The sequence below is a fragment of the Triturus cristatus genome, chromosome 9 (assembly GCF_964204655.1).
Source record: "Triturus cristatus chromosome 9, aTriCri1.1, whole genome shotgun sequence".
In the NCBI taxonomy this organism is placed as follows: domain Eukaryota; kingdom Metazoa; phylum Chordata; class Amphibia; order Caudata; family Salamandridae; genus Triturus; species Triturus cristatus.
In genome coordinates, this window is record NC_140592.1 from 730,512,335 (window position 1) to 730,651,225 (window position 138,891).

Below are 138,891 nucleotides of genomic sequence, written 5' to 3' on the forward strand. Positions count from 1 at the left end.
TACTAAGATCTAACAGCCAATCAGAATCGCGCTCGCGCTAGTCACCGTACGCGTACGGTAAGCTTACCGTAAGCGCACGGTAAGCGCACCGTAAGCTGCCACAGATATATATATTGATTTAAATGCTATTTTCTCTGGAATTACTGAACAGATTTACACCAGACCTACAAAAGGCACTTCCTTGACCTGTAGACTACCTCTCTGCCAAATTTCAAGTAACTCTGTTCAGCCGTTCAGGCTGTAGCTGTGTCTAAAGGTCCTATGGAAAAATGCATGGGGAAAACGCGTTTTGGGACCCCCCTTTTTTCTCAGCCCCCGTTTGACGAATCCCCCCGAGACTTTCAGGGTAGAAGCGGACCGTAGCGCCCCATTAGTTTTGAAAATTTCGCGACGATTCGTCGACCGGCGCCAAAGTTATTCAAAATAGAATGTTGCGGTTTTCCTATGGAAACAGGGTCCTAACTATAACTATCTACTGGCGACCGCCAGTAGATATATATATATATATCAAACAAACAAAGCTCTTGAGCTTCGGAAGGTCACTCACGTCAGCCCCGCAATCCAGCATTTGTTAAGGCCTCTGACAACCTGCAATCCTCTCCTCCAAACATTAATTTGAATCCCGACGCGTTTCGAGGCCACTCCGCCTCTTCATCAAAGGGACACCACAAAGCACACAGGAAACTCTCCTCCATTTCACATCGTCCTTTATTGATGGGAAAGGCCGCCCTCAGTGGGCGTGGCTCATCATTTACACCACCAAGCATGATGGTACATGTAGTCCATGAGGTTCGTTTAATTATTCCTTAAGTAGGTTGCGTGCTTTGGGGTAGCATTAAAGTCCTTTTTCATCACCTTTAGTAGGAAAGGAGAAGCGGGACATGCAGGCTGTACTTTTATGTTGGGACGTCGTGCCAAGAAACGAAGATCAGTTCTCCATTAAGGCTCTCTGCTTCACAGTGTGGTACCTGTGAACAGAGCGGTGCTCCTCCCGACGGCCAAGAGTAGCCGTGTAAAGTATTACCAAACAAACAAAGCTCTTGAGCTTCGGAAGGTCACTCACGTCAGCCCCGCAATCCAGCATTTGTTAAGGCCTCTGACAACCTGCAATCCTCTCCTCCAAACATTAATTTGAATCCCGACGCGTTTCGAGGCCACTCCGCCTCTTCATCAAAGGGACACCACAAAGCACACAGGAAACTCTCCTCCATTTCACATCGTCCTTTATTGATGGGAAAGGCCGCCCTCAGTGGGCGTGGCTCATCATTTACACCACCAAGCATGATGGTACATGTAGTCCATGAGGTTCGTTTAATTATTCCTTAAGTAGGTTGCGTGCTTTGGGGTAGCATTAAAGTCCTTTTTCATCACCTTTAGTAGGAAAGGAGAAGCGGGACATGCAGGCTGTACTTTTATGTTGGGACGTCGTGCCAAGAAACGAAGATCAGTTCTCCATTAAGGCTCTCTGCTTCACAGTGTGGTACCTGTGAACAGAGCGGTGCTCCTCCCCACGGCCAAGAGTAGCCGTGTAAAGTATTACCAAACAAACAAAGCTCTTGAGCTTCGGAAGGCCGCCCGCTTCTCCTTTCCTACTAAAGGTGATGAAAAAGGACTTTAATGCTACCCCAAAGCACGCAACCTACTTAAGGAATAATTAAACGAACCTCATGGACTACATGTACCATCATGCTTGGTGGTGTAAATGATGAGCCACGCCCACTGAGGGCGGCCTTTCCCATCAATAAAGGACGATGTGAAATGGAGGAGAGTTTCCTGTGTGCTTTGTGGTGTCCCTTTGATGAAGAGGCGGAGTGGCCTCGAAACGCGTCGGGATTCAAATTAATGTTTGGAGGAGAGGATTGCAGGTTGTCAGAGGCCTTAACAAATGCTGGATTGCGGGGCTGACGTGAGTGACCTTCCGAAGCTCAAGAGCTTTGTTTGTTTGGTAATACTTTACACGGCTACTCTTGGCCGTGGGGAGGAGCACCGCTCTGTTCACAGGTACCACACTGTGAAGCAGAGAGCCTTAATGGAGAACTGATCTTCGTTTCTTGGCACGACGTCCCAACATAAAAGTACAGCCTGCATGTCCCGCTTCTCCTTTCCTACTAAAGGTGATGAAAAAGGACTTTAATGCTACCCCAAAGCACGCAACCTACTTAAGGAATAATTAAACGAACCTCATGGACTACATGTACCATCATGCTTGGTGGTGTAAATGATGAGCCACGCCCACTGAGGGCGGCCTTTCCCATCAATAAAGGACGATGTGAAATGGAGGAGAGTTTCCTGTGTGCTTTGTGGTGTCCCTTTGATGAAGAGGCGGAGTGGCCTCGAAACGCGTCGGGATTCAAATTAATGTTTGGAGGAGAGGATTGCAGGTTGTCAGAGGCCTTAACAAATGCTGGATTGCGGGGCTGACGTGAGTGACCTTCCGAAGCTCAAGAGCTTTGTTTGTTTGGTAATACTTTACACGGCTACTCTTGGCCGTGGGGAGGAGCACCGCTCTGTCCACAGGTACCACACTGTGAAGCAGAGAGCCTTAATGGAGAACTGATCTTCGTTTCTTGGCACGACGTCCCAACATAAAAGTACAGCCTGCATGTCCCGCTTCTCCTTTCCTACTAAAGGTGATGAAAAAGGACTTTAATGCTACCCCAAAGCACGCAACCTACTTAAGGAATAATTAAACGAACCTCATGGACTACATGTACCATCATGCTTGGTGGTGTAAATGATGAGCCACGCCCACTGAGGGTGGCCTTTCCCATCAATAAAGGACGATGTGAAATGGAGGAGAGTTTCCTGTGTGCTTTGTGGTGTCCCTTTGATGAAGAGGCGGAGTGGCCTCGAAACGCGTCGGGATTCAAATTAATGTTTGGAGGAGAGGATTGCAGGTTGTCAGAGGCCTTAACAAATGCTGGATTGCGGGGCTGACGTGAGTGACCTTCCGAAGCTCAAGAGCTTTGTTTGTTTGGTAATACTTTACACGGCTACTCTTGGCCGTGGGGAGGAGCACCGCTCTGTTCACAGGTACCACACTGTGAAGCAGAGAGCCTTAATGGAGAACTGATCTTCGTTTCTTGGCACGACGTCCCAACATAAAAGTACAGCCTGCATGTCCCGCTTCTCCTTTCCTACTAAAGGTGATGAAAAAGGACTTTAATGCTACCCCAAAGCACGCAACCTACTTAAGGAATAATTAAACGAACCTCATGGACTACATGTACCATCATGCTTGGTGGTGTAAATGATGAGCCACGCCCACTGAGGGCGGCCTTTCCCATCAATAAAGGACGATGTGAAATGGAGGAGAGTTTCCTGTGTGCTTTGTGGTGTCCCTTTGATGAAGAGGCGGAGTGGCCTCGAAACGCGTCGGGATTCAAATTAATGTTTGGAGGAGAGGATTGCAGGTTGTCAGAGGCCTTAACAAATGCTGGATTGCGGGGCTGACGTGAGTGACCTTCCGAAGCTCAAGAGCTTTGTTTGTTTGGTAATACTTTACACGGCTACTCTTGGCCGTGGGGAGGAGCACCGCTCTGTTCACAGGTACCACACTGTGAAGCAGAGAGCCTTAATGGAGAACTGATCTTCGTTTCTTGGCACGACGTCCCAACATAAAAGTACAGCCTGCATGTCCCGCTTCTCCTTTCCTACTAAAGGTGATGAAAAAGGACTTTAATGCTACCCCAAAGCACGCAACCTACTTAAGGAATAATTAAACGAACCTCATGGACTACATGTACCATCATGCTTGGTGGTGTAAATGATGAGCCACGCCCACTGAGGGCGGCCTTTCCCATCAATAAAGGACGATGTGAAATGGAGGAGAGTTTCCTGTGTGCTTTGTGGTGTCCCTTTGATGAAGAGGCGGAGTGGCCTCGAAACGCGTCGGGATTCAAATTAATGTTTGGAGGAGAGGATTGCAGGTTGTCAGAGGCCTTAACAAATGCTGGATTGCGGGGCTGACGTGAGTGACCTTCCGAAGCTCAAGAGCTTTGTTTGTTTGGTAATATATATATATATATATCGCCAAGCACTCTTCCACTCCGCGCTTTTCCCTTTAGCCACGGCAAAAAGAGCACGGACCACAGTTCTTCAAATACCGATTAGTTTATTGTCATGTCGGTTGACATCAACAAACACGGCAGCCATTACGCGTTTCATTCCTACATGGGGACTTGATCACATACATACATATACAATATATATATACACACACATATACAAGTTATAGTTGGGCTCAGATTTCACTCAAACAAAACCAGTGAAAATCAGCACTTATAGTTGCCTGAGCTATAACTATAACTTGCGCCCCAGCAATGCACTGCTCATGACCTCACATATCACATCACTCATGACATGGTCAGTGACATCTCAATGACATCACTGATGACATCATCCAGACTCACTCACACACCCACTCACATCCCCATACAACCTCTCGTATGCCCAATCACACCCACAATCATTCACAGACCCATACCAGTACTCACACACTCACTTACTCCTCCATAGGCATTCACACACCCACTCACTTACACAGCCACTCTCACAACCATTCACTCACCCATTCAGTCACTCATACAACCAGTCACTCACTCACCTGTACAGCCAGTCACATAGCCACAAACTCACCCATAGATATTCACACACCTACTTATTTACCTACAGTCACAGACACACCCACTGGCTCACCCATACAGCCTCTTGACACAGCCCCTTTTACCCATACAAGCCCTCACACACTCACATACCCATACAATCACTCACACATCCGCTCACTCACCCATACAGCCATTCAGAAAGAGACTCACTCTCTGACAATCACTCACACACAAACTAATTTAATCAAACACCTACTCAAACAGCCACTCAATCACCATATAGCCACTTACACACCCAGTCACTCACTCATACAGCCATGCAGACACTCACTCACTAACCCATACAGTCACTTACCCACCCATAGAGCCATTTACACTGCCACTCACCCATACAGTCACTAACACACCCACTCACTCACCAATACAGCCACTCACACAGGAACTCACTCACCCACACAGCTACTCGCACACCCACTCATTCACCCTTAGAGCCACTCACACACCCATACACACAAGGATACATGGTCACAGTCATTCACATTATATATTAGAAGCAGTATCACTCAGTAGTGCACCTAGTATACTAATTTAACTTTTGTAGTAGGTTAGTATATATGTTTAAGAATCAAACTCTTAGAAAACACTTACACTCACTGGATGATGTCATCAGTGATGTCACTGACCATGTCATGAGTGATGTAATATGTGAAGTCATAAGCAATGCATTGCGAGGTGTAAGTTCTAATTAGCTCAGGAAAATGTAACTGATGAATTTCACTGGATTTGTACGAGTGACATCTGAGCCAATTTATAACATTCCTGTAACCTTTGTTTTTTCTCGCCAGTTATAACTCCACAACAAAGGATGCAGCCAGGCAGGCAATATTGCTGGTGCTTGTTTATTTAGACCTGCAGAGCCGACACAATTAGACTAAGACTAGCAAGTCTTTCACAAAATGTTTGCACGTGCACAGCTCCCAAAAGAAGAGTCTATCTCAGGGCCAGATGGGTGGGCTTATATCTCCATGCATGTGAATACACTGGGGACCTTCCTTTGATGGCTTTTATTATAGTTTATGAAAAACCATTGAAATGGTAGAAAGAAATTGAAAACTGAAAAGCTTGGCAGCCAATGCCAGACCTATTGGCTTTGCCAAGATTTTATTTTAATTTCTTTCCAAGCACCTACTAAACTGGAACAAGAAGGGCTACCAACAACCCTAGCACCTCGCTTTTAAACAGTGTTTCTCAGTGAAACTAAATGCCTTACAAATCAACAAAATCAACTAATGAAAGAATTTCCAAACAAGTCGGTGGCAGCACCTGTTTGCGGAAATGGAATGAAACCGCATGAGCTTCGGGAGGGCAGCATGTGCTGCCATAGTCCTAAGGTGTAAGTTAACTTACCTTTAGTAATATTCTCTCAGGTGGATACTATACTTGTTCCATAGCTTAGCGGCGAGCACAAAAAAGATAGGCCTCCCAGCCTGGATTTATTACATTTTGGAACATGGAGAAGGCACGGATTAGCTGAACGAAGAGCTCTTATGTGATGGTATATAAGAAACCTATTCCTAAAGAGGTGGTACAGACCTTTTTTCTGGGTTACCCAGAATAAGATTAACAAAGCTTTAAACAATCTGCTGTTTAATTGGTAGCCAGTGGAGTTGCTTGAGGCCAGCCCAAATTAATTGTGTCTTAGCGGAACTGAGAATAGCTCTAGCCACCGCATTTTGGACCAGTTGTAGCTTTCCAATTTGGTATGTGCGTGCACCCAGATAGAAGGAATTCAGAAATGTCTAGAGCTAGCACAATCGGCTTTAGAGTCTAAAGTGGTAGTATATTCAGAATCCTTTTTAAAAATTTCAAAATGCCAAAACAGAGTCACAGCACTAATTTGAGCTTTGAAGGAGAGTTCTTGATTCAACTTTACTCCTAGATTTCTTACCACTTTAGCCGGAGCAAGTGTGTCACCAGAATTGGTTAACCACCAGGGTATAAGGTCAAAAGAGTCGTACTCCCCTCCCTCCCCCTTCCGAAAAAAGGAAATTTGGCTCTTTAGAAGAGCCAGCCTGGAAACCGTCAGTCAATGCCCCATCAATTTGCTTGAAGGAGAGCATACGTTGTGTGGCATACAACACTAAATTGAAACCGCTATGTTCCACTATTTTAGCCAGAAGGGCTCAGTATATATTAAAGTAAGTTGGGCTCAGGGCTGAATCTTGAGGAAACCCGTACTCTAGCTCGTTATAGCTATAAGTAAAGGGGGAATAAATATGGCCTTAACTCGATTAGTCTGGTAGGAATTAAGCCTTTTCTAGGTTTTCCCAACTATTCTGGGAGACTTCAGATGGCACAGCAGGATAGCATCGGAGACTGTATCGAAAGTCGCTGAGCAAGACGGGAAAATCATGAAGGCTTTCTTTCAATGATCCAGGTTGATTTTAATTAAGTGTGAGACCTCAGTAGAGCTGTCTCTGTACTGTGTCCAGGTCAGAAACCCAACAGAGGGATGCAAGATGTATTTTTTTCTAATAAATTCAGAAATCTGCTTATCAGTTTTTTTCAGAATTTTACCAAGAGCTGGAAACAAAGAAATCGGTCTGAAGGTGCTCACCATGGCTGGATCGGCATTAGGTTTTTTCAAAAGAGGTCAAACATGACCTCTTTTCCAGCCTGAAGGGAAAATAACATTGTCCAGTAACTGATTAAACAGATAGTTGATTACCATGTTTACAGTTGAGGCCACTCATTTTAATACATGGGGAGGGCAAAGTTCCATAGTAGACCCAGAAGTAGCGGTCTGAATTGGAATTTCGGAATCCGTAAAATAAATGGCTTTAAATTTGGGCAAATAAGAGCCATTCATCTACCTCCAAATACTGGAATTGAGATGTCTTCCCTCATCTGATTATCATAAGAGCTGTAAATATCAGGCATCTTCTTATAAAGATAAAAGCGAGGTTACCACATAAGGTCTGGGAGATAGAACATTTCAGTTGGCTGGCTGCAGGTGAAAGAAAAGATTGTACAATTTTAAAGATGTCCTTAGTTTTATTCTTAGATTTATCAATCAAGGTAGCCAAGGCCTCAGTTTAAGCATATCTAATCTTTTTCTGGTAGACTTAACATAGCTTAATATACCCTCTCCTCCTCCTCATCTTAAAACTTCCTCCACTTCCTTTCCACTTTTCGTACAATGTATTGTTTCCTCCTGTAATATGGGAGCAAACCAGAAAGCGGATGAATGTTGTCTTTTAGTTGAACCCTTTCTCAGAGGACCCAGCTTATCTATGGCCTGTAGCAAGGATGACTCAAATAAGGTGACATTAGTTTCCTAGGAGCTAAAGCAACTGGCTCTAGAGTCTGCACTAGATTAGCCTTTCTGATTTTTTGCCAACGACTCGTTGAAATTGTAAACATAGAATCTCTTGGTAAGAAACCTCATAACGTCAATGAAAAAGGGCAATTAATTGAATAAGGTCTGTCAACGTTGAAATCCGAACAGTTAGGAAAAAAGAAATCTCACATATAACCCCCCCTTTAAGAGTAGGGGCAGACACCCTCTGCCCAAGAGTAAGCTCCTCTATTGCCTTTAACAGAGTGAGTGCAGCCTTACATGATGGATCTGTAACATGTATATTAAAGTCACCTACAATTATGAAATTAGAGGACTGAAGCAAATAAGGAGCAACTGCATTCGCCAACGATTATCCAAACTTTCCTCTGTAACCAGGAAGGCGGTATATTAAAGATCTTCAAAACAAATTATAGGACAGCATAAAAGAGAATAGAAATCTCTCCCATCTTACAACCCCTCAACTTTCCACGTGGAGAAAATCAAAGTTGATTGATGAATGACAGCGATATCTCCACCTTTTCAAATATCTCGGCCAAAGTGGGGAATGGAATAACCTTCTGGTATTGCTGGTGCAATATCCAGCCACGGACGCCTATGCCACTTTCCCTCTTCCAGAAGGTCCTAAATATCAATCTTATGCTTAGGAAGGGATCTGACATTTATCAAGCCTGGTTTAAATTGACAAGGACCTCTGCTTAATTTAGGCAAAATGTGGGCTCTCTTCTTAAAAACCCTTTAGTTATTAAAATCACAATGCCAGCTATGCGGAGGATCAGTTCTGTGATGGTAATCCTGTTATTTAATAGAAAAATTATTAGCCAGAGAGAAGAAACACATACAGTTAATATCCCCCCTTAGACTGAGTAAACTTGCCCTACCATAAGCCAGATGAACAAAAGTTACTTACCTGTAAACTGTGGTTCTCCAGTATTGGTGTCTTTCATAGATTCACATGCTTGAATATTCCCCGTCGTCGAAGTGGGAGTCCCACGGTACATAACAAAGCAATGTAGTAATAACATAAGCCTATTAGGCCTACAGGAAAGAAAAAACCATAGAGTTTTCATGGATAGACAACTTGTCACTTCTATAACATATCACTGTCGTTTTGTTCTAGGTCAAATCCAGCCAATCAGGTGTCCGCACCCTCTAGAACCCTCTCCCCAGAGACTCAGGCTCTCAGATTTTCGTAGCACTAGAGTGACAAAGTCAAATACAAGGAAGAGCCTCTGAGGGGAGGTGGGTGGGTCGCATGTGAATCTATGAAAGACACCAATACTGGAGAACCACAGTTTACTGGTAAGTAACTTTTGTTCTTCTCCAGTATTGGGGTGTCTTTCATAGATTCACATGCTTGAATAAGAGTAGTGAGCAGTGGTAACAGAATAATACAAGGTACATAAGAAGCCAGATAGTAGTATAGACAGTGCAAAGATTATATGCATAAAAAATAGACGTCTAACTATATATAACAGATATATAAATATATATATATATATATATATATATATATATATTACCTACTGGCGATAGCCAGTAGGTAGTTATAGTTAGGACCACGTTTCCATAGGAAAACCTCAACATTCTATTTTGAATAACTTTGGCGCCGGTCGACGAATCCTCGCGAATTTCTCAAAATAGGTGGGGCGCTACGCTCCGCTCCTACCCTGAAAGTCTCGGGGGGATTCGTCAAGCGGGGGCTGAGATAAAAGGGGGGTCCCAAAACGCGTTTTTCCCATGCATTTTTCCATAGGACCTTTAGAACGAGCTACAGCCCGAATGGCTGAACAGAATTACTCAAAATTTGGCAGAGAGGTAGTCCCTAGGTCAAGGAAGTGCCTTTTGTAGGTTTGGTGTAAATCTGTTCAGTAGATTCTGAGAAAATAGCCTTTAAATCAATATATATATCTGAGCCAGCTTACGGTACGCTTACCGTACGCTTACGGTAAGCGTACGGTGGCGTGCGCGAGCGCGATTCTGATTGGCTCTTAGATCTTAGTAAACATTCGAATCGGCCGAAACCAGGAAGCGGCGGCCGCCATTTTGTCTCTCGCACTGAGAGAGATTTTTAAAATCGGAAGCCCAAAAACATGTAAAGGGGCTGTTTTGACAACTCCCTCCCACATAGTCATGTGGAGGGAGTCCCCAAACATCCCCCAAGTGCAAAAACGGTTTTATTTTTTTTTCGGCAATTTCGCGGGGTACGCTTACCGTACGCTTACGGTAAGCGTACGGTAAAAAAATAAAAATAAAAAAAACACTATCCACACTTACCCCACCCCCTGTGCTTTTGGTGGCCGAAGGCCACCAAATGTGCTGGGCTTATTACAATGGAAAAAAACACTATCCACACTTACCCCACCCCCTGTGCTTTTGGTGGCCGTAGGCCACCAAATGTACAGGGCTTATTATAAGGGAAAAAAACTTAGCATTTAAAAAACCGTACTAATTCACTGAAAAAACCATAGGTTTCACACACGTTATAGTTAGGAATTAGCATTTAAAAAACCTTGCAAATTCACTGAAAAAACCATAGGTTTCACACATGTTATAGTTAGTGGAAATTTTACTGATAAAAAACCAATGAAATTGCCCCGTTATAGTTAGCGCAGGCAACTATAACTCACGCGACCGCAATCCTCTGCTGATGACATATGTGTCTTTATGAAAAAAAAATATTTGTAATATATGTATAGCTAAAAATGTATGGAAGAAGACATGGGCAAATAAGTGTCTAAATACAGTATTAGCATCAGCAGAGGATTGCGGTCGCGTGAGTTATAGTTGCCTGCGCTAACTATAACGGGGCAATTTCATTGGTTTTTTATCAGTAAAATTTCCACTAACTATAACATGTGTGAAACCTATGGTTTTTTCAGTGAATATATATATATATATTCACTGAAAAAACCATAGGTTTCAGGGGTGTTATAGTTAGCTGGACTTTTCACTTGTACAAAACCATTGAAATTCCCCCGGTATAGTTAGTTCAGCTAACTATAACTCGCGCGCCCGCAATGCACTGCTGATGACGTCACATATTACATCACTCATGACATGGTCAGTGACATCACTCATGACATCACTGATGACATCTCAAATGACATCACTGATGACATCACTGATGACATCATCCAGTGAATGTGTGTTATTCTGAAAATTAAATATGTTTTATATATGTATATCTCAAGGTCGATGCAAAAATAAATGGGTATATAAGTGTCTAAATGGATGATTTGTTTTTGAAAAATTGATTGTGTAACTGACTGATTAAGTGTATCATAGTGAATACATGGCTTAGTGAGTAATGCTTAAATATGTAAATATCTGTATCAGTCTCTCACTTTGTGTATAAGTGGCTGCATGGGTTGGTGAGTAGCTACATGGGTGTCTATATAGGTTATTAGTTGGTTTTTTGAGTATCAGTCTGAGTGTCTGCATGGTTCGGTGGGGGGTATTACGTAATGCATAGGTGCATGAATGAGTGACTCACTGTTTGTATGTGTTGAACACAGCATGTGTGCAGGACTGTATGGGTGGATGAGTGTGTGTATGGGTGTGTTAGTGAGTGAATGACTGTCTCAATAGTGTCTTTATGAGTAACTACATATGTTTTAAACTAGTATATGTGACTATTGGTGTATATATGTGAGTATATGTGAGAGTGAGAGATTGAAAGAGTTCCTGTATGAATAAGTATGTGTTTCTATAAGTGATTGTTTAAAAGACTATGTGTAAGTTTCCGTAGAAGTAAGTGTGGTGGTGTGTGAATAACTGTATATGCAAGTAAATGTATGTTTGATTCTTTATTAGCATGAGTGACTATGTGTGTGAGTAACTCTATGGATGAGTGGCATTGTGTAACAGGATGTATAGGTGTATGAGTACATATGATGAGTGAGTACATGTATGAGTGACTGTATAGGACTGTTGGTGAATGAGTGGATGTGTATGTGGATCTTAGAATTACTGAATAGGTTGTTGTAACTGGTATTGGTATGTCCATTGTTTTGAAAATTTTAGTCTCTATTTTTGAATGTGTGTATCAAAGGTTATATTAGGGTGAGAGGAGGTCTGCCACTCTATCACAAGGATTATGTCATCAGTGATGTCATTTGAGATGTCATCAGTGATGTCATGAGTGATGTCACTGACCATGTCATGAGTGATGTAATATGTGACGTCATCAGCAGTGCATTGCGGGCGCGCGAGTTATAGTTAGCTGAACTAACTATAACGGGGGAATTTCAATGGTTTTGTACAAGTGAAAAGTCCAGCTAACTATAACACCCCTGAAACCTATGGTTTTTTCAGTGAATTTCTGAGGTTTTTTAAATGCTAATTCCTAACTATAACGTGCCTGAAACCTATGGTTTTTTCTGTGAATATATATATACACACATCTTATACGTAAATATATAAAGAAATAAAAGTACTTTGTATGCAGGAGGGAAGCAACAGAGGCTCACCTTATTTAAAAAGATTACGCAGGACTGCCTGTCCTACAGCTGTATCCGTGTTGTCTGCAGCATCCAGACAGTAGTGTCTCGTAAAGGTGTGTCTGCTGGACCATGTCGCCGCTCTACAGATGGATTGAAGAGGGACTCCAGCAAAAAGCGCAGTGGAAGAAGAAACCTTCCTCGTGGAGTGCGCTTTCACAGCAGCAGCGAGAGGTTTTCCTGCTTGTTGAAGGCAAAAGGCAATAGCAGAGGATATCCAACGTGCTATAGATTGTTTGGTGACAGGATGACCTTGCCGCATTCGCCCGTAGGCGACAAAGAGTTGGTCAGTTTTACGAATGGCAGCAGTTCTTTGAAGATAAAATTTGAGACATCTCTTGACATCCAAAGAATGAAGTGACTTTTCTGCAAAAGTTTGAGGATTAGGAAAAAATGTTTTTAAAACAAGCAATGGGCTCAGGTCTCAGGCAATTTCAACGACCTCAAAAAGGCTCTTTTATGGTGGACTCACGAAGAACATGTCTCCTCGGGGCGTCCTTTTCTGGCGGACTCTCCACAATTCACCCTTACCACCGACGCGCCTCTCGAAGGTTGGGGCGCTCACCTGCAGGGTCTTACTGTGAAAGGCAGGTGGTCTGTTCATCAAAAGACAAGACACATCAACCTGTTAGAAGGCTGATTGAGGTGGAAATCAGACGGCACCTTAGGGATATAGGCCGGATTGGTGCGAAGCAGAACAGAGTCTTTAGTAAATTGAAGAAAAGGTGGGTTAATGGTAAATGCTTGCAAGTCACTGACCCGGAGTGAGGATGTAAGCGCCAGGAGAAGAGAAGTCTTCCAGGTGACATGTTTGAGGCTGACCTTATGTATTGGCTCGAATGGCGATTTCATGAGCTGCGCCAATACCATGTTTAGATGCCAAGGAGGAGGAGGCCGACGTATCGGAGGAAACATACCAAAAAGTCCTTTGAAGAATTGTTTCATTACTCTTGACGAGTAAAGGGAGTTCGAGCCATCTTGGCGGAATCGTGAGATTGCCGCTAAAAAGACTTTAAGGGTAGCATATGACAGGCCTGATTTTGCTAGGTGTAAAAAGAAAGGTAGTAGTTGTTCAGGCTTAGAATGGATAGGATGAATTTTGGCATCACTGCACCATGAACAAAAGCGTTTCCATTTGAGTTTGTAAGTTTTTACAGTAGAGGAAGCTCTAGCCTTTGCCAATACTTCTCTGCACTCCAAAGGGATGTCCATATTCACAAATTCAAAGTGCTCAGGTTCCAAGCTGCTAAGTGTAGAGACGCAGGATCGGGATGGCAAATTTGACCGTGTTCCATGGTCAAGAGATTCGGAAGAGGACGAAGCATGATTGGTTCGCACTGAGACAGTAGCAGCAGCTCCGTGAACCATATTTGTCGAGGCCATCGGGGGGCTATTAGGATGAGCCAACAGGGTTCTCTCCTCATTTTCCGTAGGACCTTGGGGACTAGAGGTATCGTTGGAAAGGCGTAAGCATACATTTTGGACCAGTTCATCAAAAAGGCATTCCCGCATGACTTTGGTTGGGGAAGCCAACTTGCGTAGAACTGGCATTTCCGGTTCAGATAGGTTGCGAAGAGATCCAGATTCGGGGGACCCCATAGCTGGAATATGCGATCCAGAATGGGTTGGTGCAATTCCCATTCGTGATTGGTTGTGGAGGATCTGCTTAGGGAATCCGCAAGGACGTTGGACGCTCACGGAACATGGACTGCAGTGAGGGCGATGTGGTGTTGAATCGCCCACTTCCAAATCTTTTGGGCCTGAAGGGACAACAGAAAGGACCTCGTGCCTCCTTGCTTGTTGATATAGTGCATGCACGTTGTGTTGTCCGTCCTGATCAATACCGTGCTTCCGTAAATGATGCTTCGGAAAGCTTTCAGAGCCAGAAAGATGGCCAGTAATTCTAACAGGTTGATGTGTCTTGTCTTTTGATGAACAGACCACCTGCCTTTCACAGTAAGACCCTGCAGGTGAGCGCCCCAACCTTCGAGAGGCGCGTCGGTGGTAAGGGTGAATTGTGGAGAGTCCGCCAGAAAAGGACGCCCCGAGGAGACATGTTCTTCGTGAGTCCACCATAAAAGAGCCTTTTTGAGGTCGTTGAAATTGCCTGAGACCTGAGCCCATTGCTTGTCCAGTTCTTCTTGGACAGGTCTCATCTTCAGGCGGCAGTGAGGGACTAGAGGAATGCAGGACGACAACATCCCTAGGAAACACTTCAACTGTCAGACAGAAACAAACTCTTTTAGATGGATAGAGGCCGCTAGATTGCAAAGACGTTGTCGTCGTTCGTGCGACACAAAAGCTTTCCCTAGAGTTGTATCCAGAATGGCTCCCAAGAACAGTCTGCTTTGAGCTGGGTGCAACTGAGATTTGTCTAAGTTGAGCGTGAGGCCCAGAGATTGGAACAGGGAGCTGCAGACCAGAGTTTGCGTTGACGCCAGTTCGAAGGACTTTGCCTTTAGAAGGCAGTCGTCTAGGTAGGGAAAGATTTGAATTCCCTGAAGGCGAAGGTAAGCTGCCACCGGTGCAAGGACTTTTGTGAACACTCGGGGAGCAGAACGAAGGCCGAATGGCAGGACTTTGAATTGAAAATCCCGTCCGGCAACCCTGAATCGGAGGAACTTTCTGTGTCTTGGCAATATGGGAAGATGAAAGTAAGCATCTTGGAGATCTAGCGTTGTCATGAATTCTCCGTGAGAGAGAAAAGGAAGGACCTCTTGTAGGGACAACATACGAAAAGTTTGTCTCTTTATACATTTGTTCAGGGCTCTCAAATCCAAAATGGGACACCATTCTCCCGACTTCTTCTGAATAAGGAAGAACCTTGAGTAGAACCCCCCTGCCTTTCTGTAGTTTTGGCACCACTTCGATCGCGCCCTTTCTCAATAATATGTTTAGCTGAATCAAAAGCTCTTTCAAATGTGCAGGAGGGGGACCTCTTGGTGGAGTATTTGGAGGAATCTTTATAAATTCCAAAGCGTGTCCCCTGCGCACAAGATCGAGAACCCATTGATCTGTGGAGATTTGCGACCATTTGAAGAAGAAGCTGGAGATTCGACCTCCAAGTTTTGGAGGAGTCCGTGAGTGAGGGTAAGGAGAGTCATTGTTTCTTTGAGGAATCCTTTCCTCTGTAGGAAGATTTGCCTCTGTATTGTCTGTAATTAGAGGAATTTTGCTGCCGATAAGATTGTTGGTTTTGCGAGGAATAGCGGCCTTGTCCTTGCCTGTACTGGTTGGAATTGCCTCGAAAGGAAGAAGAGGAACCACGACCTCTTGCGCCCCGAAATGGCTGTTTTTTTAATTGTAAAGACCCTAGAGCACGAGCTGTGTCAGTGTCCTTCTTGATTGCTTGAAGGTCATCATCTATATGCTGGCCGAAAAGGGATTCGCCGTCGTAAGGCATGTCCAGGATCTTCGTTTGCACCTCTTGACGAAAGGACGTGGCCCGTAACCAGCCCTGACGCCGGAGGACTGCAGCGCCAGCCAAAAGACGGAAGCCAGAAGAGGACACATCAATGGCGCAATCTATAATTTCCAAAGAAATTCTTTCTCCCTCTTGGAGAATCTTCAAAGCCTCTTGTCTGGATGATTCGGGAATAAGATTGATCAGAGATTAAATGTCCGACCACATTTGGCGATCGTAGCGGCCTAAGATCGCCAAAGAATTGGCTGCTCGTACCGTTGCCGCCACCATAGTGGAATTTTTTTTCCCTATACCATCCAGCCTTCGACCTTCGCGATCTGGAGGTGCCGACAAAGGAGATGAAGGATTTCTGGATCGGCGTTGGGCTGCCTGAGTGATGATGGAATCAGGCTTTGTTTGCGAAGTCAAACAGGCAGGAGAATTTGGAGGAGCCTTGTACTTTTTGTCGATTCGAGGAAGGATGGCTGGAATCGAATTAGGGGTTTGCATTAATTTAAGGCCCTCTTGCCATATGAAATCAATGATTGGAATGCAGCGGACCTGCTTTTGAGGTTGGTCCTTAAATTCATATAAGAAACAATCCTCCTCTCTAGTTGTCATAGGGAGGTGAAATCTCTTAGCTGCTCTCTCCGTGAGCAAATGGAATCCACCAATGTCAACTGGGGGAGAATCCAAAGGAGCGGGATCAGCGGGAGAAGGAGTTTGGATCTGATAGTTGTCCCAGTCGGAAAGGAGGGAAGCATCATCCAGCTCACCTTCCTCTTTGTCAGCGTCATCATCCTGTTCCTCGATAACATCTTCAAGCGTGATAAGAGGAACCCCAAGACATTGTTCACTAGTCACCGGCGTCGGTGTGACTCCTGGTTCTCTATGAAACACAGATTGTTGAGGTGTCTGTGGTGGGAGAGTGGTATGCCCAGACCGTGGAAAATGGCGATTATAATCATCGAGCATATATTGCAAATTGGAAATCAGACTTAAAGGCAATTGTGCCATAGAAGGTTGCAGAAGTGGATGCGTGTCATAAGACGAGAAATCATCTTGTTGCAAATCCTCCTCATCATCATCTGTGTCCTGACATTTAATTATGAGCTCGGAAGGACTGCGAGCAGCCCGAAATCTGTCATCCTCATATTCATCATTGTCAGATGAGAACAGTAACTCAGGAGGTTGCACAGGTGGTTTGAGTGGCATTAGGGTCTCCAGAGACGATTGCCGACGTTGAAGTAGAGAGGTTGAAGTGTCTAAGGGTAGCAAATCCAGAATTGGAGCTGTAGCCGTCGTTGCCGGTGCTGAAATTCGCCGTTGAACTGGTGTCGACGACGAAGCCACCGTCGACGACGAAGCCACCGTCGACGACGAAGCCACCGTCGACGACGAAGCCACCGTCGACAACGAAGCCACCGTCGACGACGAAGCCACCGTCGACGACGAAGCCACCGTCGACGACGAAGCACCCTTCGACGACGAAGCACCCTTCGACGACGAAGCACCCTTCGACGACGAAGCACTCGTCGACGATGTCTGCTTCTTCTTAAACTTGATACTCGTCGACGACGAAGTTAAAGGCAACGTCGACGAGATGGGTCTCACCCTCACAGATACCAGCGTCGACGGTGAAGACGCCGACGACATGATCATTGCTGGCTTCAGAGACATAGATGCCGATGTCGTCGATGTAGGTGCGACGACGGCAGCTCTCGTCGACGGAGGAAGGCTTGATGAACTCGTCGACGAGAGAGGCAGTTTTTGAGGTAAAAACTGCGTAGACGGAGTCTTAGACGCCTGAGAATCAGATCTCGGGGGCGTCAAGGAAACAGAGAGACTCCTGTGGGGGGAAATCACCCCTCTTGAAGTTGAAGGTTCTCCATGATGTTTCTTCACCATCTTAGGTCGAGGAGAAACTTTTTGAGAGTCAGAAGACCTCTTCAAAGAGGGAGCAGTTTGGATGGAAGACACACTTTCCACATCAGATTTTCTGAAGTCTTCAGCTTCTGTAGCCACAGAAGGAGACGCCCTTCTCTGTCCTTCAAAGTTTTCTGTGAGAAGGTTCTACAAATTTTACAGTCCTTTACCAAATATTCAGGATACAAACAAATACATTTTTTGTGAGGATCTTCAGAATGAAGTCTCAGTTTACAACAGCTCCCACAAGGTCTGAAGAGGGATTTCTTGGTTGAAGACATCCTAGACTCAATCTTCTGTGAAATATGAGATGAAAAAACTGAGCAAGCTCAGGGAGACTCCCTTCACACGACGTGCGGTAGAAAATCTGAGAGCCTGAGTCTCTGGGGAGAGGGTTCTAGAGGGTGTGGACACCTGATTGGCTGGATTTGACCTAGAACAAAACGACAGTGATATGTTATAGAAGTGACAAGTTGTCTATCCATGAAAACTCTATGGTTTTTTCTTTCCTGTAGGCCTAATAGGCTTATGTTATTACTACATTGCTTTGTTATGTACCGTGGGACTCCCACTTCGACGACGGGGAATATTCAAGCATGTTAATCTATGAAAGACACCCCAATACTGGAGAACTACCTAGTTTTCTCTCGGTAGACAGGCAGCATAATCGGCCAGTGCCAGTTGCAATCCAGGCATAAACAGGGCGTAGAAAGACTCACCTTTGGCGCACAGAGTGCACGCATTCGCGCCGCAGCGCTCATTATATGGGCGAGGTGTGCTTGTTGGACAGATGGGGTTTCCAATACTAGAGCACTAACAATGCACAATGACGCCTCTAGGTGGGCCGAATCGAAGTGTAGAGAATGGCAGCCAGCTATTTAACAATATTCTCCCTTTTAAAATCTCATCAACATTTCAAATTCATGGCAGCAAGCAACAGACTAGAAGTAAACCCCCAATGAATTTCCTAATCTACAATATTTAACAGAAAGATTAAAAACAAGCCAAGATACCGTAAAACACGCGCAGCAATTTCTCATAGATTTCCAGTGTCACAAGTTGGCACCACACAATGCCACTAGTGGCTCCATCTGCACCAGAAGTTACAATAATGACCTGTAGAGGGTATCGCCAGGAACACTGGCAGCAGATTCTTCACTTTTTGCTGTACCAACCAAGGAGCTCAGAGAAGTACCAAACAAGCTTAACACAAGAATGCAAAAACAGATGGCTTGGAACCTTAGTACAACCAGCACCAGGGCTTTAACTGAGCCGGGTCTCACCGGTGCAGAGCACCGGCAGTTTTTTAAAGGGGGGCCTCGAAACGGGTCTCTATCGGGCTCTGTTGTGTGCCCTGGCACAGGCGGTCCAGTGACAGCAGGGACATCGATGTGCGCGTGCTCACTTCTTACTAGTGGAGAAGTTACGGCATGACGTCATGCCAGGTGAGCGTTGTAGGGGAAGGGGAATCCTTTAAAGTGAGTCATTTTCTCTTTTGATATTCCTTCTCTTTTTGAAATTTAGGAGCAGCAACATTGTCATGGTGTCACCAGGGCTTTAAGTGGAAGCTTTTTCAATATTATATACAAGCCATAGGTGCTGCTTATTTATTTTATGCACCTAACAACCATTGACAAAGGCAATAGTCCTGGCTTCTTGTAGGTATGATGCTATTTGTTTTATCAAATATCTAGATGCAATGACAAACAGGAGAATACAAGGCGGGCGGCACACTATGCTAGCACAGATTTTTAGCGGACGTGTTTTTAAGCAACGCCCTTAATTACATTGGCCACGCCCCTATGAGAGACCCCCAGTTTTTTCATCCCACTTAAAGCCCTGACCAGCACTCTCAGAAAGACGGCGTTTAAGAATCTGCAGAAAGGTATAGTACCCACCAGAAAGAGCTTTAAGCGAAGGCAATTACTTTATTCATCTGATGGATACTTCTTTCCACCTATTCCTCACTTTATGAAGCAGGCCCAAAGCAGTACCCAGAATGGAGGCAGCACTGAATAGTGTAGAATAAACAAGAAAAGCATGCAGTACTGCTGCAGTGAAGCAGCCACCACTGCTTTCCTGAGCAGACAGGCACAATGCTTGGCAAAAGTATGCAATAAAGACAGTAAAGCCGCCCAGCAAATGTGAGCTACCGGAATGTTCTTGGCCCAAGCAGTGGATGCTGCCATCACTCTTGTAGAATGTGTGCAAATGTAAGCAGACAGATCCTTCTTTGCCCAGGCTTAACAGATCTTTGCAGTTACTCAACAAGATATGGACCACTTGGTCGCTGTTTTGCCCTTATTCACCCAAGCAAAATCAATAAAAAGGTGGTCATGCACTCGATCCAATCCATGTTATACGAGACAGCTCGTCTAGAGTGCTATGAAGCTGCTCTTCCTCCTTGGAAGTGTCAGACAAAGGAAAAGAAAGCTGGAAATGTGTCAGATTTGCCATATTGAATGCAAACACCAACTTTGCAAAAGGAGGATCAAGCACACAGGATCTGTAACGGTAAAACACCACAAGCAGTGCCCAAAATGACAGATCCTGAAACTCACCAACCTAAAGACTGACGTAATTGCAACCAGAAATGTATTCTTCAGGCAAATGATGAATTGAACAGCTGTGCTTCAACTCAAATGGAGATGCCAGAAGTAAAGTCAGAACCAAATTTAAATCGCACTGCGGAACAACAAAAGGCATAGGTGGAAACATCTACAGTAAAATCTAGAAACCTGGCCACCAGCTCTGAACTGAACAAAGGCAGCGGCAAGGCAGGCCGAATTGCAGCTATGCACCCTTTGACTGCAGAGAATAGCAGTCTCTGCTGGGTGAGGGAGAGGGCCGACAACAGACTGTACGGTAGGTTTCACTTTAAAGAGCCTAAAACCTCAATGTAGCACCAAGAGACAAACTTGTGCCAGCCCCCAGCATACACAAACTTGGTGGCAGGTTACCTGGAAACTAGATTGACATCCACCTCATCCAGTGGATGACTAAAAAGCTTTAACTGGCACCACTCAAACTCTTTGCCTTTATGCATGGATAGAGTGTAGGGGAGTTGGATGGCCTCCTAGTCCTCTCCTGTACAGAGCACAACACAGTTTCAACTAATCAGCATACCAAATCATACTTGGCCAGTCTGAGGCAAAGAAACTCGTGCCGCCTCCTCGCGCCATTTCTGCAACATCCATGAAAAGAGTGGGAGTTCCAGCATACGGACATGGAGCCTTTACTCTGTAGGGGACAAAAGGCCACGAAACGTCATAATCCTCAGACAACTGTGCGAGTTCAGCAAGGAGGAACCTATCCCCACAGTGGCCTGTCTCTCCGTTTTCAGGAAGCATAAATGATGACCGACCAATGGATTGGAAGGACACATCCACCAACTGACTTCAGAAAAGACAGGGAGTAAGATCTGAGCCCAAGCAGAGACTTCTTTGGTGCTAGAACCTTTGCAGTTTGTGGCACTATTTAAAAGACCTCTTCCTCCACTGGCAATAAGTACCTGGTGTATACATGAGGTCAGGATCAGGACCGGATGGACACTGAGTCCAAAACACCCGGGTCATTAGCGGAATGTCCAAGACCTGTAGAGAAAGAAGAAAAGATCTCATGTATTTCATATCCAGGATCGCATCAATGAAGAGCAGAGGTTGAGTCAGAGTGATGTGAGACTTATGCAAACTGATAGAAAACCCCAGATCATGACAAGGCTAAGGTGCAGACCAAGTGGTCTGAAACCAACTCAGGGACCTTGCTTTCACCAACCAGTCGTCCAAGTACAGAAATTAGTTGGCCTCGAATGTCTGAGGGAGGCAGACACTACTACAATCATGTTGGTTAAAACCTACTGAACAGTTGTAAGGTTGAAAGGCAGCAGAGCAAATTGATAAAGTTGGGACCCTACTGTGAAGATAATGCCTGTGTGCTGGCAGGACCTGGATATGAAAATAGCCGTCCTGGAGGTCCGTGGACACCATCCAATCCTGTGTTCCTGTGTGTTTAGGCGCAATAGGATAGGTCTCGGACAAGTTCAAGATGCTGATGACTCCGAGACAGCTTCTTGAACTTGTCCTGGCAAAGAGGTTCAGGAACTTGAACCCAAGAATGAGTCTGAGGTTCCTGTTCTTCTTGGGGATCAGGAAATAGAATCAGTAGTGACTGACTTCCATGGGACCTGGTAGTGGTAAAACCCTCCCTGATCAATAGCGGATGGTAAAAGGAGGACAAATGAGAGCAGATTTGGAGTAACAGAGCGAGCAGTTGAAGCAGGTAATGGAGTTGCTGCTGGTTACCTTTTGATTCTCCCCTCTTCCTCCCTCACATCCAATGAGTGGAAGCATTGCTAGGCGGTCTTTATATTTTGGGACAGTCATCTACATACAGAAGACTGGAGATCGGAAAAGCTACAAAAGAAATGGCATTTTTGGAGAAGTTGGTTTGCAAAGGAGGCCAACCAAGGTAGGCACAGTCGTGCAACTATTCTTAAACTCTCCAAAGAGGCCTGCTTTCTCTTGAAAGAGTTTCTGACCATCAAAGGACACTTCTCATCAATGCAGCGTGAATGTTTTGGGGAAATTCAGGTGCTCGCATCCAAGCCCACCTGCAACAGTCACTGGTATCACTACAGAACATGACATGGTGTCAGCCGAATGCGGACAGCATTACAGAATCAGTTTGAAAGTGTCATGATCATGCCTCACTAGTTCAGAGAACACGCTTTTCGCATTTTTGAGGCAGATAATTGTAAACCGTTACAAATACTTCGTACCACATGGAATCAAGGCTTTTTGACTCGCGGTCCGGAGGAGCAGTAGGGAATGATTGTGAGATCAAAAACACAAAAAAAACGGCTTTCTGGAGAAGAGTGAGCCAACAAAACTTTCAAGTGGGAGGACGCAAGCTTATGGCTGGGTGGTATCCGCCTAACTGCCAGACTTCAGATGGGTTTCTCCCAGGCAGCAAACCTTGGCTACAGCAAGCAGTGTAGGACTGGAACAGAAAATGGGCCAAGAAACAAAAATAAAAGCGTCCTCCATTACTGAATTAGAAAGCTAAAAAAAAAGTGGCCCAAGTTTGTAAATTGGGGCGGTTTTTAGCTTGTAAAAACATTCTGTATAAGTGTTACAAGGTACTGAAGAAGCTTGCTGCAGGCAATATATTTTAATATTCGGAAATTAACAGTAAAAACCGGCCCAACAGACCATAAAGCAGGGCCATAAATAGCCAAAAAAAGGCCGCCACACTGACTTGTCAGGCCGGCCTGTCCAGCACTGTCTGATTGCCCTATCGGCCAATCCTACCCGGCTACCAATGCCTCACAAAAGGAGCAAAAGAGGTTCAGAAGACACACAAGAGAGATTTAGGTTTTATGTCAAGCAATTGCAATTGGACTAAGGAGTTGGAGTGCGCAATTGCACTTGAACTGCCCTTGAGGACACAGACTTCCTTTAATAAGAGGGCCCCAAAGTAGAGGAGCATCCACCTCTGGAAACTTATCAATGCCAATGGCATTCTGAAGATTCAGATAAAGTCTACCTTCATTAGATAAGGAGGGAGAAGTTTAGCAGCCTCTGAATCACCCTCCCCTGTGAAATGCAATTCCAAGTTTGCCATGCATAGCACATCTGAATTTGTGCAAATCTCTGCGAAGAGAGGTCTGCCATGGTCTGGTACTCTAAGGACCTCTAACTGTTTTTGTAGCTAAGGTGGCACCAAATGCTGTTCTGAGCGTGGAACTGGAGACAATCAAAAGTGCAGTTGGTGAGAGATAAATTTTCTTTCTTGGACGGAGGTGGCTATGCAGATGCAAAGCTAAGGCCTGTGAAGTAGCAGAATCGAGTGATTGTGGGGCTAGCACTGCTCGAGTTTGGCGTTCCAGAGGGTCTGGACTATCCTTGGGAGCCGAAAGGGGCCTGTGTGGAGGGCGGCGTTAATAACAATGTCCAGAATAGTCTCCCTAATATCCTCTCCCGAGAGAGGTCATAGGGTGGGGCCAGGAACTTCAGACAAAGCTTTTTCAAATTCAGAATCTGCTAAGAGGAAGATAAAGAGGCTGGGAATAAAGAACGCTGTCACCAACTCTGAGCAGTCACAGTTCCTAGACAAGGACTTCTCGTTTCTATGGCACTTCCATGGAGGGTCGCACTTTCTAAAGAGGTGCACCTTTGGGAGAGGAAAGATACAATTATGGGGGATTTTTACATGTCTGGGCCTCCTGTTTCCTGGTGGCCTTCGGATGAATGGATGTGTTGGACTCACATGTTGAGGGATTGTAGTCCGGCCCCATGCACCATATAAGATATTGTGAGGATTGGACAGGGACATATGCTTCAACATCAACCGGATTTAAACCCCGACAACTTAGGAGATGGCATTTAGCCTAGTCTGCTTAAAAAGTGTCATGGAAATTGGAAACAGTTGCTAAAAGGCAAAGGTGAGTACTTGGCCCAAGTTAGAAAGGCACAGAAAAACAGGAAGCGACTGAACTCAGCACTGGAGAGATACAGCTAGGAGAAACATTTCCACATCCACTATGCCCATCTACCTTCCAAAGGCTGACATAAATACCCTTTTGTTCTCTAGTGTTGCCCTGAATATTTTTTCAGCATGCCCGTCTCTATTTTTCAAACGCAGGTTTCAAGTGATGTCCAGCTTGGACTGCTGCTACACTCAGGAACATACCTGTCCGACATCTTGCTACTCACTGTACATGAAGTTATGGGTGAATACACCACCTACCACACTCAGCACAATATACCGCCTTCATAAAGCTTCCAGGAAGACCCAAGAAAGACTCCACTTTCTCCAACAGATTCCTAACTCCAAATTCCCTACTACAGAACAATATGGAATTCTGCAACTTGGAGTGCACCATCGTGATGATGCCCACTACCAGGCTTTCAGAGTAACTTGTGTCAAAAGCAAAGACCTGAAACAAAATCTCTGAACCAAGGTACTGGGCATCGAGCCTACTCAGAGCAAGACTAGGCCAGCTCGAAGATATCTGGCCCTGGTTTTCTTTAATCAAACCTTACGAATCCAAGTTTATAGAAGTGCTCAAGGCAAGTGGTACAACCAACATCCCTAATTCCCATTTGGCTCAAACCTGCAATATTTAACTCTCATCCATCTCGGGCACGACTGCAAGAACCCTCTTTATTAATTCTGTCAATAGTCACCTATACCACCGATCTCGGAATCTCCTACATCAAAACCGCTTCCCATTAAGAACATCCACCCTGTCACCCACCAAATAATATTTAATGGCTGGTTCTAAGGAAAACTGGTTAATAGTAGCTTTCATTAAAATCTTTGATATGGAATAAAGAATCTACTTTCAGACCGTTAATGAGCATTCAACCACATGAGAGCCACCTTAATCTCTTGCTGAGACAAACCATTTCTGTCCATTGATGTTTTCTAAGTTGCAGTACTAAGGAACCTGTCTGCTCCCATTGAAGCAGTCCACCACCACTCCCTCAGACTAGCAAAAATGAAAAATGTAAATCCAAACAGACTTCCTAAACTGGAAATCTTCTTACCACACGCACAGATCTAGCATCATCTTGCTCGGCCTTTTAAATCCCTTTCTTTCAGTGCGGTCTCTGGAATACCTGCAGGCTCGATCATCTCAAAACCGCTCTTCAATGCCTACCTCAGACCACTACGGGATGGCATCAAATAGTTCAAGCCATCCTACTAAAAACACTGACGAAAAACAGATCACTTTAAAAGCTGAAAACCCGGACGCATTGAGACACTTCATCATTAGATCACTGCTCCCAAAATTTGAAGAGACCCTAACCTGCACAGAAGAGCAGAATTACCCACCAACAACCCAGGCCCCAGAATGTAGCTCACTGCCAGCGATACCCTCTAAATAAGAAATCTGGGAATATTAATGACTACATATCCACCCACAAGTGAACCTATCACCACCTGCTTTCTATACCAAGTAAATTATTTGATCCATCTTCCTTCATCTAAGTTTCCCACAGAAGCTAAAAGCTACCATCGTCCTTATTGGGTCTCATCTAAACTACACAAACTGCATCTACCCAGGGGCTCGCTACATATTCACCAGCACGTTCACCTTTAACCAATCATCCAAGTTATCCACAGGCTAAACCTAGGCAGACACTCCATCTATGCACTGTCATTTGCGGACAGAGAAAATCTATTAAAAAAATGCAAAACTGCATTCCGGTAAAGTGCAAAGATGCACAGAGAATGGAACCCTTAGCTAAAGACTGGCAGCTCGGTCAACAGCTGGGTCTGGTGGCGCAGTGGACTATGCATCCACTGTAAAGGCCTGTGTTCACACTCATGGTCACAGGTTCTAATCCCGGAGGGTCCACTCAGCCTTTCATTCATCTGAGGTCGATAAAATCGCACAGATCTAGCATCATCTTGCTCGGCCTTTTAAATCCCTTTCTTTCAGTGCGGTCTCTGGAATACCTGCAGGCTCGATCATCTCAAAACCGCTCTTCAATGCCTACCTCAGACCACTACGGGATGGCATCAAATAGTTCAAGCCATCCTACTAAAAACACTGACGAAAAACAGATCACTTTAAAAGCTGAAAACCCGGACGCATTGAGACACTTCATCATTAGATCACTGCTCCCAAAATTTGAAGAGACCCTAACCTGCACAGAAGAGCAGAATTACCCACCAACAACCCAGGCCCCAGAATGTAGCTCACTGCCAGCGATACCCTCTAAATAAGAAATCTGGGAATATTAATGACTACATATCCACCCACAAGTGAACCTATCACCACCTGCTTTCTATACCAAGTAAATTATTTGATCCATCTTCCTTCATCTAAGTTTCCCACAGAAGCTAAAAGCTACCATCGTCCTTATTGGGTCTCATCTAAACTACACAAACTGCATCTACCCAGGGGCTCGCTACATATTCACCAGCACGTTCACCTTTAACCAATCATCCAAGTTATCCACAGGCTAAACCTAGGCAGACACTCCATCTATGCACTGTCATTTGCGGACAGAGAAAATCTATTAAAAAAATGCAAAACTGCATTCCGGTAAAGTGCAAAGATGCACAGAGAATGGAACCCTTAGCTAAAGACTGGCAGCTCGGTCAACAGCTGGGTCTGGTGGCGCAGTGGACTATGCATCCACTGTAAAGGCCTGTGTTCACACTCATGGTCACAGGTTCTAATCCCGGAGGGTCCACTCAGCCTTTCATTCATCTGAGGTCGATAAAATGAGTACCATTGAGTTGGGTAACAATATACATCTATTATTCAGCGCCTTGAGACCCTTGGATGATACGTGCGCTTTACAAATACACATGTTTATGTTAACTTTCCAACTTTCCCTTTTTCACAAACGCACTCACTAGTGGTGACTTTTTCTTCGTGTAGGAAGCAAAATTAATGAACTTCCTCCTGGCGAAGACAGGAAACAGCCAAGGCCACCTCCAATACAGACACAACAGATGGTGAATGATATCTCCGACTAAGAGACTGAACATACAGCATCAAAGTACCATACTCCCCCTAAATCAGAACTAAATATCCCTCAGCGATGGCAAGGCCAACAACCTTTTACTGCCTTACCCTCCGCTCAATGAATATCACAGCTACATAATAAGAGCGACAGCTGCATGGCAGCAAAACACTTCCCAGTTAAACCACACTTGCATTCAAACACCCTTACAACGAAACACTTCATCACCATGTAAGCTTAGGCATCCCATCTCTCACTCCTTTTCCTTCCACTACATACTCTGGCACAATGACATATAATGCAATGAGAGCACAACTCTAGTCATTACACACACCACCAGCACTTCCCAGATAGGCAAAACCACACCCTTCCAACAAAGCACAACCTATTAAGTAATGCGTCACACACAGCTAAAGCCCTTCAGACCCTTGTGAAAAGTAGGATGTTTAAAAAATGTAATACAACAGACTGATTTTTATGGAGTGCTAGCTCTCAGTTTTCCACTTTCATCACTCTGGAAATTGAGTGCGAGCACTGCTAGAAATAAACTCAGGTGCGCTATCTCACTGAACATCTCAGCAGCCACATCCAACAGAAGCACCTCATTACCACTGAAAACTAGAGATTAGCAGTCCTACAAAGCACCCTACAGTCAGAACCATAGAAGACATATTGCAATGGCCACAATTCAAGGGGGGGGGGGGGGGGGGGGGGAGAATAAACATTCAGCAATAAATGTCCACTAAGGGGCTCTTTTTTTCCTTCTTTATTTACCCAGCAGTGCGTGTCCTATCCAGGCTGGGACCTTAAAACACAAAATTCTCAAAACCTCAAAGGCAAATAAAGTGAACTCTTAATAATCAAAGGAAAAGTTTGTAAGAAATGTGAACGTCAGACAGATCTGAGGTGTCTCTAAAAACAAACTGATGCTCAAGAGACCCTGCATCCTTTCCAGTCCCTCCTGCTCCAATATCCAAGGCTGCCTCAGTTCACACATAGAATGTGTCATGGCAACAGTAATGCTTCATCTCAGCACTGGCAGTCTCACGTTGAGATGTTTCCAGATTGGGAGTACAGCACTGGCCATTCCAGTAAATGGTGGTGATGATGCATGTTCTCCCAAAGTCCCTGTGAGGGAAATGGACGGTGCAACGCTATTTTTTGGCAACAATCAGTACTGCTGAAGGCACCAAACCTGTGGTAAGACAAAACACAAATTTAAGAAACAGGAATAGCGGCAACCTAACCACACACATTTAAGAGACCGGAATGATAGCCTAACTACACAATCCCTCGGTAGCTACAGGAGTCAATGGGCTTCTCTTTGCCTTGTCCCACATGAAAATGCTTCCTACATGAATACTTATTCTCCCTGTTTGCTAGAATACAAGGCAGAGAAGGTAACATCAGGTGGTTTCAACATCAGGCTTCTTGATTCATAGAAAGGGGAATATGCCTCGATATATAGGGCTGAGATATGGCCCCAAACAATATTACAGCATCTTAAAAATAGGAACTAGATTTCAGAGAATACTGATGCTCTGCCAAATGTTATTCTACAGTGTGTACGTCAGAGTGGCTTTGGGATACTCAAGAGTGCTCCGTCTTTTGGCTGTAGTGGTAACTAAACTCTCGCAAGTTAGTCTGAAAGTTTGACAAGGCGTACATATGCTGGGAGACCAACCTTTGGTAACATGTTTGGAATAAAAGGAGTCAAGATAGGCCAATAAAATAGTATAGTAAAAGTAATAACTTAATGGCCAAAATAAAAATGTTGCCCTAAATAAAAATGTTGCCCTAAAGGTGTATTACTCTTAAACCCACAAACCAAACAACTAGGACCCTGGCAAAGTTTCTGGCGCTCCCTCAGTGTTCTCATCAGTGATGTTTTGGTGATCCCGTCTCCAGTAAGAGACAGTCCCAATGATTTTATGTCACTGTAGTCTCTTGACAAGGGTGAGCAGACAGGTTGGCAAGCACCACTCAGAGGCGATTCAAGATTTTTATTTGATTTAGTCTTCTGCTGAGGTCAACAAATTATAAAAGATACATTCTGGTAAAACAGTGTAAATATAACTACATCAATACAGTTTTGAAAAACTCTTTAAAAATGTATACAAGTTATAACAGACATATTCCATCAGGCGGTAAATTAAAAAGCAATGCAAGACCTTTCACCGTGATTATGTTGTATCTGATACGGATAGGGTTTAAATACCGGCGTCAGACCCCAATCAGTGTCGGATTTGGACATTCAGACAGTACATGTGGTAAGTCTTACCCTCCTCCATTACACAAGTCACAAGTACTGATAGTATTTTCACAGGTGTGCCATTTAGATGTGAAAACTTTTAATGGTAAAATCCCTAGCTGCAACAGAATGATGCAACGCCGGCCCCTCTGATCCAAGGTAAAACTAATATAGTGTTGCTGGATTTTAGATTCTAATGATTCTGCATACTGTGCATAATGTTTTAGTTGAGAGCAGTGTTTAATATCAAATTCATAACTTAATCTCGGGGTCAGGTGTTTTAAGAAAAGCCTCAAGTGAGCAGGTGTCCAGGATCCAACTGATAAAACTGTTTTTGGTACGACCAGATGGACTATCTGGGTTGAGTGTCCATTACTTTTAATTTGATCTAACCAAGTCCTTTCTTCACATTGAACAAACCATTTACATCACACCAAGTCTGTCAATTCTGGAAAAAGTCAAACTCAGAAGCACTTGACCTCCTTGACTGCACAGGAACGTCAGAGCAACCCCAATATATTCGGTTTGAAAAAGTTTAAAAGCTTCTTCACGCCACATACTTTCATTCTCCTGTTTGTGTCACAGCATGAAATCTTGTTACGGATAAGCACAGAGCTGATGGCAAAACCCAGACAGAATCACAGAAAGCATTCTGGTTTGTGCCCAATTTTAAAAGTTTAAAACAAAAAAGATGGTTGGTGTCCAAGTGCCATAAAACACATGCCTTTGTAACACAGTAGGATAACAAGCATTAAGTAAGACATACAAAAAGGTCTTTCTGGCAGCTGAAAAAGCAAGTTCAAACTGTTTGCATCCGCCTTAAAAGCTGCCACTATTTATTCATGCGTACACCCGCCAAGGATTTACGCGATAGCTTAAATAACTTTCTAAGAATAAAAGCACCAAGAATCGTCAATTGTTGGCCACGACTGCTCCTGAGCCTTCGTGTGACGTGGCCTGTCCACCTGCAAACCTTTGGTCTATCTTATTCTGTCTTAAAACTCACTTCTTTTGACCAGGTTTTCTCACTCCCCCTTGCATTAAAGCTTTCAGATCTGCATTACACCAGCCAAGGCAGCATGGCAGTTAATTTACTTCAGTGAGTTCTCTATTAAGAGTCTATCTCGGAAGCATCTGTTCCCAACTCCTTGGAGCTCGGCCTGGTCACCGCTCTGTCAAATTCTTCGCTACCAAGATGTCCAACGATTGTACAAACCTACTACTCGAGGACAAATGTACCAGGGGTGTGGAATTTGCATCTCCCAACGCCCAAGCCATGTGGATTTCTCTGGGACCAAGAAGGTTTAATGTCTTTTTTGTTCGATGGACACTTAGACGTAGAGCTCTGGCAATGTACTTTCACAGCAGACAGATGCAGTGGGCCAAGAATAATAGCACAGTGTAAACAATGTGATTATTTTTTCAGTCTACTGTAAGAATAAGGTACAGCAAAAAAAAGCATGAATAACTGCCTTTCAGGAGTCTACAACTCGTTACATTCCTACATGTGGCTTACTAAAAACAACCTAACCAATAAGCCAAATCTCATGTTCCAGTTTAATTGGTTCACATCTAACATAAAACAGGAGAGAAGTAAAACAGTACTATGGAGGGGAAAACAAAACTGGAGACCAAGCAGATGTAAGACCAGAGACTAAGCACAGTGTAATATGATCAAAACCTGGTGCTGCACCCACTCAAAAACCCATGCACCCATTCACAGACCCATTCAGACTCATGCACCCCTCACATATCCACTCACAGACTGATGCAGTCAGTGACAGACCCCCTGAGAAACTTATGCACTCATTTACAGACCCTCTCAGAGACTCACACATTCACTCACTCACAAACTCACTGACACTCTCTCAGGCACTCATGCACCCACTTACACACCTACTCTAACAGGCAGACTCACTCACAGTCACAAACCCAACCCCACACCCATTGAGACACTTATACAGCCACTCCCAGACCAAAGGTTACTAGAGTGGGTCACACTGCTGCAGGGATGAAACTGCTCAGCTTGGCCCAGAGCTCTCCCTAGTGCCTGCACCAGCAGTAACTCCTAGCAGAAGGCTCCTTAGGCCTCATTTACAATGCTTTGTGGAACCTCCTTAGCTCTTCAAGCTGCGGTCCTCGTCTGACAGTCCAGTACAACCTCTGCCGTTTGGGAATCACCAACCTGCTGTTCCCAGCAACTGCCTTCATGGCACATCTCCCCTGTTCCTGTCCTCTGATACCACAGAAGCACTCACCTTTCTTTGGTCCATGATGAATCTGCAGCACACTTCCCTCTTCTCCTTCTATAATGCTGAGCTACTCATCCTTTGCCCCAATCTTTCCAGCATTGTCTCGCTATTCCCATAAAGACAGCCTCTGTACTGTTTCTAATCCACCAGCTACCTGAGCAGGTCTTAATGTCTATGTCTATGTATTGGCATTTGTAAGGCGCATATATCACCCGAAGGTCTCATAGCGCCAGCAGATACTCAGATGATAGGCATAGGTCACGCAGAATTAGAATAGCCATGTTTTCAAGAGTTTGCGAAATTTAATGGTGTGACTGCAGGGGACATCTGCACTCCGTATGCATGCCCTTTCTGGAGACATGCCCGTCTCTACAGGGTGTGCGTTTTCTACAGGGTTAATGTGTTATCTACAGTATGTGTGGGTTTCTTAGGCCATGTTACTGACCAGGGTTTTGAACTTTGTATAGAACTCTTTCGAGCTTCAAACTCAGGTCCTCCATGGAGAGGATTCTGCTCCACTCGCCACTTTACCAGCACCCGTGCCAGAAATAACAAGCATTGAAAATGCAATAGGTCTCGCCTTTGATTAAGTTAAAGCCATTTGCTTTGTTAATGGTATTGTACAGCAAAGCAAATGGCTTTAACTTAATGAAAGGCGAGACCTATTGCAATTTTAATCTCGCCGCGTCCATCGAGCACACACGGGCTGAGTACCACTGTGAGCCCATGGTTGGATGGAAGGATGGATTGTTGAGCGGATTGGGTGAACAAGTGCACACACTGATGGATGAATGGTTGGATGAATCAAGTTTTATCTGCAAACTTGTATTACGGATGGATGGCAGTTTCCGCAGGACACTTGCATTACGCCAAAAGGATTCCGCAGGACACTTGCGATTGGGTCTGCAATTTCCACAGCACACTCGAAAGCACCTGTGCAACCTACAGGTTGCTTCAAAGCATTCTCCAAGAGCAGGATAGGGTCAAAGGTTGAATAGCAGTTAAAATGTGGATAACAGTAGTAGTTATTGACTTAGGGAAGCCTGCCCGCACTTGTGTCTCATCAAAGACCTCACGACCCTCACATGATGGACTTCGGAGCGAAGTATTGGCTGAAGGACCTTTGGAGCATTCACCTATACCAGGATATTATAGCTCAAGGGCTTCTGCAGTATGTGTGCATTAAGGCCCAGACTTTTCTCAGCATGCGTGTACACTGGCAAAGGATTTTCGCAGCTTGCGTGCCATACTGAACATATTTGTGTAAAGCCAGCCCCTCGGCAATGGCATTTACAGTTTTTACAATGCTAGACTTTTTATAGCTCATGTTTTTACAATCTCAGACTGTTATTACCTGTGGATTCCTTACCATTATGTTTTCTGGGACAGAGTCACATTTCTGAGGCTGCCACCCAAGCTTTGCGCCAGCGGAGCCCTTGGGGGCTTCCGGAACGGAAGACACCAGTGTTGGGGTAGAAAATATACCAACAGGGCACTCCCACATTCAGATTCCCTTCATTCTGCCGCCGAAGCCCCCCCCCCTCCCCCCAGGCACCTTCTTTTTATTTTGTAAACTGCACATATATTTATATAGCGCTTACGTCCTTTGACAAGGCAGTGAGGTGATTTTTTGGCAAGCAGCGCGCTACTCTGGAACCCAGGATTTGGCAACAAAAGAAATAATGTGCCTGTTCTGATGGAAGACATTTGTGAGCGTTGTCCATGGCTGAGACCCGGGGCGGGGAACTGGCCTGTGTGCTGGCTAACCCTCTCTATTCTTAAACATCCTCTGGCTCACAGCAACAACCAGAAACGAGCTTTTAGCACACTCTGGAACCAAACACACAACCCCACAGTTGTATAATCTAAATTTCAACAAATGCTTACAAATGTAAATTCGTATGGTGCCGAAACATGTCGCCATACCTTTGGTGCCTTTATATTACAGCTGCTACAAAGACTTAGCTAACAGAGTTCCGGGTGGTAGTCCGCAAAATAAGACATACCGAGTTTTTAACCCATGTTTCTATTCACAGCTTCAAATTGAAAGTACCCCTTATACTGCAATTCTTAAACTACTGAAAATGTATAAAGCACACAAAACACAAACTTATTTTGTAATTGATAAGAGATCATCAATCATGTGGGGTGACAACACAGGCGTCTCTATGTTCCTATAGTGCTAATTTATTAAAATAAAATGAGGGGGAAAAGTTTCTTTTTTTTAATTGAACATTAAACGCGCTACTTGACCATATATAAATCTGAGACCAAGAATATCTCAGAAGATTTCAAAACAAATTAGTATATATATATATATATACTTCCAAGCTGTTCTAATAAATTAATTGGCCAGAACAAGGCGTCGTCAATCTTTTTCGGTGTGAGAAAGAAAGAATCTATATATATATATCATCACAGTTCCGATAAACTGAAGGCTGTCTGTCAGGACGGTCCGTTCCAGGGTAATCGGTAGCCCCAAATATAGAACGCCACACTTTCAGTTCCAAAAGTATTCACGGACACCAAGGAGATTTGCAGTTTAGAGTTGGTATATTAAACTGCAGACACAACGCGTTTCAGCTTTCGCCTTGTTCACGCTTACCGCAAAGTTTTTTCATTAAAGTTAAATACATTTCAATGTTCATAAAACAAACAACAGACTCATCAAAGACTCAGACATAAATGGATGAGAAAGGTATTGGTAACCTGGCGGCCATCTTAGCACTATGCTCATTGTAATGCAGTAAATAATAGTCAGCAGCAAATACCTTTTAAACCATGAGTACGGCAAAGTGAAATATGAGCCGACTTATGTATTTACAATTTATGCACTAATGCTTCAATATTTACATGCGAAGTATATACACACACTCACCAAGGCTCTGTGTGCATAATGTTTAACAGCGACAATTCACTGTACACAATCCTAGTAACCAAACGGAAATCACCCAATTGTGTAAAATACACACAAGGTGTCCAAACGGTACATAAACAGTATCTTACACTCGTGCCCTAGTGGGCAGACATGCTAATATCCGATCTTCATAAATTTAAACATGTGAAATGCCGAACAACATAATTTAGCCCCAGTGGGCATAATGCAAAACTGTACAAAATTGTAGCAAAATGATATGATTACACATAGCTCAACTGATCAAGTTCATCAATGGCCACTTCAACAAATTCCTTTCTCGATACCAATCCCTGAAAAGATACAATAAAATCTAATTTTAGTGCAAAATCTTAATTCGCAACAGTAACAATGTTTACAACACAAAGCAGTTTGACTCAATTGTGTAAGTGTACAGACAATTCTTCACTCGAATTTAGCCCTTTAGGAAACATTGTTTCGAAGTCAACAATGTATCTGGATTCCAATTGTCTAAGGTGGAGCAGTTTGTTACCTCCACGTGTATTCTCCATGACAGCATCAATCACCACCATCCTCAGCACTCTCTCATTCTGCTTATGTTGTTCAAAGAAGTGTCGTGCAATAGGATACTGTTTATTGTTATGGCGAATTGCCCCAACATGTTCCAGCACTCTTTTTTTGGCTCGGTGAATTGTGCTGCCAATGTATGCCTTATTACAGGGACAGGTCAGTGCATAAACGCAGTACATAGTATTGCAAGTAAGAGCTTTTTTAATGATAAATTCTTTTTTCATACTTGAAAACTGTACCACTGTACAATCCACACTATCTCTGCAGGCTTTGCAGTTTTTGCAACATCGAAAACCGGCTCGGCCACCACTTTTGAGAGTTGCCGATTTGGTAACCACATTAGGACTCAGTTCATCTTTTCTTTTAACGAGTTACTTCTTTTAAAGGTAACCTTATACTGTTTATGTACCGTTTGGACACCTTGTGTGTATTTTACACAATTGGGTGATTTCCGTTTGGTTACTAGGATTGTGTACAGTGAATTGTCGCTGTTAAACATTATGCACACAGAGCCTTGGCGAGTGTGTGTATATACTTCGCATGTAAATATTGAAGCATTAGTGCATAAATTGTAAATACATAAGTCGGCTCGTATTTCACTTTGCCGTACTCATGGTTTAAAAGGTATTTGCTGCTGACTATTATTTACTGCATTACAATGAGTATAGTGCTAAGATGGCCGCCATGTTACCAATAGCTTTCTCATCCATTTATGACTGAGTCTTTGATGAGTCTGTGGTTTGTTTTGTGAACATTGAAATGTATTTAACTTTAATGAAAAAACTTTGCGGTAAGCGTGAACAAGGCGAAAGCTGAAACGCGTTGTGTCTGCAGTTTAATAAACTAACTCTAAACTGCAAATCTCCTTGGTGTCCGTGAATACTTTTGGAACTGAAAGTGTGGCGTTCTATATTTGGGGCTACCGATTACCCTGGAACGGACCGTCCTGACAGACAGCCTTCAGTTTATCGGAACTGTGATGCTATTCAAAATGAATGAAGGCTGACCCCGTCTACCTCGTCTGCCACTTCCGTGTTGTATCCCAATACAACTGAGGGAACGCGGATTTCCACTGAAACACCGCAAATCGGGACCGGCATGCGGTGAGTGTTTGTGGCATCGTAGGAATTCCTCGGATATTTTCGAGAGACTGTTGGATTCCACTCGACTCGGGTTGGTGGCTTCTCGCGCTATTGGAACCGATCTTCACGGCTCGGTGCTCCGGAGTGTGGGTTGGCTTGCAGACTGGTTCTTGTGGTTACCGCAGCACCTACTTAGAGGTGTGTATGGGAAGGGAGCTGATTATACATTGAGACTGACGGGTCTCGAATCTTTCAGCATTGGAGATTTGAAGATAAGAGATTTGGGCAATATGGCTGCAGCGTTAGAAGCAAAGCGCAAACTAACAGCCAACAAACTCTTTTTCGCACAGAGCAATGTGAGTGGGGATCTAATCAATCCGGCAGCTACTATCACAGAAGAAATCAAGATTCAACAACTATATTTGCAATTGGAGAAATTATATAAAAAGGAACTTTCCAAGTGGTGGGAAGCAGAGTCCTTACAGAGGTATATAGACGTAGCCAGGGTACCACGTGGGCTGCGCATTTTTACCATTCCTACCTACGAGGATCCTGATCCAGATATGTTGGAGGAATGGTCTAATAACTCCACTGCTTGCTCCATCACGATGATGCGCATTCTGGTTAAGTTTGCTCTAAAAGATCGTAGCAAGTTACTGGCAGAGATTGATGAAGTATCTGCCGAGTTGGAAAAATTGGTAGCCAGAGATGCGTTGGAGGCTTTCATGAAATCCCTACTATTATGGATGGATAAGTTAGATGAGGAGATCACCGCCAAGAAACAACGTAAGTTCCTGAGAGATTTCAAGGACTACCAGTCTGGACGGACTCTAACATTCCAGAAGAAATACGATCACCTATTTGATAAAAACGGAATCGCATCCTTACCACCTGTTACAACATCAGTTAACGTAGAGATCATTGAAAGCGATGTTTCGGATGGCAGCCTATCGGATCTACCAATGGCAGTGGCTGCTAGTTTGGCTAGTCAAGATCCTCAGAAAAAAAACGAATAATTTTTTAGCCCAATTCCAAATGTTAAATCAGGGACGGACAGAACAGTATCAAGACCAAACTGGTCAGAGAGGCAGAGGACGAGGCGGCAGAGGAAAAATCAGAGGAACAAACAGGCAAAACAGAGGAGGAAGAAAAGAAGCAGGAAGCCCGATGGGAATGATGACAAGGGGAAAAAAAGTTCAACAATGACTGTTGTGAATCTCTCCTAACGAATTCTAGCGGAGGATGAGAGAGACCTCCTCAGCCTAGGTTTGTCCTTCTGTCCTACCTCTAACTTTAATTTTGTACAGACAAGATTGATTTATTTTATTTCTCACGTAAATTGAAACTCAAAAAATGGTTTGACACTAAACACAACAAAACCGATTCTACAACTGTGAGTACACCTTTGAGCACTCTTAATATTGATGATATTGAGGTTCTACATGCAATGTCTGCTATATCCAATGGGGAAGGGTGTGATGAAGATCACTGTTTGAATTTAGAAAATTTCTACATTGACCCCAATATCAATCCAGGTAGTCATTTTAAACCCAAATCGGTTTTTCTACCGCAGATTGAATGTGATGCGATTGAGGTATTCGAGAGGGGTGTTTTAAATGATTTAAAGAAAATGAGATATGGCAAAATTCCAACTTCGGATAAAAACTTGAGTTGGGATCACATCAAAGCATTGGAGCTCTTAAAAGCAGACAATACCATCGTTATCCGGCAATCGGATAAGAGTGGCAATGTTGTTGTTCAGGACAAATCAGCCTATTTACGTGAGGGATATAGACAATTAAATGACCAAACGTGCTATTCTATTTCTGATAGAAGGGCCATAACAGTATCCAATTTGAAATTTGGAGAACTCCTAGTAGAATGGAGGGAGAAGGGGTTACTGGAGTGGGAGGAATTCAATTATTTGAGATGCCCTCACCCTAGGATACCGGTGTTATACTTACTCCCGAAACTTCACAAAGACCCAGTTAACCCGCCTGGGAGACCTATAGTTTCATCTATTGGGTCTCTGTTGGAGAATACGTCCCGTTATATTGACCACTATTTACGACCTTTTGTAGTGGGATTACCAGCATACTTCCGGGACACTACTCATTTTCTAACTATCATTGATGGCATTCACTGGGAACCAGAATACACCTTGGTTACCCTTGATGTTGGCAGTTTGTACACCAGCATACAACATCAGCTGGGTTTAAAGGCTGTACAACATTTTCTAAAGACCCGTTCCATCTCTCTTTTACATCATTCAGAAATGATCATTGCCATGATTGATTTTTGTTTAACGAACAATTTTTTTCTATTTGATGTCGTCGTCTATCGGCAGTCACAGGGCACAGCGATGGGCACCTGCTTCGCCCCCTGCTATGCCAATCTAGTCATGGGCTGGTGGGAGGAGCAGGTGGCATCCCAGCTGGAAGATTTTTCCAACTGTGTCCTGTGGCTCCGATATATTGACGACATCTTTTTAATCTGGAATGGCGATGTAGATTCTGCCGGTGCATTTGTCAAACAGTTGAATGATAATTCATTCAACTTGGTCTTCACGGAGCATTTCAGCAGGACCTCGGTTGAGTTTCTTGATATTACCGTGGAGATCAAAGATCAATCCATGCATACACATCTATTCCGGAAACAAACCGCCGGCAACAGTATTCCGAGTGCCTCAAGCTCTCATCCACGCAAATTGGTGAGCAGTATCCCATATGGGGAATTACTGCGCGCCAAGCGAAATTGTAGCACCGAGAGCAGCTATGTGAGAGAAAAAGAAAATATGGTGCAGCGTTTCAGAGATAGGGGTTACCACCAGAGCACCATCAAAGAAGCATGCAAAAAAGTGGATGAGGTTGCACGCGTTGAGTTACTGCATCCTGTGCAACGAGTATCAGAAGCAGAAAGTCTGCGGTTCATTACCATGTATTCTGGACAGGCGCATAATGTACGCCGTGTTCTGGAAAAACATTGGCATGTATTGCTGACCGATAGCAACCTGCACAAATATTTGACTAACCACCCACAGGTTACCTTTAAAAGAAGTAACTCGTTAAAAGATGAACTGAGTCCTAATGTGGTTACCAAATCGGCAACTCTCAAAAGTGGCGGCCGAGCCGGTTTTCGATGTTGCAAAAACTGCAAAGCCTGCAGAGATAGTGTGGATTGTACAGTGGTACAGTTTTCAAGTATGAAAAAAGAATTTATCATTAAAAAAGCTCTTACTTGCAATACTATGTACTGCGTTTATGCACTGACCTGTCCCTGTAATAAGGCATACATTGGCAGCACAATTCACCACATGTTAGGGCAATTCGCCATAACAATAAACAGTATCCTGTTGCACGACACTTCTTTGAACAACATAAGCAGAATGAGAGAGTGCTGAGGATGGTGGTGATTGATGCTGTCATGGAGAATACACGGGGAGGTAACAAACTGCTCCACCTTAGACAATTGGAATCCAGATACATTGTTGACTTCGAAACAATGTTTCCTAAAGGGCTAAATTCGAGTGAAGAATTGTCTGTACACTTACACAATTGAGTCAAACTGCTTTGTGTTGTAAACATTGTTACTGTTGCGAATTAAGATTTTGCACTAAAATTAGATTTTATTGTATCTTTTCAGGGATTGGTATCGAGAAAGGAATTTGTTGAAGTGGCCATTGATGAACTTGATCAGTTGAGCTATGTGTAATCATATCATTTTGCTACAATTTTGTACAGTTTTGCATTATGCCCACTGGGGCTAAATTATGTTGTTCGGCATTTCACATGTTTTAATTTATGAAGATCGGATATTAGCATGTCTGCCCACTAGGGCACGATTGTAAGATACTGTTTATGTACCGTTTGGACACCTTGTGTGTATTTTACACAATTGGGTGATTTCCGTTTGGTTACTAGGATTGTGTACAGTGAATTGTCGCTGTTAAACATTATGCACACAGAGCCTTGGCGAGTGTGTGTATATACTTCGCATGTAAATATTGAAGCATTAGTGCATAAATTGTAAATACATAAGTCGGCTCGTATTTCACTTTGCCGTACTCATGGTTTAAAAGGTATTTGCTGCTGACTATTATTTACTGCATTACAATGAGTATAGTGCTAAGATGGCCGCCATGTTACCAATAGCTTTCTCATCCATTTATGACTGAGTCTTTGATGAGTCTGTTGTTTGTTTTGTGAACATTGAAATGTATTTAACTTTAATGAAAAAACTTTGCGGTAAGCATGAACAAGGCGAAAGCTGAAACGCATTGTGTCTGCAGTTTAATAAACCAACTCTAAACTGCAAATCTCCTTGGTGTCTGTGAATACTTTTGGAACTGAAAGTGTGGCGTTCGATATATATATATATATATATATATATATATCGTGCCACGTCTGTTTGGACGGTTAGTTGCGCCGAGACCAACACCTGTCACTTCTATTGATTGCAGTGACATTCAATCCCTTTGGGTCTTGCCTTCACCCACCCCACACAAAAACCATAAACAAAAAACACACCAGAGTACCTTTCACCTCGCTGCCCTTTAAATATGTTCCATCATGATGTAAAACTCGTTCAGAATCTAGATTTTCAGAATATAGGATTTAGAGGAGCTGCAGGAATATCACTGAGGCCTGGGCATATTTTATGTTCTTATCGCCCACTGTATATTATGCGTGATGCACCGGTCTGACAAAAAAACAGAAAAATAAATTAAAAGAATGGTATTAGGAATATATATATATATTTTTTAACACGGGGTATTTTAGTTTCAGTCTTTGTAATGTAATGACGTAACGCCCATTCCCTTGTGCAAAGCCCCACCCGGGCCCAGCAGGACCCAACTGAAACTGTTAAAGCCGCCGCATCGCTGTTCCAAAGTCCCCGAGCCCGGAAGTCTGTCCATTCGCTACTTCGACAGAATTTGACGAAATATGTATATTTTTCAAAAGTCGGAGAAGGAAACTCCGCCATTTCGGTCGCGTTTCTCTCCACCAAGTTGTATCGCTAATAAAGTTGTTCTTTTCTTTCCCAAGCCTCTTTCGCAGCCGGTATACGTCGTGTGTTGGTCCCAGGAGCTCGTAAATACACGGCTCTAGGGGCCCAGGCAGGCTATGTGCACATTACTTTGCGGATAAATGTTTATACACATTGTATATTGAAAATAAACACTCACGTATTAAGTAGTAAATAGCCAAAAGACACTCTTCCTTAAATGAGGGCAGGTGAGTAAACCATCTCAATTCTGGCTGTTATTCCTCAAAAACTTAGATAACAAAACTCTCGCCACTTTAACGTCTTGTTACCAACATACCTACAAAGTATTTCCCTGTCCAAGCCTCCTTTTGACTCCTGAGGTTGAAGGCGGGATGGGGAAGGGTACGCACCCTAGAGGATGCCCCTGGGGCGAGGGTGTACCGCTATGGACTGGTTTTAGCCCAGGGGGTAACATGCAGGTGAGGTGAAGCATGCAATCTAGAAGTGTGCTGTTTTCACGGAACTATGAACTGAAAGCTGTAAGCCACGAAGGACTGTGTGCGACTCGTACAGTAACATGGGCTTTGAATGCCAACCCTGACAGTGCCAGGCTCCTACTTGCCTGGTGGCGCTGCGCCTACTGTTAACAGCGAGTTTACAAAAGGGGCTGAAGAAAGTACCTTGGCAGCAGCATGCACGAGAGATGTTCACACTGTGCAAGCTTCGCTCCAGTGCAAGGCCCTTCCAAGCAGCACACGCGCCAGGGAACCCACCATTGCCGAGAAACTAGGTTCAGGACCACGTTCCTCATACCGAGGAACCTCCCTCTTGCACCACAGCATTTAAGTCTGAGTGAGGGCACTGGTGCAAGGCACCCCGGAGCCTCCTGCGTTTATCTGTGGTAGGCAGTTCGGTGCGCGCGGAGTGCCCCCCTACATGGAACTAGGCTTCCTACGGACGAGAAACCTGTATCCCGGGTACCTCAGTAGGATGACGATCCTTCATCCCTGCACCAGAGAGCTCTCCTGCGGAAATACATGCCCGTGCATACGAGCTGCGCGTACAAGTACAACCCCCTTGCACAGGTAAAGGTGCCCGCCGCCGTCCTCATTTTAAGTCTCCTGTTCGGCCACTTTGTGCGGTCCCGAAGACCAAAAGCTTCACAAGGGGGCACACCCCTGCCTCCGAGAAGCCTCACTCATGGCGCCTTCATGGGGCGCGAAGTCCTGTTCTAGACTCATTGAAGGCACCAACCTGGGGCAAGGAGACGGATTCTAGGCACCTTGAAGGAGCCTGGGAGAAGGGGGTGATACCTCTTCTAGGCACACTGAAGGTAAGCGCGATGCAAAAATAAACACGTGGCTGCCTTTGCTAAAGGCGAATGCTAACAAAAAAGTGCGTAGCAGCTAATTAGGAGACACTGTCTCCCGCCGCCAGTAAGAGATCCAATCCCACTGGGCGTGGATCAAAGGAGACAGGGTGGCAACAAGCAGCGATTTACATGCCTTCAGTGCAATCATTGCACTGCCTTTGGCATAATTCGTGACGCCAAATGACGCGCACAAATCAAAACTGAAGGCGGAGCTGGGATGAGGCTTCTGGAATCGTATCAATTCCAAAAAGCCTCGCATGACTAGAGCAGCGCATGCTCTGCTTACGTCATGCCGAGACCTAAAAATAGAAGGTAAGAAAGGAAAGCTGGCTAAAACACACAGCAAGAAGGGACGGCCACAAGAAATTAGAGACTCTGATGGCAGAAAAATAACGGGAAGATCAAACTGAAATTAATCGAAAGAAAAAAGAAAAGAGATTAGTAAAAACAAGGCGAAAACAATAGGACAGAATGCAGACCAAAGAACCAAACAGGGTAAGAGTCGTGTTTGCAATCTGCAGGTCATTGGTTCCAGGTGCTCCAAGATAGCTTAATGGGTAATTACTAATTGTCGAGATCCATGTTCTTTCTGCTGGTTTACTTCTGCACAGCACAGTATGCAGCTGGTAACATATGTGCTTTTATGTTGCACAGCATGTAGGCGATGACACACCGGCTTCTGCGCAGCACAGTATGCAGCCGGTAACCTATGTGCCTCTATACTGCACAGTATGCTTTATGCCAGCAGAGACACATCTGCTTCTGTACTGCAGTATGCAGGCGACGACACCGGCTTCTGTGCAGCATAGTATGCTCTGGGTCAGGCAACTACTTATAGTTCTGTACTGCACAGTAAGCAAGCAGTGGCGCATCCGCTACTGCGCTGCACAGTATGCAGCCGGTAACATCAGCTTCTATGCTGCCAGTGATATTTGCCTCTATGCTGCACAGTATGCTGGGGGTAACATCTGCTTTTATGCTGCACAGTATGCTCCATGCGAGCAGTGACACATCTGCTTCTGTACTGCAGTATGCAGGCGGTGACATCAGCTTCTGTGCTGCACAGTATGCTCTGGAGGCAGGCAATGACCTCTACTTCTGTACTGCACAATAAGAAGTAAGTGGGCATCTGTCTGCGCTGCACAGTATGCAGCCGGTAACATCTGCTTCTATGCAGCACAGTATGATATATGAAGGCAGTGACATCTGCTTCCGTACTGCACAGTATGCACTGGAGGCAGGCAATGACTTCAGCTTCTGTACTGCACAATAATGAGGAACTTCGATTTTCGATCACGATCGAATCGACCCGCCATTTTGTGGCCCGCCGCCATTTTGTGTTGCCATCACTCAGGCAGCACGGCGAACAAAGTCTATTCTGCTTTTTCTGTAGCCCGGTGTCGAAATACGCCCTCGGCCTCTATTTTTAAAGCTGGTGTTAGAACTAGCCGAGAACACTAATCCCTGTCTGGCTTTTCTGATCCACGTCTCAACTATCTGTTGGCTCACACTATTCTTTCCTGACTTTCTTATCAACTGGCCTTCACTGTCTCCTGCTAGCATTCTCTCGTTTCACAACTGTCCACCAACACACACAAACGTATCTCGCCACCTGCAAGTTAGTTATGAATCTGTTAATGTATTAACTTGAGGGTGGGGTGACAAACACAGTTAGAGTAGAGGTCTCTTCGAGTCATCTGATATTTCTGTTTTCAAATCTTTCCTATTGGTTACGCCTTGTTTTCCAACTTTCCTTATTGGCTCTTTCTTGTATGCTCTGGGAGTGTATTTCGTCAATAATTGTATCATTGTATAGTATTTAACATGATGCGCCACAGAGTGAAGTGGCAGTCTCCTGAGAACCTACTTTGTGTACTTCTAGGATAACTGTACTAGCTGCAGCTAAATAAATCCAATCTTCTAACGCCGACAGAGTGTCCCGTGTCTCTGTGTAGCGAAGCAGGAGAACTCCGGAGACCTTGGGCGTACCCTGCGCCGCCAGACCCAAAAGGTTCTGGTTCTTGTACAACCAGACAGGGGTGCATCTGCTTCTGTGATACACCGTATGCAGGCAGGAACATCTCTTTCTGAGACTCATTATGTGATCCTTGCTCTTAAATCGAGCCAGTGGATTTCATTTTATAGCAGACAGTGACAGCACATCCGGACGGCATAATAAGATTGTACCCGCAACACTTTCCCTATTGACACTTGCACTTTGACCTCAGAGTTTGAGCACAATCAGAAACACGGAAAAGAATTCTTAGCATCACTTAAGCATGTGAATGTATCTGTAAATGTACCTACTTCAGAGAACCGTGTGCACCATTCAGGTTACATATTCTAATTCTAATGAGGAAGCTCAGTGGGCTAATGCACCTGCTGCAGAGTTTTGAGTGTAACCTCATGGTCACCCGTTTTAATCGTAGTGCTGAGTGAGTGAATGCACCTATTGCACTGGTTATTGTGTATTCTGTAGTTGATGGATTTCCATCATAGTGAAACAGTTGTCCTACCTGCACTACAAGCTTTATTTCAATAATAAGCCTGGGCAGAGTTAGCAGAGTTCCGCGTAAGGTACATGGAGTGCCGCGAGAGGAGGAGTGGGTTACCTCATGCCGTTTGCACTGATTTTCAGTCCCGGGTGTTTGTCCCGCATTGTAAAATCAGCACGAACGGCATTTCACACAGTGCAAGAGGGCACTGCTTCTTTCTTCCACTCGAATAGAAGTACTACTCGAGCGGCAGCGTCCTCAACGTGAACGGAAGGTGTGTCAACGTGAGCGGTAGCGACCACACGCCTTGAGAAATCCTGCAGGGAAGTAGTATAGAGTTGTGTTTTCCTCCCTTACGCTCGCCAACTTACTGTTGACGAGTGAGGAAAAACTTCGCTCTGCGGAGCAGAGTTTTTCAGAACTACGCAAGTACTGTGGAGTGCAGAGTGCGAAAACCTCCGTGAACGGGGCGGAGTTCACCGCCCAGTCTTAATCGATAGATCCTGGGATTATAAAGTAGAATTTTAAAAAGTAAATATATGTTCTCCTAAAATGAATCCCATCGCAATCAAGTCCATTTCAAACTTCTCTCCAATATATTTGCCCATTTAAAAAAAAAATCAAGTTTTAATTTAAAACTGTTCCAAAGCACTTGTTTTAACTGCAGTCCCAATAAAACAAAATATCTGATAGAGACTACTAGCCGCAGATTCCTTCACGTAGAATTATCCCCAGGCGTGAGACTGGATCCGAAAACTTTTTTTTGCCGCAGCATCCCTGCGCGCTGGGGACGGGGTGACATCACGCGACTCCGCCCAGGCGTCGTCCGCGTACCTGACGTCAGCGAGGTCACATAAGACCCGCCCCGGCGCGCCTACGTCAGTTTTTTCCTTTTCTGCGTGCAACGCGGATCCGATCCTTGCTATTGGCCTGTTAGGGCCCTCTTTTTTCTTCCATTTCTTTGGTGGAACAGTGTGCGAATGCCTTCGGGCTTTAAAACGTGCACGTCTTATGGGCATCTTATCTCGGCGACAGACCCTCACCTCATTTGTATGTGGTGTTTGGGGGAGGATCACGGCACCACAGATTGTTCGGCGTGCCAACAGTTGAAGCCGAAGTTGCGGTGGGAGCACCGGATGAAACTTCTCTCGGCGTGTCTCTTCAGGTCGACGTACTCCTCTCCGTCTACTTCGGTGGACGGCTTCAGATACGGTCGTGGTCGTCGTCCTCGCCCTTCTCCGATGTCACGTGAGCGTCGCTCCCCGGTGGGTAAGTGTTGCAGTTTGTACCCAGGGGCTGGTTTCCGGCCTACCGGGGGCGTGAACTCTCCGCGGGTGATGCGGCCCCGCGTGTCTTCCTATCCACCGTTTCCCGGTGTTGGGGCGTCGAGAGTCCAAATGGAAACATACGCGGCGGCTTTGCAGGCCTCGCTGGCGTCTCCTCCTCCTTCCCCTCCTGGGGCGTCGGCGGATCCCTCACCTTGCGCAGGGCCCTCTGCGGCGCCACTGGTGGCTCCGGCCCTGACTGGTTCGGATCCAGGCTTGGAGGATGTGGTGCTGTTGGGGTGCGGCTCCTCTGGGGCACCTCCTTCAGGCCACGGCGTCTCTGCCTCGCCGCAAACTCCTGCGGGGGTCCCTGTGGTGTCGCGGGAGGATGCCGGGGCTCGGGTCGCATCCCCGAGCCCCTCTCGGTCCTTTGACAGGGTGGTCCTGTCCAAGGCCGAGGTGACGCCGCTACGGCGCCGGCAGCAGCTGGACCATGCGGAGCCACAGGGGTCGGTGGACCCTCCTCGTCCCGCTCCGGGTCGAGGCCGAGGGAAGACCCCTCGTCCCTCTCCGGGCCCCTCTCGTCCCTCCCCACAGGCGGCTGCCTCGTCGGAGGGTGAGTCGGAGGTTGAATCGTTCCTGGCGCCGCCACATGGGTTGCCGAGCGATCTGGCGGAGGGCCTCGTGCCACTCCCCAGGCCAGTCTCATTCCCCCACGCAGGTGACTGCCTCGGCGGGGGTTGGGTCAGCGTCATTCCAGCGCTGCCCCGAGACCGGTGCGGCTCCAGCTCTCCTCCGGTGCGGGGTGACTTGGAGGTACCTCAAGCAGCGGACTCTACGGCTCCGCGCAGGGGTCGTACCGCGGATTCGTCTTCGGACACTCCTTCTCTGTTGGCTGGCTGTATATTGGTGTCATCCTCCACAGAGACTGGTCGCCGTGTGGTGTCTTTTTCACCGGCATTGAAGGGCGGCTCCTGAGGCAGAGGTGTTCATCGGAAGAGCGGCAGGTCCCTCATTCTTTGGCTCCTTCTGACTTCCATGTCTGGCCTTTGCCTGCCCCGCTTGGCCTCGGGCACGGCCGTTTTAGTTTGCAGCCGTCGCCCACGGAGGAGCTGTTTACTCCACCGCAGGGCCCTACGGAGGCGGGTGCGGCCTTCGCTCATGCGAGGTCCACGGCGGTGGGCATCCTGCGCATGGGTGACCCAGTGGCTCACTTTCCGGTGGACCATCTATTGGAGGTCCTCCACCAGGGCTCTGGTGGGAGGGAAATCTTACTTCCCTTTGAGGGTTCGCTCCTTTCTTCCTTGACGGGGACCCGGTGCCTCAGTATCTTCTGCGCCGGCACTTCTCGGCACCGCGTGAACCGACGTGTCTTTCCCTTCTCCCCTCAGCCGCCTGCCCCCTTTTGCGGACTGCTTTTCCCTCCCTGCCGCCACTGTTGACATGTTCGCCTCGACCAGCGCGGCCCTGCGTGCCCTTAACACCTTGTGTGTGCTGGCTAGGGCCTCCTCCTGTTTGTGGGACTCGACTGAGTCTCTGGAATCTGCAGCGTCCCAGGAGTCTGGTCAGGTGGACTTACGGCATCATGCTTTGGATGGCCGGGAGCTTGCGGCATTTATTCTCCGCTCTGGACATCTCAGAGGTGCTGGGCCGGGCCATGGCTTCCTCAGTCGCTCTCCGTCGCCATGCTTGGCTTCGGGACGGAGTATTCCCTGGGAATATTCGGGAGCGACTCATCGACCTTCCGTTTGATGGCAGCCTGTTGTTCCATGCCCCGGCCGACTCCGCCATCCAAACGCTCTTGGCAGGGCTCCGTCCTTCTCCTCCTCCTTATCCTCCTCCTCGTCCGTCCCCTCCTCAGTGACTTCTGAGTTGGGTTGCTTCTGGGCCTTCTTAGGCCGCTTGTTCTGGCCGTTTACGTCCTTCCTTAGAACTTTGGCATTGTTGGCTGCTGGACGGCCCTTTTGTTGATGGTGTGTGGGTTCTGCAGAAGTTATTGCGCAGATTTGGCCCTGCGATTGGGCCTTCTGCTTTGCTTGGGCTGCTTGCCTTCAGCGGGGGTGTTTTTTTTCCCCGTGGCTCTTTTGTTTTTTCCTCTGCTGCAGAAGTTCTTCCAAAGAGGGTTCCCATATCTTGGGACTTAACGTACCCTATGTGGGGTAGTGGTAGCTCTCATATAGCTTGTGCTCTGCTAGAGGGTTCTGGTGGCCTTCGGGTGCCTGTTCTCCATGGCGTTTAGGTAGGTTGCTTTTGCTTCCTGAGGTCGTAAGCGCGGCCACTCGTAGTGGTGTGCCTGGGCATCTCCTCCTCTCCCTGCTCCTATCCTGAGGTCTGGGTTGATCCAGTGTTCTCCCTTGCCAGGTGTCGCCTACTCGGCGTTCCTGGGGCCTCGGGCGGCTCTTCTTGCGGTTTGACTGCCGGCGCTGTTCTGGCTGGCAGGCTGCTCTCCATCTGAAGTGGGTTCGCCTTTGTTTCCCTTGTTTCTTTGGGCCCTCTGGACGACTTCTTATTCTTCCGCCTTTCCTGCCTGGCATTGGGCGGAAGCTATGTTGCCTTGTGGGGGAGCGGGGTGCTTCAGTCTCTCCCTCCTTACCCTTGGTTCCCCTGCTGTGAGGGCACGGGCCTCTTCAGCCTTCTTTCCCTCCTACATCCCCTTGGGGTCGGTGGGGTTCTGCTGGTGGGGATTCCCTTGGCCTGGCAGGGGTGAGGTTCTACCTGGTCCACAGATCTGGTCCCCAGTGGGGCCCTCTATTCTGCATTGGCTGGTGTGGTCCTTTCGCAGTCCCTCCTTCCCCGTGGGTATTGCTAGGGTATCTATTCTACGTGGAGGAATCTGCGGCTAGTAGTCTATCAGATGTACGAGTTACTTACCTTCGGTAACAATGTATCTGGTAGAGACGATTCTAGCCGCAGATTCCTTCACGGCCCGCCCTTACTCCCCTGTTCTGCGAGGACCCTTGTGTTGGTCTTCAGTACTCGCCTCCCGGTGGAGGGCTGTGTCTCCTGTGAGTGCCTTCCTTGTTCTTGACGGGGGGCCCCATCTGGGGGCAGTTCATTCCTCCTTTGGTTCTTTGGAGGATGGGGTTCCGGTGCTCCGGTGCCCTGCTGCTCTGGCTGCTCCAGGTTGGGGGGGGGGGGGGGGGGATTGCTTTCTATCCCTGTCCTCCCTCCCCTCCCTTCCTTCCATTGCTATCCTCTGATTGAAGGTCCTCTGGCCCTGTCTTGCCCTTGTGGGTGGTTGCCCTCTGGGTTGGGGTGGCTTGGAAGCTTCTTGTCCCTGTCTGTCTTGGGACTTTACGCATGTTCTTTGCCTCCGGTGCACAGGGATGGGAGGTTATCTATGTGCTGGCAGGGTGACTGCGCAGGTCCCTGCTTCTTCTTTCCCTGCCCTTGGGTTCTGCGGTGTTGGCACTACTCTGGTGGTGGTGTTAGTCACCGTTCCGTTCCCATTTTTTTGTTCTTCGCACACTGTTCCCATGCTTCGACAGTTTATCTGGTGGTTCCGAGTTGTGGTGCGGAAAAGTTTTCCAAAGAAAACGGACGTAGGCTCGCCGGGGCAGGTCTTATGTGACCTCGCTGACGTCACGTACGTGGACGACGTCTGGGCGGAGTCGCGTGATGTCGCCCCGCCCCAAGCGCAGGGATGCTGTGGCAAAAAAAAGTTGCCAGATCCAGTCTCACGCCTGGGGATAATTCTACGTGAAGGAATCTGCGACTAGAATCCTCTCTACCAGATACATCGTTACCGAAGGTAAGTAACTCGTACATTAATCCTAGCAATTTCTGTATGGTAGCCAAGCTAATTGATTTATAGAGTACAGTGACAAGTGAACTTCTTTACAGGGCAAGTACGTTTTTAAAGGTTTATGTCTCACTGACAAATAGATTTGTTTTGTATTCCACATCCCAGGGTACCATTTAGCAGTTGCAAGCCTTTCTAGACACTAAAAACATTTGTTGTCCCCCTATTCAGTCTGACTTTACATTGGTACTAAAAAAAAAAAATCGGCTTTTTAGGTTTCTGGGTAGACACCATTCTTCCATCTAAGAGGAAGCAGCCTCCTTACTTGTGCTTCTGAAGCTCTGTGTAGCCTTTCACACAGTGAACTACACTTTAGAATTGTTGTCACCTGTCTGTCGATCATACACCAACACCCAGGAATATGTAAGATTTTATCCCGATTGGTCTCCCATCGGGGACCTTTAACAGGAGCTGACCAGCTTTTAATCTTGGATGATAGAAAAAGCCTTACATTGGAAAAACTTCAAGGCAAGGGTTATTTTTGGAGTGGAAAGCAGATCTGCATTGAGAGCCCTGAACCCCCTAACATTTTCGGCTTCACGTTTCCTCTGCTGGAGGAAGGGAAGAATCTTATTGTCCATCTCAACACTGGATGCATTCAATGCCCAATAAGCCAACTTGGTTGTTAAAGGCTTTACTATCTAAGGGAGCTAAACCCATCATCTTCCTCTCCACTCTTGAAAAACATTCCCTTGTAGTGGGAGCCACATTTATTAACTGTTTGACAATTGTAGCACGCTATATTTTGGCATTCCTAAATGACTGTGTCAGCGGCTACAATGACCACAAAACATTCCGGTGCTTCCTATATTTGGCCTAGCCACTGAAGATCATGTCTCGACTGGACTCCATTCATTACAAAGGCTCCCAATAGTGGACTGTGCTTGCTTTAAATCTGTTTGCTCATCTTTCAAGAGCTTGTGACAGCTGTCCCCAAACTTTCCATTCACTGAAATGTGCCCCTAAGGCTCTTAACCCACGGATCAAAGATAAAGTTCTCCTGAAGGTGCTTAAGACCAGTCTCCTCAACTGCAGGGGTCTATCCTTTCTGGTTCAGGCCTCAGCTTTCTGGTGCTCCTTACCTCTTGACATACGTCTCTCTGCCTCAGACTATTTTCAAGAGGAAATTGAAGACTATTCTGACAGTTTAGGCAGTGTTGTTAAGACCTTCACTATGCCACCCTCTTGGGTAGTGTGTGCTGTCAGTCAGACAGTGAGCCTGGTGGGACATGCCCGAGGTTGTGATCCACTGCTACATTTGTCAGAGATGAAAGAACAGTATAAGCGAGTTGTGCCTTACCTAGCTTTTTAACAGGAATTGTGTGCTACCTGGCTTGTAGGTTGATATGGAAGTAGAGACCATAAAGAAACCTTGAAATGCACCATTTACCTGGGCTGGGACATTGTTGTTTTGGCAGTAAGTTTTTGGGGGATAAGAAACTTTAAAAAAAAAAAAATGTTTTAATTTCTGTCCTGTTATAACTGCACGCTCTGCAGTTGGGCTTCAGTCAACTAACAAACTCAGTTCTACTTAGACCTGGGATCCACTGAAACAGATAGCCAACACTATCATTTGTGAATGGCACTGCTGATCCATTTACTGAAACCAGCGGCAGCTCAGCATCATGCGGCTCTGGGCAATAGTCTCCCCAATGACCACCAGCACCTGGATATCCTTAAGGGTGATAATTCGCGCTTTACAAAACTAGAATTAATTAACACTAGAACTGTCAAGCTAATGCAGAGCAAACGAATAACTGCAAGTTGGCAGGCCATTTTATGTCTAATGGAAATCAGCAAATGCGAGTCTTATGGGAGCGAGTGTCTACTATGAACTGCCACTGTAATGCAGTATCTAGTTTGGGAGTGGCAGAGGGTGTCATGGTTCAGTCAGGCCTAGGGGGCAATTGCAAGGATCAGCAAGTAAGTGTGGTCAGAGGTGTGGCGAGTAGCACCTTCCCGCGACCACGGTTACCTAATATTCAAGTTTGTGACTAAAGAGGAGAAGAAGTGAGGGTGATCATAGAGATGGGCGAGCGACTGAAAGCTCGAGACTGAAGCCTGGATCTGGCTCAGCTCAAGGTCCTGTTGGAGCCGCGAGCCCTTAACGAGCCGAGCTTTAATGCGACTTCTGCCTACCGCCCTTTACCCAGGACCTGGCATATGGGTCAGAGTTGCTGACTGTGGAACTAAGAATCCAGGTTTGAGTATCGTCGTCAGCTCAACATTCTGTGATTCTGGGCAAACCACTTAATCTCCCCAAGCCTACAAACAACGCATGTGACCTTGTGTAATGTAACTGGTGCTCATTTAAAGCCCTCTGCCTTTGGGTAGACCTCGTGCTGTATTTAAAAATTGTAGAAAAATGAACTAAGAGGTAAAAATAAAGCCTTCTCAGAAGGAAAGACAAAAAGTTATGCATTTTCCGCTGATTTGCACAAAGATCACTTCTTTCCTTCTGGTGTAGCGGTCACGGACTAGACAGAACAGAAGCATATATTTTCTCATTTTACTTCATCTAAGTAATGTATATGTCGGGGAATCTGTTGCCCCATAGTGGCTGGCAAGGGAACCTACTTAGACCACGTGGTTGCTATGCTTACTCAGAACTTACGGAAATCATGGTTCCACATGACCTCACTCACTCAGGAAAATTTTAGCAGGTTGGTATTTGTTCCGCTGGTCTTCAGAAATAACATACATTTAAAGTTGTACATGTCTTCTGTCCTACAGCTACACACTGGCCATGAGCCACTGCCTTTTCCTAATGTTTCTTGTAAAAGATTCCATGTTAACTCGGACTCTTTCTTTTGACAACCTCTACCGACCATAAACAAATCAAGTTGTTCCCCGATAGACCGGCTGGCCAAGAGCCTTTGGGCAATGGGAATATGGTGCTTCTTGATAGATTTACACACCATTTCATGAAACAGAATATAAACTAAGTTCAAACCCCACCTAAGCTGAGCAGAATCAGAAACTATACAGTCACTCTGTTTTTCTTCCAAAGAAAGAGAGGGCTAGGGTCTATATAGTGCTCGGAAGAAATTTGGTTTAGGGTGGTTCGAGGGCCTCATGTCCGTTAATTGGGCCTTATGTCCGTGATGATCTTTCATGGATGCTTTTTGTCCATATTGCTGGAGATTGCAGCCAGCTGCGCTATACCCCTACGAGTAGCCTCAGAGTTCTGTAGCGCTCGTACTCCTGCTGTGAACTTGAGCGCCTGCAGCAACTACTCCCCAAACTTGCAGGGAATGCTCTCAGCCATGTTCATTCTGTTTGTCAGCAGAGTATCACATACAGAATGACAATGGGCGAATCTGTGCAGTTCCAGCATGTGCTCGGACGCCTCCTGCCCCGGCCTAGGGTGCAAGCATTCTGCTTTCGTTCTGTGGCTGGTGTCCCTCCCCAGGGCCAAGTTCTCTTTGCATTCTGATACTTTTTACAGGGTTACGGCACAGACTTCGGTGTCCCTTGTGTGCCAGCAATTTGAAGACGATAGTAAAAATGTCAATTTAACCCTGGTGATTAATGCATCTGTTCCAGAGATCAGCGTTTTGCCTAGCCAGAGTTTTGACTCATCATAAATTAGGGCACAGGGATACTGTGCCTCCAGCAAAGCCCAATGTGTAGCATGCAGATCAAAGATTTTTTTTTTTAATGTTGATATTTCAGGGGGTTTCTGCTTTTGTCAGAAACCCTTTGTTAACTGCAGCTCACAAGATACAATACTAATATAGTAGAGTGAACTATGGACCAGAATTCAATAGCAGCATGGAAACTGCATGGCATGGGTTTACAACCTTATTGTTTTCCTCAATCTTTCATTATTGCAAGGTTGTTAAATAGGGTTTGTTTGGATAATAAATACTTATTAATAAAAACGACCCCAATCGCTGTATTACATTTTAAATCCCCAGTTTGTATTTCTCCAGGCTAAGAACTCTTAACATGTAATGCCAACCAGTAAGGATGATGTGACTCCTACAGGTTGTAATCCTCATTGTTTTAAGCAGGGTCTCTGAAATTAAGCTAAATTATGCGGCAGGGTTAATTAATATGCTGCAAGAAAATGCAAATTATGCGGTATAATGTCCCACATTTTGCGATAGTATTACTTTGTTAACTTGGCATTTTTGAACTTCCTAACAATGTCTGGGCATTGATTGCACCTCATTACTTTAACACCTGAATAGAGAACTAAGCAACAGAAAGGTGACCAGTCAACATTTCCGATGGGCCTTCCACTGAGTGGAAAAAACGTGTTACTGTGTTTTAGTAACTTTTGAGCTCAAATCTGCTTATGATGGATTATGTGGCAAAGGCTATAATTATGAGAAAAATCGCCTAGGCCACACAACTGCATAATTCCAGTGACTTTGATCTTGAGTAATATTTCATATACAATGACTTACACACGTATAGGAGCCTGTGTCTCAGTATAATGTGTGTGTGATATTACACACTTCAACATTCTACCCTACATTCTTGGGATGAGTACCACTATAAAAGAAATTAAATACACATGAGATCAGGTCTATATAGCGATGAGGGGAACCATAGGCGAGGGGTACTGATTGAATTCTTGGAGAAGGAGGGCTGGGGGGGGGGCACAACAAAGAATCTTAAACCTGACTGACAGTTACAAAGTTAACCCTCAAACAAACTATGTTCACTCCCTTTTGAACCTCTTCATATCTTGGTTTCCTTTTCTTTATCTGTTCCCTCCTCTCTCCTACCTTTCCATTCGTCTCGGCCTCGCTCACTCTTCCACATGCTTTCTCTCAGTTCACTCTACCTCACTTTTTATATGCCACCTCAACCTTTTTTTCTCTTTTTAGGTCGAGGACTACCGGTCTGCCGAAAGGCAGAACCGGAAGTCGGAGATTTAATGACTTGGAGAAGAGGGGCTTGAACCAGCCCCTCTTCTCCCCTGTTCTCCATTGGCTGGCCTCGTAAATGCTGGCCAGCCACTGGAGAAGAGGTCAGTCACTCCGATTAGGCCCCGTCCTTTTCGGATCGGGGGGCGTGTTTTTTGCGAAAAGTCTCAGGGTGGAGACAACAGCAAAACACGCCCCCGAATCCGAAAAGGACGCTGCCTTTCTCCGAGGCATTTCTGCTCTGCCTCGGAGAAAGGCGGTGGTGTCTTCCGGTGCCCTGGGCTTGTTCCTGTTTACTTGTTTATTCCTTTAAGAGTGCTCTCCTTCTCTACAAACAGATCTCGAGGCAGAAAAAATCTCCAGCCCGAACGTGACTTCTCTGTAAGAGCGCTATATGGCACGCATTGCATCTTCCGGCCCGACGTTCATTGCTTGCTGCGGTCCACCTTTGTAACCTGCACTGCTACGCTGCACCGTAACCAGTGATTTGTTCTGGTGTTGACCACGGCTTTCACCAGCCCCTGTTCCCCTGGCTAGGACACCGTCCCGTCCCACAGGGCACTGGATCAGCTGTGCCGTGCAAGCCTGGTTAGGCACTTTGATCCTGCACTATTGTGGCTGGTAAGGACATTCTGACTGCCCCTGATTTAAAGAACCTGCCGCCATCTTCCGATTTAAAGAGACGCCACCATTTTCTGACTCAGCTCAACGTGCTGCGCCGCGTCCCCACTGACTGGGAGTGCTCTATCTCCTTAGAAGGTACAAGGCACTATACAAGCGCGATAATAGACAAGAGATAATAATTCTGCAGGAAAACATGCTTGGAATGGAAATGCACACTCACCACTTTTGTCCTATTCGAGCCCTCCTCATAGAGTACCCAGGAGCATTAAATGAGGGTGCGAACATGCTGACTGTGTGCCCACACGTTCATCGAGTTTAAGGGGTGGAACGTGGCTGAGCTTGCGTAGGACCCATCTCTGGACACCAGCCCGCCCAGGACTGGCTGCACCTCTTTTGGGGCACTGCAAGGTCACCTCGCAAGAAACAACAGCCGCTCAGTACTGCCAAGCATCTGCACTTCCGTTGCCTGCTTCAGCCCATGCTCACCTGTTTGAATATAGCGCTAATGTGCAAGATAGAATAGTTGGTTAATGCACATGTTTCAGACGCTTGTGCAGTCTGGGGGTCACAGGTTTGCTTCCAGTCTGGCTGAGTTTGCTCTGCCTCATTCCGAGGCCAGTTAAAATGATTACCTTTCAGCTTATAAATAGCAATGCCTATGTGACGCCACGGAATAGTGTTCTGCATGCAGCTGTCACGTAGATACAATTTTTTTTTTAAGTCTATTTTCTAGCGGGTCACGGCATGCGATTTAATTAAGCAGAAATATACTATTCTTTCAAAGTTTGCAAACGTCTGACTTTTTCTCACAGCTGTACTCCCTTGTGATTTTTACCTTCCTTCGACCTTGCTTTCCACACTCTGACTACGTGAAAAAAATAATTATACTGGGTGTCATGGTTTGTACATTCCCAAAATAGTCGAGAGCTGTTGCAGTAAACACTTGAAAAAAACTTCTGTTTTACCGTCTTCATAAAAATGTAAGGGTTGAGCTGGTCTTGAAAGAATTTGAGCTGGTGCTCTGCAGCTGACAGTTTCCTGCAAACTTTTACCTAAGTGAACCATTTGAGAGGAAACCAGTAAGTGCATTTATGGGGTAATCAGGTGTGTGCTGGGAGGGGAGGGAAACACGACATTCTATGGAGGTTTTATTATATCAACCTTCAAAAATGGGTTTATTGTATTTGCGTTTTGTTTGGTGGGAATCTACTGGAAAAGGGGTTTATTGTATTTTCGTTTTTACGCTGGGAATCTACTAGAAAACAGGCAGAGAAACGCACTTGTAAAACTTCCTCTGGTTTTAATTCGGAGGCAATGCGAACACAATTTGCCTATTTTTCTCATACATAACGCTTCCTGCCAATATGTTAAAGGGGTCAGAGGGCAGCACGGTTAAGGGCTGCTGACAAGAGAAATAAACTGGGGAGAAAAGGGGATCTTAGAGGGCGGATATATTGTATGTAGTAACAATCATCTCACCTTTGAGCTATTCAAAATTGCAGACTTCAGCTCACCAAACATAAATGTACAAATGTGAGACCCGATGTTTGAGACAGGTTTGTGTGTGTAGTTGATCCCTTCCCCTAAAGCTGAGCCAGTGTATGATGCACTTGTGCTTGCAGCGGCCATGCAGTCAATGCCTCCGCACTTGTACCTTGCTTCTATATTAACAATGCCGTTTCTTTAAATGTTTTAAAAACAAAAACATTAACAAAAATAATGTCATGAGCAATGCCAATAGCTCTAACTTTATCAATGCAGAGACCATTGCATTATAAATGCTTGTTAACCTTCTATCCGTCACCCATAGCATCTTGCAGTATCTGTGTTTGTTCCTTTCTCTCCCCCATCTTCTTCTGCTGTCTTCGTCTCTCTTTTCACAATCTGCTCTCTCTCTCTCTCTCTCTCTCAGCTGGCAGGCCCTTTTTTCCACTCACTTATTTTTCTCTTCTCTTATTGTTCCAATCTTCTGTCTATCCATCTCAGTATATAGCCGTCTCCCCTTTCTCACCATCATTTCTCTCCCTGTTTCACACCCTCTAGTATTGCTACTGTTTGTGAACTCTAAGGTTACGTACAGCAACAGAGCGTGCATCTAGCATTCTTATTCATGGTAAGGGGGTAGAATTGTGAAAACTGCCCCTTGTGTCGGCTGTCAAATTCTGCTTGGAGCGTATATCTTTGCTAGCTTTTTCATCTCAATACGTCCGCTATGTGTGAAGGTTTGCTCAATACTCCAATGTGTAATATAAACTAAATAACAAACCTATTTCGGCTTGTACTTCTGTCAGCTGCCTTTTATAATCGTGCGACGTCCTCAGATGTGTCTGTAAAAATTACCTTTTGTCCTGAATTTGGAACCTTTGTCCTAAAATAGCCTTCTTACCAGGTGGTCACCCTACCGAGGACATTCGTTATGTACAGCTGGAGGCCACCACCCTTATGTGGATCTGTGCATTTCAGACATGTCAGGTATATCAAATTAAGGAAAGGAGTCTTTTGATCCTTTTGATCTATTTTCCAGAGAGGGCTGGCCAAAATGTCAGGTTTCTATGAAATGAAGAACTACATAGAAAACACACCGGAACTATGCTTTCAGCATTTATTGCAAAGACGATTAGAGGCAGTGTCCCGTGAAAAGCCAACACCGAATTTAAAAAGAAATGTGGCTGCATAGTGGTTCTTGCTTGGTAATGCCCGTATCTGTAAAACTGCAAGACAGGTCAGGTTCGAATTAATCAGCTTCCTGCCGAAAGTAACGTGGTTTCTGTCAAAGATTAGGGAAGGAGTAAAATAAACAAGCATTTGTAATGCAATAGGTCTCGCATTTGTGAAAGTTAGAGCTATTGGCGTTGTAAATGACAATGTCTTTTACCCATGTGTTTTGGTTTGGAGTGGATGTATGTGGTGTGGAGTGGAATTCTGTGTATTGGATTGGAATTGTTTGTTCTGGAATTGTGTGGTGTGAAGGGATTTGTGTAGTGGAATTATTTGGCATGGTGTGCAGTGGAAATATGTGGATAGTAGTTATGTGGTATTGAGTGCACTGGAATTTTGTGGAGTGTGATTGTGTGTGATGAAGTGTAATTATGTGGATAGCTATTTTGTGTTGTGGAGTAGTGTGTAGCAGAGTTAAATTATGTGGAGTGTTGAATTTTGTGGCATGATGTGGAATTCTGTGGTGCAGATTGGGTGTATGTGGTGTGTTGTGTAATTTCGTTGTCGAGTTGAATTATGTGGTTTGGAATGGAAATGTGTAGAGTGGAATTGTGCGGCATGGAAGTCTGTGGCGTTGAGTAAAATTAGGTTGAATGGAATAGCAGTGAATTGTACGAAAACGTAGACCGAATACATTGCCATGCTACAGCATGCATGCCCTGCTTATAAATGGGAATGGTAATTAGGGTAGCCTTCTCGGAGGTTGCTCACTCGCAGCTGTCCTTAGATGGAGCAATTTAGATCTCTGTACGTGGAATTTACAATCTCAAAGCCAATGTGGCAGCTACTACCAGAATTACAAACACAGGGATTTTATGCGAGTGCTCAGTGCTAATTGATACTTTCCTTTAAATAGGCCATTTAAATGGCAGACAGATGCTTCAGTAACAGCACAGTGAACACACAAGGTGGGTGACGACTAACATTGCTGCTCGTCACAAATAAGTAATTCTCTACGGTAGCAGTGGGGTGCTGAATGAGGGGAGGTTTGTGGGTTAAATGAAGAAAGACACAGGACATCAAACCTGATATTGCACATGAACAGATGATATTTGTGTGCACAAGCTGCCAAATGTATAACGTGACCCACACTTTATTGCTACCATATATGTAAACTATTTTAAAAGTTGCAGTTAGTTTCCCTCCTATGAAGATAACCCGTAGAAGCTGTTCCCTGCTGGAGCCGGGAGCGTGTTATAATGGTGTGCACTTTGAGCACACAAGGCGACTGACGACAAACATTCCTTCACATGACATATGAAGAAAATGTACGCACCCTAGAAAACAAACAGAAGCAGATGGCATATGGCTTAACAGGACCTCTGGTGATGAAGCACAGGCAGGATAGGAGAGAATGTGGGATGAACACTAGCTCTTCAAAGCACACAGGTAGCAGTACTATATGTTTGAGCGCTCATTATCGCATGCTCTTTTACAAGCATAGAGCAATAATGCAGGTTCTAGAGTGCTTTTGATCTAGTGCTCTCAAGAACATAAATGGAAGCACTGCAATTTCCAGAGCACTCACATTCTTGCACACTCTCTGTGAAACGTACAGCAATACAGCACGTTCTAGAGTCCTTCAGACCAGGCTAAGTGTGAACCTACTGTAATTGCGTTACAAGGACTCACGTGACAGGAACATAGTGCTTGCAGAAGCAAGTTTTAATCGTATACGCCTATGCAATCTCCCATTTTAACCCACTGGCAGTGAACGAAGTAAACAACTCCCAAAATAAGAATACACATGAAATGGGGTGTCCCGGCATAGTGGGGCAATGGAATTATGCGGCAGGGTTGACTAAATTATGGAGCAAGAAAGGGAAAATTATGTGATAATACCATCACAAAACCTTCCTCATTTTGTCATTTGTATGCGTTAACACTGTTTTGACAAGGGTTTCAACTGTTAAGCACCATTTAAACTCCCAAATACAGCAATAAGCAACGGAAAGATTGCAATTCAACCTTTGCACCGGGCTATCTACGGAGCAACAGTGAAAATAGGGGGGACAGGCAGAGAAGGGGGGGGGGCTGGAGCAGAAGCTGGCTGAGAATGGGGGCTATTCACACACTGACCTTACGGCCAAATACTTCTGCACGCAGTGAATACGGCTTCCACTGAGCAGAGGAGATTAGAGAAGGAAGCAAATAATGTAGGCACAAAATCAGAGGAGTGTGGACCGTAAATGCGAAAAACAGAAAGCAAGGAGGACCTACTTGGGAAGGGAGTGTGATTGAAAGGGCTCTCCACGGAGCAGCAGTGAAAAAAGGAGGACAGGCAGAAAAAGGGGGGGCTGAAGCAGGCTGAGAATGGGGGTGGCAAGCTGACGGTCGGCAGGGGGAAGGGATTAGGGTTTGATTCTGACCACATCTGTTTAAATAGGAAGCCCTGAACAAAATTTACCCTGCGCCTGTCAGGCTGTTGTTATTTTGTTGGCATGCTTAGAGGGCCAGCTATGTATGGAATGTGGAGACATACAGGTTCCTTCGAACAAAAATCAAACATTGCCCTCAGTGGAATGACAATCACAGTGCATACACATGCCACAAGTGTTCTACTGCTCCAGACACAATGGAGTCTCGGACTACAGCAGTAGCAAACGCATTAAAAGGAAATCCACGAAGCAGGGAAAGGGTGCAGTACCACAGGCTGTTACTAGGTGTCCGCCATGACCTCTATTAGCCGCATAAGGTACTGCGCCCTGCAATCCTGAAGAATCTGATCGAAAGCATAATGAGTTTTGTTTTTAAAAAGTACACTTGCTCGCTGTGCCACTGGATTAAAGCTAGCCTGGCTGATGAGGGGTGAAACACCGAAACCAGTCCCAGGATGTTTGTTTCCAGTCCAGTCAGACCCGGCTTGGGAGTTTGGGCTGGACTGTTCCCATGAGGAGCAGGGTCAAGACTGATTTGCATATGACTGGGTCCAAACTGAGGTGGCATAGTGAGCAAAAGAACTATGGATTTAATCCAGATCTCTTTACTGGGGGTGATTGTTTGATTTACTCAGCATTCCTTCCATCATTTGTTGCTGTAGTACTTTTCGCTCTAAGCGGGATGGGTATGCCGAGACGTGGGTCCCTTGCTCACTGTGCCACTGGATTAAAGCTAGCCTGGCTGATGAGGGGTGAAACACCGAAACCAGTCCCAGGATGCTTGTTTCCAGTCCAGTGAGGACCCGACTTGGCAGATCGGGCTGGACTGTTTCCATGAGGAGCAGGGTCAAGACTGATTTCCCTATGGCTGGGTTCAAACTAGGGTGGCGTAGTGAGCAAAAGAACGATTAATTTAACTCAGATCTCTTGACTGGGGGGTGAATGTTTGATTAGCTCAGCATTCCATCCATCATTTGGTGCTGTAGTTCCTTAACTGGAGGACAACACTTTCTTGGTTCTTGTTTTCTCCATTATCACCAAATCCAGCTACAAATTGATCCTCTACACCAAGGCAACAGTCTTATGCTGTTTGGACTCTCAGTGGACGTTGTGCACCAGTAGATAGCAAGCAAGTGGTCAGAAGCCAGACCTCTGCCCGGTGTCTCATCTTTCTGGGTCTAAGTGTGCTGCCTGCTTGATGCTTGAATGGCAGGACCTGTGTAGAAGACAGCGTACCTTACCTGCAAAAAACAAAAGGTTCTGGACTACTTGTGCCTGAAGGAGTAGAGTTCTCCTGATCACAATCGCAAGGCCCAATTGACTGGAGAATCTGAGTAGACAACCACACTACAGCCAAAAGTAATCAAAGCTCAGCTGGCCAGAAGATGAAAGAAAGTCAAAAACAACAATCAGAGGTGGGTGAGCCAACCAATTCACAAAGCAACCCAAGCCAGAGACAAGCTGAATGTCTGGCTTGGCTTTATAATCCCCCACACAAGCTGAGCCCTGAAAATGTTCATCATGTAAATTGTACAAGAAACACCATATAAACTATTATAAAGTCTCTTCAAAATTAGAAAAAGTGCATCTCTTAAACATGCAGAAGTGTTTCAACTTAGCACCGCAGCTTACATGTCAGCACTGAAAGGCATTAATAAAAGTGATAATTTTTAAACATGAATGAAGGGTTCGTTTACCACCCCCTAATCTGACAATGCCATGAGTAAGGTAAAGGAAGAGTCTGTTACGTACATCCTTTAGGTGACCTAGATTCGTATTTTCTGTGAATAAACATTATAGTCTACTAAATCAAACACAAGAGATTTATGTACAGCGCACATCCTAAACTCACATATTTGAATTTGCTCTCTTATGTGATGACAAAGAAAAAGGGGGCTCGCTGAAATAAAATATTTGCACATAATTATACTATTTGAATAAGCAGGGAGGCCAGGATTGATCACAAGTTTTCTAGTTTCACATAATGCATACCAGGCCACTAGTTTGGCATCTCTTTCTCTGTCTGGTGCATGACACAGCATGGGTTGCAGGCTTGTTTTTGGCTCAAGTGTCCAAGAGGACGCTGAGCTAGGATCGGACATCTGGCTCCAACCTAGTTTGAGCCTTTAGTTGCTCGTCCACATCTAATATCAATATAATCTAGATTGTGGAATTGCAGTAATGAGGTGGCTAAGCTTGCAAGTCACCAATCCACTCAGCATCAGGAAGGCAATCTGCACCTGTTCTGTTTAGGGTCCGAGAGGCCAAGAGGTCTGGTACCATTGCACACCTGGTGTGGTGTTTGGTTGCATAAATTGGAGGTGGTCATGCTAATTCAGTAACCACTGGAATTATCTTTCTACACCTTATGAATCCAGAGAAACTGTCTTGAGTAACACTAATGGGAGTCTACCTTTCAGGTTCAATTCCCAGTTAGTACTAGTGAAGCCTTAGCGGTGCCTTGGGTGCTCTTGGAAATATTAGTGCCCCCGTCTCAGTGAAAAAATTGACCATGGTCGCCTGTTCATGAAAGGCTGCCCCTAAAGTGAGACCAATATTATCAACCGCCAATAATATGGCATCCAGTACATAACATCCAACTATATTATGTTAGCAAGCATATTATTTTACCTTTATATCTACTACCTAACCCTATTATCTATTACATACACGCATTATCTGTACCTTGCAATACATTTGCTATGTCCTTGTAGTAGGTGTAATACGGTCATGTGACTTAGTGGGGGTATACCGTAGACACTCTTACCCAGTTCCTGAAGGGGCTTCTCCATGTCGTCCTCTGTGAAGACCCGGCGGGGAAAGCTGGTCAGGAGGATGAATGGGTCTGCGCTGTCCTGACGATGCAGCTCCACGTACAGCCGCACAGCAGCCAACTGCTCCTTCGCTCGGAAGGTCTGAGTGAGAGAACTGCCATCGAGGAGTCGCACCTGCACGCGGACGACAGAACGCAGATGACGTATACAGAGATCACGTGTTTGCCACACATTACAACGCACCCCAGCTCTGTTGTGGAGCGCTCCTCGCACTTCAGGGACTGGAACAGGCATACACCAAGTGCTCCACTTATTCACTTCAATTCTGGCGCAGAGCAACACCTGCTGTTCCAAAGTTGTCCTCTCGTTTTAACACTAGAACCATCCAACAGCTCCATGCTTCTTCATACTGGCCTAAAGCACCCTCCAATCTGAGAACCAAGCACACCTCAGACATTTTTTTAGGTATGGCCTAGAGACAGCTATAACAGTTTTGCTAGCCTCATGATTTCCAAAATCCATGATTCCCAAAGTCCATGGCTTCCAGTCTCTGACAGGGTGTAGGTGGGCTGTGTCGCTCTATCAATGACTCATGAGAAGGAAGATTCAGTTAAGAAATTTGAAGTCCTACTGCTCAGTGGACTAATGCATCAACTGCAGGGATTTTTGTGTGACCTTACGGTTACGCGTACCAATAGCGACAAGTCCAATCATCCTTTCATCTCGCAGACGTCGAAAACAATATGAGTGCCACTGAATTATGTTAATAAACTACTATTACTCAACACCAATATACACAAGTGTGGCGTGCACTTTACAAACATGTTAAAATTCAGCATTTAAAGAAAGAGGGGGCTGCAAAAAACTGCATTTTGCTTTCTGAACGACGCATTGTTTAGTAATACATAGTTTGCATAATAATTATAGTGTACATATAAACCCCTGCCTTACATTTGCATCAGCAATCTAATTTAATAGCAGTGCTGGAAAATGTGCCTCATAGCTCTATGTTATCAAGCTCAACTTCAACTTTTTCCTAAAATGTATAATTGGAGTATACTGTACAAGAAGATTTTGTGACCAGGTTATCTCAATTATCTGTTTAGAAATACCAGGCTGGTTAAAAATAAGAACTTTGATGACGCATGGTGCTTGGTTGTACTGGTATCTTTGTTTACAGGACAGGAAGTGAATAACCAAAAGGGAATGCAGTATTCTGGGAAAGTAATGGAATGTTGTGCACTATCCGGAATCAGGTGCAGATATGTGAAAGTTTAGATGTAGTATTGTATTTAATTTTATTTATGCTTTTACAATTAGGATCTAATGTTGCTCAATTTATGTTGTGAGACTGGTCGAAGTGGTACCATTTTATTAGTATAATGGCCTGGACAGAGCAACTTGAGCATAAATGGAACAAACACTTGTTTACCTCCATTTATCACAGGACACAGTAGTCGAAAAGGTGCTGCACGACAGCTAATTTATATTAGAGTACTGGAATCCCCAGGCATTTCAGTGCGACCGCTTCTGGGCACAGCACTTACCTGTATCCTGCACTGGTCGTACTCTCGCTTGACTGGCGGTTCTAGGGTGGGCGAGGAAGGCGCTGGTGGTGCTGGGACAGGTTCTGCTGGCGGAGTTGCCTGTGATACACCTGCACCCCCAAACTGAAAGGAAAAAAAATGATGGATCAACTTGGGCAACCAAGAATTTCCTTACTGAGAGTCCCAAACCCAAGGCCAAAGGAGAACACAAACAATAATATAGCAGATTGGGTTTATGTATTGCCTGAAGCGATCTTGTGTACAACACACAAGTTCAAACTCCTTTACTCCAAGATTCAAATACTAACGAGCATGGAGTTAGATAACAGTACCACCCATTTTTCAAATGTTTATTAACAATTTAGTTAGCAGAGTACTTAATATTAAGTATCAATTTAAAATATATAGCATTTACGAAGATCTGTCCAGACGTACAGGTTCAACTGACCTGTAGGAACTCCCCTACTGGACAACTGTCAACAAGTAAATATTTTATGAGAGTTAGCACCAATAAGCAAGTCATTGCATCGCCATACCCGCTTGGTATTTAGAGATACGCTCCCTGACCACACAGACTGACCTTCTTAGCCCTTTCTGCTTTGTCTCGTTCAATTTTCTCACGCACACGCTGCCTAAGGGAGGAAGAGATGAGAGTTAATGGGCCCGTCACACAACATAGGCCAGGGCTGAGATTCGGTAGAGAGGCAGGCTCCAGCTGCTAAGACACACCAAGGCCTTCTTACTTTGCCATCTTCTCCTCCATCTTCTCCCGGCGACGATCCTCTGCTAGCTTTTTCATCTCATCCTCCTGCATCTTCTGCCGGATCATGGAGAGCTCCTGGCCCTGCTTCCGCCGTTGCTTCTCCTGCTCAATCTGTTCCCGCTTCTCCCGTTCCTCACGCTCCTTCTGCTTCTGGGCAATGAGCTCCATCATCCTATTGGTTAAAAAATAAGTCGTTCTGTTAGGTCAACCGCATTCAATCCATGTATGAGATCAGGGACAAAATGTCTGAGGTTTAGCAATTTGCATCCTACACTCAACTGTGAATCTGCCACTGCAGTACAATGTTGCCTAGAGTAGCATTTGTACGGACCACAAGCACATAACAGGCTTGCACCCACGCTCCACCCAGGGAAGGGACAAGAATGAAATATTGGTCTGTCTTCCTCAATAAGGGTTAAGAATTGCCACAATGAATGCATAAAAATGTTTGTACGATTTGTTTTCCTTTTGGAACATACAGGAATGAAAAGTCACACACTTTTGGGTTTTATTCATATGCATATATTGAGATGCTAGGGCTCTGACTAGGGATTACCTCTTCACAAGAAGAGGGCTGGAGTGGAGTACGGACAGACAGACTACTATTCTTCCAGACTTTCTGTAAGGCCTTTACTGGAGGAGTCCTAGTGGTTACTAGCTGTATCACGTTTAAGCCTTGACATTTCCAGAACCATATGGGTTAGAACGAGGATTCAAATGGCTTGAAATATAAAACTATTTCATATCAGAAAGGAAATGTCAGCTTCACTGCCAAATGGTGCAGATAGATTAATAGTCAATCTGTTGAAACTTCATCATATTATTAAGCCAGCTGAGTCTTCTGCAAGTCCCGCTGGTAGCAGCAATTCAGCTATTCGAGCAGGCAGAGAGGCTCTGCTCATGAGAGAAGCAATTCTCCAAGCAGGGTTCCTGATTTAGGCCTAGTATAGAGGGGGGGGGGGGGGATTTATTCACCAAAAGGTTATATTCCTGACATCACGTTCATGCCATTCTGGTATGTACAGGCCACTGGATGTCAAAACGAGTATGAACCATTGACTCAAAGGGGTGCCACTATTTAGACTAGTGTCTAAGACTGAACCCACGTCAGCCAGAACTCTGCAAAGACCAGTGACTTCTTAGGAATGAGTACATGCAGGGAGAGATCCACCGTCTTATGGAGAACACAGATATGGCAAAATGAACCAAACTATTGACCCCGTACCTACTGAACCACATTTCATTTAAACTCTCACCTAGGTCTTACACATGATGAAAACAATGGGCCTTAAGAATGGGCGGATTTTTAGTAGAAGGGTGAGTGTGCATTATTCTCATAGTCTAATTATAACAAAAAATAGAAAAACAAAAAAACCCGGACTACTAATTTATGGCTACCACACCAAAGCCTGGGTAGAAGGAGCACCAACCACCTTCACTCAAAGTAAGGATACATTTTAAATGCCCTCCCACCCCCATCATCAGAGTGGTGCTCGTACTGCGACCAAACTGAGTGCGCGCACACCTTCTTTGAACCGTTAAGTTTGCTAATGGGATTAATCAGAAAATAAGCAAATAGGAAAGCAGAGCATTTCTAATCTGCGCAGAGGACTTGTCTCAGCACAATCAACTGTTAAAAATGTTCCTTAAAGGTCTTTAAACACAAATTAGCAATAACTGCCTATTTTTGCTATTACCTTAGAGCTTCAGAGATTTAAATTTCCTTGGTTTCTATGCACACCCATGCATTTCTTTTTGTTGGTCTCGTTTTGTTAAACATGTACACCAAAAACTTAAATAAAGAAAACAGATCAATCACATAAGGAACACCGGACTATAGTTACCCACACCCTACCACTAAAACTAAGAGGCAATGGGCAGCGGAAAGGTAGTTCTTTGGACCACTGCATCAATCAATTCTTTGCTTTTGACTATTTAAATAGTAACCTGCAGCACGATTTTCAACTAGAAGTTCTTTATCCTTTAATCACCTGACGACCACTGATGCTACACATTTTATTTTTGTAGTTTTGGTGAAGAGTGTAGAGGCGGGATTTAAAGACCATGTGTTGCTGTCTTTCTGTGATGCAACAGTATTCCGCTCACCACTAACTCACTGGGTTATCCATTGTCTGAAGCAAAAAAAAAAAAAAGGAAGTCGAACTGTCGAAATATTAATTTAAAAAATAAATAAAAAATAAATGAAACCACATATCCAAGCAAATGACTGTTAGATAAGAGTAGTAGTCATGATGGGACACGTCCCTCCCCCCCAATAAGTATGGACCTTCATGTCCCAGCACGATTAACGCTATCGGCTTAAAGTCCAGAAAGGGCTCAAAGTCACCCTGGTAATTGGAGCCAGTCTACTGAAAAAAAATACTCAAATCTCTATCTCCAGAGAGAAAGAAAATGTAAATCCTCGGAGAATCAGTAACAATCAACAGGTGATTCAACACAATAGTCCAAAAACCAGAAAGCAGTTCTGTAAACCCTAGATTAACCCTGCCCAATGTGTTCTTTCACTGAACCATCGTGCAGTACAGAATACCTTCTAGTTTGTTCCTCCCGCTCTGCCTCTGTCAGGGGCCTTTTTCCATCTGCTGACTGGTCTGTTGATCCCCCTGCTTCCGTTTCTATAGAAATGAGAAAAAAAGATTTCGGCAATCAATTAAAACAATATTGACAAGAAAAAAAAACATAACATACTTACATTAACAACCCCACCAACATTGTTTCGGTCAAGCAGATATTGCCTCAGACTTTTTTTTTTTGTAAATGAAGCAGCTATATCCATAAATGTAACCGTTCAGGGAAAAACTTGTGAAATGTCCCTGTTAAAAACAGTGAGCAACTGCATCTTTGCAAGTTAGAATTCCTTGAGAAATAAAAAGGATGCCAAAGCCAAAATCTTCGTACTCCTTTCTCTTACACCTGCACAGTAAAAGTGACCATGATCCTAACTTAAACAAGCACCGGCAAAGCAAGTAGGTTTCGCCAATGGACCTATTGGCTTTGCCAATGCCTTTTGGCCAGGCTCTACAGCTTTCATCTTTTTCTCGACGAAATGCATTATCATAAAAAAATATACAAAAAAATGTGCAGTGAGGTGGCCACAACTGTCAGTCCAGTGTTTAATTTGTCAAATAGTAAGTGCCAGTGGCAAAAGCACTGTTCACAAGCCCATGGTGGTGCTTTTCAATGTGGGCATACAAATACTAAGGCTGCATAGTCCTGAATCCAATCCAGGCCTCTTTAATCTACTGCCAGACACTCCCTGCTCCTTTATCTTACTCTTATAAGTTCCTGCTTTCTCATGTGGTGACTTTTTTCTGTCTTTCTCCTTTCCAGTTTGTGTTTTGCTCCCGGGAAATGTATGAGGAGGAAAAGTAAGTGTTGGACCCCAAAAATTTGTGCTGGTGGCCCCCATCGGCAACCACCGGCTTAAATTAAGCACCGGTCCAGTCTTTCCACTGGTACAAGTGTAAGAAAGCATGCATGTGCCAGTGGAAAGACTCGAGTGACATTTGTTTCAATTTTGTTTTACTTACCAATCCAAGATGAGGGGCTGTCACTTGGATCCGTAAATGAAAATAAAAAAATAGAAAGGGCAATTTTTTTCTTAAAGGACTGCAGGTGGCGGAGAGTGACAAAGGATGGTACTGGGGTAGCAGGTGGAGGCGCAGGGGAAGCACTGCACAAGGAAGAGATCAGTGGCAATAGGGACAGTGTCCTTTTAATGGATGCCAACCCTTCCTAAAAGGACTGCTTTACTTGTGATGGGACACTACCAGAATTCATACTTTATATAGGGTTTGTAAAAACATTCACAAACGAACAAAAATTAAGAAATTCTGACAATCACCTTCCACAAAACATCAATTTTATAGCTCAATTTAAAACATAAAAACTTCCACAGTATTACAAATTACACTTAGTTGTCACAGAAGGACTTGTGTGTTGCTATGCTTTCAACAGGGCGAGGCTCTTGGCAGCCTTGCTGCACTGTTAAAGGTACTTTGGAGGGGGAAGCCTACAATTTTGCAATTGTGAACAAACAAGCATAAGCTAATGTACAGACACAGGGGCAAGTAGCACAAGCACCGCAAGAATGCATTTAACAAAAATCATTTGCAAGGCAGTAGTTCTCCCATTTGTTAAAGTTAGAGCTGTTGGCATTAAAAATAGCAATGTTTTTTACTTTTGTTTTTTTATTTGCAGTGGAGTTATTATATTTGTATAGCACTACTGCCAATGGTATAAAAAAACAAAAAGTAAAAAACATTGTAATTTTCAATGCCAACAGCTCTAACTTTAACAAATGCAAGACAATGCAATTGGTCTCGCATTTGTTGGAGTCATTGGCATTATAAATGCCAATGTTTTTAGGTCTCGCTGAGCCCCAGCGCTTGTGCTGGCTCGAAGAGACATTTTGAATGTGGGATTTTCAAAGTGCTGCTGGCTGGCCTAACTCTTGCGTTCACGCAATCGTGCACGAGCGCAGCCGGCCGCCAGCAGCACTTTGAAAACCCGTGGGCGTCATCGCGATCACTTTCACTTTCAGAGCGATCGTGATGACGCACGCGCACACACAACTCCTCCCCCACCACATTTTGCGTCTCCGGCCGCTCGCGCGCGGCCAACGCTTGTCTATCTTTGTCATTAATATCTATTTCTCCCAGTACTCCCCTGTAGCTTTAGACATCTCTGTTCCCTTCCCTGTCCTCCTCGTTTAACTCATTCGTCCCCTCCCATCCCATTTGTCTCAGAACTTCCACTTTCCATAATTTGCACCTTCGTGCATTTTTTCTCTCGTCTATCTTTGTAATTAAAATGTGTTGTTCTTCTTTTCCATGTTTATAGAAAGACTTCGCTAGTTTCTTCCCTAACCACCTTCTCTCTCGCCCCATCTGCAGCGCTCCTTCCGTGATCCTGTGTTTATTAATTTTCTCCCCTTATTAATATCTACTTCACACAATTCTCTTTCTTCTTTTTCTCTCTCATCTTTTTTTCTCTTCCCATCCATCTCTGCGCTGCACCTTTCCGAAGTCGCTCACTTTTTTCTATTTTTCTATCTTTGTCTTTAATATCTATTTCTCGCCACAGTCTTCCATCCCCCGAGACATCTCTACCCACTTCTCTTTGGTCTTCTCCCTCTCATCTGTCCCCTCTCGCCCTACCTGTCAATGAACCTTCCCTTTTAGAGATCCCTCGCTCCTTGTCTTTTTCTCTCTCCATCATTAACAGCTACTTCTCGCCGTACCTTCTCACCCGGAGACATCTTAGCCTTCTCTCTCCCCCTTCTACTCACCGATGCCGTCTCTGCAGCTGTTCGCTGGCGTCTCCTACCCCGCTCTATTTTCGCGGGCTCATACCGAGGTATGTGTCGATGTGCATTTGCACATCTCGAACTCTGCTAAAAAGCAACCGAGCACTGCGCCGAGACCTGAGGAGGGATACATTGTGAAACTGAAGTGATAGCAACAGTTGCCATCAAAGGTGCAGCAGGTGCAGTGCCAAAGTGGCTCGAACGCTTGAGAGATCCACTGAACGCTGTTTATTCTAGATTTCGCAACCGAACCAATGGGCAAGAGGCCCATTTTACTTTCTACAAAGAGTTAATTGCACCTTTGCTTCACCGTCATTAAGCAAGAACATAATCGTTTGTTTTCAGTCTCGAGTTTAATCTTCATGTAATGCGAGGGCAAGAGATGCAGTAAATCCAATGACTAAAAGATGGGATGTGACTATCTTCAGTTCCTTTAGGACGTGGGGGTGAAGGGAGCTTGCAGGACACGTTTCTGGATGAAGTTCCAGATCCTTGCTGCACAGCAAAGGGAGGCTTGACACCGGAAAGCCTGGAGCATAAAATCATTTTGCCTCTGCAAAGTCAGTGCAACTGCTGTTTTAAGTCGCAATACGCACTCTGAGAAATGTACACGAGTTAAAGCTATTGGCATTGTAAATGACAATGCCAATAGACATTGTTATTTGCAATGTCAATAGCTCAAACTCGCGTAAATGCGAGACCTAATGCATTGCAAATGCTTGTTTTACCTAGCCATGCTGCAGGGTGCAGTACCATATGTGGCCAAAAGAGGTCCCCACATATAGTACCGCACCCTGCAAAGTTAGAGTTATTGGCATTATAAATGCCAATGTTTTTTACCTAGCCATATTGCAGGGTGCAGTACCATATGTGGCCAAAAGAAGTCCCATGGAACCTATGTGGCCCTTCTGACCACATATGGTACTGCATCCCCATATGTGGCCAAAAGAGGTCCCATGGGACCTGTTTTGGCCACATATGGTACTGCACCCTGCACAGTTGGAGTTATTGTCGTTATAAATGACAATTAATTTTTCCTAGCCATGCTGCAGGGTGCAGTACCATATGTGGCTAAAAGAGGTCCCATGGGACATATAGTACTGCACCCTGCAGAAGATATCGTAAATCCACCCTACCCATAATGCATTGCATGCAAGACAGTACCACGAGTACATTCAAATAGTTATATCCATATTTACAATTAGAAGCTTCGAAATATGACAAAAGAATTATTATATTAATTCCGGATTAGGTTGTACTCTGCGTGGAGCTGGTAAAATGGAAATTTATAAATGTGAGATGTGCTAGTGAGTAAAGTAACCACTGCCAGCCTTGCTTAGGACCAAGCGTGTCCTGTCTGAAGCCCTTAAAGAAAATAGTGCTCTGAGGCTGTAATTAAAACCTAGGGCGTAACAAGACATGTATCAGGCGGTGTCATCATGGGAGGTTACAAGAATAGACAAGGCGGTTCTAAGGAGGGACTACTAAGCCTATTGACCAATGAAAAGCCATAATTTACAAAGGCAAGGGAAAGAAGCCAATTAAAAAGATGGGAGAAAAGTGGGCGGCGCTTTATGCCAATATCCTGAATACAGCAAACACAAGGAGATGATGGACGGAGCGCTGAAACTTTTCAGACACTCACCCCCAGTCACAGATCTGGGTTGAATCCATCATCATTCTTTAGCTCACTTCGCCACCTCAGTTCAGACCCAGCTATATGCAAGTCAGTTTTGACCCTGTGCCTCATGGGAACAGTCCAGCCCAAACTGCCAAGCCAGGTCTTCCCTGTACCGGAAACAAGTATCCTGGGACCGGTTTCTGGGTAATACCCTTCATCAGTCAGGCTAGCTTGAATCCAGTGGCAAAGTAAGCAAGGGACCCACTTCTGGGCATACTCTGCCAACTTAGGGCGAACAAAGCAAACACAAGGAGGTGATGGACGGAATACAGCATGTCTCGAAGAGACTGCACAAGCCCTGCCTAGGCAAGCCTTTAAAAGGGCAGCCAGGGACAGTCACAGAGCGATGCACCCCGGCGGCAAAAGAAGCAAGTGGGCAACCAGGTACAGCCCGCAAGTGTGACACGACCCACACTTGCGGACACAAGCAGCCCAGGCAGATTACAGCCTGAAGGGCAGCCTGGGAGAGTCCACTAGGGTGACACAACCTTGCTGTACGGCAAGCTGGACAAGAACAGTCATAAATAGCACGTAAGGGTGATGCGACCCAGCTGTAAGAGGAACAAGCAATCGTCAGACAGGGATAGACCGCGAGGGTGACGTGATGAGGCTACACATGAAAGCAAGGAAGACATGGACAGCAGAGCAGCAAGATGGAGGGCCTGGGCAGCAGCAACCAGCAATGCGAACTGGACGAGATTATAAAGGCAGCAAGGGAGGCAGCGGTGATCCACGGCATGGAGTGACAGATCAATGGTGTAGCTGCCGGAGGGCGACCATTGCACGACACACCCAGCGACGATAGGGGCACAGACATGCCGAGCGAGGAAGCAAGATTCATGATTGACAGGAACATGATGCATAAACAGATTTATGGTTTTAAAGATTTATTATGAGTCATAAAAATGTCAAAGTGATTTATGATACGCCTGTCACAAATGATTATGAATAAAGTACGAGGAAGCGTCACATGCTGTAAATCAATGTTTAATAAACTGCTGCCAATACTTTCAAACCTACCAAAGAATGGTGTGTTTATTAATGGGGAGTAGACCGCATGCAGGGGTTTAGGGGCAGAATGTAGAAGTTACTGACGCTCAGGTTCTGACACTGGATAGAAGCATGAATAAAGCAGCTAGGTATGAATACGGCCATTCGTCAGGATACAGTTGGATAAAGAACCCGAGAATCACACTCGGGTGGTGTTGTCCCGGGATCTGTCCTCTCTTATCTTGTAGTCCCCAATTGGTGGACTTCAAGGTGCACAGGAGGCAGACAAAGCTCAGGCAGGTAATCACTGTGGGACCTTTCTTCGGCATTTGTGGATATGAGCTGACCAGAGCCGGGCTCTTAATTCTGGGGGTTTTGTTCTCTCGAACGATAATTGCAGGACAGGGCGAGCACAGAACAGAGGCTCAGCAATGCTTGAGGAGAAGCGGGGAGAGGCCAGTTGGGATGTGAAATTAATTCAGCCAGGGGGAGTGCCTGGCTTGGAAGGAGCCAGAGAGCAACAAAGAGCTCTCAATCCCAAATTGATAGACCAATCCCATCTGTAGCAAGCAAACATCATATCCCATTAAAAGCACAGCGAACAATACAATTGGAAATAAAATAAATGCCGTAGTGCACGCAACAAAAGTTCATAAAACAGGCAGAGAGTATAACAAGTACAAAAAGCACAGATAGCAAAAAAGTGGCATTAAAATATATATAAAGTGAGGCGAAGAAGCATAGCTACGAAAAAACATTCAGCAGCAGAAATTTCTTGTTTACAAAGAAAAATGTAGCTCCAGAAACAAAAGTAGCGGATGAACACTCCAAAAGGAAGAGGTACTTAGTCCATGCTCCAAAGAAAACACGAACACACGAATGAATACCCAAAACCAACAGGAAATCGCATGCAGTAACCAATGGAAAGCAAGGAAATGAGACTGACAAGAAAGCAAACAAATGGTAAGCAATGGGCAGGCTAGAAGCCCCTATTAAGATTTTTTTTACATTATTATTTATAAGGGATTTCGCAAGCCCTGCGTAAGTGCTGTGCAAGCGAAACCTATAAAGTATAGCCTACAGGGGCGTGGCCAAGATGGCGGTGGCAGCGGACGTGTAGGATCGGGGCTCCCGCCGACGGCCTGCTGAAGCACCGGCCTCAAGGTCATCCGAGAGCCCGCTGACCCCCACCGTGAAGCCAGTGGAGACCCGGAAGCTAGCGGGGAGCGGCGAAAGAGATCGTGAGCGCTCTCCGAGGAATTAGCGGCGACGAACTGGTGGCGGAGTGTGGCGAGGCCTAAGCTGGAGCGTCCGCTCATCGCGGGGCCTGTGTGACGGCCTGTGCGCCCGCCCGACTGCCGGAGGTGGCGCCCGCCTGCCGTGGCTCCGGTCTCCCGGGTGCGGGAGGCGGGAGCACAGCAGTGCACATTAAGGAGGGACGGCGGACGGCACAGTTCACGGGCTGCGGGGCTGAGCCTGGTCGGCGACCTGGTTCAGAGCTGCCTCAGCGGGAGCGGAGTAGGCCCGGCCCCCGGTGGACCCTGCTGGAGGCGCGGCCGTCGCAACGTGAGAGCCGGCCTGGAGAGAAGCGGATGGTGAGCTGGAGGTCCGGTGGAGGTCTGGCAGAAGTCCGGATCCCCACGGGCTGGCAGGCCTGTGGGGGTTATCAGCGAGCGACACAGGAGAGGATGATCCTCGGGCGGAGGAGATCAGAGGCCTATACGGAGTCAGGCAGTTGAGAGCTTGGCAGACTGGTAGGAGCGGGAGTCCCTCGGGACTGTGAGGGGGACGCTGCCGGCAGATAGCTGAGGTGCTGTGGAGGAGGCGGCCGCCGTTGGCTGCCCTGTGTGGATCGCCATTTTGATGCAATGGAGGGAAATGGCGGCCTGAAGCTCCCCGTGGCCTGGTTGTTGGGGGATTGAAGCAGCGCCGGAGCGGCCAGTAAGGAGATAGTGGTGTTGCTGGGAGGGCCCCCTCCTGGACTGGAAATCGGTTGGGGGGGGGGTGGGGGGGGGGGGACACTTGGGACGCTTTGCCCGGCGCGATCCACGGCTCTCCTGGGAAGGCGGCAGGCTGAGTGGGGTGGTGGTGTGCATGCCTCTCCTCTTCTGACTGCTAACGTGGTACCCCCGGCGACTGCGGAGGGCCTACTGCGTGCTGCCCGGGTCCCAGAAGGGGGGTCTACGGCCGCGGTGGGCACGGGTGTGGAGGTCTGACACAGCTGGACTGAGGCATTTTATGGACCGCAGTGGTGACACCGCCTGAGGAGGGGGAGGAGTGCCTTGGCCTGAGCCGTGCCTGCTTCCTGAGGGCTTTGGAATTAGCAGTGCACGTACGCATCACGGGCCGGACGGGCGGAGGGCTGGTTCTCTTCTACCCCTCGCCATTTGCCCGTGACCCAGAGTGGTGTGGAGGGTGCGTCGCCCCGGAGGCGGGCGGCTCTCGGGCGAAGGTCTGCAAAGAGGAGCAACCCCTTGCATCAGCTGGAAGTCCGGTGGGTGAGCTGGAGGGACGGTACCTGTGGCACGGCGGCGGCGCATTGACGGCAGTGGGGCGCGAGATCGCGCTGAAGAGGCTGGGACAGATTGAGTGCGGCGGGCGCTCTAGTAGTGGCAGGGCGCGGAGCCTACGCCAGAAGCTTCGATATTGAACTTTTGTGCCAGCGGGCTGAGCGGTGGGGGGGGGGGGGGGGATAGGTCCAGCCGTCTGGAGCACCTCTTGGCCCGGTGTGCAGCGCGCTATGGTCCCTCCTAAGGGGTGTAAAGATAAATCTCTGAAGGACCTGTTTGCGAAAGTGCAGGCTGCACAGCACGCGGACGACATGGCGACCGGCGGTGGGCACCCCGCAGCAGCGACGAGTGAGGGCCTGGAACCGATTACCAAGGCCTTCCTGGAGTCCATGTTTGCCGGCCTGAGGGAAGATATCCATACCCTCAAACGGGAGTTCACGGCAGAACTCAGGGAGGTCCGTAGAGATGTGGATAGCATTGGGGAACGAGTGGCCGAGCTAGAGGGCAAAAGTGAAGGCCGGGACACGGAGCTGGCAGCGCTACAGCAGGAAATACTCCAGATCCACGACCAGCAGGTCGACCTCCAAACGCATGTGGAGGACCTGGAGAACCGGTCCCGGCGACACAATATTCGGATACGTGGAGTAAGGCTGGACGACGACTCGAAGGACCTTTTCAGGTATATGAGAGAACTCTTTAATCATATCTTGGGCCGGCCACTCGAGACGGAGCTGTGGATTGATCGAGCACACAGAGTGGGGCCACCGCGGCCGCCATCCGCCCCGCCACCGGACATACTAGTGTGCGTTCAAGACTACCGCACCAAGAAGATATAATGAGAAAGGCCCGCCAGGTGCACCCGGTTCTGTTCCGCGACCAAAGGCCGGTTTTGTTTCAGGAACTCTCCTCTCTCACCCTGCACAAACGCAAGACTTTCAAGCCAATTACCGCGCATCTCCAGCAACGCAAGATTCCTTACAGCTGGGGTCATCCATTCCGCTTGGTGTTCCGGATTGACAACACCCTTTACCAATTGCGCTCCTTGGCAGAGGCGGGCAGGCTGCTGGGAGTGGAAATACCAGCCGGTGACAGCGAGGATGATGGTCCCTCCCGGGAGGCTGAAGATTCACGGCCCAAGTGGCGCCAGCAGGGCCGTCGACGGCGTCCCAAGAAACCCCCAGCGGCAGATATACTTAAAGGCCAGCAGGCAGCTCTAGAGTCCGCTTCCGCTGAACTGAACGGTTATCGACCTTGCTGACCCCGGAAGCGGCGAGGGTCGGGCTAGTTTATAGTTTAATACACGGGCCGTTGGCGGGGGGCAGCCATCCTGCCGCAGGCTACTTACTCTACAATGTCATCCTTCCATTCACCAAGAGGTGGAGGACAATGGGTTGCGACACAGTTTTCTTCTTGGTTGAATTTTTTGCTTTTGGACTGGGGGTTGGGGGGGGGGGGGGGGGGGGCTTTGGGGTTCCATGTCCACTATTAGGGGGGAGGCTACTGAAGCTCCGCCAGATGATTTCACGCATGCAGGCTCCTCACTCTACATCCCCATTAGGTAGTCATAGGGGCTTCGATGGGGCAAGTTGGGTCCTTAAGATTCCATAAATGCCGGCTAACACACTTACAATCCTAACACTCAATGTCCGGGGCCTCAACAACCCTGTTAAGCGTCGGGCTGTTTTATGTCTTGAAAACTCCTAGGCCGATCTATGCCTCTTGCAGGAAACGCAAGGGGTGGCGATACTGGTAGCTTCCACCCGCAGGGTCGGGAGTACTCCTACTACTCACACTCCCACCAGACTTATGCCAGACTGGATTATTTTTTGGTGTCTACCTCTGTTCGAGAGATGGCGAAGGGCACTGAGATAGGGGCTGCCTCATTCTCTGATCACGCACCGGTGGTTGCTACTTTCACCCTTCCACCCTTGTCACGGCCGGCTCGGATATGGCGACTTAGAGACACCCTCCTACACAGAGCGGATGTGGTTACACACATACAAGGTTCCATTACTGATTTCCTGTCACATAACGCTAACACTGACAACTCTAGCTACCCAGTGGGCGGCGCTAAAGGCGGTCCTCCGAGGAGAGTTTATTGCCATATCGGCGGGCGACAATGTAGAGCGCAGGCATAAGTGAGACGAGCTCACACGCCGGAGAAGAGAGCTGGAGCAGATGCATCAGAGAACGGGAGCTCCCCGTGTGCGGCGTCAGTTGAAAGCGATGCGCCAACAACTGGCAGCCCTAGATCAGGATAGGGCGGAGTTTGCAGCCCTGAGGTTGAAACACGCCTACTACACCGGGGGAGACCGGTGCGGGCGCCTTCATGCTCACAAGCTCCGTGAAGCCCGACAGAAACAGGGGGTTCGCGAGATCCGTAGAGAAGATGGCACGCGAGTCTTAGAAGACGGTGCCATAGCGGAGGCGTTTCGCGATTTTTATGCCACGCTTTATACCGCCTCCCCATTGGACGAGGCGGAAGGGGCGGACTTTTTGTACTCCATCACTATACCAGCCCTGACTCAGGTGCAGGCCGATCTCTTAGATAAGGACATACGGGTAGAGGAGGTAATTGCGGCCATAGCGCGGCTGAAGCTTGCAAAGGCCCCCGGACCGGATGGCTTCCCAGCCATCTTCTATAAAAAGTTCTGTACCCGGCTCACACCTCTCCTCACCCAACTCTTAATTCCTTTTCCGAACCAGGGGCGATTCCTCGGGATCTCTTAGACGCTTCAATAGCGGTCATCCCGAAGCCAGGGAAGGATAGGACTCGGTGTGGTGCGCATCGTCCCATTTCCCTTTTAAACGTCGATCTTAAATTTGTACACAGGGATTTTGGCTCACCGTCTCGCACCTCACATGCCCGGCCTTATTGACCCGGACCAGGCGGGTTTTATTCCGGAGCGCCAAACCTCAGACAACACGAAACGTGCTCTCCATTTAATCGAGAAGGCCTCCCGTACAGAGGGAGAGTATCTACTCCTCACCATCGATGCGGAGAAGGCATTTGACCGAGTTCATTGGCCAGATCTAGAGCGGGTCTTGCAACAGATGGGTCTGGGGAAGAAATTCCGCACCCACATATTTAATTGTTATGAGTTCCCGTCTGCTTCTGTCCGGGTGAACGGCTATACGTCCACTAGCTTCCCGATAGGGAGGGGTACCCGACAGGGGTGCCCTCTCTCACCCCTCCTTTTTGACGCTTACATGGAACCGCTCGCCCAGCGGATTACACAATATAGACAAAACAGTATGGAGGAACAAATAAGCCAAAATTATTTGGACAAAGTGGTTTCACAGAGGGCTCCCAAAAAATTGGAATGTGTTGGGACTTATGACTTTTACATTGCTTTTGAAACTTTTGGAGATAGTGGTTTTCCGATGCAATGTATATGCTTTCATGGATGTCCACACTATTGAAAGGTGGATCCTTAATTGAATACTTACTTTTGGATAGTAGCGTTTTATGTATATAGGTGGTGTTTTGTAAATATATGTTTGTTATACATGCTCAGCAAAAAAATGAAGAATGAGATGTGAATTTATATACACACGAAAGGGTAATTAAAAGTATCCTTGTCCAAATAATTTTGGCTTATTTGTTCCTCCATACTGTTTTCTCTATATTGCGTTTGCCTTACCCAGGTATAGGAGGGTTATTGATGGGTATACCCCCCAACTTTTTGGTATTTCGCCCAGCGGATTAGGCAAAATCCGGCGATCTCCGGAATCCGGTTTGGGGGATATGTCCACACCATCAGTCTGTATGCCGATGATGTGTTGATCTCGTTGTCCAGTCCGCGGACAGCTTTGCCAGCTTGTCTTGCGGAGTTGGATTCATTTGCGCGGGTTGCGGGGTTTAAGGTCAATGCCGACAAATCGTTGGCCCTTGACCTCTCCCTGCTAAGCTCCACCCGGGAATATCTTCAGGGTTTGCTGCCCATTCAGTGGGCTTCTGACGCGATTCCAAATCTGGGGATTCAGTTGGCACCCACTCTCCCGCAAGTTGTTGCTATTAATTATGCTTCCCTTCGCCGGAAGATTAGTCGGGAACTTGGTCAATGGAAATACAGCCCCCTCTCGTGGCTGGGGAAAATTGCGGCGGTAAAGATGACCATCTTGCCTCAAATTCTTTATCTCTTTCGTACTATTCCTTTACGCCCGCCCGCGGGCTGGATACAGCAGACTCAGTCTGAACTTGCCCAGTTTATATGGCATGGTCGGAAGCCGCGCATGAAGCGGTTGCTGTCGGTTCTGCCCCCGGAGGGAGGTGGTTTGGGAATTCCAGATCTGCAGCTGTACTACCAGGCGGCTCAGTTACGATACCTGGTTGAGTGGAGTCGGTGGGAATCGGAGAGGCATTGGTTGTTTCAAGACCAAGCAGTAGCTGCTCGGCTTCTGCAGTAGATCCCTTTCCTCCGCAAGCAACATCGACCCCCCAATCTGTACGCCTCATGTATAACCCGTGTTCCTCTCGAGGTGTGGGACCGCACCAATATTAAACATGAATTTACTACCTTTTCCTCCCCGCTTACCCCCTTGATGGACAATCCGGATTTCGCTCCGGGGATGGACCAGGTGGCCTTCGCGGCATGGAAATCAGCAGGTTGCCGCTTCCTATATCATCTATACGGGGCAGATGGTGTTATCCCCTTTCAGCATTTTAAACAGGAATATACGCTGCCGGAAACCGAAAGGCTCAGGTACTTGCAAGCTTGTCATTGGGCGCTTGATGAGCGAGTTCGCCCGACGGCTGATAGACGCTTCTCCCCATATGAGCGATGGCTTCTTATACGCACATCGGACAGACAATTAATCTCGGATTTATATAGAATGCTCCAAGTCAGATTTGCACACATTCACAATCCTAGTAAGGCACGCTGGGAGAGGGAGTTAGCAGGACACTTAGCCACGGGGAGTGGGAGGGGATCTACTATAGGGCCCGGCACTCGGCTTACCATATGGGGCTCACCGAGACTCTCACGAAGGTGGTAACATATTGGTATTGCACTCCAGAACGTCAACATTCCATAGACCACACGAGGGAGGCACGGTGTTGGAGAGGGTGTGATCAGATAGGTACATTGACACACTTGCTGTGGGAGTGCGACCACATTCAGCCGTATTGGACGCAGGTGCTGGATGAGGTAGATGAACATTTTCACACAGTGCTGCCTCGATTCCCAGCGTACATCTTGCTTGGTCTTCCCAACCCTTTAACGTACCCGTTTTGATCACGCAGAGGTCGGCAAATGGCAATAGCGCTGGGATCGGCGATACAGAACATCCTTATTCACTGGCGTTCCCCCACAGTCCCGACCCTTTACGGGGTGGCTGTACCGTTTGTGGTACGTCCTGGGAATGCAGAAACTCACGTTGACCATGGCGGGTGAGGGCGCCAAGTACCGGGAGTTGTGGCAGCCATTTCTGGCTCTTTTGGCTACTGAATTCTGAGAGGCCTCCTGCCCACGTTACTACGCCAAGCGGACACCTCAGAGAAGGTGGAGCGAGGGGGCCACATTAGGGGGTTAAGGGGAGCTGCAGAGTGGACATGGAACGGGGGGATTGGCGGGGGGTAGGGTTCTTTTCTTTCAGGGGTATATTAGCCTTGGTTACGCATTGGGGTAGTTACATAGCGGGGGTGTACACCCGGGTGTGGCCAGGCCTTTTTACATTGATTTGTGTAGATGCACACCCTATGTACGTATAGTTGCAATAGCATACCCGGTTAGAAATGCTTTGAGAGTTCTGTTTCTTTTGAAAATTCAAGAAAAACCTACACCGACACGGGGAGCGCATACCGGAACTTGCGCCCTAAGTGTCCTGTTAGTCTGCTCCTAAACCTATTTTGCTAGTCCATTCCCCTTTCCCCATTTGATTAGACGCGGCCGGCCCGGATGGGTTGTAAGCGGCATGCTGTGTTTAAAGTTGGGAATGTATGCTCTGCCTCCCATTTAGCTTTGCCTGGTTGATATCATTGGGTGTAGCAAGCCGGCCCGCTGGGTTGTAGGCGCTAAGCTTTTGTATAGCTGATGGTGTTCTTTCAATAAAACAGATTTAAAATTAAAGTATAGCCTACAACAGGGGTCTCCAAAAAGTAGCTCAGGAGCTGACAGTAGTTCACCAGCACCCTCAGAGTAGCTCTCAGAGGTGAAGCCAAGCCCAATGGCACAGCCTCAAAATCACATATGATCATCTGTCTCCAAAAGCCCACCAATCAACAAACGGTCTTAAATACCCTTTACCCGTGAAATGCGGAGACTAACTCCGCCCTCTAAACTGTGTCACTGGCGAATTATGGAAATGAAGGGGGAATGGACCACTTGTACCTGCGTTACCAGGGTGGTCAGTTGTTGGTGCCTTTCATAAAAAACCCTCATACACGTGCGTAGTTGAAAGGGCGGTATATCTTGGTTTTCCGCCTAGTCGTTACGTGACAGCATCATCATAGGGTTGTTTTTAGGTATGCTGACCTCCACCGGATGTAAACCACTGGTATTACAGTAGTGTCCAGAGACCAGAAAATTGAAAAAAGTGAAGTGCTCAATCTGAAGTGAGGTTAAAAATCTTTTTACATCCTCATTTGGGTGCAATTATTTATTAATATGGGGATGTTGAAGAAGTTAAAAACAGAGGGTGTGCGTATATAGATCGTGTTATTTAATCTAGTGCACTAGTGTAGTCCATATATGAGGTCGACATGTTTCAGCCCCATTATGCTCAGCCGGGTCTAGGGGGCTTTCTTCAGGACTGGAGAAAGTGAGCTGTCGCTAATTGTGCAGCAATTTGGAGTCAGCTCACTCTATTAAGCAGGTTAATAGTACCTGCAATTCTGTAACAAAGAAAAAAGAAGAAAAAAAAAAAAAAAAGAGAAAACAGAGTACGTGTGAATTCCTTTCTGTTTTCATCTACCTGATGCTGCAAGTTAACCATTATAATGGGTCAAGACTATTGACCACACCATATTGCTCATTCAGCAGATATGTTTAATACTACGTAAAAAGAGGCATTTGTTTAACCCATTGCGTGCTCATGACAAGCTCAGCTCGTCATGAGTCACAGTGGAGCTGTGCTCATGACGAGCTCGTCATAACGGCCGCGGCCCGCCCACACGCGATTAATTCCCCGCCTATGCGGGAGAATTAATCAGTGGTCGGGGTCGTGACGAGCTCAGCTCGTTACGAGCACAGTGGCGCCGCGCCCCCCCCCCCCCCCGCACCGCGGGGGAATTACCCCCACAGGGAAGGGGTTAAGTTGTGGCGCCAGGGATCTTTAAAAGCGTGTGTGGTCTCGCGTTGTCAACAATCTGCGGTGATGCTCATAGGGTATTCATGAATTACACACTTCGCATTGGTGGGTATCGTCCCTTTATCGAAAATACAGTGAACAACAATAATGATTCCGAGTGCACACAGTGTTTGTACATGCATGGAGGCCCGGTACACGTTAAGGAAATCCGGGTGTCAGCGCGTTATTATCTCTACATGCTCGTGCCATTGTGATTGCGAGGAGGGGGATTGAAATAAGACATTCATAGATCAAGTTTTAGATAGTGTGTCTTGTCCGCCGCCATTAACTATCTATCTAGTCTATATAGTGCTTGTGAGAAGGTGGCCTGATATATGCTGTCCACTAGTTCTAGTGGGCACCTTGTATCAGTCCAAACAACCCCTTACGGTGAATGGTTAAAGACAACCTTTATTGAAAGCTATCCTAGTGGTAGCTATGGAGAGCAGCCTTGAGGCATGATCCACTACCACCAGTATAAATCTGTGCCCAGATGCTGTTTGGGGATCCATGGGACAAACAATGTCAATCCCTACCCTTTCAAAGGGCACCCCCACCACAGGTAGTGGTATCAGGGGGGCCTTTGTAGTGCCACCTGCTTTGCCACTGGCTTGGCAGGTTACACAGGAGCGACAAAACTCCTTTGTGTCTTCAGACATGTGAGGCCAGTGAAAGTGAGGAACAATTCTGTCCCAAGTCTTGTTCTGGCCTAGGTGTCCTGCCAGGGGAATATCATGGGCTAGTGTCAATAGGAAACCCCTATACTTCAGAGGTATAACCAACCTCCTGGATGCACCAGGCTTGGGGTCTCTACTCTGAGTATAGGAGTCCATCATCCCAATAAACTTTATGGGTGCCACTAGCATTCCCAGCAGCCTCATCAGCAGCTTGCTGTCTGAGGGTTTCAAGAGAGGGGCAGGTCTTCTGCTCCTGGCTCAGCTCAGACCTGGAAGGGCCCCCTGTCCCCAATAATTCAACCTGGTCAGGTTCAAGCTCCTCTGGGACAGTTCCTTCTTCAGGCTCAAGATCATCTCCCTGAGGAGACTGATCAGCATTCTGAGTCAGGTGGGAAGGCTCTGCCTTAACCCTACTGCTCCTCCTCTTGTGAGGCACCTGGTCCATTATTCCAGAATCCAGGGCCTGTCCAGTTTTAGACATTTTTGCCTGTGACCTGGTCCCAGGAAAGATATGTGCTGGGATCCCTAACATTTCTGCATGTGTCCTGAGCTCCACTTCAGCCCAAGCTGAAGTTTCTAGATCATTGCCAAGCAAGCACTGTACTGGTAGGTCTGCACTTACCACAACCTTCTTAAGGCCAGTTACCCCTCCCCAGGAGAAGTTAACAAATGCCAGAGAATGGTCTGTTCTGACATTGCTAGCATTGGTCACTTGGTACATTTCACCAAGTATAATCTGCCCAGGATCCACAAGATCTTTTGTCACCATTTTGACACTTGCTCCTGTGTTCGTGAATGCCCAAGCTTCTACTCCATTAATTAAAGGCCGCTGTCTGTATTTGCCCAAGTTACTGGGACTCACAAAGGGGGACATATCCATGCCCCCATCACTGACAAGCACAGCCTGAGTAGGTACTCTGACTAGGCCAGAATCCATCTCAGAACCCAGGGTCAACCCTACTACACCCTTATTCTGTTTATTCCCACCACCAACTGTGACTGCACTAGGGGGAGCAGGTGCCTTAGGGGCATTGGTGGGGGCTGGAGTATTTTCTTTGGCCTTGGTGCAGTCACTAGTCCAGTGAGTTTACTGTTTACAGATTTTGAACCAAGGTTTCTTTTGGCCTTTCCCTTTGTTAGCCTGTGAATCCCCACCAGTGCTTAATTTGTAAAATATGAAGTCCAGGTGCTCAAATATTTGTCGGGGGCCACACCCACATTATCTCGGCTCCACCCACGTCCCCCACTAGCTCCACCCACTTCCTCTATTTGCTCCACCCACACCCTCAACTGGCACGCAAGCCATAAACCGTGAAAATATCACACATAAGCCCTCAGGCCAGAAAGCATGGAAATGTCACACAAACACCCATGCCATAAACCATGGAAATGTCACACATAAGCAACCACCCAAGCCATAAACCGTGAAAATGTCACACTTAAGCCCTCAGGCCAGAAAACATGGAAATGTCACACAAGCACCCAGGCCAGAAAGCATGCCATAATCTGTTCAAATGTCAGGGCAGGCCACACACCGTGGAAATGTCACATATAAGCATCCATGATCGAGGCCATAAACCATGGAAATGTCACATATAGGCATCCAGCCAGGGTGTGTACATATATCCCCATGATTGTAATGGGGGCCTTCCCTTTCCCCTTGAAAACATTAGTTTATGTAAAAAGATCAGTTTTCTTTGTCCCAGTCCCTCAGATCTACATATTTTTGTTTTTTTGTTTCTGTTTGGAGCAGCTTGGTTCTCTCGTGTGTCTGTTCCTTGTATTGCGCATTAACCGAACATAAACTCTCCATTGTACACTCTAGATATATTGGCTGAGCCAATATCCCTCCTGGGGATGGGAGAATTTTGACTCGAGTATCACTAGAGGTCCTAAGTTCAAGAATCACCTGATCCCACTGTGTACTACATGTCCCTCTCTGTTCCTGTAGTGTCTAAAGACTTTCTCCTAGAGTGTGCCTTCCTCCCAGGATCTGCCTTCTCTGTCAATTGCTGCAAGTGCAGCCAAATCACAGTTAATGTCAATGCTAGCCTGCTAGTGGGGCTTCAGATGTTTCTAGGTTTTAAGATCAGCGTATAGTCAGCGCTAGCCCATACCAAGGGATACACACCCACTGGGGCTCAAGATCAGTTTATACTCTGTGCTAATCCATACCAAGGCATCTGGGGGCTAACAATCAAACCGTATTCAATCCTAGCCCTTAACAATAGATCTAGGGATATGCAGGTCACGGTTCTTGTATCCTGGCAGAGCTGGGCACCCGCTGGGTATGTATATGTCCGGGTTAACACACAATGACAACAAAAATGTTATGAAGAAAACTTACTGTTATAAAACACTGGATACATTAAGGTTTTAGTTTCTGATAATAAAAAAAAAGAAATGGGAGGGTGAGGTGTGGGGAGTGAGAGGCCATCCTTTGCTTCGCCTGTGAGAGGGGTGCCACCTACCTAATGTTTACGCTGCGCTTAGCTGAAGCTCGGGAGAGGCCGGCACCACAGGGGATGAATGAAACAGAAGAATTTCCTTGCTGACCACCTTCTCTCCCCAGTCTGCACCACAGACCTTGCCCTTCTCTTCCCATCTATTTCCCCTTCCCTCCCTCAACCCGGGCTAGTTTCTGATCTGTAAGGCTCCTTCAGTGCAGGAACTCTAGGAGGGGTACTTGAGGATCTGGGGTACTGGTGTTTGCATACCTCATGCTGTCGCAGTTATGGCAGGCCTGTTGTCATTCTAAGCATGACAATGAGCCGTTTAGCTTTGTACTATTACTCTGTAAACTATATCAGCATGTGCTGCACACTCTGAAAGGCAGCAACATTTTAGGTTTAGCAGCCACACCCATCCTGGCAGGTGGGGGTACTTCATCAATAGAAAACAAACCAGCTGCCCTAGGGCCCTGTTGCCTATCCGCCCTGCCCGTCAACCTTCCCTTCAAGAGTCCCCCATTCATCCTCAGGTGGTCTATGAATATTCGTTAGACACTGGCGTCAATGGGTCCTGAGGCATATGTTTTTAGGGGGGCCCATTATTGCGTTACACGCACCACTGCCTATACCTTACTTTGTATTTTATTCATTTAGTAGTGCCACTGCTTTGCATCTGTCGCACACAATCATATATATTCCAATTACATCCCACAAAGCTAGCTATTCAGTGTATCTCTATTCTGCACACGTGCAGTGACATCCTTTTGTCATGGTGCAGTAATCACCCTCTTTTGCTCTACCCCACCTCCGCTCATTCACCCTGCCTTCAGCTTTGTTCGAGCAAATTCCCAAATACAAACAGATGTCTAATCACAATTTGGTTACACATTGGATTAGGAAGAAGGCTTTGCTAGCTGGCACCCAGCGCCCTAACTGTACTAAATGCCATAGAAAAAAGTGATGGGAATCAGTAAAAACTGGTTTATTATTATAGCTGTTGGGTTGTCTCCCTTTAGCTGCAATACCCTTGTGGCTCACTGTGGTGCGTTCGTTATGGCGTGGCCAAGCACAGCCTGCTATTAACATGTTGCAATGGCAAAGCACCATAGAGGCGGTGTGACTCACACAGCGGTCCGAAATAAATCCCTACTCTGTGTCCAATCCTTCCTTTTACTGGGTTCATTTCACCTCTGAGAAGATTCTACATGGGCGGTGTTGCGGCGCGGGCAGCACAGATATAATAAACATTGCAGTTATCCATTCTCCCCTCTGCCATGTAAGCTATGAAGAATCCCACCTCTTTCCGACATTATATTACTCCTTTGCCATATTCAAATGTAAAACAGCAATCTGCAAAAATCAGGCAGCAACAAAGCGACAAAAAACAACAGACACAGGGCAGTGTTGATATTTAGTTCTTAAGTGCGTCAAAACAACAATGGGAGAGTAATTAAACTGTGAGAGATATGCGGATTAAAACCAGATAGTCTGATATGTGGGCAGAATCTTTACAACTGAATCGGGTTAAGGGCAAGGCCCCTGCTCTTTCAGCCTCCTGACCTGTTTAGTGCTCCAGCACACTGTGCCCCGCCCGGTGCTGGTCGCATGATTGTATAATTAAGATTAGAACCGAGGCCCGAGCAAAGTCTATTTTGTAACCCTACGACTGACGCTCAAGAAAAAGCAGCGTTGGAAGGTTTTTTTTTTACTCACGGTATTACTTTACTGTTGGCACTGTCTTCCTTAGATCTGCTGCGCTGCTGCTTCAAATAAAAGTGCCCGCCTCAACGTTGTGCTGAACTGGCGCCACAGTGACTCATGCGTTGACGGTGCGTGCGTGTGTGCCGGGGCATGGAATGTAATTTAAAAAAAGGTTACGCAAGCTGCCGTAGCGGCGCAGCCCCTACCGCCACAAATACAGCCCAATCAGTGCCTGCCCACCACAACACTGAACCGAAGGCAAATTAGCATGGATATGTAGGAGGATTTATTATTGGCTGTAAGCTCTCTCAGCATGAGCATAGGAACACTCTTCTTCACCAGGGGGACTCGGAGACTGTAGCAGCCTAGTTTGAACAACACTGCAGTGAGTCACTTATATTTACTTTCAAATATGACTGCACGTGCAGTGAGTGCAGTCTCGTCCTTGATGTGAGTTCACATTGGCAGTGGCAGTGTAGCCCCGGCCCTGACAAATAAGTGCCGGTGCTAAGCACCGGAAAGCACCGGCACAAATTAAGCACTGATCCCCACCTGAAGAAGATTTTTGGGGCCCTTGAGGAAACTTCTGGTCTTTACCCTTGTCCCCACCATTGTCAGAGATTTTGGAATCTTGCTTCTTTGGGTCACCACCTTGGTTCTGTACCTTCTGCCTCACCTTGGTTCAGACCCATTTGTCTGCCTCCTTTCCCAATTCTTGGGGAGAGGTCAGATCAGAGTCTACCAGGTACTGGTGCAACAACAGATTTTGACAGTTATTAAGAACCTGCTCCCTCATTATCAGATTGTACAATCCTTTGAAGTCACACACTTTACTGCCCAATAACCAACCTTCCAGAGCCTTAGCAGCACAGTCAACAAATTCAACCCAGCCTTGATTTTGTGCTTTTTGGGTGCCTCTGAACTTTAACCTGTATTGTTCAGTGGTTAGGACAAACCCATCTATTAGTGCACTTTTCAAGAATTTGTAATCATCAGCATCCTCTTCTTTTACAGTGAGGAGCTCGTCTCTACCTTTGTCTGCAAAGGAGAGCCATAAGATTGCTGCCCACTGACCTTGAGGGACCTTCTGTACTTTACAGCCCCTATCCAAGGCAGTTATCCATTTGTGGATGTCATCCCCACTCTGGTAGGGAGGGACAATCTTACTTAGGTTTCTATGGTCATAAGACCTCTCCCTATCTCCAGGGAATTTCTGCCACCAAGGGACTCCAGTCCCTCCTTTTTACTAGCTCTGTAGAGCTCCAGGGCTTCCCTATCTAAGGCCATCTGCTGCTTTCTGAGGTTGAACTTGTCTTGCTCATACTTCAGCAGTCTCTCTCCCCTCTCCTGGGAGGTTTCCCTCGTTTTGTGAGAAGAAACAGAGGTTCCTATAGAGGAGTTAGACTGGATAGATCCCCTTGACTGAGATCTATCCCTTCTAGCCCTGTTGTCAGGTCTACCTGGAGGAATAAAGGCATGAGCATTATTGTCATCCTCCTCATCCAGGAGATCTGTGTTCACCAGAGTCTGGTCATTGTCACCAGTCTGGTCAGCATTAGAGGTAGGGTCAGGGGAATGATTACCCCTAGGCCCACCCTCACCTGCTGCCCTACCCACACTATCTACATCATCAGGCCCACTAGGCCCTATGATATCATCCAGCTTAAGTATCTTTATGAGATGCTGGGTGGATGGACGTTTGCCTGTCTTCAGCTTCCTAATAGAACATAAGGCCCTAAGCTGAGCAAATGCGAGATCCTCATATTTATAGGGAAGGAGCTCACTGGTTCCTGGTAGGGACCCACTGGTTCCTGGCTGGTTAGACATTACTAATGTGGTGTGGTGTGGTGTATTGGACTACCTACACTAGTGTGGCCTACTAAACTCTCTTGAGTTGTAGAAACGGTGTGCTATCCCTTAACACACAACTCTAAGTTCAGTAGAACTTACTGTAGCTAAACTTGATATTATATGTACATTAGGTACCTTTAGTGGTTTTCAGTTGATCAATTCAATTGAGATTATCTGGTAAAACAATAGCAAGCTGGAATCCCACACGCTGCACACCAATGTGAGAAGGTGGCCCGATATATGCGGTCCACTAGTTCTAGTGGGCACATTGTATCAGTCCAAACAACCCCTTATGGTGAATGGTTAAAGACAACCTTTATTGAAAGCCATCCTAGTGGTAGCTGAGGAGAGCAGCCTTCAGGCGAAGTCTTGAAGGAATGTAAAGCAGCTTGTTTTACCAGTCTATAATCTCTTGAATGATCAAATGAAAAGACAAGGTATATATTCAAAATATATGTATTTAAGATAAAACACACCCCTCTAGTCTCTTTATGAGACTGGAGTTCGAAGTACTTTGTTTACAAGTCAGCAATTATCAGTAATAGCACAAATACACATTTGGGCCCTAGGGGCGTACCAAACCATATACCAAAAAAGTGGTATAAGAACCACGACTGGAATAGACACTAGATCTAAAGCCTGTAGAATCACTGGGACCCCAAGGAACCACCCAAGGTAGTGACACAGGGGACCCACGGGGACTGTATGCAGTGTGAAAACACAACCGCGGGTTCCCATTATCTTCTATGGGCAATGTCGCGGTTGGAAATTTAAAGATTAGGGACACTTCTAATAGAGTCAGGACCAAACCCTTTTCTACTCAAGTTCTAGGGCTAGCACCCAAGAGAGCACCGGAGTACTCGAGTTACCTCACCCAGGGAAGCCGGGTGCATAGGTGCATTTTGGTGTCGGGTCGCGTCGTCGATTTCAATGGGAGCCTGCAAAGAACTGCTGCTGCCGTGAAGAGGAGAAGTGTCCGAAAAGATCCAAGCCTGGATCTAGGATGGAAGAAACCTAAAAGCAGAGGGGACAGAGTCTGAATCACTAGCCAGTGACCAAGGGCAGGATGGACCAATGCCCACAGATGTCGGGTGCTTCAGGTGAGTTGATGGGTGTCTTGACTCTTCAGTCACGAGGTCCAGGAGGCGTCGACGAAGTCCACGAGCTGGATTCGAGCTGTCCCACGAAGTCTGTTGAGTGCTGCGGTGTCGGTGACCAGAATGGACCCAACAAGCCTTGGCAACGGCAAGTCACTGGAATTCAGAGAAAGGACTGCGGTACAGACCAGCAAGGTCTGAGGGACTCACCCAGCGAGGGTAAGTCAGGGCACGCCTGGAGCAACCGGGAAAGCCCAAGTAGAAAAGGAGTTGCCTTCGTGGGGATCTGCTAGCCAACGGGCTAGTGATCACGAAGGAGCCTCGAGCAGTCGCACTTGAACCTGGCCCACGGGTCACTCGTGGAGTGGAGGCCAACAATCTTCGGTGCAGGAGCTGCTCAAGGCTGGGGCTACTCGGAGCCCAAAGCACAACTTCGAGGAGGACCAGGAAGATAGAGTTGCTGCAAAAGTTCACGGTGTCCAGGGGTCACGGTTCCACGTTACCCACGATAGCCACGGGCCTCAGCTTTGCTGTGGACTCAGGGTAGCCTCTGGGAAGTCTGGAAATCCACGTCTGGTGATGCAAAGACTTTGGCGTCTGGCGGGAGCTTCAGCGATGCAGACCGGTCAGTTGCTTCTTTGGTGCCTGCCAAGTAGGGGAGCCACTCCTTGACCCCAAGGGAGATTTCTTCAGTCATCTAGTCAGGATAGAACGTCGAAGGTCCAGGATATATGTAGCAGAGTTTCGTCCAGGGTAATCTAAAGTCCTAGGGACTGGATTCCTATACTTATACTAAGTTTAGGGGATGGACTAACTCGAAGGCCCCACCTATGGGTGGGCCTGGAAAGAGGGATAGTTACACCCATTTACTTTGTCCAGTTTCGCGCCAGAGCAGGGGCAGGTAGCCCCTGCAACCGGTTTGAACTGGGCTATGCACAGGGACAGCAACCGTGCCCACAGTGCAGGACTTCAAAGCACCAGAGAGTGCTCCCGCCCAGCCCCAATACACATCTGCCTGTCTGGGGTGGTGGTTAGACCTCCCTTCGATAGGAAACCTATTGTCCAGGCCTCCCCTGCCGGAGTTTCGGTCAGCAGCAGGAGGCCAGACCCGTGTCTGTGGCAGAGGCATCCATTTTGTGATGCCAGGGCTCAGGAAAGTCCTACCGGGTTTGACCAGTGTGAACATGTCTTTCCTTCTAGAAATATGGAATGCTTCCCCCGACATGTTTTGATGCAGCCATTCCAAAGTTAGCATTTAACGCGAGGTTATAATACACTTAAGAGTATATGGTATGGCTGTATCACAGAACAGCCATAAGGAAGGACTTCCGAAAGCTGCAGAGGGGCTCAGCTCATGCTTGGGCACCCTCTCACACAAAACCAAGCACTCTGCCTTCAGGATTGTCAAGGCCTGCCATAGGAGTGGCTTATAGGTTTATATGTGTCTGTATATATGTGTGGATATAGGTAGCCTATACCACTGTAAGGGGTGCAAGCACACCCTTACCCAGGCTGCAGTAGCAGACCTGTGGTGCCATTTTGGAGTGCTTCCCAGGGGTGGCATAATTTATGCTGCAGCCCCTGGTAGGCCTCTGAGGTACCTATGCCCTAGGTACATAGTATACCATATACTAGGGGCTTATAAGGCACTCCAGAATCCAATTAGATATGTACCTAATGTACATGCAAACCATTTTAGAGAGGAAGCAGCTAGGCTGTGGTCCTGATTAGCAGGGCCACAGCCAGACTAAGGTCGAAAAACAGTGAAACACCAGCAAAATGTGGAGGTACCCATGTGAAGCAGATCCTACTCTCCTACAGTGCTTGCTCATTTTTTGTCGCCATCTTGCACTTGATGTTGCTCGCGTGTTCTCCAATCCGCAGTTTGACTTTATGACAGGTCATCCCGATGTTGCAAAAAGGTAGGAACCAAGAGCATTTTACTGAGGTCCTGCACAGTGCTCCAAAGGTATGATCAACAAAACCAGGAGTGCAGTTCCTCTGGGAGAGAGGGGGGGGGGGGGGGGGGGGAAGCGATTAGTCTCTATAGAATGCCCTCACACACCTAGCAAGGTGTCCTGCTTCATCATAGGGCTGTGCCCCTCGTCGGGCCAGCGCTGCAATGCCCGACGGGCTCCCGCAGAGGGGCCCTTTTTCGGAGATCTTTTTAGAGACAGCCGTATGGGTGCGTGGGGGTAGGTGCAACAAGTGTAGTGAGTAGTGGTGTGGTGGGTTAAAATAGGTATGGTATTGCCAATCAAGGAACAATTTTATTCTGGTGGTATACCAGCCTAATTAAAATCGGTGACCCCCGAGGGGATTGTGATGCTCCCCAGGGAAGTAAAAAGGTCGACATGTTTCTTGCCCTATGCCCAGTACGGGTCGGTGGCAATTCTTCAGGACCAAGTGAAAAAGTGCTCAAAAATATAATATTCTCTACTACATAGTGGGTGATAGTAAAATTAGTACATCACCAAGCGAGTCCATTGGGTCCCAAAGGGAGGTGGACCCACTGTTGCGAAACCCCCTGGGATACAGAAATTGCTGTGCAGGTTCGCCTAAAAGCCGAAAACAGGGCTCGCCGAAATTAGGGCATGCACACAGCCGTAATCCTATTGAGGCTTTGGCTTCCGTGAGTACCAGATTGGTAGTCATCAGTGTTTTATTAAGAATATTCGTGAAAAGTGTAGTGTACTATTCGGAATCTTATTGTAGTTCTTACTCTCATGGGAATGAGTCACTGTGTGGGTTCATAATATGGCGAAATATTGAAGAGATCAAGTTAACTGATGCCCTGGGATATCATCGTTGAGTCCATGGACGTTAGTCTTTATGCGATGAACCCAACGTTGTTCTTTCTCGAACAATATGCGTTCAGCATTGTGGTTTTTTGTGGTTAGTATTTCGATGATTGTCCAATTCAGTTCTTCAATTGAGTGGTTTGAGTCTATATAGTGCTTGATCATTTTTGTTGTCACCTTCTCATTTGATGTTGCTCTTGTGTTCTCCAATCTGCAGTTTGACTTCACGACAGGTCATCCCGATGTACATGTGACCACATGGGCACGTGATCCTATAGACCACGTGCTTGGAGTTGCAATTAGTATGTTGTCGTGTCCATATTAGGTTCTCGGAAAGGGGCAAGGTTTTTGTAGCAGTGGTCAGTCTGCAAACTGCACAGGAACTGCATGGGTAATGTCCAGTAATGTGATTCATATTCCAGGATGCAGTGATACTTTCTGTTTTGGTTCTGGGTGCAGGTCGTGTGTGCACCAAGAAGTCCTTCAGGTTTCTTGTTCTTTTATTTGCAAATCTTGGTTTAGGCTATTTTAGGCAGCCAGGGGTGACAATCTTTCAGTTTTTATTGATGATCTTCTTCATTGCGTTAGTCGCCGAGTTGTAAGTTGTTACACGTGACTATATTATCAGTGGGTTCTTTTGGTATTGTGTTCAGAAGGCAATCCCTTGGTTGATGTCTGGCTCTTTTTTGGTACTTGCTTATATAATTGAGGATATCAGGAACGACGCCGCCACAATCTGGACGGCCCGAAAAATACAATTTAGCACTACGTGAACAACCATGGCAGACAATCCAGGTCTCAGCTATACCGATGAAGAAATCAGCGAAATCTTATCGGTACCCCCTCTATTACAAAACAGTGAACTTACACAAACATTGGATCAGACAAATAAATGGGAGGAATGAACTGAAACAAAAAGAGAACAAGTCAGAGCAGCCATACATGGCGTGATTATGACAGACTATCTCCGCGCCAAGGCAGCCCCAAGGGGCTTATGGGTACACAACGCCCCCCGCATCTTCCTCCACGACCGAACTTTCCGCAAATATTGGTCCTCAATCTCCTGGAAATGCCCACGGGATGATTTTGTCCTGATAATAAAGACTGCCACAAGACTATCAGAGGCTCCAATTGTAAAAATCCAAATAAGTGAGGCAAAACTGAAAACAACTGTACATATTTCGGTATATAAGAAAAGATTGGAAGATATCAACCGGGAGATAAATGAGAAAAGATTACATCACCCAGAACAAGATACAGAAACTGGGGAAAGACCTCAAACGTTTCTCACAAGAAACGATGCATCCTTACTCAAAAATGACTATGTCATACCAGACCAATCAACGGACAATGATTTGACAGGAGGGAACTCCACTGACAACTCAGATTGGAGTTAGGAAAACACCTTCCAACGTAGAGGAAGGAATCAATTCAGAAATCTACGACGTCGGAGAGCAAATAGATGGCACAGACCAAACTACGGTGACCAACCAATACCATTTTTTCAACCATACTTACCTAACTACCATGGTTGGATGAATCCATACCACCAAGGACTACCTTCACTAGCCTCTCTGATGGGACCACAGAATATGCAACAACCGCCTTTTTTAGGAAGAGGCCAGACTCCCCAAAGAGAAAGGAGGAAAGGAATAACTTGGAACGAACAACAATGCCAAATTCTGACACGCAGCATGTCCAAAGAGAGACCAGGACCGAGCTCAACGAATCGCTCATAGTTAATCTGACAGATACCGTCCTAACGGAAAACCAAGTACAGATCTTGAATAAGGGTTTGGGGTTCGTCCCAACACTGGACATCTTTAAACTGTGATGCGAACTACTTGAATTCTGCAGGAAGCTAAAACTGAAGGTCTTCTTCACCGGAAAGGAAGACCTTACACCGGAGAGTGACACTAACCTCAGGCGGAAATCAACCTTCTGCCCTCCCAATCACATTGTACACATTGAAATACAAGCTTTCGAACAAGCAATCATGAAAGAAGCGGAGGAAGTCCACAAGACCATCAAGAAACTCTTCAATATCACTAAACATGAACAACAAGCATTGGACCAACTCAGAAAGAATGAGAACATAATAATCAAACCCGGAGGCATTGTCCTACTGGACAAGGAAGGATACAACAAACAATGCCTAGATCTCCTCTCTGATGATAAATTCTACAAAAAGATCACGACAAATTCCACAACTAGGTTGCAGCGTACCATAGAACTGATGGTGGAAGAACCTGAAGTAAACTCCTGGATCACAAAAAACGAGGCAGATTTCCTGATCACACAGAGCCCCAAGATACCATATTTCTACTCGTTGCCGAAAACACACAAAAACAGATCTCCACCTCCTGGCCACCCTATTGTTTCTGGGATAGGTTCAGCACTCTAACCACTATCTCCATTTGCTGACCAGTTTCTTAAACCACCGGTCCACAAAACACCAACGTACCTAAAAGATACCCAGGACCTCCTGAACCAATTCATAGGACTGTCTTTCGACGGAAACGAGATGCATCTTGTAGGCTTGGACGTAGTGAGTCTCTACACGAGCCTTCTACAACAAAAGACCTTGGAAACTCTAGAAACCATCCTATTCTCTGAACAATGGCAATATAAACACACCTAGGCATTTTGTCCTGGAATGCTGCAGACTAGCCCTAACCGAAATGTTTTTCGAATATAATAGGCAGCACTTTCGCGCCATCAGTAGCAGGCCTTTAGGTGAGCAATTCTGAGAACCAACACATACTGAACAACCAAAACCCATTTTTCTCCAAGATATTGTTCTGGAAGCGATATATAAATGATGTCATAGTTATCCGGATCGACACTGGTGACAATTTACAAAGTTTAATCAACTGGATCAATACCAGAGACGAATGTCTGAAATTTACCTTTACATCTGACAGAAGCAGACTGGACTTTCTGGACATTACCATTTACATAGAGAACACCACCATTCAGAAAAAAACATACTACAAACCCACTGCAAAGAACAGCCTACAATCTTACAAAGGTTTCCACCTAAGAACTTTGAGAGACAACTTACCTTATATAGTCAGTTCTTACGCCTTAGACGCAACTGTAGTAAATTAAGTGACTATAAACAGCAAGCAGATGATCTAACACAGAAATTGGTGCGAAGAAAATTACCCAATAAGAACTATACGTAAGTGGCAAAAAAGAGCCAGACATCAACCAAGGGATTGCCTTCTGAGCACAATACCGAAAGAACCCACTGATAATATAGTCACATGTGTAACAACTTACAACACAGCGACTAACGCAGAGAAGAAGATCATCAATAAAAACTGGAAGATTGTCACCTCTGGCTGCCTAAAATGGCCAAAACCAAGATTTGCAAATAAAAGAACAAGAAACCTGAAGGACTTCTTGGTGCACACACGACCTGCACCCAGAAACAAAACAGAAAGTATCACTGCATCCTGGAATATGAATCCCCTTACTGGACATTACCCATTGTGCAGTTTGCACTGCAACAAAAACCTTGCCCCTTTCCGAGAACCTAATATGGACACAACGACAACATACTAATTGCAACTCCACGCATGTGGTCTATATGATCACGTGCCCATGCGGTCACAAGTACATCGGGATGACCTGTCGTGAAGTCAAACTGCAGATTGGAGAACACAAGAGCAACATCAAATGAGAAGGTGACAACAAAAATGATCAAGCACTATATAGACTCAAACCACTCAATTGACGAACTGAATTGGACAGTCATCGAAATACTAACCACAAAGAACCACAATGCTGAACGCATATTGTTCGAGAAAGAACAACGTTGGGTTCATCGCATAAAGACTAACGTCCATGGACTCAACGATGATATCCCAGGGCATCAGTTAACTTGATCTCTTCAATATTTCGCCATATTATGAACCCACACAGTGACTCATTCCCATGAGAGTAAGAACTACAATAAGATTCCGAATAGTACACTACACTTTTCACGAATATTCTTTATAAAACACTGATGACTACTAATCTGGTACTCACAGGAGCACTATGTTGCTAATGGATTACACTCCCCCTTTTTTTTTTTTTAATTTACAATAATTTTTAAGAGGCAATACTTGAAATAAAAGCCCCTTTAAATTTATCACACCGTTTATATGCCACCCACTACCATAAAAATGATTCACGAATAATCACCTTTTAATAACATACATTATCACCGTATATTTATTTTTACTCTCCACTTACTCTCCATGATGTCTATCCCCATGAAGAAATAAATGACTGCTCAGAACAGGCCCACTTCACCGAGGGCACCGATTCCAGAGCAAGCACAAGCAAACACTTTCCCAGCTGCAGGTGAGAGACACGCCGAGAGATCATCACCGCCGGATTCAAGTAAGGTATCCAACTAACTATCTATTTCTCACCACAGAAGGCTGGGAAAAACTTGCCTGTCCCCCGTGGATGCCCACTATAGGGATCCTAGGGTAATTGAGCGTCTCTCATAACGATAAAAAAGTGAGCCCTAATTGATAATGCGCTGGCTTTAAAAAGCTACCACACCGCAGTTAATGGCGGCGGACAAGACACACTATCTAAAACTTGATCTATGAATGACTTATGTCAACAACCCCACTCCTCGCAATCACAATGGCGCGAGCATGTCGAGATAACGCGCTCATATCCGGATTGCCTTAACGTGTACCGGGCCTCCACGTACGCACAAACACTGTGTGCACCTGGAATCATTATTGTTGTTCACTGTATTTTTAATAAAGGCACGATACCCACCAATGCGAAGTGTGTAATTAATGAATACCCTATGAGCATCACCACAGATTAACGAGGACAACGCAAGACCACACGCGCTTTTAAAGATCCCTGACGCCACAACTTAAAGAAATGCCTCTGTTTACGTAGTATTAAACATATCTTTGCTGAATGAGCAATATGGTGTGGTCAGTAGTCTTGATCCATTAAAATGGTTAACTTGCAGCATCAGGTAGATGAAAACAGAAAGGAATTCACACGTACTCTGTTTTCTCTTTTTTTTTTTCTTCTTTCTTCTTTGTTACAGAATTGCAGGTACTATTAACCTGCTTAATAGAGTGGACACACGGTAACCCACTCCAAACTGCCGCACAATTCGTGACAGCTCACTTTCTCCGGTCCTGAAGAAAGCCCCCTAGACCCGGCTGGGCATAATGGGGCTGAAACATGTCGACCTCACATATGGACTACACTAGTGCGCTAGATTAAGTAACACGATCTGTATATGCACACCCTCTGTTTTTAACTTCTTCAACATCCCCATATTAATAAATAATTGCACCCAAATGAGGATGTAGAAAGAATTTTAACCTCTCTTCACATTGAGCACTTCACTTTTCTCAATTTCTTGGTCTCTGGACACTACTGTAATACCAGTGGTTCACCTCCAGGTGGAGGTCAGCATACCTAAAAACAAACCCTATAATGATGTCACATTACGACTAGGCGGAGAACCAAGATATACTGCCCTTCCACCTACGTACGTGTATGAGGATTTTTTATGAAAGGCACCAACAACTGACGACCCTGGTAACGCAGATACAAGTGATCTATTCCCCCATTCTTTTGATCTTTGTACCTTATTTGGAAGCTAAATGGATAATCGCTTCTCCCTCCTTCCCCCCCCTTGTGATTAAATAGAATTATGGAAATGCCCAAATGTCAATTATTTGGTGAACCAAGGCAACCCCAGTTATCTCAAGGCCTTTGGCACACTAGAGAGCCCCACCACTCTATTGTGGATTGCTCCCTTCTCTGAGATAGTTGCCTGAGCACACACAGCCTAGCTCAGTTACAAGGAGAAACTGGTCCAGTTGTAGGACAGCAGTAGCCTGATCCGTAACCAGTGCTGGCCCACCGAAGTGTGGGAATGCAGGACACAAAAGTGAAAAATTATTAGTTGGATGCAAGATCAGCCCAAGGTATGGATGAAGAGCTGAGACTATTAAGAGCCTCATGTGTGCATACATGCATGTGTGAGTGTGAAAAAAAGATTGTCCCTTCCCTATAAAGTGTCACTCCCTGGAAGTTTGGTGTTAAGGACCAACAAAAGAATACGCTAGCCACTTCACAAGGGGTTTACCTCTGGCATAATTGTGTCTGTTCAGGATATAGTGGCAATGGCATAATAATTGTCATGCTTAAAGTATCTGGAGCATTCTTGGTGTAGTTGAAGCACAATGCTAGCCACCACTGACATATTAAGGGCATTAATGGTCTAAGTTTACTCAACCCTGACCTAATGGGCACCCCTCACATACTAATGGCTATTGCTGATAAATGGTGGGCATCTGGTTATTATGGTGTCCGGCCTCACCATAGTGGTGGCCCTAGTATAATGATGGGCATTATTGGCATATTAAAAGCTTTACTATAGCATAACAGCCCACTGTACCATGCTATATTGGCCATTAAAGGCCGGCTCCTTTGGAAGGCTATTAGAACATTCCGCCCCATGAGGGCATAACATCCTAATAAAAACAAGCATTTACAATGCAATGGTCTCGGCATTGGTAAAGTTAGAGCTATTGGCATTGCTCATGACATTTTTTTTGTTTATGTTTTTGTTTTTAAAACATTTCAAGAAACGGCATTGTTATTTACAATGTCAATAGCTTAATCACTCTCCAATGCGAGACCTAGTGCATTTGCACCCACACACAGATTAAGCTATTGACATTGTAAATAACAATGCCGTTTCTTTACATGTTTTAAAAACATAAACAAAAATAATGTCATGAGCAATTCCAATAGCTCTAACTTTAACAATGCCGAGACCGTTGCATTGTAAATGCTTGTTTAGCTTACCAACCACCATTACGTTCTTTTTATTTTTTAATTTATAAACTTCCTTTTAGATTTTGTGCTCAACTAATACTTCTGCGTCCCCCTAGTCCTGATGATGACCGCACAGTAACCAAGAGGTCGAAACGCCATCGACTATGGACAAAACATAGACCCTTCTGACCCCACTCTTGAAAATAGCTCTTGGAATCAAGAGTCATGAGTCTCCCTCATCTGTACTTGTCCCTTATTCACCCATTCTGCGCCGAGTGACCCCCGTCAGAGCACCTTCTTGAATACTCTACCTGGACTCGCAAATAAGTTGTATTAAGTAATATTTTCTGTGGTTTTTGCAAAAACATTGACGAGTATTTTCTTCACAAATCTTTCCTAAATGTTTCCTGAGGGGATAGATGTTGCATTCACTGGTTAAATACGTTTATTATCCTAAACAAGTCAACAGTGAACCGCTGCGGCGCTGCACGAGGCATCACCAACGTTACCAAAGGACAGATATATTTGATTTACAGCCACAGAGGCCATTTACAAACTGCTCCCTCGTTTCGTTTATTTAAAGTGCGTGCTCTAGTTTTCCCTTTTACTGCTGGCGAGCTTTATTCCGCTTCTTTCATGTGGTCGCTGGACAGGAACATCTGAAGTGAATACTTGCACTGCTATCGGCTCCGTGTGTTTGCTTAGCTTGTAACACTTCAGTTTTTCCTTTCAGGCCTTTATGAACAACTGTTTGCCAGCGTCCCGGGGCCTGCTGGAACTGGAGCCGATCTCGAGCGCAGCGGATGTACCTGCCTCGCGCCTTTGAAGTGCGCTGGAGGAATGCAGGGGTTTGCTGGGGCCGCCCTCTCTCCCAGGCATGCAGGGGAGCTGCGGGGGCGAGGCGTGCAGAGTGAGCGGAGTGGACAGCTTTCTGAGGACAGTGAAACAGGGGTATGTCTTGTGCCTTCGCTGGGCAGACAGAGCCATGAAGGTGGTCCCATCACACCCGTCCAGGCAGGACGGGCACTTCAAAGCACAGACCTGCTTTAAATGCACTAATTACCGCGGCATATTGCCTGCCGTCCAGAGTGATATTTATAAAGGAGACCCGCGCCCGAGGATTAGAGAGGCGTAAATCACCCAGATAGGACAGCTCACTCCGGCACGCATCAGCGCGCACCAAAGCAAGCACACAAACAGCTGAATCCGAATAAAGAGATCAGGTGAGGGAGCAACGCCGGGACACCACCGCCTTTCTCCGAGGCACAGCAGAAAATGCCTCGGAGGAAGGGAGCGTCCTTTTCGGATTGGGGGGCGTGTTTTGCTGTTGTCTCCTCCCTGAGACTTCTCGCAAAAAACACGCCCCCCGATCCGAAAAGGACGGGGCTTCAACGGAGTGACTGGACCTCTTCTCCAGTGGCTGGCCAGCATTTAAGAGGCCAGCCAATGGAGAACAGGAGAGAAGAGGGGCGGGTGCAAGCCCCTCTTCTCAAAGTCACTCCAACTCATTAAATCTCGGAGCGAGACTGCGCAAGCGCAGCCTTTCGCAGCCGAGACCTAAAAATACAAAAAACACAAAGGCCTCTTGGAACCTGAGGGAACTGAAACCCACCTGAGGCTCAAAAGCTTTTTTTCACATTTGTTTCTGTGACTGTTCAACAGAAAATAGCAGCGCTGTTAGCTGTTAAACAGGCACAGAAAGGAAAAGAGGCTGAAGTGGGCCACAAGTTGTCCCTGGGCTCAGCTAAACTGCTTTTCATTGTTCATCCGAGCCAAAGCGACCCAGAAGCTCCTTCTGAGGCTACAGTGACATGGTGAGTTATGGAAGGATGGGGGTAGTGGAAAAAGACACACAAATGCCCTGCTGCACAGGTTCGGCCTTTCGCTTTCCTCTACCCAATTCAAATATATTGGAGAGGCAGAGGAAAGGGAGAGGCTGTGTATTAAGACATTGTGATGTTGAGAGCCGCGGGCCTATATCAGTGTTTATAGGCACTGCTGCTCCATTTTCTTCAATGGACCCTCAACATTCATATGTTCTAATAGGTATTATGGTGAGCATCCATGGCCTATGATTGTAAGACCTGGTCATTTGAAGCAGAATCAGTCTATGTGAGGAACTTGTATATGTAAGTACTAGAAGAAAATGACATACTTGAGGACTGTATTACCTAAAAATGAAAACTAATATTTTTAAGGCAAAATTACATTTATTTCTGAAGAGGGTTTTCTTCTGGAAATTTCAGTTTGTTTTCCAAAAATGAAAACTGGTATTTATTAGAAAAATATGTGCATTTTCACACACTGATTTTCTGATGAAGTAGAAAAAAGGCTGCAATTACAGACACATTTAAAGTTAACACGTGGATGATAATTCAAGCTGAGTGCTGTGGTTATGTCCTTTGCGTCAGAGAGCATGTGATGCTTTGGCTGTTAATTCATTAGTTTGGTGAACGCATTTAATAAGATTTTTCCCGGCATTTCTGCTGGTAACCTCACTTGAAATTTCTGAGAAGTCCCTACTGATGATCCTGCTTTAGGAGGTGACAGTGTAATGATAAGATATGTGGTCACTATTATATAGTGACAAAATTGGCTAGTAGCTCGGGAGGACTTTCCTTTAGTACAAGCAGCTCTAGTTACAGAAAAGGTTGGAGACACCTGGTCTACAAGCGTAATAGGAACACTTTACTGATTGCTTCTAAATTCTACTGGTAGCAGAATAAATAAGAAAATGGAATGATCTTGTGTTTAATGCTTCAATTAACTGCAGAATAAATGTCTGTTAATGTCTTTATGTGATTATATGTGGTAGTCATATGTAATGTTTTTGTTCTTTGTGGATGTTTTGTAACATTTGGTTGTATATTGTGCTTATGTTCTGTTTTATGTGATTGATTTCAGCCCTGATAAAGTTCCAAGCATTGGAACGAAACGCGTTGGCCGGATTTTAACATTTTCTATTTTGGAGAAAAGAATAAAGGAGATTATTTAAAGTGTATATTGCAATTGGACTTCTTTCTGGTGCACTTTCTATTTCTTTCATAAATCACAGCAGAATAAGGGTAACCATGCACTGTGCCAGGAATATGAGAATTAGGAATATAATCTAAATATTTGACAATTCAAGCTAATCTGGTTTACTAGATTTAGTGATCAACTGTTGCCCCAATACACTTTGAAGACTGAGTTTCCATAATTCTATACACACAAAACAAGAACTGGGGGTCTAATGACAAACAGCACAAAAGTGATGAAAATAACTAAATTTTAGTGCATCAAACCAAGCCTAGAGCAGAGCATGGATTACCATCAATCTTACTCAAAGGACGGAGCGAATGGTGAGAGAAAAGTAGCTCTCTTGATCATTTATATCATCTGGTGATCCAACTATTGGCAGAGGTGTGTCCCTTGATCATGGAGACTGCCTCGCTAGCTTAAAGCTCTATTGCTCGATCGGGCTGATGAATGTTAGCCAGAAAAAAGCCAGATGCAAAAATTGTAATGATCAAGGATAGTAATCCTGTGAAGTGCAGTGCAAAGAAAAGGAAACAGTGAGGACTAAAAAAGGTTGTGTAGAGAGAATAAACCTTAATATTCCAAGTGCTCTGCACACCTTGATTAAAAGAGTGTAACAAAGTTATAGCAGTGCTTCCAAGTGGCTGCTATATGAAGGTCAACATGTTTCAGCCATCCGGGTATACTACCCACGGCTTTCTTCAGGACCTATGTTTCTCTAAAGCATGCTACTGCAAATAATTAATACACTTCTGAACGTGAAATGTAACCACACATATTCATCATGTGTGGAGTTAAACAAGGTTGAAATGAATACGACCTTAAGCAATCTTAATCCTCTAGATCGCAGGGTGCAATCATCACCCCACGTAATCTGGGATTGTACCTCACCTACCCTGGAACCTGGCTCGGGTGTAGGAGGCCCCGCTCTGTCCGTCGTTGCCCCAGGAATAACCGAGCAGGGTGGGAGGCTCCGTGGGGTGATGATTGCACCCTGCGATCTAGAGGATTAAGATTGCTTAAGGTCGTATTCATTTCAACCTTGTTTAACTCCACACATGATGAATATGTGTGGTTACATTTCACGTTCAGAAGTGTATTAATTATTTGCAGTAGCATGCTTTAGAGAAACATAGGTCCTGAAGAAAGCCGTGGGTAGTATACCCGGATGGCTGAAACATGTTGACCTTCATATAGCAGCCACTTGGAAGCACTGCTATAACTTTGTTACACTCTTTTAATCAAGGTGTGCAGAGCACTTGGAATATTAAGGTTTATTCTCTCTACACAACCTTTGTTAGTCCTCACTGTTTCCTTTTCTTTGCACTGCACTTCACAGGATTACTATCCTTGATCATTACAATTTTTGCATCTGGCTTTTTTCTGGCTAACATTCATCAGCCCGATCGAGCAATAGAGCTTTAAGCTAGCGAGGCAGTCTCCATGATCAAGGGACACACCTCTGCCAATAGTTGGATCACAAGATGATATAAATGATCAAGAGAGCTACTTTTCTCTCACCATTCGCTCCGTCCTTTGAGTAAGATTGATGGTAATCCATGCTCTGCTCTAGGCTTGGTTTGATGCACTAAAATTTAGTTCTTTTCATCACTTTTGTGCTGTTTGTCATTAGACCCCCAGTTCTTGTTTTGTGTGTATAGTCTATTTGTAGGGGATTGGAATCTGGGCAGGTCTATAAATACATCTTTCCCTTAGACCCTATTTCTCACTAGGATTATGGATTTCCATAATTCTAAACAACATATTTTGCCACATGAATTAATTCTAGCTTCCAATCACTTGCCAAAGAATAGATTAAAGAGATCCAGCAGCTGCCCCTCAAGGCCTAGGACAAAGGTTTGTAAAGACAGCATTTGTCACAAAAGTCTGCCTAAGAAAATCAAACTCCAATTCATTATCCAATCGTTCACTCGCTTTGATTTATTACTTTGTGAGTCTACTGCACCTCCCAGATACCAAAAACGAATTAATTAAATGTTAAAAACCCTCCCCCGCCTACTCCTGTTTTCGTCATGTCCCAGACACACTTCGTCAGCCAACTGTGGAGTAGCAGCTGCAGCATTCACCCAGGATTTGGGAGAGGAAAGACTCTGCTTGCAGGCCCGGCGGAGAATCTCAGGGAGTAAGGACCACCTCAGGCTGTGTGCACTGCATTGGTAAGGCGGTCCCCGAAGCCAGCAAGTGCAACGGGGTCAGGCTGTTGACAACTACTCCCTGCACTTTCAGGTCAACAGAGACGTGTGGTGCAAGCTCAGGCAACTGGCTCACAGGAGAGAGGAATCCACAACGAAGCAGTGAGGCGTTCCAGCGGGCAGCAGGCAAAAGGCCTTGAGATAACGTAGATCGCCTTGATTCCCCCATATATTTATGACATTTGAGCATTTCTATCACTGGGCAATGACAAAGCTTAGAGAGCGGAGTTAGTCTCGGTTATCTCTTAGCATTGCACCAGAAAGACATTTATCAATGAAACTGGATTTGTAGAGTGCTGCTTATTACCCATAAGGGTATCCAAATGCAGGGGGTTGCTGCTGCTGGGTGTAGATTCGTATTTAAGCTAATTAAATTTAAAAGCAATTTGTTGACTGGTGGAGTTTAAGCCACGTTTTTTCTATTTTATGTCTCCCATGAAATGCTGCTTGTTGCCACACTGTAATTTGGCCAAGAGGGGCGCAAAATTTACAATTCAGACCCTTACTAGGTAGATCAATTTGTTGATTGCTTTGGTCTATCAATCAATCACTGCATTTGTAAAGCGCGCTACATACCCGAGAGGGTCTCAAGGCGCTGGGGGGGGGGGGGGGGGGGGGGGGAAGGTGCTACTGGTCGAAGAGCCAGGTCTTGAGGAGTCTTCTGAAGGCCAGCAGGTCATGGGTCTGTCGTAGGATGGTGGGGAGAGTGTTTCAGGTCTTGCCGGCGAGGATCTGCCGCCTGCGGTGGTTTTTCGGATGTGAGGGACTGTGGCGAGGGCGAGGTTGGCTGAGCGGGGGCTTCGGGTGGGGGTGTGGAAGCTGATTCGGTTGTTGAGGTAGGTGGGTCCGGTGTTGTGCAGTGCTTTGTGTGCGTGGATCAGGAGCTTGAAGGTGATCCTTTTGTTGACGGGGAGCCAGTGCAGGCCTCTCAGGTGGAGTGTGATGTGGCTGCAGCGGGGGACGTCGAGGATGAGTCGGGCCGTGGCGTTCTGGATGTGTTGGAGTCGTCTCAGGAGCTTGTTTGTAGTTCCTGAGTAGAGTCCCGTAGTCGAGTCTGTTGGTGATGAGGGCCTGGGTAACGGTTTTTCTCGTGTCGAGGGGGATCCATTTGAAGATCCTGCGGAGCATACGGCGAGTGTTGAAGCAGGACGCGGAGACGGCGTTGACTTGCCTGGTCATGGAGAGAGTGGAGTCGAGGATGACCCCCAGGTTGCGTGCGTGGTCCGTGGGTTCCGGGGCTGTGGCTAGTGACGTGGGCCACCAAGAGTCGTCCCAGGCTGATGGGGTGGGTCAGAGAATGAGGACCTCGGTCTTGTCTGAGTTCAGCTTCAGTCTGCTGTCCTTCATCCAGTCGGCTACGGCCTTCATTCCTCTGTGGAGGTTAGCTTTGGCGGTGTGGGGATCTTCGGTGAGGGATATGATCATCTGGGTGTCGTCGGCGTAGGAGATGATATTGAGGTTGTGTTGTCGTGCGACGTGGGCGAGGGGGGCCATGTAGCTATTGAACAGCGTCGGGCTGAGGGAGGATCCCTGTGGGACGCCGTAGATGATCTCGGTGGTTTTGGAGCGGAAGGGTAGGGAACATGGGTCCTGTGAGAAGTTGGCCAGGCATATGCTGGTCACTAGTTATAGTGGCCACCTTACACCAGTCCAATTTGACTCTTATGGTAGATAGGTTTAAGACAACCTTTTAAAGAAAGCTATCCTATTGGTAGCTGTGGACAGCAGCCTTCAGGCTAAGTCTCTGAGGAATGTAAAGCAGCTTGTTTTACCTTATAATCTCCTGAATTACCAAATGAAAGGACACCACACAGGTATATTTATCAAATATATATGTATTTATTTCTAGACACACTCTACTAATCTCTTTATGAGATTAGAAGTCAGGAACACATTCAAATGTCAACGTTTCACAATCAGTTAAGCATAAATATGGCTGGGGCCGTAGGGGCGTACCAGACCATATACTAAAAAAGAGGTTTAGGAAAGTCGACTTGCAGAGGGACAAGGCCTAGGGCCTGTAGAATCGCTGGGGCTTCACTAATCCACCCAAGGCAGGTAAGTAAAAGACCCACGGGAGACGCGTGCAGTGCGAGAACACAGCCGCGGGTTCCCTATTGATTTCAATGGAGCAAGTCGCGGTTGGATTTTTAACGTTTTAGGGTACTTCGAGGAAGTCTACAAGCAAGCCACTTACAAGATAAGTAATTCGAGGGCCAACACACACTAGGGCACCGGAGTGCACGAGTTACCTCACCCAGGGAAGCCGGGTGCATAGGTGTCTTTTGGTGTCGGGTCGTGTTGCTGTTTTCTATGAAGCCAAAGAAGATTTGCTGCTTGCGAAGACTGAAGAAGTGTCCGGTGGAATCCAAGGCTGGATTCAAGATGAAGATGACCTGAAAGCAGAAGGGACAGTGTTCACAGTCACTTGCCAGTGACCCGGGGCCAGGAAGATGGATGCCCACGGAAGTCGGGTGATTTCAGGTGATCAAGGGTGTTTTGACTCTTCACTCACGAGGACCAGGAGGCATCGACGATGACCAGCAGCTGGATTCGGAGTGTTCCACAAAGTCTGCAGCTTACTGAGGTGTCGGCAACCGGATTGGAGCCAACAAGCCTTGGCAACAGCAAGTCTCGTGGAAAGTGAATTAAGTCAATGGTGCAGACCAGCAAGGTCTGAGGGACTCACCCAGCAAGGGTAAGTAAGGGCAGGCCTGCAGCAACCAGGGGAGCCCTTCGGTTCGATCAGAAAGTCTTCAGAGGACCCACAAGCCAACGGGCAAGGGACCGCAAAGACGCCTTGTGAGGAAATGCTTTACAGGAGCCCACGGTCACTCAGGACGGGGTAGGCCTCTGATTTTCGGTGCACAACCTGCTGGAGGCTTGGGCCACAAATAGTTCAATGCACAAGTTCGTAGAACGTCGTGAAGGGGTTGCACTCAACAATAGTGCACGGTACCCGGGTATTGCTGTTCCTCGTCACTCGTGGGGTTCACTCGCCTCAGCTCTGCTGGGGACTCACAATGGCCGTCAAGAAGTCAGGAGATCCGCTTCCGGGGCTGCAGGGACTTCGGGCTCCAGCGGGAGCGGGAAAGTTTGCGACCGTTGATTCAACGTTTTGGTGCCTGCCAAGCAGGGGAGTCACTACTTGACTCCAAGGGAGATTCTTCCGTCTTCCAAAGGTAGTGGAACGTCGAAGGACCAGGATTCTTCTTGTAAAGCGTCGTCCAGGGATATCTAACATGCAATGGCAAGGTTTCCCTATCTTATACTAAAAGAAAGGGAGGGACTAGCTCTATGACCACTCCTCTGGGAGGGTCAGGGTAGGGGGTGGTTACACCCACTTCCCTTTGTCCAGTTTCACGCCAGAGCAGGGACAGGTAGCCCCTGAACCGGTTTGAGCTGGCATATGCACAGAGGAGCCTACTGCTCCCCCAGTGCAGGACTTCAAAGCACTCTAGGAGTGCACCCACCCAGCCTCAATGCACCAAATCCTGTCTGGAAGGTGGTGACACCTCCCTGTGACAGGATGCCTATTGTTGGGCCTCCTCCGCTGCGAGTTTCAGTCAGCAGCAGGAGGGCAGCCCAGTGTCTGTGCTGGTGGCATCCATTTTGTGATGCCAGGGCTCTTTCAGATTTCTACAGTGGGTACATGCTGTCCCCTCTAGAAGGGTGGGATCATACTCCCACATCAGTTACTGGTGTGGGGGTATGATTCCAAGTTGTTTGACACCAAACACGACATGTTTTGATGCAGTCATTCCAAAGTTAGCATTTACCGGGAGGTTATAATGCACTTAAGAGTATGTGGTTTAACCGCATCCACAAACAGCCACAAAGAATAGACTCTGCCAGCTGCAGAGGGGCCTTGCTCATGCAGAGGCACCCCCTCACATTGTAAACCAATCACCCTGCCCTCAGGATTGATAGGGCCTGCCTTAGGGGTGACTGATAGGTTTATATGTGTGTGTATGGTGAGATATAGGAAGCTATACCTCTGTGAGGAGTGCTAACACCACCTCACCCAGGTTGCAATAGCAGACCTGTGGTGTCAGATTTTGTCTGCTTCCCTGGGGTGGCATAATACATGCTTCAGCCCCAGGTGGGCCTGTGAAGTACCTATGCCCTTGGTACCTAAGGTACAATATACTAGGGGCTCATAAGGTACCACAGTATCCTATCACTAGTGCATCTAGTATGCACTCAAAGTTGTTTATAGAGAAGAGAGAGATTGGGGCCCTGATTAGCAGGGACCCAGCCAGACTATAGCCAGAAACCAGTGTTAACATCAGAAAAAAATTGGGGGCAACATAAGTGCAGATCCTACTCTCCTACAGGTCCCTTCCCATCTGGGGGTCCAGGGTAAGTCAACAAGGGAAATGTTAGCTACTTTAGCACAAGAGCAGAGAGCTACAATAGCAGAAATATGCAAAGCTGCAACCTGGGTGACTCCTTCCACTTTTGTGAAGCATTACAGAATTATGCAAGAAGTGGACATTAAGATCTCTTAGATCAAAGGTCGTTTGCTCTGTGGAGGGAAAAGGGGAGGATAAAACTGTTCTATTAAATTCTGGGCATACACAATCAGTTGTCCTGGTTTTTATTCTGCTGCAGTAGATATCACAAAGTAATGAAGCAAAGCAAGAGGAAAACAAGGTAATGCTTCAATTACCAGTAATTGCATTACTACGAGTACTTTCTCACTTTTATTTATTACTTTCCTTCCTCTTGTGTACCAGGACAACTGATATGCTGTGTATTTTGTATGTACAGGAGGAGGTTGGGTGAGGGTTTTTTTTTATGGGTTAACTGTTGGTGTCTAGGAGTCACAGCGACCCCACAAAGAAATGAACCAAAGCGGGAAAGGACTCCTAGTGATGCAATTAGCGGCAACTAATTGTACAATATCTTTCCCAGGCTACTTGAGGAGGAAAAGCCATCCATTCTTCTCAATGTGCAACACTTTGGAAAATCTACTAAAAGGCCACCCTCCTAGGAAATTTCACCCTGCAAATAAAATGATGGAAAATTTAGATTGTATTACCTATAAGATAATCATAGTTGTCAATGAACTTATAAACTCGCCATTTAACCAAAAAAAAAATCAAATGTTTAAGAGGCACTTTCGATTTTTAAAGTTGTTTTATGAAGTATCAATGCGCCCATCGCAATTAGCAAGCCACCAAGGTAGTTATATGGAGATACGGAGCACAGTTAATCATTGCCTAAATGCCAACTTCAATAAATGCTTTAATGCTACCTGACCAAATGCCTTAGGCCTCTAATAAAGATCAGGATTTTGGTCCTGCTGATTAGCCACCAAAATGCTGTATTACAGACATCTAACTTTGGGACTCAAAGTAAGCCAACACGAGTGTGATCAATTATTACCCATTAACCAAATCTATTTCTGTACAAAAAAAGTACTCAGATCAGCTATATAGAAGCTGAGACAAGGTGCTAAAAGGCCTCTCGGCTTCAGCACCCTAATGCTTAATATTCCCAAGTCCCTAGATACAATGATAGAAGATCTCTTAAAGCTGGTGAAACACAACATGAAGAAAGCTTGCCTCGAAGCTAAGCACTAGCCACACCATCAAGGAGTGGCTCCGATCAACAAATCAAGCAACCATTCACTCTTTGATGATGTGAATTGAATAATACCCCCATTATTGAAAGTGTCATATTATCAACAGCCCCATAATGTGTACAGAAACCTATACAAAAAGGTAAAAGATGGCTTTTATTCCCAAATACTGCGATTATTTAAGGAGAATCCTTGCATGAGCTTAAGCATACACATCGATGAGAGCAATTAAGTGATAGATTTCTGGTTCCCCATGAATGGCCTTCTTATATTAAGAATGGAGTACTGAACCTTTCCACAAGTCTGGCATTTCACGAGGACATCCCAAAGAGGACAGGTACCTCCGAAATTACATCTCACCTGATATGGCATCCATTGCCTCTGGTATGTGGCCTTCTGGTGGCTCTTGTGTGCCTAAAACGTTGCCCTCAGGAGGGACGTAGGGCTCATCAATGTCAGGGTCAGTCTCATGTTCCATCAGCCTATTGATAACGGAGAAACATGAATGATAAGCAGCCAAGAAGTTAGCTGCAAGAACCAGAAAACCCAACATTTCTTCGAGGACTAAGCCTGCAATTATTAAGGTACACCTACCAGTCCATTGCACGCTCAATGCCTTGGTTTCCTGTCAGAGCCAAAGCTTTCTCTCTGTGAAGAAAGCGGAAAAGTGAAAGTTACATAAAAAGATAGAACCTGGGAGGATTTGAGTCATGTTAATGTACTAGCATTCAATTTCCCCTCTACCACCAAGCTTTCCAGGAGCAGAAAAGAAGAAAAGAATGTGCAGTCACTGAATCAGCACTGTGGGAAGACAATCCACAGGCCAGAGGGCTTCAAAGCATTAGTGATCTAGGGGGAAAAGAGATATTCAACAGTGTTTACAGAACCATTAACTTCAAGACAGGAATCGGGGTTAGTTTGCTGGTCCCTGTTTCCAAGTCTTCTTTGTCTTAACTCTGTATTTCACTTGCACTAGAGCCTAATTTCCTCCTTTTTCCCTGTGCGAGTTAAAATTGATTTTCATATTGCTAGACTGCATTCTTTGATTTATTTTTTTAACTTTTATTTATTTCCACAGGTTCCTAGCATAGAATATCAGTAGAATATCACAAAGCTATGGATACAAATCAACAGTACATTGAGTTAATTCTCCTTTGTCACAAATACTCATTACCAACAGTAGTAAATTTACAGGGTGAATGACGAGTATATAGGATCACCCCAGGTCCTGGATAATAGTGCTGAGTGGGCTTTGTACCCCTAGCATGTGTGTTGTGATAGGTTTAGGGGTTTGTTAGGTGTCACGGTCGCCCTCAGAGCTGTCTGTTTCTAGAGCCGAGGGCATATCGTCCAATCCTGAGCATTGAAGGATAGGTTGTCTGCTAATGGGTTCACCCATGTATCTATTTTCTGTCTTCATGTAGGTTTGAAACGGTGCCCATGTTTTCTCAAATGTGTGTGGGTTATCATGTGCCATACATTCTTGATTTGCATAAACCAACCAAACCGTAGACCACCAGACATGGAGTGGGGCGGGCAGGACCGATTTCCAAAATGGTGCCATTGTTAAGTGAGCCGCTAGAAGTAAGTGGCTTAGGCTTTTACCAGATAGGGTCATCAACAGGTATACCGAGTTTTCCCCTGGGGCCCCCAGTAAAAAAAGGGGACCCATGCTGACTTTCACATTCGTGATCGCCTCTACCTCTTGTGTTATCACCCCTCAATAAGTAATGGTCATGGGGCATATTCACCACAAGTGTATCCTTTCACCTCTTTCCTTGCAACCCCTCCAAAAGAGGTCTGATCCACCCATAATTGCCTTTAATCCAGCTGACGTGACGTACCATCTGGCTAAGTTTGTATGTATTGTCCTTATACTGTACACATATGGACGACTTTGCCGCCTTAGTCCATATTAGTCACCACTCGACTTTCGAAATGTATTGGCCCCGGTTTCTATTCCACACAGAAGTGTAGGCAGGGGGTAGTCCCCTAGGTGATTGGTTCAGAGTTGTATATAGGAGTGAAGTTTCTTTTTTTTATTGTTTTGTTGTGAAATAGCTGTTCGCACTGTGTCTTTTCTCTGTGAGCTTTAGTTTGAATATAACCATCCCTCAACCAGTGTGATACTTGGGTCAGTCTGAATTCGTTGTGCGGCTGGAGTTGAAAGTGTTCTACACAACCGACCCTGTCCACCAGTGTTCTATCTGTATAGAAGTCTCCCAGTCGTGTTGTGCTCCCTTCATTCCATCGCAAAAAGACTGGGTCCTGCCGACTTGGCAAGAACCCAGGGTTGTGACTGACCGGAGTTATGGGGGACAGGAAGAAGTCCGTTCGCGAGTGCAGGTCGTTGATTCCCAATGACCTAGGAGAATTGCTGTGGAGAGAAGTGTTGTAGTTGGTTTCGGTCGGTGTTTAAGTGGTAGCCAAACGGGTCTCAATGCATTGTGGTTCTACCGCTACACTAAGCGGTGTGTGGGGAAACCAATGCCAATCTAGGGCTGGGAGCTGTTGAGCCATCCATATATAATTGGCGATATCAAGGACTACCAGGCTCCATTCGGCCGCCTTCTTAAACATGGTACATCTCGAAACTCTTGATGATTTATCGCCCCAGACAAAGGTGAGGAGTTTCTGTTGGATGTGTGCAATAGCCAGGAGTGGGGCAACGAAGTGGAAGTGCTCGGAGAACATATAGAAACGAGGCAAGAAGTTTATTTTTATGCTACCGAACCATGATATTTCCAAATTTCCCCCCGCGATATCAATCTTTAAATAGAACGTCTTATAAGGGTGGGATATTGGCATCATTAATGAATTCTACATCTTTGGTTAGGGTTATTCCCAGGTACAGGAGTGAGTGCTCCCCTCAGCGGAATCAATCCATCTGCATGGTCAAGGTGCAGCATCTTTTCTTGATTCTTGTATTGCCGATATTATGTTTGCAAATGCTGCCCTACATTCCCTTCTACAGGATCAAAAATCTCATGTCATCCCATCCCAGACGTAAGTAGCTGGTCTTGTTTTTAGGTCGCAACCTACCAGACAGCGCAGCTGTGTGGTATGCGAAAGACATCTTGGGGAGTTTCCGAAAGTTGACCTGGGAATGCATACTGTCCGTTGCTTGCCATTGGCTTTGTGGTTTGTAACTAACATTTTCTTGCTTCCCTTTTGTTGGCTTAGCTCTCCAGGTTCACTTTATCCCTCCCATGCCAAAACCTTATTTACCAGTATCCTTCCGAGAGCTTCTCATCTGTAAACAGGCATGTAAATCTTGTTCTTATCTCTTCACATTTACTGTGCATTCAAAGACAGCGGTCAAATGTCAGGATGTGTCTTCGAGAGAGCCAGATGTTTATTTTGCTTTCGGCTGACTTCAAAGTGAGAGCGTGTTTCCGAGTGTTCGCAGCAGCTCTGAAGCATGCCTAACACAGTGATCCCAGCATTAGCTTCTCAAATGGCACTCTCTTTGCCCACATTGATAAAAATGTTGGCATTTGCAATGGCCGGGGCTGTAAGTAGAATGAAAAAATACACAGATGTCACTATAGAAGTTAGGGGCCTAGGTTGCAATCCGTATCTACAACACAGAGGTGTCGCCGCCTCTTCTCTGCTCAATCAGTCACAGTGAAGCAGCCGCTCATCAGGGTTTTACAGCACCATTTATCTTCGGTTTCCACAGAAGTATGAAGCCTGTCTAGACATTTTGCACAGTTGCAGGAGTTAACACATGGAAAATACAATTAGCTCCAGCTTTAACTCTTCAATTGGCCTTTATGCTTGGAAATTCCAAGGGTTGCCAAGTTCAGCTTCTCCTCACAGGTACACTATGGAATATAAATGACAGCAAAAGTGTAGATGCTGATGTCTCTACGTCTGGATATCTGTCCAGCAAGATGGCTCCCCAAGTTAAACGTTCGCTGCTTGAATCTCCTGTGATTTGCAAGCTGCAGGTTCGAATACAAGTGAAGCCATATCATTCTTCATATGTTGGGATATTGAATAACAGTGAAATGCTACAAAGAAGGGACGTTTTGATCAGTGTATTTATTGTGTTTAACACTACATATGACATCAGGTTAACTTTAAGGAGAAATTTCATGCATAAATCAAAGAGAAGACAAAACACAGCCTACAGATTAAACAAGCATTTAGGAAAATATGTACTCTTCACCACTCTACACCACTGCACTCTACACCACTCCAGTCTAAGCCACACCAATCTTCTCTGCACAACTCCACTCTACGTCACTGTACTCTATGCCACTCAGCAACAAAGCACTCTACGCCACTGCACTCTATGTCAATACACTATACGCCAATGCACTTTACTCTGTAACACTCAACTCTATGTCCCTGCACTCTGTGCCAATCCACTGTGCACCACTCTAATCTACTCTGCATCACTACACTCTACATCACTTCACTGTACACCACTACACTCTATGCAACTGTACTCTATCCTGCACCACTCCACTTTGCCACTCTACTCCACTGCACTCTAATCTGTATCACTATACACTACACCACTGACCTCTACGTCACTCTACACCACAGCACTCCGACACTCTAATCTGCAACACTGCACTCTCTGCCACTGAACTCTACGCCACTTTATTCTGCACTAATCCACTCTAAGACACTGCACTCTCCTGTGCACCACTATATGCTACTGTACACCACTCTACGCTACTGCACTCTACCCTGCGCCACTGCCCTCTACATCGCTCAACTCTACGCCACTGTACCATTCTACGCCACCCTGTGACGCACCACTGCACTCTACTATACACCACTTTAATCTACGCCACTGCATCCATGATGCTGCATTTTACACCACTGAATTCAATGCCACTGCATTCAGTGCCACAGCACTCTACAACACTACGCCAATGCACTCTACACCAATCCACTTTTCTCTGTGCCACTCTATGACTCCACACTATGCCACTCCAATAAATTACACTCTACTCTTCACCATTCCACTCTACGCCACTCCGCGCCACTCACATCTACGCCACTAACTTTTAGCCATGCTGAACAGCAGCCACGCTCGTGTATAATATGGCTAAAACACATTGGCAAAGCTAATAGCTCTTGCATAGGTAAGAGATATTGGCTTTGTCAATTCTTGTTTTTATTGTATTCTGGCAGTGGTAGTCCCGAACAAGAGAACGAAAAAAAAAAAAAAAAAAAGATACATTCCAAATGCAAAGACCAACGCCAGAACAGGATAAACTATTCCCACTTGTCGCAGAACAACTCTGCTCAATCTCCATTTATAAATGTAACAGTATGAGTCGATCCCATTGCCAAAGAACCGCTTCTGCTGTACAAAATGATCATACTTAATATAGAACTATCATAGCCACCAAGTCTACATAGAATTTAGCATGTAAATCGATTTTACTTCTTGTATTCAATAAGCGTTTTTGGGTTTAATATTGGATTGTGTTGTACAAACACATCTTTTACTTTTCACCCCATTTAGTATACGACCCCAAGACGTGCCTTTTAATGTGAGAAACTGAGTGGGTGTAAGAATAACAGTGCAGTCAGGGTAAGAACATATCATACAACACTATTTCAGGACAGGTTGGAGATATCCTGCTGGCCTCAAAGAAGACATGCAACCCCCTATTGTTATGGAGGCATGTGTGCAGACAAGGTAATTCACGTGTTTTTCAAAAGAGTCAGAGTGGTTACGATGATCTTGGGTTGACACTCATAGTGTTGGCATATACAAAAATCAAGCATAGTGGCACACAAAAATTCCTTACACTCTGTTCTGGGAGAATCCCATCTCCAACAGGCTTTCAAGCGCCGAAAAGTCTGCCATGATCCCCAATACCTGCACAGACAAGAAGGATAGGATGAGTGTAGCAGCCAACTGCAGAACATTGACGGTCACCACCGCCTTTGAACCATCCTAGAATCAACCAATTTCTCTGGATATACTCAAAATCTTTAGCTACTTTTACCTTCTACTTCAAGTTATATCTTCCTGATCATTGTCCATTTCCATTCCCTTATTACCACAGTGCTTAACCTGAGCTGGTGGTTGAAGGTGGTGTCGACTGGCACTCATTTTCGCGGACCAGCACTTATTTTCCCTCAACAGACTTTGATGCAAATCATGAGAGAGAGAAAAAAAATACAATATGGGGAAAGCAGAAGGAAGAATGACTGAAAATCAGTGACAAAGGGAGAAAGCAGGAATGAAAATGAACATGTAAGAGTGAGATAAAGAGCACACTGAGTGTCTGATGTTGGATTAAAGAGGCATAAGGTGAAATCAAGACTAGGCAGCCTTTGAAGCGATAGCCACAGGCTTCTGAGCAACAGTTTGTACCTTATTTGTTTACAAATTAAGCACTGCTACCTCCTCTCCCTGTTACATCTCCTGTTTACTCCCCAGTTTCTACAAGACACTGACGAGAAACTAACTTTGAGAAAATTCCACCCAATTTACAAGAAGACTTCATTTCCCCCAACAGATTGTCTTTTCTCCATCTTTCTTAACCCACCAGCCCCGTGCAATGAGGCAAATTGGGTGCTGTAAAGCACAATACACATTCTATTATAGTTTCCTCTTCTTCGTGTGCTATTTAATTTCCCCAAGTAATGTCTACAACGTTATCACTATATACACCATTTTCTATCTGTTGACAACTTCCCTTCCTTTCATTCTTAGCATCGTCTGTTTGTCTACCCTTGTCCAGGGTTTATTTTTGTACTAAACTAGAAAATGAATGCATTTTTTTATCTTTTCGTTGTGTGTCCCAGTCACCACACAAAACGACGCTAGCCATTGTCCATGAAATGTCATTTTTTCTTATTATATGCCCTTCCTCTACCTTGACCCATTCATATCTTTTACTTCCTAAGGTCTCTCTTCTTCCACATGACTTGTCCTGGTGGCTTCATGCTCATTCATTTCTTTTTATCCTTTCTGTGTTTGCCCTACAAAAAACGTGAACGTCTTTTGGTATAATTCCTTTACCTAGTTACATCTGCTTCGTAATAATTTTTCCCGATACCTTTCTGTAATCCAGCCCCCACACGCTATTTAATATTTTCTTTACCACGAATTCCCTTTTCATGTCTCATGATATAAATTATTTCTATACCACCCCCATGAATCTTCCTTTCCCATTAGTTAAGCTTTTCTATCTTCTCATAAGTCATTGTTTCTATGAAACAAATTGCAGCCAAATGTAGTTAGAATGTTCCACTAAGATATCAAATCTTAAACCTTCGAGGTGAATTAACTGTAAAATCGGCTGTCAAACGAGAGAGCTAAGTGTAATAGACATTGCTCTGAAAAGACTATTTACTCTGAAATGCAGCCCCATCAGTACGTAGAATGCAGGTCGGGACTGATGCAGTAACATGCACCTTGGTCCTAACAAGTGTTTGTCGTGATAACATAACACGTCACCCAAACAGGGTGTCCGCCTTGGTGTGACAGATACCGGGAGATGCCGGCTTGACATGGCTATAGCTGCTTGGTCCAAGCAGTTGAGGAGGCGCAAAGCACTCCAGCATATACCTGCTGCAGCCGCTGCCCGGCTCAAAACTGCAACAATGAGAGTGCGTTAAAACTAGGACAGCGCTTTCGCGTCGAACGAACGAGACCCGACATGGACGCTGCTGGATTCCCAACAGAGGTTCTGCTGGTACAGAATAATTATCTACCTGCTTCGTGTCCCTCCTTTCCACTGCTGCTCTCAATGAGTTGAAGCAGCCGGAAGACCACTGTGACCCATGCGAATCCGACCGCCGGTGTGCCGACTTCCGCCCACAAGAGCCAGCCGGTCTGTACTCTGCGTCACTAGTGCTTCGCTTCCTGTGGCCTCTGCTTCTCTCCTCCCAGTGCACTAGGACTACGATGAGTATTTAGGTGACGAGAGCCACCCGGCCTGATCTTGCGTCACGATCGGGTTGCTTCCTTTGGCTCTCTCCAGCACGTGTTCGCCACGACCTAAAAGGGTACTCGTGTAATCTCTGCAGCTAAGAGCCCAGGGAGTGGCACAGCTCGACACCTGCAGTTGCAGGACTCTGTGCTCTGCAGTTACCGTCCAGTGAGGGATGGGGTGGAGATACCCCTCGTCTCCGTCTGCTCAGCAGAGCCTGGCATCTTTGTGTTAAACCATGCATGTAAACAATTGGGAACAGAAAAGATGTAGACTTGGGACCAACCGTGGGCATTACATTACCTATTAACTTGCAGTGAAGTGGAGAAAACTTGTAAGGGGACAAAGGTAAAAGAATGTAATTTTCAGGTTAATTATCATATTTTGTAACCTGTTCCAGTGTGGTGTCTTTCATGTTAATATTCACTGACGCTGGAGACTCCTAATTTATTTTCTGTTTAAACATTAAAGTTTATGTTTCTGAGTCAGTTTGAAGCCCTAGGATTCTTCGTTTTGCTAAAGATTTGTTTTTAACAATTAATTTGCCCCCAAATCTCTGTCCTTCGCGTCCCAGTCCTTACTGGTGATGCAACTCCTCCTCCCACAGAAGTTTTAGCCACGCTAGGGATCTATGATCCTTATAGCCTAAGGCTGTCTTCTATTTCCATTAATAGAGTAAATGCTCCCCCTCATCCCCCAAGTCCGTCTTCCTGTGTTTGTCTTTCCTCGCGGCCACATGTACGCTGCCCTTTATTGTTATTCACATTTACTTATTTTTTGTTGTTTTTACCAACAGTTCCTTTAGCGCTAGACGCAAAGATGTGTTTGCACCACTCGGAGCGTGCTTCCCCCCCATGTGCTGGGCTGGGGCGGTGGGCTTGTTCACGCTGCTGTGTGGGCCAGGGAGGAGGTGTGTACGACCATATCCAGCGCCGAGGTTGGCATGTCTGTTAGTGTGAGAGGGAAGAGGTGTGGCGCCGCGGCCAGGGCGACTGACTCCGGAATCTGGGGATCACGGTTCGATCCCCAGCGCTGGCGGCAGGTCAGCCCAGCACCATGTGACTCTGGGCAATAGCTTGCTTAGTCTTCCCGACGGCCCCCAGCGCCTAGAGACCCTTACGGTTGAGTGTTTGCGCTTTACAAAATGTGGATTATTATTTATTATAGTGTGGCAGTCCTCGGAAGGCAGCCTTGTTTAGTTCGGTTGTGAACACTTGGAGTGGATTTCGTTGTCTAGCAACATTTAAAAACAACAAGAACGCTGCTTTATCACATTCATCCCTGTTAAGCATTATGGAAAACAGAAAGGCTGCCAGAAATGAGCACAATAAAAAAAAATCTGGCTTACATGTGAAGAATTTGTAATTCTATTAAGGACACGGAGGGGAGGATTATGCATCTCCTTTCTTTACTGTCAAATTTCAGCAGCCAATCACATCAGTTAAAACAAAAACTACACTTCCCATCCATGTACCTTTATACATCATGTCACATGCCCCAATTATAATAGAGCAACTCCTATAAGTACTGTCGACTTTGTGGCCTCTTTGTTTGTCAGGATATCATCATACGTTCAGAATTATCCAACATGAAATGAGATAAAAGTCACCAAAAGCCAAAATCCCTCCCGAAAAGGATCCAACATATTCCAGACAATCCAACAGGGATGTTGAACAACAGAACCGGACTGGAAGCGATCTCCCGAACTAGACCATCAGTCAAAGGAGAAAGTAACAAGTTGCACTCGACCTCCTCTCATGTGTGAACAGAGATCAAAGCCGGAATCTCCTTCACAACCATTCTTGTGATTGTTACCTGAAATGTAAAAGATCAAACCCGAAAGGCTGTATGTGTATATCAACAATACTACAGACGTCAAACATAACTGGGTGGAAAGAGAAATCATCATATTCTTCCATGAAAACTTTGTAACAGAAATCAATGAACTTAGTTAAATCAGTGAAATACACTGAAATACAGAAGCCAAATATATTGGATGAGATAATCCTTGCCTCCGTGTCCATAATAGAATTGTAAACTCTTGATGCTCAAGCTAGAATTTTTTTATTCCGTTTCAGGACCGGAGGCTCAGTTTATGGTTGTTCAAAACTGTGTTACCAATACAGACACAACATCCACAATCGGTTTATAATGAAATGTTCGAAAGGTAGACTTGGTTGACCAATCAGCTGCCTTCATAATATTCTCTATCCCAGAACCCAAAGCATTTGATTTTGATGCCTTGGCTCCCCTAGCGAAATGAGCTCCATAAGCGGAGATAACAATACCTGCTTCCTCTACAGCCATATCATCCATCTGGCTAACGTGGCCAAGGCCACCAGTCTATGACGTTTTTGCAAAGCAATAAGCAGTTTCCTTTCTCAGTTCACTAGAGGAGGCCTCATATTCTTTCAAGCATTGAAAAACACACAACCGAGAATTACCCGGTAAAGCCGATAGGATACCAGCCTGGAATTTGTTATTGTACGACGAATGACAGTGACTGTAACTCCACCTGGGAAAAAAATATTGCCTGCTAAATCTAATGCCCGTACATCGGAAACTCATTTACATGAAATGAAACATAATACCATAACCATCCAAGCCATCAACTTGAGTTGACCGGACAATACAAATGGATAGGGATGACCCTCTGGATCCAATTGAACTGGAGGAGTGCTCACTATTGCTAGGGCTACCGGAACCAAGGTTGACCTCTCCAGAACAGAGTCACAAGAATGATCTTAAACTTCTGTCGTCTGACTTGTGCCAGGACTCTGGGTATCATCAGGAAAGGAGGGAAGGCTTAACCCCAAAACTGAGACCAGTCGTGGAGAAACACATCTGTAGCCTGGGCTTCCAGATCCGGGTGCCAACTGAAGAAATTCGATATCTGACGATCGAGCCAAGATACAAACAAGTGTACTCTTCAAGGGCCCCACTGGTTGTGAGGGCCTTGGAGTAGAGTGGGATGAAGTTTCTTGATGTTGAAATCCCGAAGGTGACAGGAATTCCAATCGGCTATAGTGTTCCTCTTGCCTTGAAGATATTATGCCGTGATAGAGATCCAGTAACTGAGACAGAAATGTCAGAAATCCTTGGCAACTCTGCTAGTAGACGGAACTTCATCCCTCCAGCTTATTGTCATAGGGAACAGCTGAGATGTTGTCCATCCTCAGCAAAACGTCTTTGAGGGAGAGATGATCCTGATGGCAAACAAACCCGCCCGGAGCTCCAGGCAATTTATATGGAAACTCTATTCCGCCTCTGACCAATGACCCCTCAGGAAAAGGGACTCGCATCTCGCCCACAGCCCTAACTGCTGGCATCCGATTCTATCACCAATTCTGGTGAGGAGCCGAAAATAGCATTGTAATTTCTGGATTCTACATGTTCCAACCACCATGTCATCTTAGTCCTGGCTTCGGCCGAAAGAGGGACCTGCTCTGTATAAGAAAGGCCCTTCCTCAGATGCACATTTTGAATCTCTGAAGGGCTCTGTAGTGGAGGGGACTGGGAAAAATGGTCTGGATCGAAGAGGCCAGTTGACCTACAATCCTGGCAATCGATCTCAACGATACAGTCTGGTTGGACACTACAGACTTCAATTCTTTCTTTATGTTCAGAATTTTCTGGGAGGAAAGGATCAGGTGGGTACAGACCAAATCTATTTGGAATCACAGAAATTCCTTCTGTTGCACAGGAGACAACACAGGTTTCAGTGAGTTGATTATCAAACCTAAACTCTGCAGGAGCTGAATGGTCCAAGAAAGATGAGTCTTGAGAGTCTGAGGTTCTTGTGCCATCAAAAGATCATCTAGATACACAATCAGACGTACTGCTTGCGCTCTCTGAGTCTCCACCACAGGCCTCATCCGTTTGTTGAAGCAGCAGGGGCTGATGAGTTGCAGACAGGGAGCAACGTGAATTCTAGGAATTTACCCTGCCAAAGAATTGTAGGAATCTCCTGTGAGGAGAGAAGATGGGAACTGAGAGGTAGGTGTCTTTCAAGTCTAGATTGACCATCTAATCTCCTTCGTGAAGAATATGTCTCAGTAAGTGAACACCTTCCATTTTGAAGTGCCTGCACAATATCCAGGCATTGAAGTCTTTCAATTTAGAACCAAGCAATAGCCGCCCCCTTTTCTTTTCAATGAGGAACTTATAAAGCCTTTTTGTATGACCGAAAAACATACTGCATCTTTATCCAGTAACATTTGAATCTCTGAGTCTAGAAAAGACTGTTCTTTTGGGGAAAAATCCATCTGTTTTCGAGGGTATGACTGCACAGGAGTAGAGTAACATTCCAGTTTGAAGCCTAGGATTGTCTCCAAGATCCAAAGGTCCTGGGTAAGGTGTCTCCAGTTGTCTGGGAACAGGCCCACCCTGCCCCCTTGGATTACCTCGGAAAGGGGAATAACTGTTACAATTAGATCCAGTATCTTGAATAACTCCTGTGATCCTCTGCGATCGCCTTGACGGAAGCAGGGACGGCCTCAAAGGGCACAGGAGGGGTAGAAGGTATTGTCTGCCGAGTCTCCGTACCATCCACCCCTGCCTCAGCAATAATAATATTCCTGTTGAGAGCCCTGACACATGCCCTCCAAAGCGCCCAGCCCTGCAAAAAAGGCTTTTCTGAAAAAACGTTTTTGAGCGACAATTGGGCCTTATCAAGGGTGAAGTAAGTAGAAACAAACCTACCTAGCTCCTTGATAAATGAACAACCAAACAACAGACCTTCAGCCACTTGGCCGACTTCTGAGGTAGCCAAGTCATTATGTTTTGGGTCTATTCTTATGAGAATAGATCTCCGGCGTTCTGTTAAAATAGTGCAGTTAGTAATTCCTAATTGACAGATAGCTCTCTGCGCCCACCCCACTAGAACATCCGGGTCAATGGGGGAATTAGATTCTTTAGTGTGGAATGCCAACTCAAGAATTTTCGTGAATGGACCAGACATATTAAGTAACATGTCCTGGCAAATATGCCACACTCTGCATAGGCCTTTCTAAGGGCCTTTAAGTATTTTCTTATAAAGGTGACCATAATAGGGTCAACCTTCGGTGTATCGGTGACTTTGCCTACAAGATCTGGATGAGGGCATTCAGCTCGAAGACGAGTGTGTACTTCTTTATTGAAACCCTGACAAAGGTGCAATTGGACATTATCAGCTAAATGATGCGGTGGAGCCCAATTGGAAGCCCTGGAGTGTATAATCTCTGTGGGTTTAAAAGTAAGTACTTGAGGGTTCTTAGATGAATGCTAGTTCCAGGTTTATCTTCCTCTTCGCTGTCCTCAGAGTGAGAAAATGAGGAGTCCAACTCACAGGGTTTGGGGAAGGAGGAGCTGTGCGAGGTCTCACCCTGAGAGGAGGCACTATAGTCATGCTCATTTTCCCTCTTGCGCCTCATTTTGCATTGAAGCATGAACTCCCACCTGGGTTTTCGCTTGGGCTGTGCCCTTTTGTGCAGACACATATTCTGCCCAAATTGGACTTGCTTGCACGTTTCCTTTTGGGTATTACCTTTGACAGTTTATGGGCAGCCTCATCCTCAGCCGGAGCATCTGTAGCTTCTCGTACACTGTTATGGATGACATTTCTGGAAGTTAGATGCCGGTCAAAGGTCTTTGATTATGAAACTTCCTTTTACTTGTCAGAAACTATTTGGGCCAGAATTAGATCAAAAAATGCAAAAAAGCGTCTGAGGAGCAGTGGCGTAACAAAGGCCCCCGCAGCGCCCGCAGTGCGTTCCCCCGAGATCCAGAGGCCACATAAGCACAGCAACCAGACCTGAGAGCTCCTGAGTGCGCCCGTAGGGGGCCCCTCCATGTACTTTGCAGGAGGGCCCCCTCAAATTTCGTTACACCATTACTGAGGAGAAAAAGATCTTAAAACCATTTCAGCTCTTAACAGGGAAGAATTCATTTCTTGCAAGGAAGCCAACTCAGACCTTGCAGGAAAAATGCCGCTTTTGGGGCCGGGCCGGGGTTTGATGACTGTATGTGCCCACAAAAACCAAACAAACATTCCATTTGATCAAGAACATATAAGCAAATGACTACCTAGAGGCTGTAGGAAGGTTGACACAGTTTTAACTTCAATGGGAGAAGTGTATTGCAGACAAATGTTTCCAACAGATCATCAAGTACGACTATCAAATCCTTTTTCTTGTCACCCCTCCGTAAGATCGGTTCTTACCTACCCCATTAGCAAAAGACGGCTCCAGATTGCAGGCAATGATTGAGGGTGATCAAACTCTTTTGGACAAGGGCGCAGTGATCCCGGTGCCAAGGGATCAGGAAGGAAAAGGATTTTACTTGCTTCTTTTTCTGGTCCCCAAACACAATAGCAGACTTTGACCTATCCTTGACCTCAAAGCACTTAACAAGTCCATTGCAGTGGAACACTTCAAAATGACTTCTGTGTAGGTGATTCTTTCTCTATTGGCAAAGAAACACTTCTGGTCATCTTGGATTTGCAGGATGCTTACTTCCAAGTCCCGATCCATCCACACAGTTAGATGTTTTTTGGTTTGCTGCTGGCGATCAGAACTTTCAGTTTCGGGCCTTGCCCTTTGGATTGGCAACTTCCTCCAGGGTCTTTACAAAGGCACTAGCACCAGTAGTGGTCTTGTTGTATTTATTGCATTTACATAAAGTTCATGTTTTTCCATATCTTGATAACTGGCTTTTATCTGCTCCGCCTTTTCTAAAAGCCCAAGAAGTTGTCCAGCTGGTTCTTCAGATTTACTCAAGATCTAGGATTTGTCATCAAAAACCCAAAATCACCTCTGCATCCGACTCAAGACAAACGGTCCTGAACCCCCCCCCCCCCCCCTTAATTTCTTCTTGACTTTCCTCGCTTTTCTTTGCCAGCTCGGAAATTTCAAAGGAGATGAGATACAAAGCTCAGGTAATTTATTTTATTTATTTTATGTAGTTTATAGAGCGCGCAGCTACCCCCGAAGGGGTGTCCCGGCGCTAAAATCCTGAGCCTCCAAGGGAAAGTAGGGAGTAAAGAGCAGGAGAAGCAGTAGAGTGACTCAAAGTCCGGAGAAGAGCCAGGTTTTGAGTTTGGCTCGGAAGATGGATTCAGAGGGACAGAATCTCAGCTCGATTGGTAGGGAGTTCCACAATTTGGCAGCAATGACACTGAACCCTCTGCCACCCATTCTAGATAATCTAAAACGGGGCGAGATCAGGAGGCGAAGGTCATTGGATCTCAGGGATCTGGTGGAGCGGGATATCGAGGCACGTTTTTTCAGATAGTTAGGTCCGCGGTCGTTTACGGCTCGGTAGGTGAGGGTGAGGACCTTGAACTGGATGCGGCTAGCCACTGGAAGCCAGTGGAGTTCCCTCCGGTAAGCAGAGACAGATTGGCGGTACGGGATGTTACCAATCAGTCTGGCTGCAGCATTCTGGACAATCTGCAGCCGGCCTACCAAGTACTGGGGGGCACCAGCATAGAGGCTGTTGGCATAGTCCAAGTGGGACGTGATGAGGGCTTGGGTAACTGTACGGCGGGAATCCAGGGGGAGATAGGGGAGAATTTTTCTGATCATGCGCAACTTCAGGAAGCAGGCAGAGGTGACTTTATTAACCTGAGTTTTGCAAGACAGGGAGTCATCAAACTGGAAACCCAGGTTCCGAGCCGAGTGAACAGGGGACGGGGCGGGATCAAGCACCGTGGGCCACCACTAGGAGGAGGGGATGGAGGCTCTCTGATTGAAAAACAGTACCTCCGTTTTGTCTGCATTCAGTCTGAGGTGATTCGCGGTCATCCAGATACTGATGTCGTTGAGGCATTGGCGAAAGTTGGCGAATGCGGAGTCCGAGTGGTCCCTAAAAGAAAACACCAACTGAGTGTCGTCAGCGTAAGAGACCACCCTGACTCCGTAGGACTCCACAACGTCGGCCAAGGGGGCAAGATAGACGTTGAAGAACAGGGGGCTGAGGGCAGAGCCTTGTGGCACCCCGCATGACAGGGGTTTTTTCTCTGACTTGAAGGGGCGCAACAATACCCTCTGACTTCTAGTCGAGAGGAAGGACTCGATCCAGCTGAAGGCAGTGCCACCAATGCCTATCTGCTTAAGTCGGTCAAGGAGGATAGGGTGGGAGACCGTATCGAAAGCTGCGGACAGGTCGAGGAGGACCAGCATGGCCTCCTCGCCCCTGTCCACGCATTCTCGGATTGTTTCGGAAACTTCCAGCAGGGCCGTCTCAGTGCTGAATCCGGCTCTGAATCCGGATTGTGATCCATGCAGCAGAGAGTGATTTTCTAGATATTCCGTAAGTTGCAGCTGCACGGCTTTTTCCAGGACTTTAGCGGGTTTAGGGAGAAGGGAGATGGGGCGATAGTTAGCAAAAACAGTGGGATCTGCGTCCGCTTTTTTTAGGATGGGGATCACCAAGGCCTCCTTCCAGGTGGTAGGGAAGAAGCCATGGTGGAGGGAGGCATTCCAGATGGAGAGGAAGGGGCAGGCAAGTGAAGGCGCCAGTTCTCCCATGATTGTTGCGGGGACAGGATCGGAGGGGGCGCCGGATTTGCAGTGGATGAGTAGCCTGATAGCATCATCCTGGTTAAGTTTGTTAAATGAAAGAAAGGACGGTGATTCTGGGGGACTTGTGGGGGAAGGCATGGGGGCAAGCCCTGTGGGGAAGGAGACACGAAGTTTATAAATCTTTTCGAGGAAGTAGTCTGAGAGTCCCTCGCAAAGAGCCTGACTCGCGGTGTTCTGAGGAGCCCTGGCCGGAGGGTTAATAAAATCCTTAACGATGCTAAAGAGGGTTTTAGATGAGTTTTTGGCCTTAGTAATTTGAGAGGCAAAGTGATCTTTCATAGCGCTTTTTTTTTGTTTAAGGAATTTTTTCAGGGCAGATCTATATAAGAGTTTGGCTTCGAGGTCGTAGTTTAGTCTCCACTTACGTTCGAGAGCTTTACATCTGCTTTTCTCCTCACGGAGGGAGGTAGAAAACCAGGGAGCAGAGGGTCGCGATCTAGTGGAGGTGATGATTTTCTGGGGGGCGATAGAATCAATCGCATTGACGAGGGCAGCATTCAGCCTAGAAACATTTTCATCTATGTCCGAGGAGAGGTACTCTGTCTGAAAATGGAATACCGGGTCCAGGGTAGCACATGTAACCTTGTGCCACTTTCTTCCCAACTCCTTCCTTGGGGCCATAGGGCCAGTTTTTCGTCCGAGGGCAAGAGAGAAGGGGATGAGGTAATGGTCAGTCCAGGTGAGAGGGAGGGGTGGGAGGACAGTGATATTCGAGAAATTGGCGAATATGAGGTCCAGGGTGTGACCAGCCACATGAGTGGGACCTACGACTAATTGTTTGAGATTCAGGCTATCCATAGTTTCCAACAGATTGTTAGCCTTCACGCAGAGCGGGTTGTCTACGTGGAGGTTAAAATCGCCCAGGACAATGAAATATTGGTGTTTGAGAGATAAGTCAGCCAGTTGGTGAAAGAGGGCAGTGAGAGAAGGGGAAGTGGCGGGGGGGGGGTTATAAACTAATGTGCCAGCCAGGATAACTGCCGCAGAGTCAGATATGGAGAAGTACATGGCTTCAATTATACCAATATTGGTAAGTTTGGTAAAAGTCAACTGGAAAAGGGATTTAAAAATGACGGCTAGACCGCCTCCAGACTTACCGCCAGCCCGGTTCAAGCATTTTATATCATATCCTGGGGGAATAGCCAGATAGATATCCGGAGAAGAGGAGTCTGTGATCCAGGATTCTGTGAGGAAAAGAATATCCCATTCATCTGAAGAGATGGACATCCAGATGTCATTGGCATGCCGGGGAAGAGAGCGGCAATTGATCAAACCAGCTTTCAGGGTGCGCTGATTAGAGAAGGGTAACTGTGACGGGGGACGTGGAGAGAGACAAGGTTGGTAGGGCGGAAGAGTGAAATTGCATTGCGGGCAGTGGAAATGAGCGGACTCCAGGTGGTTTGGGATGCAGCGAGTGCTGGTCAAGCAAGGGCGAGGATTAAGTAGGTGAAGTTGGGTATTGGTCCAACACGTGCGGACGGGGCTAGTGGAGGAGGCAGGGGGACTGGCCCTGGGCCCAGTCCAGGCCCGGACGGGCCCAGACGGGCTTGCCTTTGGCGCGCCTTCGGCGCGCTGACGGCGCGCCCGCTGCGCCCGTCCGCTGCGCTTCCTAGCGAGACACATTTTTTATGTCTGTGTAAGAGGGCGTCATGGGGGTGTGGCCAGCTGAGGTGGGCGTGTCCGCCGTGGCGCCTCGCCCTCAGTGATGGCGAAATGGAGTGTTCGTTGCAGCGCTAGAAGCGCTGTTTCAGTGCACGGGGTAAGTGGTTAAAAGCACAAAGTATCACACAGCAAAGATTTAAAAATGCAGATTCACTCCCGGCTTCCGCCTCAGGAGACTCACGAATTAAAGTGACGCGCTTTCCAGCTGCGCGCACTTTATAGTGACAAGAAGGGGGCGTGGCCAGCTGAGGTGGGCGTGTCCGCCGTGGCGCCTCGCCCTCAGTGATGGCGAAATGGAGTGTTCGTTGCAGTAATCCAGGCAGAAGGAGAAATGTAGGAGTTTGCTGCCATAAATTTCACTTTGGTGGGGGTTTAGTCTGATCGCTGACCCAAAGACACCTTGGGCCTGGTATATATGTTCAGCATAGGCCCTATATCTAACATGGGCTAAGTACTGAGAGGTAAGGACTCTGAGCACAGGTGCCTTTCCTGTCACAGCTGTTGCATACTCTCTTTGGCCACTATAAAGATGACCACTTATACTTGTGTCAGTTGGTGTAAGTGAGCCTCTGTAGTTGTCTCGTACTGCCAAGTTCCTTGTTTTCAGACTCAGCTTTTTCACCTTTTTGGCCGTTGTGATGTTGGAAGGCCGTCTCATGAGGCATATGTCCTGAATGGGAATCAAGTAAGATGTGCAATTGGACAATGAGTGCCTCTACCTACATTCAGTTGGCTAATCTCAAATTATTGAGAATCATGTCTGCTGAGTACAAATATTCTGCTCCAAATACAACACATTTTTCTCAGTAAGGCCACGCTTACCTTGTTTTTTTTTTTTGTTTTTTTTTTTTTGAAACCGTTTATTACAAAACACATAAAAATATACAAAGATGGGCCTACAACCTTCCGGCCGGCCGCTAGTAAACAAAAGGAGCATATGATACACATTGTAGAGCGTGCATTGCGGCTGAGGAAGAAGCACAGGAGTTAACAGCGTTGATAGCAACACCATCCGGACCACACTATACGGTTTCATTTTAAACTGAAAGAACAACCAAAAAAACAAACCCACAAGGCAATCCACAGTCAGAAATAGCAGCATGTGCTCCCCTAGAAGGGGGACCCTACCAGTCCATGGGATTATCAATAAGGGGAAGAGATCAGGACTAGGGCTGGGTAAACTCAATGCCCGGAGCGACGGAAGAGGGATCGGCTAGGGGGATGGGGCCGGCGACAAATCGGGCAATAACGGCGGAGCACAAATCCCCCCGCGGTAGGCGTTCCAGGGGCCCCATACTTTCACCCATGTCCCAGGCTTACCTCTCGCCACATACACCACCTTTTCCCGAAACATGCACCAGTCCATATGTTCCTTCCAGGCCGAGACAGTCGGGGACCTCTGGGATCCCCACAGTTGAGCAATATCACGCTTGGCCCCCATATATCCCAGAGTCACCCACCACGTCTGTGGCGCCGAGTAGTCGGCAGGTTCCCACACATTCAACAGGCATCTCCTCGCTTCGGGTAGCAGCACCACATGCGTAACCACACGCAGGACCTCATGCACACCACGCCAGAATTGCTCCACCTCCGGGCATTCCCACAGTATATGCAGAAAGGTCCCCAAAGCACCACACCCACGCTTACACAACCCATCCACAGCATAGCCCATACGCAGGAGCCTTGGCCTCGTCATGTAGACTCTGTGGAGTATCTTGAGCTGGACGAAGCGAAGGCGGGCCGGTATGGCCACCTCTTTCGGGGAGGCCACCGCAGAGGCCCAGTCCTCGTCGTCCAGCTCCAGTCCGTCGGCAACCCAAGCCTCGCGAAGGGCAGTCAGCAATCCTGAGCGGTCATTGATCAGTTTTTTGTAGATCAGTGAGATCGTGCTGTCCGGAACGTGTCCATCCAGCACTCTATCCTCCAGGGGGGAATACTCCGGGATGGATGCAACGTCCGGGAAGACGGAGCCCAGTGCATGACGGATCTGCAAATACCGAAAGTACTCCCTATCATGCAACTGGAATTCCGTCTGCAGCATCTCGAACGTTTTGAATCCTCCCCTCGTCCAGTGATCCCCCACTTTACTGATGCCTATCATGTCCCACTTCTCGAAGCCCTTCGAGGTCCACAGGGAGCCCAACCGCTCGGACGCGTATAGTGGTGTTGCCCGGGTCAGACGGTCCTTCCACCCCATCGCCGCATTGGCCGCGTGCCACACACGCACCATGACACGCGTGGGGCCGTTCAGCCGAGCGTCGGGCGCGCCGGAGTAGAGCGCTCGATTATAGTCCCCACCCGGGAGTAGCATCTTATCCATTTCATATGCCGGGTTTAAGGCGGGCCCGTACAGGCCGTGATTAATCGCAGCCAGCTGGGAGGCCCAATAGTACCGTTTGATATCCGGGAGGGCGATCCCTCCGTCATACCATGGGAGCGTCAGCTTCGCCAGGGCGATACGCGGCCTCCCGTCCCAGAACAGGCGGCGCTGCAAACTCTCCACCTCACGGAAGTAGCGCGCTGGGACGAGGTCCATGGTATTCTGCAAAGCGTACAGGAAACGCGGCAGAGACATCATCTTAAACAATGCCGCCCGGCCGAGCGGCGAAAGCGGCAGGCGCCGCCAGCGTGCGACGTCTACCTTCAGGCGCTGGAGGGGGGGAAGCAAGTTCCGTTCATACCGGGCCTCCGGGTCCAGAGTAATGAAGACACCCAGGTACCGAAATCCCTGCGGGGCGATCTGGATCGGACAGCCCCGCGGGAGAATAGGAGCCTCCCCAGAGAGAACATACACGCACGATTTAGCCCAGTTGATGACAAGGCCGGAGTTACGACCAAATGAATGTAAAACATCAACCAGTACTATCAGTGATTTACGTGGGGAAGCTAGGTACAGAAGGATGTCATCAGCGTATAGGGATACGCGGTCCTCATACTCGGGGGTCCAACGGAGACCACGGATGGAAGGCTCCCACCGCAGCCACTCCGCCAGGGGCTCCAAGGCAAGCGCAAAAAGGAGCGGCGATAAGGGGCAGCCCTGCCGCGTGCCCCGGCCCAACTCGAACGGAGCCGATACTCTACCGTTCACCACCACCTGCGCCAATGGGCCCGAATATAGCAATTTGACCCAACTGATGAACCCTGCGCCAAAGCCAAACTTCGCAAGCATCGCCCAGATATATGGCCACTCAAGCGTGTCAAACGCCATAGTGGCGTCCAAGGACGCCAAAATGTCCGGCTCACGTATGTGCTGAACACGTGCAAGTACCCCATGCAAACGCCGCAAGTTAAGGGCCGTGTTACGCTGGGGAATAAAGCCGGACTGATCCTGGTGAACCAGTTCGCCCACCACGCCGACCAGCCGATTGGCCAGGACCTTGGCGAGAATTTTGGGCTCCGCGTTCAGTAGCGAAATGGGCCGATAGGATGTAACCCGGTCCCGAGGTCTCCCCTCCTTGTGGATAACCACGATTGTAGCCAGACGCTGGTCCAGCGGGAGGGAGCCCACCGAGTGAGCTTCCAGGAACATCGATCGGAGATGTGGTGCCAGCGTATCCGGTCGCAACTTGTACAACTCGATGGGGAGACCATTAGGACCCATGGCCTTGCCGGAAGCGACCGAACGTATGGCGAGGGCGATTTCGTCGGAGGTTGGAGGGGCGTCCAACGACACTCTGTCCTCCTCCGAAAGGGAAGGCAGCGCTATATCCCTGAGCAGGGCACGGGAGTCCTCTTCAGAGCGGGAAGACACCGGGGAATAGACCCCACGGAAATAATCCGCGAAGCAGGAGACAATTTCTTCCGGCTCAGTCACACACACACCGTCCGTTGTCTCAATCAGCGGGACTACACGACTCGCTCTCTCCTTTTTGTCCAGCCACGCAATCAATTTACCAGCCTTATCACCCACATCATACAGTCTCCCCTGTTGCTCTCTACTGAGGCCCCTGGCCGCCTCCTTGACGAGGGCCCTATAGGCCGCTTGCTTGAGTTGGAGAACATGTAATACGGCATCCGTCACCCCACATTCTAGATTACCCTCCAACTCGGCTATCTCAGCTTCCACCCGGGTCACCTCCTCCCGCTCGCGCCCCCGGGTGTGGGAAATAAGGGACAGGGCCTCTCCTCGTAGTACTGTCTTGAATGCCTCCCACAGAGAGACAGCCGAAGGCACGGACCCCACATTCTCGTCAAAATAGCGCTGGAGGGATTTAATTAATTCAGCGCGAATGGTGGGGTCGCGCAGGTACCAGGGATTGATCGGGACCACCCTACCCTCACCCCTCGGAAAAAGATCCAGGTGTAACAGGAGCGGGGAATGGTCCGAGATACCCCGTGCCAAATGGCGCACCTCTCCCACCCTCCCAACATAGGCCGCCGGGACCAGGACATAATCTAGTCGTGAGAGACTACCATGGGCCCCCGAATGGAAGGTATACTGTAGTTGCGTGGGATGTTTTAAACGCCAGCAGTCCACCAACCCCAAAGTGTCCAATAGACCAGAAAGCCACGCTTGGGCCCGGGGGAGGTCCCTAGGGGGGTGACGATCCACAGTCCCGGAAACCACCGCATTAAAATCCCCCCCACCACCAGAATCCCCCCCGGAAGGCCAAGGAGGAGGCGCCCCAGGTCCGCAAAGGTAGTCGACTGCAGCCCCGGCGGGACGTACACTGACACAAATACAACCACTTTGCCCTCCATCCTTCCCACCAAGACCGCGTAACGTCCCCTGTCGTCATGGAGCACCTCATCAATCTCCAACGGGAGCGAGTTCTTAACCATGATGCCCACACCCCTTGAGCCAGACGTGAAGCCCGAATGGGCCACCAGGCGATAGCCACGCCGATTCATGGCGCAGAAGGAATTGCCAATGAGGTGTGTCTCCTGCAGAAAAACTACATCGGGCGAAATTCGCTTCAAGAACTGCAGGACTACCCCTCGTTTTATCCTGTCCCCCAGTCCATTCACGTTCCAGGACAACAGAGTTAATTCCCTACCCCCCATCATAAACAGGAGCCACCATTTGTCCCCCCGAGAGCACTATTGAGCTAGTACAATGATAATTTTGCCTTGTGGTAAAAACGAACAACACCCCCCCATCCCTGCCCACCCATCCCAACAAAACTCCCCCCTCCCTGCACCCCTGCATGAGCCCGAACAGCCCCCCCAACGTGCAGTGTGCCTGTCGCCCCATATATATAGTAAAGACTAGCTAAACCCCTTAGAGGAGGAAGGAGAACCCCCAGTAGACCCCACACAACCTCCAAAGGAGGGGAAATTATACAAACAGACGCTTAATCGAGAGTGGCATCAGTTTTGTCCAGAGCGAAGTCCAATATTACCCCCTCAATCCCGATCCAGAGTGCCGTCTCCCCCCGCCACCCCCCCCCCCGCCCCCCGGATCACGATCCCCAGACAGAGTGTCCAGCCAGTCTCCGGCCGCTTCGGGACGGTCAAAAAAGTGCGTGCGACCCTCCACCTCCACTCGCAGCTTGGCCGGGAAGAGCATAGCGTATTTAAGGTTCAGGTCCCGAAGACGGCGCTTGACGCCTTGGAAGCTCAGTCTCTGCTTCTGGACCGCTGGGGTGAAATCGGGGTAAAAATTCACCTCCATATTGTCAAGCTTAACCGGCCCATGCAGTCTGGATGCTTGCAGGATAGCGTCTCTGTCCCGAAAGTTGAAGATCCGGGCAATGAGAGGCCGCGGAGGGGCTCCGACCTTCGGCCTTCCCCCGGGAACCCTGTGGGCCCGCTCCACAGAGAAGAATTTACTCAGCCCCCGTGGCTGGAGATGGGTAGCGATCAGGTCCTCCACAAACAGGTCCGCCGCCGCTTCCTCCCGTCCCTCAAGCACCCCAATGATGCGGATGTTGTTCCTCCGGGCCCGACTCTCGGAGTCCTCCAGGCGCCGATCCATAAGCGCGGTCGCCTGACCAAGCCGGCGCACCTCTGCCTGTAGTACCGCCACCTCAGTGGTAAGGCCCGATGCGGTGTGGGCCAAAGAATCAACTCGGTCATTGGTCTTGGAAAGATCGGCCCTCACCAGGCCAACATCCACGAGGACCGAGTCGATCTTCTGTGCCAGTGTGACGAACCGCTGGCCCACCGAGGCCTTCATCTCGGCGATGGCGCCCATGACATCCCGCAGAGTCAGATCCGTGGGGAGGTCCGGGGCATCAGGAGGGCCCTCAGGGGATATGTGCGGTCCGCCGGGAGATCCCTTCTGGAGGGTGTAGCGGTCCATACTATTGGCCTGAGGGGTGGTGCCACGCCGGGTCGATTTGGTCTTTGCCCGATCTCCATCTTGTTTCGTGGCCATGGCCACCAGTCCCCCGGTCGCACCAGCCACGTCGTGAAGGGCAAGCAATCAGGGCCACAAGCTCCGGGGGGGGCACCCCAGATCGGCGGGAGGGGCCACAGCCAGCAGGCAGGCCGAGTCTCCCAGCGAGCCCACACCAGCACAAAGAGCCCCGCGACCCAACCCTGCAGAGACGGCAAGGGGGTGCGAAAGCGAAAGTGCGGGGTACGTGACTCGCCAGGCCCGGCCCGCCGCTGTTGTTCACTTTGTCACTGGGTCACCCCTCAGCGCAAATCCGGGGTCTGGCGAGGAGAAGGCCGCAGACTTCAAACGGTGCTTACTCCGGTGTCCGAGGTCCGATTTGACAACGGGAAACGGGTGCCACCTCAGCTCAGGCTCACCAACACATTCCCCTCATCCGAGACAGGATTAATTCAGGATAGTCGTAGGAGGTTGCGGAGGTCCCCGGGAGCCTCGCACCTACGCGGCCATCTTGGTCGCGCGCTAGGCTCCTCCCCCCCACGCTTACCTTGTTGACAGTAAGACCCTAAACTCCTTAAGTATTCTAGATCAGGGGGCATGGCCAACAAGCCGAGCATGGCAGATGCGTGAGCTTGGAGCTCCGCGCCGGCCCTACAATCAGACGCAGTTTTATCCGACGCCGGAGACCGGGTAACGTTGCAGAATCGGCCTGGAGAGACTGAGGTGGCAGAGGCTGGTCCTGGTAGCTGTGCGACCCCTGAAACGGCCGCGGTGGGCTGGAGCACTCAGCGGCCGCTGGCGCCGTGTGTAGACAAGATGGCGGACCGGAGCTGATCGGGGCTTCAAATAGGAGCGGAGCCTGAGCCACTCTGTGGTCTGGATCCTTGGGGGGGGGGGGGGGGGTCCATGGTCAGCCGCCTGTTTTTTGTGGAGGCTGCCTGGCAGGGACCAGCGATGCACGCGGCTGTGGTCACCCGGCTGCAGAGGGACTGGTGTGCTGTGGTGCGGCCGCCGCGACCGAGGAGCCCGATTGAAGTCCTGGGCTCCCCTCCCCTTCCGGATCGTACTGCAGCAGAGAGGCGTCGCAGCGGGAATCTGGCCTCCCTTTACTGCTCCGGAGAATGCCGCAGTGAGTAGCGGCGGGAGGAGGAGTCCTAATCCCCATCCCGGCCCGGATCAATTGAGTAACAGCAGGTGGAAGCTGGTGAAGACTTTAAGCCCCCTCCCCTGGCTCTAGCTGTACAGCGGGGCCTGCGGACTGGGGCAGTACAAGACGACACCGGCTTTCAGGTGAGGGGGAGCCTGTACTGATCCTGCAGGAGTAGAGGGTCCACCGCTGGGGTCATGGAGCGGAGTAGTCACTGCCCGGGCCCTGTGCATTGAGAGGGTAGGTTCTTGTTGAGGCCGGGGCTCCCAGCGGGCCGACATGCTGCCTGGGCCCTTCCTGTGAACTAGAGTCACCCAGCCGAAGTTGGACTAGGGGTACCTGAGGCTGACCGGTCATCCTGCCTGGTCGAGATAGGCACTGAGAAATAGTGCAGGTGGTCGGGCCCACACCGGTGCTCACGGGACAGTACGCATGCTTTTCCCCTTCACCTCATCCTGGAGGAGGAGCATCCGCCCGCCCTGCTGACCTTGTAGTAGTGAACTGTTGCCAAGGTGAGGCACTGCTGACTTGGCTGGCAATTGAAGAGAAGAAGGGGAACACGGCCACCTAGTGGTGTGCGAGACATGGGGGGCTCCCCTTTGGAGTAGACCTGTGGCCTGCAGGACCTTACCAATGCACCTTGTTTGAATCCCCTTGAGGCGCACCCAGGGCCCCCCTGATTGACTGTTTTCGCCTTGAGGTGCCGGGGGTCGCCTACCAAAGCATCACAGCGGCCACTACCTCGGAGGAGGGTGCACCTCCCTGGTGAGAACTGGGACGCCCTGAAAAGTGCGGAGAGTGGCAGCAGGTGCCTCACCATTAGGACATGTACATGCATAGATTTGAGAAGCGTCTTGCCCGCTGAGTGGCCGCAGGAGCGTGCAGATTGGTGGGCCCTGCAGCGAACAGACTGTCCTAGCGGGGGAGGGGACTGGCCCTCTTGTTTGAGTGTGGTGAAGCCAAGCCCTGGTGAAAGTAACTGGACTGCGCTGCCGGTTGTTGGACTGCACTTCCTCCTGAGGGTGGTCCGGCAGTTGGGGGACGGTTTGACGCCATGGGTAAGCCCCGACGCCAGCAACTCGGAGTCCCGCAAGATCCAGAAGACGGTGCCCAGGAGCAGATGCAGACTGTCCTGGAGAATCCCATTCAGCAGCAACTGGGCAAGATACTAGAAGTCATAGCTAACACGAAGGCTACCCTCCATCAGGATATCAGCACGGTGGCGGTGGGGCCTGGCCGTCTGCGAGAAGAACATAAGAAGCTTTCTGAGAGAGTGAAGGAAACCGAGTCCAACATCTCCTAGATCGCCCCAGCCCAAAAAGCCCTGGAGCAGCAGATGGGAGCCCGCACGGACAGAGTGGGTGTCAGATGCCGGATTCTCCACGGA

The 138,891-nt window shown here is 46.7% G+C and overlaps 1 protein-coding gene across 1 annotated transcript; it reads right to left on the reverse strand.

Annotated features, from left to right (window-relative positions):
- Positions 1-28,032: 28,032 nt before the first annotated feature.
- Positions 28,033-119,826, reverse strand: UBXN1 (UBX domain protein 1). Its single transcript, XM_085625941.1, has 10 exons — positions 119,637-119,826; positions 117,719-117,789; positions 112,533-112,586; positions 112,299-112,420; positions 68,467-68,551; positions 65,896-66,087; positions 65,733-65,784; positions 65,153-65,275; positions 63,599-63,779; positions 28,033-28,476 (listed from the first exon to the last, which is right to left on the reverse strand). Exons 2-10 carry the CDS (start codon positions 117,775-117,777, stop codon positions 28,436-28,438), a joined length of 909 nt encoding a protein of 302 aa, XP_085482067.1. The 5' UTR covers positions 117,778-117,789; positions 119,637-119,826; the 3' UTR covers positions 28,033-28,435.
- Between the last annotated feature and the right edge of the window lie 19,065 nt (positions 119,827-138,891).

Excerpts from the sequence above, each read along its gene's own strand:
- UBXN1 (XM_085625941.1), bottom strand. The coding sequence starts at position 117,777 with ATGGCAGACTTTTCGGCGCTTGAAAGCCTGTTGGAGATGGGATTCTCC. Across the intron at positions 112,421-112,532 it reads ATTGAGCGTGCAATGGACTG|GCTGATGGAACATGAGACTG; the intron begins GTAGGTGTACCT and ends CGTTATCAATAG. Across the intron at positions 28,477-63,598 it reads GAAGCCCCTTCAGGAACTGG|GTTTGGTGCCTTCAGCAGTA; the intron begins GTAAGAGTGTCT and ends GTCTTACCACAG.